This window comes from Anolis sagrei, chromosome 5 (assembly GCF_037176765.1).
Source record: "Anolis sagrei isolate rAnoSag1 chromosome 5, rAnoSag1.mat, whole genome shotgun sequence".
NCBI lineage: Eukaryota > Metazoa > Chordata > Lepidosauria > Squamata > Dactyloidae > Anolis > Anolis sagrei.
The window spans coordinates 40291270-40435448 of record NC_090025.1 but is presented as its reverse complement, the minus strand read 5'-3'; positions in this window follow the sequence as shown (position 1 = coordinate 40435448).

Below are 144179 nucleotides of genomic sequence, written 5' to 3'. Positions count from 1 at the left end.
AACTGTTTATGTTAGAATTATCTGGGCAGCACTAATAAAAGCACAGAAAGCAATGCCATAAACAAACAGCATTAAACTTAATTTTAACAGGAATATAGCAATTAGCTTGTATCTCAAACATTCAACATACAGAAAAGCAGAAATGGAGAAATGTACCAACACAAATATATGTGCCACTGATTAATAAGAAGAAACTGGTTTTAACTACCATATATTATCATATCTATATTGGCCTTTTGGGGCAAAAATTATGGATTTCAGTATTATCCATGGATAGTCCAAGGGTAATTCATTGGATAGGGGAAAGCACCAATGACAACTCAAGGGGCCAGCTACTGCAGCAACTGCTGCCAATTCCTCACCCAGGCATTCAAAAAGATCAGAAGTAGTGCCATGGTGGAGAGAGTGGAGGGAGAAAAGTTTTTTTTTAGGTTTTCCCAGAAGGTAAGAAGTTCTTGCCACTCTACTCAGCAAAAGGAATACCCACCCCCTTTTTAAAAAGACTGGGTACTCTCATTGACTGTGGATAAGTCAATCCAGGATTTTGGGGTGGATTTTTTGACTAAAATTTCTAGACTTATATATGATTATATAGGATACTATAGCTTAGAGAGCCAAACTGATATCTGCAAAAAAAAAAAATTATATGCAGTTCCAAAATTTGTCAGAGATATTCTAAACAATGGTTAGAAACCCAGGTATTATTTTATTAGCATAAAGGCATGGCTTGCTACATTGTGTAATTGGTTTTACCTGTTATAGAAAGCCAAATAAATACACCAAAATGTGCATTATACCTCGTTTTTCTTAGTTTTTTGGCAATATAACATGAATGCTCAAGGAAAAAGCGCTGCCAATATGAATAAAATAGGTTTGCAAAGTGTAATCAAGAATAAAATAAAAGGATAGGTGATGTTCAGCATGAGACAGGTAGCACTAGATATGAGGAATGCAGAGATAGCAGAATGGAAGTAAGTGAAGATAACAAAAGCTAATGCAGAGAATGGAAATAAATTGCAGAAGAGGTGAACATAATTAAAACTTTCTCCCCAAGTACCCAAAAAACTAGAGATTAGGAAAGAGAATGCTCATCCTTGGGGAGATTGCAAAAATAATACCCTGACTGTTGAAGCAGGAATGATGATAAAAAATAAATGAACATATCCAGTATTCACAGAAGTAGTGTGTATAGGAAGGGGGATAATTTGAGGGAATGTATATATTTGAGGGACAGTATATATGGACACACTGGAACAGATGCTGAAGAAAAAATTATAAGTATATTAAGCCTTGGGAAACCACCTGAGAATTCATAATGGTTAGGAAGGTAACAAGCCTTGACATCAAAGAGTAGCTTATTCAATCAGGTACTTATAATAACATGAAATAGCCCTGTAAATCAAATTTCCAGTTTGTGTGTAAATCAAGTGTGTCAGTGTAGATATTATTTGAATGGATGATCAGTTAATAAAGCTACCAAAGCTCTTGTTACATCCCGTTTAGACTATTGCAACATGCTCTACGTGGGGTTGCTTCTGAAGACTGCCCGGAAGCTTCAACTGGTCAAATGAACGGCAGCCAGATTGCTCACTGGAGCAGGCTTTCAGAGACCTCTAATGACTCTCCGCTTCTTCTCTCTTGAAACCAGCTGGAAACCAGTTGTATCTCCATGGGAGCTCAAACAGGTGATCACTTGCTTTGGGGTTTTTAAAACTGGCACAGGTGGGAACAGGGGGTAAAGAGGGAAATCCTGAACATTACATGACTGCAGGGCCACACAGTTATGGGAAAATCAGATATTTTTTTTGCCTAGAACTGGGATAAAGGAGTATCTTTTTGAATCGGGGTTTCCCTCCATTGCAGCAATTGAGCACACATTTAGCCCAGAAGTCATCTGGCCACCCTCCTTTTTAACACATTTTCCTGAATTATAGATACTATGTGGGAGTCTCCTTAAACCAACAATTCACTACTGACAAAAGAAGAAATGTCAGAGAAAGTAGCATTTTGACCAGTCATGAGAAATTGGGAGCTAGTGTTGCTTAAAAGCACAAAAACAAACAAAAAAGCTAAAAGGAGATAACAGAGGTTTTTTTTAAAAAAAAATCAAATCAAGCTGAATTATATCTTATTTGATATGTTCTGACCCTGTGGAGTAACCATAACTAAGCATCCAGACATTTTTGATTGCATTAATACTCAGACTTTCTGAGAAAAATGTTTACATTCCTTAACCTGCTTCTGTGAAGGACTAAAAACTAGAACAACTATGTGCTTCGCATGCTATGATGTTGTGATAGAGATAGGCTGCCCTTATTTAAGCCCTATTTCCTATTTGTTGAGCCTTTGTCCTGCGGCAGGCCCACTCCCACCCTGTGCATGATTTGTTATGTAGTTCTAAGGAGACAAGCAGTAATTCTTCCCCATCCACTAAGGCTGGGGCTCCCCCTCCCCAATGTATTTTGCACAGGCCTTTGCATATCAAGACTTGAACAACAAGCAATCTCAGAATTAAACATGATTCTTGTAAACAAAACTATCAATGTCTTTTAACAACCCTTCAATAAGACTTCTTTTTTCTCCTTTTACTGCCTCTCTTATTAATGTTATCGTCTTGACTGGTTCAAGATAACTGAAGTGCAGCTGTGGATCAAACAGTTCAAGAAATACATTCAAGTATCAGCCATCAGCTATTCTTATTAATATATCTCAGATAATTTCCTACTTTGCTGTTTTAAAAGTTCTAATACCTGTTTTCATGTTTTTAATCAGATACATCACAAATTATTTGAAGATAATTACATGCCATAATGTCCTTGAGAAGAAGCAAGTGTTTGTGAAATCTTTGTTGAACTTGATGAGCACAGTGTATGAAGCAATGTATGGAAATATCATTCTGTGGGTATTTGGTGACATATAATTTATGAAGGTGTTAATTGTCTTTGACAATTTCACATTACAATATGTGTGCTAAGCAACCGGAGACTAAAGAAACATCACAAACGGCAAGCTTCAAATCAGTCCAACGATGATCAGGGAAGAGGAGGGGAGAAGAAACACTCTTGAGTAGTAGTATTGTAAGATTATAGAATAAATATGTTATTTTAAGTGATAGATAGACAAAAAAAAATTAGGAGTTGATTTCTATCCCTCCGGTAATGAGATCAGTTCTATCTCATTTTTTTCCTATTGTGTTATTTAAATGGACACAGCATGAGAGCTCATGATATATTCTCATTCAGAATGTGTTGCTTTTAAAATTGCATACTTAAGGCCTGGAAAATCTTTGTTCAGTCCATTTCCAGTTAATATGATACCAGGTATGTCATCAGGAATATTATATTTAGGATATGACAGGATCTGTACTTCTGCAAGGGTCTAGTGCTCAGCACCTCCTCGATGGACTGTCACCTTGTCGTGGTGAGGGGGCTTGCGTGTTCCGATGAACCTGTAGGCACAACAACTGGAGTCGTGCACTCCCAAGAGTGGCTGCAGGGGAGGTCCCAGACCAAGCACAGTCCGAAGACCCAAAGACCTCAACGGCGGAGCAGGCGGAGGATAACATGGCACATGTTACAATGGCTGCGAAGGCGGAAGAAGGCTGCAACAGACTGAGAAGCCATGGTCATTGTGTTAAACTACATCACCAGTGGAACCTCACTGTGTGAAGACTGTGTGTTGATCAGTTGTGCACGGACCTCCACACATTAAAAAAACCCACACACAGGCGTCTTCCAAAGAAAATAAAAACAAACCAACAACAGTCCCATGGCGATCAGCAAGTGGCGACGGGGGCAGGACTGTGAAATCTGGAAGCCCCTAGTCACAGACTGGCACATGGGCGGTGGGTACGGACTCAGTCGTTCTACCTCAAGGTCCGAGGCAGTTGAGTAGCAGCTGTATCCACGACTGAGCAGCCCTATTGAGGACCCACTCTGCTCACCCCACATGGGGAGGGGGCTAGAAAAGGTGCCCTAAACATAGTCTGCCTCTCTCATCCCTGACTGGACTGCTGCGTCCAGTGGGGTCACCACCCTGCGGCCAAAAAAGAAATATGAACTTCGGTACATGGAATGTACAAACACTGATGGACAACAGTGACAACAAACGTCCTGAACGCAGAACTGCCATCATTGCAAGGGAGCTGGGACGCTTTAACATCGACATAGCAGCCCTTCAAGAGACCCGGAGAGCAGGAGAGGGACAGCTGAAGGAAGAAAAAGGAGGCTACACCTTCTTCTGGAAGGGACTGCCTGAAGAAGACCAAAGACTGCACGGAGTTGGCTTTGCTATCAGGAATGATCTGGTGAAACATCTGACCGAAGCACCCACTGGCATCAACGAACGACTCTCAACCCTCCGAATTGATCTTGCCAAAAACCAACAGGCAACCATCATAAGTGCCTATGCACCAACACTAGATGCTGATGAAGACATCAAGGAGAAATTCTACTGTCAGCTGGACACCGTCCTATCGGGGATACCTAAGGAGGACAAAATCATCCTCCTGGGGGACTTCAATGCAAGAGTCGGGCGAGACTTCAACCTGTGGCCAGGGACCATCGGAAAAGACGGGGTTGGAAACAGCAACTCAAACGGCATCCTGCTTCTCACCAAATGTGCGGAACACAACCTTGTCGGATGTGCGGATCACCAACACGCTCTTCCACCAGAAAAACAAGTTCAAGACATCATGGAAGCACCCCCGGTCAAAGCATTGGCACCTCTTAGACTATGTAATCACACGTGCCAGAGACCGCCGTGAAATGCTCCTCACAAGAGCCATGACAGGTGCTGACAACTGCTGGACTGACCACAGGCTAATCCGATCAACAATGGCTCTCAAGATTCCCCCCAAGCGCAGGCTCCAAGGAAGAAAGACAAGGCGCAAAATGAACACCCAAGCCCTTCAGGAGCCCTCCAGACGAGCCCATCTCCAAACAGCACTCAAGAACCATCTACCCACAGAACACCCTGAAAATGTTGAGGAACATTGGAACAAACTGAAGACCTCCATCATCCAAGCCTGCGAAGAAACTATTGAATATCAAACCAAGAAACATCAAGATTGGTTTGACGAAAATGACATCGAGATCCAACAGCTAATTGACAAGAAAAGGAAAGCCTTCCAAACATGGCAGAGAGACATCAACTGTGCTGCTAAGAAAAAGATCTACGCCAGTGCAAAAGCTGAAGTCCAAAGAAGGACAAGAGAACTCAAGAACATCTGGTGGACAAAGAAGGCTGAAGAAATCCAACACCTGGCAGATACTCATGATGCTCAGGGATTCTTCAAAGCCACAAAGGTCATCTATGGACCAAGAAACCATGGCATACAGCCTCTACGCTCATCAGATGGAACCAAACTCCTGAAGGACCAAAGGTCAATTGCTTTACGTTGGAAAGAACACTACCAAAGCCTCCTGAACCGCAGCTCCAATGTGGCCGAAGAGGTCCTCTCACAAATCCCGCAACAACAAACCAGGGAAGAGCTTGCAGCACTGCCTAGTCTGGAAGAAGTCAGCAATTCCATCAGCCAACAAAAGAATAACAAAGCCAGCGGACCGGATGGGATCCCTGCTGAAATCTTTAAAGAGGGAGGACCCGAGCTGACACACCAACTCCACCAGCTCATAGAAAAAGTGTGGGTGACCGAGAAAAGTGTGGGTGCCCGACCACCGTCTCCCAAAGCAGCTGCTCTACTCCGAACTCAAGAACAGAAAACGGAATGTTGGAGGACAGGAAAAGAGATTTAAAGATGGGCTCAGAGCCAACCTTAAAAACTCTGGCATAGACAGTGAGAAGTGGGAAGCCCTGGCCCTTGACCGCTCCAGCTGGAGGTCAGCTGTGACCAGCAGTGCTGCAGAATTTGAGGAGGCACGAGTGGAGGGTGAAAAAGAGAAACGTGCCAAGAGGAAGGTGCATCAAGACAACCCTGGCCGAGACCGCCTTCCACCTGGAAACCAATGCCCTCACTGCGGAAGAAGATGCAGAGCAAGAATAGGGCTCCACAGCCACATACGGACCCACAAGAATATTGGAAGACAATCATCCTCGGAAAGCGAGGGATCGCCTAAGTAAGTGCTCAGCAGTAAACTGAGGTCTGCTGGCTTGGTAGATCATCTTCTTTGCTTTCTTTACCTGCCTTTCCAGATCCCTCTAGCAGTGACAAAGGTATCACGGATTCTTCATGAGACTTATGCTATTCATCTGGGCTATTGTAGTCATTGAATCCATAGGAAAATAGAAACAAGGACAATGTAAGAGCATAGAAAGATGGAGAAGGTAATATTGCATGAAGGGGCAGGAAGCCCAGCAAAAAAAGTCATACTGAAATAATTTTTTATCAATGTTGTTTCAAAATCTTTATCTGATAGTAGGAGAAACAATGTTGAAAACTACCTCTTTCAGTTTAAGTTGCATGCACTCCATCTTTCTAGACATTTTGATAAACATGGATGATTCTTGTTCTTCCTTAACATAAGGGTAGGAAACATGTGACTCCTGGGGAAATCTTATGAAGCATTTGGGGCTCGCATCAGATGATTCCCACTCCCCTAGGGAATCCCATGTTGCCTTTTGAAACACACAAAAAGTTCCCATAAACATTATTTGGGGCTGGATTAAGCCATTCCCAGCGGTTTGGGAACGGTACTTCAAAACAGTGTTACTTCCTATGTAAATGAAACTGAAGGTGAGAAAATATCACATCAAAATATTATTTGTGAGGGGTGTACTAATCCAAAAGAGCAGAAATGGTAGCACATGGCCATCTAGAACTTAATGGTTTTAGTCCTAACCACAGCTAATAGGCAAAGCCTAATGTGTGGGTGGTTATTTGAAGTCTTCCATGAAGACTTGGTTGGGGCTAGTTGGCCTCACTGGCCCCAATTACATGATGTGGACAGAGAAGCAGGCCATTTAAGGCTGAATTTTATAACAGTTTCTATAAGTTTTTGGGAGCAGGGCCTGAAAAGAGAGCTACCCTTGGGGCTGAAAAATCATAAGGTTTGGGAGGAAGTGCCCTCAGGATGGCCTTCCAATTATAATCAGCTGAGGGGTGCAGCTAAAGGACGTCAGAAGGCCTTTGGGATCCTGGGTGCCTGTGTATCTTTGGAGGTGGTCAGAGGAAGTGACACCTGGCCCAGGGGCAGTTCTCACTAATTGGATAATAAACCAAGAGTCATTTATTACCATTTAATTCCTCTAAATGGAATTTTCATTCACAGGTTATTCCAGAAGTTCTTATTAATAAACAGGTCAGGAAATGGCCATTTAGATCAATTTTCTTGTGTTTGGTCTCTTTATTTCATGGTGGAAATTGGAATAATTATGATAAATTCCCTTGTCCATGCCTTTTACAATCAATGCAACAGTTCAAATAGCCATCTCCAGAGCTCCATGGCCACTGTTGTAGTGAAAAACAACACAAAAGGTAAAGGTGACCATCTGGCAGGGCTTGGCCAAACTAGATGATTAGGAATTCTACACTTGCAGTTGTTTGGGAGCAGAGAGATATAAAATACCTTAGCAGAATCAGGGACTGGTTCAGAGCAGTAATACTTTGAACCAGCTTGGAATTAGTGGGATGTGTAGATGGAGCCCTCAATTTCTGGCCTTTGTAATAATGTAACATCATGAATTACAAAACAGTTCAGTGCAGTTTGGGTAGTCCTAATGGAACTACACTGAGCTGTCCCAGTCCACAAGCTTTGCAGCCTGTATGTTAGGGATGTCAAGGACTCATGATAACAGTGGGTAAATGAAAGCTTATCATCCTGGGAGAGGTTCCACAAAGGCATCTTCTTTAGGGACTGTTGTCATGGAGACTTCTAAGCCTCCATAATTTCCAGAGGCAAAGGAAAGTTCTGAGCATGTATTTCCAACCAATCTGACTCGCGTCATGGGGAACTTTACCTGTCAATACTCAATACATTTAACAATATACAGGGAACTTGATAAAATGAGGTGGGCTATTTAAATACCAGCTTTCTAATAGAAATTGAAGGTGACATAGACAGTTTCAGGGAGAAAAGCTGCTGTCAGTTCCTATAATTACTTTTCTTATCTTAAATTATACAGAAAAACAAGACTGCAGAGAAGAATGAGTAAAACACTAAATTAGAATTGCAAGTATAAATACCTTATTAATGCTAATAAGAAATGATTAAGATGAATGTTTTTTTCTTGAACTGAATTGTGACATGTTGAATAGAAACACAAGTATAAATAAAAAAAAGTCCTCTATCTCAACCACGTTGTGGCACTTGATTTAACAACCGATTTTGGAGTCATTTGAAATCTACTCTTAAAACACACAGGCAATTTTTGTTTGAATCACAATGTCATTCAGAAATATAGTAGCTTTTGATTTAGCTACTTTTTCTGGTAGCTGTCACAATAATTATGTTTATACAGAGTATGAAAGGATGTTGTATAATGAATGTTCTAAGCCCCAACAGTTTGCTGTCTCAAAATTATTACTTTATCATACTAGAAAATCAGAAAACTCCCCACTTTAAAATTATGCCTTTTGATATCTCACACAGGTTCGATTTCACTGTTTATAGCTTATATGATGTCAAAAGTATAGCAACAAAACAGAGGTCCCAGTGTGATGATAGTGCTTTCATTTCTGATTTGGACAGCATATCCAGATAGGTCATATGAAATGCAAGATAATTCCTTGTTCCCCACCATTCCAGTTTAGAAGAGCTTTTTAGGTTGCTGTGCAGAGTGTCCCCCAGTATAACAGACCAATGAGTGAATCCTACTGGTAGTCCTAAATACAGGAGATCCAATGAGTCATTTATTAAATGGTGAGTCAAGGCTTTCATGAATTCCATTAATTCAATGGTCTGTTCTAACCAAAGGTTCTGCTAAGAGAGATTATGGCTCTCTGACACTAGGATTCTTTGATTTTATGTATAATTAGCCATCCCCTGTCACATGTTGCTGTGGCCCAGTCTGGTGATCTGGAAATAAAGTAATTAGAAAGTGTTGGTTTCTAATATATGTAATGTCTTTATGCTTGTGGGTAAACAGTATTTCTTGTTGTTTCTTTTTTCAGTGTTGATGTGGAGATCGTCTGTTTGCCTACTCTGGAACACGCAATATATAGTTGTCCCTCTTTAGGGGTACATTTCAAATCTGTGATACTATATCTGTGTGTGTGTGTGTGTGTGTGTGAGAGAGAGAGAGAGAGAATCATATATATCTGTCTATATCTATGGCTAGATGGCTCTTTGTCAGGAGGGCTTTGATAACATTTTCTTGCCCTGGTGACGGGAGTTGGACTGGATGGTCTTATGTATTTTCTGTTGGTCATGGAAGTTCTGTGTGGGAACTTTGCCCCAATTCTGTCATTGGTAGGATTCAGAATGCCCTTTGATTGTAGGTGAACTATAAATTCCAGTAACTACAACTCCCAAATATCTAGGTCCATTTCCCCCAAACTCCATCTGTGTTCATATTAGGGCATATGGAATATTCATGCCAAGTTTGGTCCAGATCCATCATTGTTTCAGTTCACAGTGATCTACCTGGATGTAGGTGAACTGCAACTCCAAAACTCAAGGTCAATGCCCACCAAAACCTCCTAGTGTTTTCTGTTGGTCATGGGAGTCCTGTGTGCCAAGTCTGGTTCAATTCCATCATTGGTGGAGTTCAGAATGCTCTTTAATTGTAGGTGAACTATAAATCCCAGCAACTACAACTCCCAAATGACAAAATAATTTTTTTAGTGATAGTCATTCCTTGGGTTAGCAGGTGTCTTGTGGCCAAATTTGGTGGCAATTCGTCCAGCGGAATTTGAGTTATGATGTCACTCAAAACAAACAGAGCATTTATATATATATAGATGAGGCATGCTGAATGCAGAACCAAGTTTCTAAATAGATTTTGCTTTCCTTTGCATAACAGTATTTCATAAAAAGGAAACGTGCATGGTTTGTCTACCTGAAATGAAGATTCTATTATATATATATGTGTGTGTGTGTGTGTGTGTGTGTGTGTGTGTGTGTGTATGTATATATATATATATATATATATATATATATATATATATATATATATATCTCCATACAATCTCAAAACGTTGCCTTAAAATGTTCAACTTTCAGGCAAGGGTAGATCACTTATCTCAGAATCCGATATTCCAACATCCCAAAGAGAAATCAGCAGGCTTGACTTTCCTTGCCATTGCTTTAGAACTTTATGAACATATTTGTAGTGTCAGTTTCTTGTCCCATAGTGACAAGGTTCTGCTTAGATATAACATCTCTAGATTGGTTTTAGATTGGATTAAAAACACTTCTAATGGAAAAGGGCATGTTTTTCAGTCAATAAGTCACAAAGCATAATGTAAAATCTGTGAAATGTTTATCAAATAACATGTCAAACTGTTTTAAATCAATTTTTCACACATATAACATTTTGCTTCATTCATACACTTTGAAATGAACCCAAAATGAATGTTCTCAGACATATACCCTATTACTGATAATTTTATCAATCACATAAATAAAAATGCTTTATTAGAGATGTGGCAATTAATGCAAAATGAAAAAGCTAACTCCTTTTACGTTTGATGCTGAATCCTATGATAAAATAATCAGTGGACAACACAGTTTATAAATATGCATTGTGAATATAAAATGTGTATTCCTCAACATTCTGTTAGAAGTGCACTCTTAAGATTTCAAAGACACCACACTGTTTCCCCATTACTAAGTATATTGTTGTTATATGCTGCTGCCCTTGTTCTTTTCTTCTTCTTCTCCTTCTTTTTAGTAATTTGCCTTTTATTGAGAAAGCTAGCCTACAAATTTATAATATTTTGGAATTCAGCATATTATGCTTGGTCCAAAGTAATGCTTAGACCCATTTAAATCAATGGCTCAGTTTCAAAGATTCTTCCCTTCTCTCTCAGTCCTTCACATCAAAGCTAGCACTTATTAACAGGGTTCAATACTATCATACTACTTAGCACTATCACATGAGAATGATAAAGAACAATTACGGCAAGTTCTTTAAATCTCCTTTGCTATCTATTGACATTCCATTTTCAAGCTGAGAAAAAAAGTAACTGCTTTGGGAAGATATTTATTGGGCATTCAGACAATTTGACCAGTCCAACAAAGTTGATGGTGGATAATCATGATTTCAATACTAGTAGTCTTTGCTTCTTCCAGTCTGCTGTCATTCTAAGAGTTTTATAGGCTTTTTGGAGGCAATCCTGGAGAGGATGCCACCAAAAACTAGGAAGTACTGACACTTCAGAATTCTAATTGGAGGTCAACTGTTACAGTGGTGCTATGGACTTTGAGGAAGCACGCATAGAGAGCGAAAGGGAGAAACATGCCAAGAGGAAGGCATTTTAAGCAAACCTTTGTCATGACTGCCTTCCATCTCGAAATCTATGTCCTCATTGTCAAAGACCATGTGGATCCAGAATAGGTCTCCACAGTGACTTACACACCCATCATCAAGACTTTACCCTTGGAAGACAATCATACTTGGCCACGAGTGTTCACCTATGATGATAATAATGACATCAAGATAAAAGTGCCTTTGGATAGAGTTTACTGCATGGTGTCATGTCTCTTCCATTTTTGCATTGTGCTTGCATTGGATCATTCCTTATCATTGATACTAGGATTTTCTCATCATTGATGAGAAAATCCTGAATCCAATATTGACTTTTTTTCTGAGATAATGTCTGTTCACTGCACTTGCAATATAGTAAAGTAAAAGAATACCTAGTGGGAATAGAAGGGAAGGGGGAAACAGAAAAAAAAGCATAGTGCACATGCACTGGGTTGGGCAAACATGGGTAAGAAGTGACACACTGTGGAAAACTGCACAGGATTTTGCACCAATAAAGTGCCAGCATTGCAAAATTGCAGTGAGATATGAAAGTGATTGTCCCAATAAATGGTATTTTTTTATAAAGAATTTAATTGTTATGAGACAACAGGCTGTGATGATAAAGTTCTTATTCACATGTTAACATAGAAGCAGCCTGATGACTGTGTACCAGGGTGAGAAACCTCTGGTCCTAGATGTTATTGGACTGCAGCTTTCATTAGTCCTGTCTGTTGTAATCAGTGGTGAGTATCTAGCAAACCCTGGAAGGCTCCATGTTCTTTGTCCCTCCCTATCTTTTTCTGTATAGCAGGGGGTTGGACTAGATGGCTCAAGTGATCTCTTCCAACTCGGTTAGTCTATGATTCTATTATCCTATCAGTATAGAGGTCATAATGAATAGAGTTTAGTAGACATGGCACCACAAAAATGTGCTTAATTTTGTGTTGGAATGTGATTACTCTTTAATTGAAAAAAATCTATTGGTATAAATATATTGAGTTGGGAGGTGAGGGAGAATTGCCTTAGTGTATAGAGATTAATGTATGTACTTATGAACTGATATTAAGATTATTAGACTGTTATACACACCTTAGCTTACTAAATGCGCTGAAATAATTGTATGATAGACTTAATTTAGCTTAAATTTCAACCTCTCTGTGTAAGTAGCTTCTTGCTTCAAAGACATCATAGTGTTTGCAGAAAGCTAATAAAGAACAAAGGAATAGTTATTTTATGTAATGAGTATTCTAATGATTAATTTGATTTTATTTTGTTATAAAAGGGAAGCTATTTATCAGTTAGGTGTATGCAAATGTCTAGTTTATTATGATGATTTTTATGATAACACTTTTCAAGTGAATGAAAGAACAAGTTGTTTTTATGAGATACGCTGTTCTGAATAAAACAAGTAATATCATTTTTAAAAATGTCAAGTAATGAATATTTACTACATCGGTTTAATAACTTTGAATCAGTTCTCAGGGCTCTGATGAATTAGGTTTATGACTTCCAGGTTTATGTTCAAAGATGTGGAAGTAGCAACTAATTGAGTTGAGTCAAGTTTTAATATGGGTTTTCATCACAAGATTCTATGCAACATACATAAACAAGGGGAAATGCAAATTTTTCAAGGAGAATAAGAAATGTTTTTGATAAGGGCTGAGAAATCTGTTGACAAGCTATTAAAAACTGTCTATATTCTTCGGCAAACAGAAGTTATTTTCCAAGGACTCCATTCTAATTATTTTTAACCTTTCTGTACTTGATGTCATCGTACCTCATTGATATATGCTCCTTTCAGTTCAAATACTAGTGAGTCCACTGCTTACATGGAATGAACTGTGACTCAGTCTGTGAATTGGCAGAATAATTTACACTCCTGCTATATTTTTTTAAGAGCAACTGATTTCTGGAAATTTTTGTTATTGTGCCTCTTGTTATCTGTGTTTAGAAACTTACTAGGAATCTTCTTATCACAGACATTTATAACCTATTGGGGCCTACTGGTCCTATCATGACACAAACTCGCTGGGTACTAGTAGACACTTGTAGGCATATAATCTGCCAAGATTACTTTTTTAAAAATAGGAAAAATCAATTTTAATCATCTATAATTTTGCCATGTGCATCAGAAGCTCAGTTTTTTAAAAAAATATGTGATGGGTAGACCCATCTGCTGTTTCCTGTGCCAGGGACTTGACTCTTGGGGCATGTTTTGGGAGTGGTCTTCATCCTGCTGGATTCTCCTTTGCTGAAGCAGGTGACCGTAGACTTCCAATAGCACACAGGGTAACACTGAGTAAAGCAGCAAACGTTTTCTGCTTTCTTGTTATAAAACATTGGAACTACAGTGCAGCATGAAGCAACTATATTACAATTTTAAAAACCTACTTATTTATTTCCCTCTAGCACATCCCATCTTTTCTCTGAGTTCAAAGGTTTTCCTTCCCCTACTTCCCTCGTGCAAAACCCCTATGAATTGGATTAAATTAAGAAAAAGAGATTGGTCCAAGATTATTCAGCAAACATCATGATAAAAAGAAATGTCCTCAATTATCATTTCTCTGATCCTATGTTGTTAGATTTGATGTATTTAAACATTTATTTCAGTAAATATACCCTGACCTATAGATTCTTAGGGTAGCAGGCAGGTGAAAGTAATTTAAAATAATCTAAGGGTGCACCTACACAATAAAATTAATGCAGTTCACTTTACTTTAACTTTCATGAGTCAGTGCTATAGAAACATGGAAGTTGTAATTTAGTGAGGCACCATCATTTTGGCAGAGAAGACTAAACTTTTTAAAATGACAACTCCTATGAATCTAATAGCATTGAGCCATGCCAGTTAATATGGTAACAAACTACACTGATTCTACACTAAAACATAAAAAACTATTTATTTATTTACTCTGTTTTTATATCCCGCCCTATCTCCCTCACTGAGTGACTTAGAGCGGCTAACACTCTGCAATAATTTGATGCCATTCAACACAATACAATACTAATAGATATCAGATAAACCTGCAAACACAAAAATTAAAACAGCAATATATAAAACATGATAAACAGTATTACAACCATTTTAAAACCGATTGTATTAAAAGCCAATTCCATCTCATTGCCATAGTCAAGTCTAATAGCTCTTTCACACGGTTACCCATTGTCTTCCGCAAAGTTTCCTTCTAGAGAAAAGTTTTTACTTGCTTTCTGAAGAATAACAGGGAGGAACCCATTCTTATATCCCTAGGGGGTGCATTCCAGAGCCAGGGAGCCACTGCTGAGAAGGCCCTCTCTCTCATTCCCACCTGATTATGTCATATTAATTGCTAATGTTTCAGAATACAAAAATGTTCCTTCTCCTTCTGCCTGGTTCTATATTTTGTGCATAAAATTATATATATCCTCTTAATTTCCCAGCTTCCAAAACTGAATATTCCAGAATAATATTTACAATGCATGCATATTTTGCATTTTCCCTTCAGAATATGAAATCATGACATGGTAGGAAGCTATCACGGTGGTCAAAATAAAGAAGCAGCAGGCTTAGAAGTAAGTAGTTACAAATGAGTAGTTAGTTGTCATTAATTTCTTTTCACAACAGTTAAGTCATAAAAAGTTGAGAATGCTTGTGTTTAGTGGCTAAAACTTCTGTTCAAGAAATAGACAGCAATAATAGCTAAAGAAAATAATAATGGGGATTTCTTGTAAGTATACCATTAAAGGCAGAAAAGATTTTTAAGAGTATTAACCTAACACAGAGATCCCATTTAATGCAGTTTTGAAACTGTCTTGTATGGTTAGTGCAGACTCATATAATGCAGTTCAATCCAGTTTTTTTTCCATGTCAGGAGAAACTTGAGAAGTTGCAAGTTGCTTCTGGTGTGCAGATTGGCCATCTGCAAGGATGTTGCCCAGGGGACGCCAAGATGTTTTGATGTTTTACCATCCTTGTGGGAGGCTCCTCTCATGTCCCTGTATGGGGAGCTGGAGCTGACAGAGGGAGCTCACCTGCACTCTCCCTGGATTCAAATCTTCAGTCCTGCTAACATGAGGATTTAACCCATTGCGCCACTAGGGGCTACTGAGTTCAATGCAGTTAAACTCCATTATATGAATCTACATTCACCATATAATGCAGTTCTAACCTGCATCATATGGTAGTATAGATGAGGCCAGAAGTAACCTAGATTCACTTTTGGTAGAAGTGGTGGAATACAGGGGCAGGAAGAGATGAGGGGGGAAAAATACTAAGTGTACCAGTTTACATCTCAGAGAGATTTTCACAAGTGAATAAGAGAGAAGACATTGTAACCATGTAATTGCTCCAAGACATACTTAAACATTCCGATGTTCAGCATTGTTGCAGTTCCAGGACATCCAGCCCCAAAGCTCTTTGGCTGAATTAAACCAATTTCTATCTTTTCCCTTAAACTACACTGCAGGGGTTTTATTTTTATTTTTAGTTTTATTTAAAAAAATACAGGTTGGGGAGTAGTATAGAACATTTTGTACCTTGAACTCTTGGAGATTGATGTAAACAGAGTCAATAAACCATATGGGACAATGAGTGGTAGAAAGAACGCTTCTGAATCAAAAGAACTTTTATGAATCAAGTTTCAATATAAATAGTACAACTTTTTAAAAAAATCTATGAAAGGGTATGCTACACATTTTCCTAGCTTTTTTAATTGAACTGTCACCGGCAAGTTCTTTCCTCTTAATGTTAAAATTCAAAAATGCATTGCCCTGCTGGTACTAAAATAAAGCATATTTGCTTCCTTACACCTCTTTCCCTCTGTTTGTTTCTTAGTATGTGTCTGTGTTTCACTGTTACACTTCATGATAAAAAACACAAATGGCCAAAGAAGGCTGCTTATCTAGTTTTCAATTGGAAGATTCACATTTACACTCTATATAGAAACAGTGCAAGAAACACATTTTTAATACTGAAAAATGAATTCTCTCTAATCCTAATCGTTATTCTAACTCTGAGATGTTGGCTGGAACAGCCAACACTTTCTATCTGTGTCTCACGTCTGATCCTTTCAGATTATGTTTAACCCCAGAGGTGCAAAGAAGACCTTGAACAATGACAAAGAAATGTAATTGTATGCTTGGGAAAAGAATCAGTGTATCTTTTGCCAGGTCTACACTGCTATTCCCTATTATTTATGTAATTTTTCATTATGTTTCCTTTTGAAGAAAACTAGTAGGGATATTAGCAATTTTCTTTCTGCAGTGAAAAAGTGTTCAAAAACTTCATGATAACAATTGAAAGGTTATTCTGTGCAAAATTTACATGTGGTAGTTTTGCACAGAAAATTGAGATTTTTTTGCAGGAAACAGCATGTTCTGTGCACAAAATAATATCCCTTTGAAGATAGCGTAGTATTTTCAGCAGAAAAGATAGTGTTTCATGTGCAAAAAAAGTTGTTTTCTATGTAAATCACCTATACATAAAATTTTCCTCTGCACAGTATCAGAAAAACAATCCTTTAAGCTGACTTTAAGAAATAAAAAATGAGTGAGAGCATTATAAGGATGCAACACAGTTTGGTATATCAATAAATGTCAAACTCAGAATTGTCCATGTAATTCCAATTTTTATGCATGGGTATGAAAGGTGAATAGAGAAGAAAGCTGACAGGAAGAGAATCAACTCATTTGAAATGATGCAAAATCTGACTGATACTATAGACTGCGGAAAAGATAAATAAATTGCTCTAAAAGCAAATCAAGCCTACAATCTCCCCAGAAGCAAAAGATGACTTAACTGTGGTTGCTGTACAAAAGACAATAATGCAAGCTGGTGATGAAAAAAACATTTTTCAATATTGTAGCTGTTTTGAGATTTTGAAAGAAGTCTGAGTTAAACACTGTTTGCACATTGCCAGGCATTTGGTGTTCTTAGTCAATCGCAAAAACACAATTGTTCAAAAATGACAGTGCATTTTTTTCTTTGTTGAAAGTAACTACCTTAAATACTACTAGTGTCTGTTTTATTTTATTTTTCTCCTCAAAAGACAAAGGCCAGCAGTGAATAAATAATGCTAACACTAATTGAGGGGCTTCTGACTATTTGTGAAGTAATCTGGTTTGCAGTTATCATGTCATTTGAATTCCCCAGATAGTGACATCTTCATCAGTATAACATTATTATTCACATTCTTAAGATAGCTTAATAAGCATCCTACATTTTGAATTGCAAGGGTTTGTGGGTGAGTAGTGGCAAGAACACTCCTGGAGCAATCATAAATATTTAGATCACCGTGTTGATTTTAATCAGTTAAAAATGTAAATGATGTGGCTCTTTGTCATGTAAGAGAAAGATACCAATGTCACATCATATTTTTATTTAAATTTCATAGAAATCGTTCCCTTCAGTGCTGTCAATCTGCTTGTGCATTTTGTTTTTAATTATTAAAATTGAGCCTCATTAGCATGGGATGTGGTATTAATGGCATTTCTAATGTAAGCTATTTCAATAAATTGGCTGAATAAGTTAGAAAAAAATATGCCCACTGTCTTTAGTTAGAGGAAAAATACATCAGAACACAAACCTCAAACATTTAATTCCTCTGATGTTTTTGTAAAGATTTTTTTAAAGTTTTAATTAGAACTCTTTTCAAGTTTGTAGGTTGCTGAATAGACACCTATACTTTGATTCAAAGATCTACTATATATACCCATGTATTAGTTGACCTCATGTGTAAGTTAAGTGCACATTTGGAGGGCAAAATTTTGGATTTTGACATGATTCTTGCTTTCCCATGTGCCACTGCAATGATTAGAGTACAGGAGAGTGCTTCTTTTAGGTTCTAACAGAACAGACTAACCACTTCATCATACAGTGCTATAATTGGTGGCATATGCCACTTTAGCCCTGGTCACCCATAGAGCCAGCCAGTCCCATCACATGACATTATACTGGCTCTATGGGTGAAGGAGGGCAGAACTGGCACGCTGCCACTGCTGCAGCAACACAGGAGGCTTCCTGTGCTGTCATTGACTTTAATGGGGAGGAATCACATGCCCCATGCATGCATAATGCTTTCCCCATGGAAACAGCTGCCGGAGAATCCCAGTGATGTGGGACATGAAGCAGTGGCTTCCCCACAACCCATGACAAAGCAGAGAAATGTGGGACACTTTCAGAAGCCATGTGATAAGGTTGTAAGCCAGTCTACTCAGAGAAGGGAGTGGTTCCTTTTGATATGAGTTAAAACACAATACAGTATTTACATTCCTTTCTGCTTATTTATTTAGTGTGTTTTATGGTATTTTCAAAATGCATTCTATATTTTCAATTATGAGTGTGTTTATGTATTTAATATATTTAATATAAAATATAACATGTGGTCTTCTGGGAACTAGAATGCAAAAAAAATCTATTTTACAATACAGAATGTATTACAACAAAATGCTATTCAAAATACATTTGCAAAGGGCCTGTTTCAATTTGACTGTTTTCCATGTGGCCATTAGAATAGAATAAGGAAGAGCAAACTTGGCCATCTAGTCCCTTATGTATAGACAAGTTTGGCCCTTTGGTGTCTAAGCCACACAGTGCCTGCCATTTCTAATAACAAAAGCAGCAGGGATTTCTTAGCAAAATGGTATTATATTTTAACAGCAGCATTGTCATTGCATGTACATCTTAAATCAATCCATAAGAGTAAGCTATGGCAGTCCCAGAGAATGTTGACATTTACAAAATGAATACAGTCATACAGTAATTCACCAGGGATTTTATAAATGTCCTGGTATTTATGTCACCTTTTTGGTACTGCATAATAGACAAGGCACAGAACACAGCTGGAGTCTGAATTCAGCTTTTTACAACCACAGCATCACATAACAATTGGCCATCTAATCCTTAAAAATAGTGATATCTTTTGTTTCTAGACAGTAAAGGAAATTTTAACTGTCAGAATGGTTTACATTATCATAAGGCATATAGCTCTTCTGAAACAGACTAAAGTGTGTGTAGTTTGGCCAGAACTGTATTTCCCATAATAGTAAGCCAAAGTTCCCTGTAAAGTCAAAAAGCAGAAAATAAAAGCAATAGCTGACTTATGTTAATGTAACCCATAGTGAGAGTAACATTGCCTTTGTACCTGAGGACTCATCATAGAGTAATCAAAACTAATATTATAAACAAGCATTTTTTTGTCTTCTAGGAACTATATTACTACTAGCTTAGGTACCCAGTGGTGCCTGAGTTAGGTATTTCATAATGCTATTTATTAGAAATTGTCATTGATTTGCTTTGCATTTTATGAATGGTCTCATTAGAAATACACATGGCTCTCTGGATGTAGAATACACATGGGTCACTGGATATGGGTGAACTACAACTTTCAACTTTGGGTCAATCCCCCCTCCCCTAAACTCTACCAATATTTCAAGTTGGTCATGATGGGTAAGTGTGCTATGTTTGGTCCAGATCCATTGTCAATGTGATTCACAGTGTTCTCTGGCTGTGGGAGCTATTCTGGTGAATACATACATACATACATACATACAAATGTAAATACATAGATACTAGGCATGTGTGATCCATTAAAATGGTTAAAATCATTACAAAACTGAGGGGCACATGTTGAAAATATAATTATAACGAGAGTAACAAAATGTCATTACTATTTCATCATAGTAATTACACACCTGAGGGAAGGGCTTCTGGTGCTCCATTCTCCTTCATTTCTACATCTATGGGGTGAAAATTGCTACAATGGTAGCCCATCAAATTTCAAAACATTTTACTTATCCACACATTTTTGGGGAATTTTCAGTTTTAATAAACTTTTTTTTAAAAAAACTACAAGAGCTCTCTTTTTGAATTTTCTATACAATGACACAAGATAATGGGATCATTCCAACTTTCAGAAATATTCATACAACTACTGATTTTGGGGAATTTATTTTAAGTTTTGACAAAAGGGGTTTTTTTAAGCCACAAGAACTATCTAATAACAATAATAATAATAAAGCTTTTTTTTATAAAAAAAAATAATCCACCCTATTTCCCCAAAGGGCAGTTTCCAACAAAAAATATCAAACATTCAATTTTATGATATGATAGACAAACACACAAACCAAATAAAAGCATTGAGTAAAACAAAATCAATATAAACTTATAATGACTAACCAAAAAGAAGTACCTAACTAAACATAATATGTCTCATACAACACATTAACTGCATAATAAATCTACACACCTAAAATACCTTAAAAGTATAGATAGGTATTTAGAAGTTTTTTTAAATTACAGGAGAGAGGGAGCCATTTTTTATTTCTTTGGGAAGAGAACTCCATAGGCGGGTAAGCCCCCCCTCTTGCTCCCACCAACTGCTCTTGAGACTGCCTGTGTTAGTTGGTTTTTCAAATTTTCTGGGCCCGAACCATTTAGGGCTTTATAGGTTTGAACCAGCACTTTGTATTTAGCCTGGAAGCAGACCATCAGCCAATGGTTCTCTCCCTATACAATAGGCTTGATTGATTAAAAAAAAATGGTTCAAAACTCATTTCGGATATAGTGGTTCAATTCGTAATTGAATTCGAATTTTTTCAAAAAAATTGGAACATTCCAAAATTTCCAAAATTTCCAAATTGCTTCATTATTGGTGGACACAATTGTGCAATACACAAAAAACAGCAAATGGACAAACTTCAGGGGATTCTCTCTCCCTCATTTTTAGAACAATCCTGATGAAACATGCTACAGTGGTAGAAAACACCCTCCTCTGTCAGCATACCAAATTTCAACATGTTTGGATAATCCATGGGCTTTTGACAATTTTTAAGTAATTTCAGTAATAAGGTATATTACAAGAAAAATAAAAGAGATGTCTCCATGATTCTTTATGGAAATGTAAAAAGATTATAAGGGAACCCTATCCCCAACCTTCTGACACTGATATTCCACATTATGCCACTTCCGAGCAAAACAATGAAACCATAACTTATATATTTGGTACATTTAAATAGAGCAGACCTCTCATAAAATAAAATCACATTAGCCTGTTTCCAAGATAAGTGGAGGCCAGGCCAGCGTTCAACCCTGCCCCAGCCACCTAGATCGGGAGGGAGAAATCCCCAGAGGACTGAATGTATGGGATTTGTAGTGTCTTTTTAGGCATTGCAGAGCAAACAAAGAAAATAACAAACAGCCAGCCAAGAGATCTTTTGGGGCCTTGGAAGCTGATTTAAGAAGTTAGGTAAGGAGAGGCTTGAACGTATGGGATTTGTAGTGTCTTTTTAGGCAACACACAGCAAACAAAGAAAATAACAAACAGCCCTGAGACCTTTTGGGGCCTTGGAAGCAGATATTACAAGTTGGGTAAGGAGAGGCTTGAAAGTATGGGATTTGTAGTTTCTTTTTAAGCAAGGCACAGCAAACAAAGAAAATAACTAACAGCCCTGAGACCTTTTGGGGCCTTTGAAGCTGATTTCACAAATTAAGTAAAGAGAGGCTTGAAAGTATGAGATTTGTAGTGTCTTTTTAGGCAATGCACAGCAAACAAAGAAAATAGCAAACAGCCTTGCCCTTTTTGCCTTGGAAGCTGATTTCACAACTTTAGGAAGGAGCGTTTGTGTTCAAAGAGTGGCTTGAATTAATGGGAGATCTAGTTCTTTTGAGGCAATGTGCAGCACAAACTAAAAAACACTGAGGCCAGAGAGACCTGCTACAATGCTGGGGCTTTAAAAATGTTGGAGTGCTTTGGTTCCTCTGTGTTGCTCCTTCCACCCACGCCATGCACCCACACACTACTCTTGCGGTGCCCACCCGTCCCAAACCCCAACAGCAACAACACACAAGCAGCAAGACAGGCAGCCCAGCCAGGCAGGCAGGCAGCCAGGCAGGCAACAGCCCTTCTCCCAGACCTTCCCTGCTTGCTTGCTTGCCCTGCTTTCTTCCAACCACCCTTCCCCTTCCCCTTCCCCTTCCCCTTCCCCTTCCCCTTCCCCTTCCCCTTCCCCTTCCCCTTCCCCTTCCCCTTCCCCTTCCCCTTCCCCTTCCCCTTCCCCTTCCCCTTCCCCTTCCCCTTCCCTTCCTCTTCCTCTTCCTCTTCCTCTTCCTCTTCCTCTTTCTCTTTCTCTTTCTCTTTCCCTTCTCTCTTCTCCCTTCTCCCTTCTCCCTTCTCCCTTCTCCTTTCTCTCTTCCCTTCCCAGGCTCCGAATGAGCCTTTGAGCCATATGCTCCTCTTCATATAGAGCAATGGCTGCCAGTGCCAAAACCCCTCCCCTCCCCAAAACTTCTCCCTTGATTAGCTGGAAGGCAAGCAGCCTCCCAGCATGCAAGCTGCTTGCCTCCCAGCAAGCTAGTAGAGGGCTGAAAATACACTGAATCATTTCTGATTCACTTCCTGTGTCTTAACAAAATGGTGGAAAAAGCTTCGGAAAGGCAAAGGGACTTCCAGTTTTTAAAATACTTTGAAATTGCTTCAAAAAGGTAATTTTAATGAAATTATAATGAGTTACAAGTTATTCGACACAGATATACCCATGCCTACTCTACAGCACTCCAGTTAGTAACCTGGCTGCTGATTTCTGAACCAGTTGCAGCTTCTGAACTATCTTCAAAGGCAGCCTCACAGTAATCCAAATGGGATGTAAGTAAGGCATGGACTACCATGGCCAAATCTGCCATCTCAAGGTATGGGCACAGCTGGCACACAAGTTTTAATTGTGCAAGGATGCTCTTTGCCACCACCGACATCTGGTGTTCCAGGGTCAGCAATGAGTCCAGGAGCACCCCCAGACTGCAAACCTGTTTCTTCAAGGGGAGTATTGGATGTCATCTGTGTAAATTTGATACCAAACTCCAAAACTTCAGATGATCTCCCCTAGTGGTTTCATGTAAATGTTGAACAGAATTGACCCCTATGAGACCTCACAGGCCACTGTCCAGGGAGTCAAACAGGTGTCACCCAGCACCACCATCTGAGTCCACCCCTCCAGGAGCAATCAGAGCCACTGTAAAACAGTGACTCTCAAATCCATCCTGGAGAGGAAACACAGAAGGATACCATGGTCAATAGTATCAATTGCTGCTGAGAGATCCAGGAGAATTAGCAGGGACACACTTACCCTATCTAGCTCTCTCTGTAGATTATCCACCAAGATGACCAGTACTGTCTCTGTTCCATAGCTAGGCCTGAAACCAGATTGAAATGGATACAGATAATTGGTTTCTTCCAAAAAAAAAACATTGAAGTTGTGAGGCCACCACCTTCTCTAGAGGCTTGTCCAAGAAAGGGGGATGTGATGAAATGAAAAATGTGTTGATAGAAGAATGGGTACCTTTTGGGTGTTATGACTGCTGTCATTTCATTGCCCCCCTCACCCTCAACACCCTCTCTGTTTTGTTCCCCAAGTAAACCCTTCTATGGTGCCCTGCACTCAGCCAGAACAGTGTAGGAAACATGAAAGCAAAGGAGTTAGAGTTAACAAAGGAATTTAATTATGCTGAAGAATCATAACCAGAGTTTGACTAACAAAGACTTGTTTTGCTAGAACACACTGAAGCGTGAAACTTTACGGATTTCTTCTCAACTGCTTCCAAGATGATCCACTTTACTGACTTCCTTCTGTGTCCTCTATCTGGATTTTGTCTTCTGCATAACAGCTTGTATTTGAGTCTTTTTCTCAACACATCATAGATACCCCCCCCCCCCCCCACGCACACATACCTTCTATTTTTCTGGAGCAAATATAATCACTTTCCTGGGCTCAAACCAGTTCCATGTAAGTCAATTTAATTACACATACAATGAAATCACTTCCAAACTAACCTAAGTGGTCGGTGCAGATAGGCTCTTAGGGACTGATTAGTCATTGCCAAAAAGGATCCCATTAATTTCAATGAGTAGACTCTAAGCATGAATAAACGTGGATTTATATCATCATTACTGTTTCAGAGTAAAGTTTCAACAGGGGTGGAGTGTCAGGTGTCAATGCAATATTTGTTTCAAAGTTCCCTACATGGTAGCATTAACCTTTCTGGCCTTTATTCCATTAGTACATATATGGTATCACAATTTCCACTTCCAGTTGTACTTATGAAGAGATTATTTTAACATGTCAAGCTGACAACCTCAAACACAACACCAAGTTAATATAACTGCACACATGACATTACTACTGAAGGTGATGAAGAATCTAACAAAAAGTGAAAGCTTGTGGTGTGACTCAGATAATTGAAAACGTCAATCCTCCAGCCATCTGGGATATGATTCATAATTAAAATATTAATAGAGAGTGATGGATCCTTCATATGTGGCATAGAAATCCAGGCTCTGTTAGTGACCCAGGCAAACCATGATGGCCAGACCTTAAAAATAGAAAGTGAAAGATAAAGTGTAATTAACACTAGCATGCTCTTATTTATTATTATATGCAAACAAATTGGAAGCACTGGAAAACAATGCCATTTATGAACTGTAAATTATTTCAGACATTTTTTTTTCAGTTAGCAAAATTAATTCAAAGTAAAAATAATACCTTCATATTGTACTCTAGAGAACGGTATGCAAGAGAATGTGAATAATAATTTTCTGTTTGGAGAGATTCACACATTACTCCTATTAATTTATAATGAAACTAAAGTGTTGAAATGCATTGTGTGTGTATTGAACATAATGTAAATGTCCTGTTTCCCAGTAATCTGTATTTTTCTTGCATTCATGTTTGTTTAGCTTTCAGATATATTGAAAGGATATATTGAAAGGACCTATTGCATCCAGGGATGTAAACATTTTGAAATTTCATTCCCATGGGCAAAAGCCAATCAACTATTTTTTCTCCCTACTATGAAAATGCCATCAAAATTGAAGTTTTAGAAGATAACGTGCAGGAAAATCCAAATATGAGGGGAGGGGGTTAGCATAAAACAGCACTTTCAGTGTATGTGCAGCACTTTTCTGCACATACAGACACAAACTTTTTTTGCATTTACAAGATAATTTCTTTCTAAGCAGAAAATTCTCTTTTCTAGCATCCCAACCAATTCATACAGGGGAGTTGGTTTGAGGGGGCATGTCAATTAAAGAACAAGCCCAGAATGAGTGTGTGCTGGTGGAGCCAGGATTGGCATGCTTTAAAATTAATTTTTTCATGTTGTTTTGCATGCTTTTATTTTTCTTTTTAGTCCCACAATGAGATCCATTTAACAAGCATTCTCATATTGTTTTATTTCTTTCAAAAATAAATGCTGTTGGATTTAAATGTAAAACACTTTCAGCCTCTCTGCCTTACTCTGTATTGCACATAGTACAGAGGAATAAACTATTGTTTAAACATTCCTCCATGAACTTTTTATGGTAGGGACAATAATAGTTGTTCCTTGTGAGACTGTGATAACTATAAGACATAAATATTTAAATTAGAATCAATTGACTTGTTATCCTCTACCACTTTTGATAAGGTGGTGGTGGTGATGGTGGTGGGGAATCCATATATACATATATAGATACTTATATAATGGTAACTGTTTTGTATCTTTCCTTCTCTTAAGGAAATATGCTGATGTTGTGTGATCACTGAGGGCCCATCCAGATAGTACCTTTATCCTGGGAGCTTCCGCAGCAAGCAAGAGGATGGCCAGATGCCATTCCCTGTAAACCCAGAAGCAACCGCTACAAAAAGCAAAAGTGTGAGATTTCCAGGTGTTGGAATATCATGGTTTTGAGTCAAATATGTGGATCAATCGGAAATTATGGGATTTTTTATCTGGATTTGTTCCTGGTTTTTAGATGCTTGTTCATGATTGGTCAGGTCCTAAAAAGAAGGGTGACACTTGAGTAGAAGACAAAAACTTTGGTTGTGTGCCACAAAGAATGAAAATTTTGTGCTGATCTGCATAACTCCACATTTCCACATCTTGCAGATTTTTTTTTTAAAAAAAAAACAACTGCCAGATTCCAGCGGAAGTCCTGCAGTGGCCACCTAAATCTTGGAACATAGCATCAAGTCTGGACAACTGAGGCAGATATCTCAGGACCAGCAGGTCTGTATGTGAGCCTCTCCTCAAGTCCCGGGATTTTTTGTCCCTCACTAAAACTTGTGATTGTGTGTTGTCTGAAAGCACCCTGAGACATATTTTCTAGAATACTTCTAGAAAATATTAGTTTTCTATTGAGTCACTGGAAAACTGACTGCAGAAGGCTCTTTAACAGTGACAGAGGTCTTTATGATTTCTTACGATATGTCCTTGCATGGTCTTGCTATTGTTTTTTCCTCTCAGAGAATACCACAAGAAAACCAAAAGAGGGATACACAGTTGGTGTTCCTTATTGCTGCGAAATGAATAGTTTATTCTAATTCTGTTTGTTCTTACAAGTCTTAAAGAACTGACCTTGAAATAAATTCCACTACAGCTTTTTGTAATGGAAAAATATGACACATCTCACGAAATTTTAGATATGGATATAGACTGAATATGCATGAGCTTGAGAGGACTATTACATCTTCTTTTTCTTGTTTGAATTACAAGGAGAATGATAGAAAGACACTTTATAAATATGAAACTTCAATTAATTTCAAAATGTAGTCAGGGTTTATTATTTATCATGCATTTACTCTATCTTCCTATCCAGCTCAGGAATAAAATGTGGCTGGCTATATATCGAACTACCTGGAAGAGGAAATGCATTCTTGGCTCTTATCTTGAATGAATTCAATGTTAGAATGGTGCAATTCCTGATAGACTGGGGTGGCTGTAGCCACAGGCTACAATAAGAGCCCAAGGGTATATATTTTATCAATATTATTTTATTTGTCCTCTGGATATTAGGATTCAAACACAAATTTCAGTAGGACTTATAAATGTTACTTTTTGAGACCATTGCTCCGTAAGTACCCCAGCTAACATTTTTATACCTAATAAATTTATTTGTCACACATATGTGCAAGAAGCAAGATTGACTCTTCATACCGTGAAGAACAAGAATGAAAGGGATATATTCTAAATTTCTCTGATTTCACCAAGATTGCCTTAGCTTACTCTATCCTTTGTTGAAATCTTAAATATAGGAATGAAGCAAATATTTAGAAAACCAGTGTCATAAAATGGTATGTATAACAGACTCAGAATAATCAAGTCATTTGTTTCAAAGTCTACTGCATAAAGTTCAGTAAAACTGTGTTTCTTATCAAAATGTAACTGACTGACTTGCTGGGAGGATAAGATGAAAAATAAAATTCCTTGGAGAAAGAATGAACTATATATTTGCCAAAAATGAGATGAAATGAAATGAAGACTGAGGACTTCATCACAATGAGTCTGAGGAACATCTTATCTGTGCTTCTCTGTGCTGCCAGTATGCTGACTACACACAGTCCCCTTGAGATTATGCAGAGCTACTTTCAGCAGGGCTCTATGGGGCTCTTTGGTGCCAGTGCAAAGAAATGGAGCCCAGAGGAATCGGTTGGACACCTGACTCCTCATAGCCAAGAGGCAGAGGAGTCAAAGAGGAAGCAGGGACAGGCAGAGAAACGTCATGGGAATGGAGACTATGGGCACTGACAGGAGCTAACAGAGCCTGGCAGCTTCCTCCGATGTTTCACAATTGCCCCATGATTTCCTGCACTTTACCTCTGCCATGTGATAAGGTCCTCACTATCCAGTGAGAGATTATCATCACTATGTAGTCTGCTTTCATCCTATTTTTACTGTGTTTTTATTGTTAGTATAGAGTCTACCTTTGTCGTATTCCAACTGGGGCACAAAAATGGCTTGATAAAATCAAAGTTAGCCAAAATGAGAGAGAAATCCCCAATAGATTTATTGGGAATATACTTTAATGCTACTTTCCACAAAAGGACAACAACCACAACACTAGAAGAAATGATTTTGTGAACAAAAAAATAAATTTCCTGTTACTTTCCTGCAGTGGGGAGAATACCCCATGAAATGATCCACCAAACCAGTATGAATTGTAGAGGTTTTTTAATAACATTGTCAGGATAAGGCACTGGTCACTTACAGAGCAAGGTCAGCTCTTCCCTGCCCACTCCACTGCTAGTTTTTTTTATTAATAGAGGTTTTCATTTAGGATAAGTGCTTGAAGGGAAAGAGGAAATATTAATTTGATTAAAAGATTTGGTGTCATGAATATTTCATTCTACTCAATGCAGCATGATTCCTGTTTACCACACATAAATTAACCTAGGGATATAACTTTTAAATTTACATGTGAAATTACTTTTCCTTATAGATCTCTACTGAACCTTGAAAGATGCATTGCTTTCTTGAAATAGAGCCTTTCTTTAAAACGGTTCCCTTGACTTATAAATTTGTCTTCCAATTCCCCTAGAAATAGAGCAAGCTTGCCCAGATACTCAGAGCACTCTTTGGCCCTGTCTATCCTGACCATTTAATGCTGTTTCAAACAGGTATTGAGGAAAGTGGCTTCTCTGTGAAGATGATTACATAGGAAATCCTGGAGCCAGTTGTGGCCAGGTGGTGATCACACAAACCAAAAGGCACTTTGTGGACACTAAGGCCTTTCATTTTGTGTGCTTTAGTGGGACTTTATTATCTGGCTGGTGCAGTGTGGGGCTAGATGGACCCTTTGTCCTTTGCTCCATTTGTGGTGACAAAAATGCATTTGGGTACCATGAGTTCCAACCCTTGTTATGAAGTCACTTTGAGTATTGTTTCTGGAGGGAAAAGGCAGGGTGTAAATATCACCATCAACAACAACAACAACAACAACAATAAATCATCACCTTCTAGTTAACAAATTCCTCTCACCATCATATTCTCACTCCCAACCTGGCCATATACTCTGAGTTGGCTTAGGTGCTCATTCAGCTCTCCCTGAGAGACAGCCTGCTTCAAGCAACCATGGATGATTAAAAACAGGGGTATATGAAATATAAATGTGTGTGTGGTTCTGTACAGAGTTAGAAAATTAGGATAAAGAGAAACATGATGAGAAGGAGAAGATTAGAAAAAGGGTAGTTGATAGGAACTGGTCTAATTAACGGTTAGACTTTTTTATCTATGCAGGAGTGATTACCAAAGCACAAGCTACATATGTAGTATGAGTCATTGAATACATAGACATTATTCATGAGGCCTGCAGGGAGTCCTTAGGTCCTGCTTGGTTGCTGCATAATGAGACTTCCATAGGAAGATGACCAGATAGCCCATCTTCAGGCAGAATATGATGCATTCACACTTGTGGATGAATCTTGTGACATCTGACCATCCTGTCCAAAGATGGATGGTAACACAGCAAACATGTTATACATAAAACATTCTATAATTAATTATATTTTTATTGGTAAATAATGCCTCTCAAGGTAATATGTACAGTTATGTAAATACAAATAACTTAGAAGACTTCTATCTGCATTCTGATATTTTTCTTTTATAAATAAGGAATACTGACAATAGATTTATAATGTGGAATAGAGGAGGAAATGATTCCTCAAGAAATATAATGCCATAATTGAGGAATATGCCACTGAGAGAGAGTTCCATCACTAAAATTGCAAAACAGATATGTATGTCCACTCTCTGTTCCTTATTGGCAGAGTTTTAGAGGTCAGCACATTTGGTAGGACCAGTGGAAAATCCAGATTAGAATAAAATAAAGATCAAGAGAATAAAGAAATAAGACTAGAAGCATAATCCAATCAAGAAGAATTGAGATTTTGCTTAACACTTCTGGACAGAACGAGCTTAGGGCAGTTTTAATTAAAGCTATACTTTTTTTTTTATAAAAGAGGAGTAAAGTCAAAAATATCTTTTACATTGCTACTTCTAAGGGATATGTTTGGCATACTAAACACAATTTAAAATACTTCTCAGTTTGCTTAACTTTCTTTACAGTTTGGAAACCATGAAACATTTATTTTTGTCTTTGATGTTTAAAATAATGTAGATTGTACAATGTTTATTGTCTGATGAAGACATTGATAAGTACGTGTACCATCAAAGGAGGAAAAAAGATTAAGGAATTGGCTTTGATAGAAGCAGAAAAGTAATGTATGCATGACATGTGCCAAGATGGAATCAACTGCACTGAATTCACTGAATTTATCACCACTAGCACAGCTAAAAGAATACTTTAATATGTCTTATACCTAACTCATGTATAAGGTAACTTTAATATCAACATTAAATATGCCAAATCTGCATATATTACACAAACACTGCCTAATACAAAATAATTGTTCTGCAATGGAAAATCTCTATGGCCCCTTCTACACTGCCATATAATTCAGATTATCAAAGCAGGTAATATGAGTCTACACTACCATATAATCCAGTTCAAAGCAGATAATCTGGATTTTAAATGGCAGTGTAGAAAGAGCCTACATGTGAGTCTGTGATAGGTCTATTGTCTACTGTTATTTATATTTATTCATTTCATGTATATCCCATATTTCTCTCAAGCTGGATCTACACTGCCCTATATCCCAGGATCTAATCCAAAATCATTTTCTTATCCCAAATTATCTGGCAGTGTAGACTCATATAATCCAGTTCAAATCAGATAATCTGGGATTATATCCTAGGATATAGGGCAATGGAGATCCAGATTCAGCACAGGCTTCAAAGTAGGTTTTCCATCTATGTGAATAATTTAGAAAAGAAGATTATCTATTGGGTTGTTGTAGGTTTTTTCAGGCTTTATGGCCATGTTCTAGAGGCATTCTCTCCTGACGTTTCACCTGCATCTATGGCAAGCATCCTCAGAGGTAGTGAGGTCTGTTGGAACTAGAAAAATTGGGTTTATGTATCTGTGGAATGTCAAGGGTGGGACATTCCACAGATATATAAATCCAATTTTCCTAGTATATCGAGCAGGGAAGTCTGAAAAATGCATTTTGCTCAAATCCATTTGAATGCAAGTTGCAAATAAAAGATACAATGAAAGGAGATATCTTTTCTATGAGGATCCTTAGCTAGCTGATAGGTTTGCCCATGTGTCCTACAAGGAAACATGACAATAACATTCCTTCAGCCCTTGTCATGAAACACAGAATAAAGAGGGAATGAGGGTGGATTATTGCAAGCCTGAGGACATAAATGGACAGTTCCACACTTTCACCCCCTTAAAAGCCCTCACACATTCAGGCATAACTGTCTCAACAGGACTAATGTGCTGGAGAAGGTGAAATTGGACTAGGGATTCTGTAGAGCAGTGTTTCCCAACCTGTGGGTCCCCAGATGTTTTGGCCTTCAACTCCCAGAAATCCTAACTGCTGGCAAACTGGCTTGGATTTCTGGGAGTTGTAAGCCAAAACACCTGGGGACCCACAGGTTGAGAAACACTGCTGTAGAGGGTGTATGATAGGGGTAGACGTATAGAGAAGGGAGTGAGGCCCCTACTACACTACCATATAATCCAGATTATCAAATCAGATAATCCAAATTATCTACTTTTAACTGGATTATATGAGTCTACATTGCCATATAGTCCAGTTAAAAGCAGATAAACTGGATTTTAGATGGCAGTGTTGAAGGGGACTGAGAAAACAATGTGACCCAATATTTACTGTGCTCCAGCAGAAAGAGGGACATCATGCATCATAACACCCACAATCACGTTTACCCCACTGTAAAGCAGTGAAAGTGGGCTAAAACAATTTGCTGGTATCCAGGAATGGCCAGAAAGCATTTTATTGTAACTATGGGGTGAGTGGGCATGGCCTGTATGGTGTATTTAAGTCAGCCATGCACTCTCATCTTCATCTTTGAAATCCGCTCTTAGCAACATTGGCTGCTGTTTAGGGAGCAGTGTTGGATGGCTTGGCTGGAGGGACGTATGATGGAATGGCTTATTGCTCCAGTGTTTGGGGAGAGCCATGGCCTCATACTTTGATTGTGCATCCTGAGTGCAACAACTTGGGTCTTCTTTCTGGAAGGGCACTCATTATTCAGCCAATCAGATATTGGTAAAATTCAGGATAAAAGGTCCTACACACAGTTAGCATGGTCAACTATCATTTCTAGGCAACAATGGCTCAGAGAGGGTGATGTACACTGCCTAGGTGTAGCTAGTTATTTTCTATCTTCAAGAAACAGCATAAAATAGGTAACTAGTTAATAAATGTTTCCCTCAGTTTAATCCACTGATGTTCTCTGATCTCTTATTTACCTGGTTTGTCAGCAAACATAGATATTCTTAATCTCCCATTCATCTGACCACATTATCAAAAGCCAAATTGTGTACAGTTGTAAATAATTTACATGAAAGGGATTTTAAACATTATTCTGTTTATTTCCTCTTTGTCTATTTCTGTTATTTCCCTGTCAGACTTGTTTGTTGTAAAATACCACATACATAACAGTTTTCCTCTCCCCAAGAAATGGGGAGAGAAAAAACATTTGTCTGCCTCACACGAGGCAGGGAGGAGTTCTGGAGGAACCCTCCAGAACATCCGGGGGCGTGGCCTGCTAGCACAGGCCAGGCCCTCCCAGGCTCATTCCGTGCCTGGAAGTTGGGGAGAGAGGTTGCAGAGAAGAGCGAAGACAAGAAGTCTGAAGAGGTTCAGCAAAGAAGAGAAGAAAAGAGGTTAAGGGGATAAGAAGAGCATCTGCAGGTCTGTACAGGGGTCCTGGGGGAGGGAGGCTTCACCCACCCACCCCTCTCCCGGACGAAGGCTGGGCCCTTCAGGGCCCTTCACAGAGGCCTTGGTTATGGCAAACAAGGGCACATGTGGCCAGGGGCCTGTAGCTGGGCGGCTTGGCATGCGGCTAGCCGGCCATCGACATTCCCTGGCGCATGGTCACCGTGGCCTAGGATTGGGCCCGGCCTCGAGCTACCTGAGGGTTCTGGCAATAGGGTTCGTGTTGAATTGGCATCCGTCACTGCCGGGGCCCGCAGCGTCAATTTTGGTCGCCGTCCGGGCCGTTGATGGAGGCCATTGTGGGAGATGGGGCGGCTGCCATTTTAGGATAGGCCCAATTTCGTTTGCCACATGGGGCAAAATGAAAGTGAAAGGTATTTCAATTACTTTATTTTGGGCCGGATGCGTGTTATATGTAGTAAGTATGATGTTAAATATACGTTACACAGGTAATAGGGGAGTTATACCCTTGGCTACAGAGGTTGCTGACCTAAGGTCGATAGTTCTTATTCGGGAGCGGAGCGAGCTCCCGATGTTAGCCACAGCTCCCAAAAAAAAATGGATCAGGGAGAGAGCTCCTGCTGTTAGATCCAGCTTCTGATACCAACATATATATATATATATATATATATATATATATATATATTATTTTAAATAGGATCAGAGGGGGAACTCCTGCTGTTTGATCCAGCTTCTGATAGCAAAAAAAAAAATGGAGCAGGGAGAGAGCTCCTGCTGCTAGATCCAGCTTCTGATACACCCCAAATAATATTATTATTTTAAATAGGATCAGAGGGGGAGCTCCTGCTGTTTGATCCAGCTTCTGATACCAAAAAAAAGGTATATATATATATATATATATATATATATGTATATGTTTGTAAGTATGTATCCATGTATATGGATATCTATGTGTATGTGTATATATATGTATATAAAATAAAAACCAACACTTAAAGCAGCAATAAATGCAAATGTGAGTAGATCAATAGACTCAACGGTAGGCTCGGTCTACTTGAGTGCGGGAGAGCTCCCGATGTCAGCCCCAACTTGTGATAGCCTCACAGTGAGACTCAATGCATAGGTATATAGAATGGAAACCAACACTTAAACATCAATAAATGCAAATGTGAGTAGATCAATAGGCCCCGATGGTAGGCTCTGGCTGCTTGGGTGCGGGAGAGCTCCTGATGTCAGCCCCAACTTGTGATAGCCTCACAGTGGGACTCAAGACATATGTATATAAAATAAAAATCAACACTTAAGTAGTAATAAATGCAAATGTGATTAGATCAATAGGCCCAACGGTAGGCTCGGTCTACTTGAGTGTGGGAGAGCTCCTGATGTCAGCCCCAACTTGTGATAGCCTCACAGTGAGACTCAATGCATAGGTATATAGAATGAAAACCAACACTTAAACATCAATAAATGCAAATGTGAGTAGATCAATAGGCCCCAACGGTAGGCTCTGGCTGCTTGGGTGCGGGAGAGCTCCTGATGTCAGCCCCAACTTGCGATAGCATCACAGCGAGACTCAATACATATGTATATAAAATAAAAATCAACACTTAAGCAGCAATAAATGCAATTGTGAGTAGATCCATAGGCCCCAACGGTAGACTCTGTTTACTTGGGTGCGGGCGAGCTCTGAGGTCAGCCTCAACTTGTGATAGCCTCACAGTGAGACTCAATGCAAATAAGAATTGATCAGTAGGCCCAACTGTAGGCTCTGACTACTTGGGTACAGGGTGAGCTTCTGGGGTCAGCCCCAACTTGTGATAACCTCACAGCGAGACTCAACGCAAATGTGAGTTGATCAATATGCCCCGGCCTAGCCTGGGCTTCCCTTATGAAGGCACTAGAGAGCTCCGCCTTTAGGCAAAGCGGACGCTGGTAAATAGCATATTAGTTGCTTGAACAGTGGTTTATTCCATGGGGAACTTAAGGTGAGCCTTAGGTCACTTAAGTTATAACTATACAACAGTCGGCGAGGCATAAATTTAAGCATTTCTGCATTGCCCTATATATATATATATATACATAGTGATAAAGTCATTGTCAACTTGTTTTACTGGCGCTTTATACTTATTGACACAGTCACTGGTAATTTTTCTTTCAGGATGACGCCGAGGAAGAATGTGGGAGGCCCTAAAGGAAAGGGACCTGCCAAGAAGACTCCGGCGAAGCGTCCCCTCCCTCCTAGGGAATCATCATCGGAGGAGGAGGACGTTTCAGCCGAAGAATTGAATGCTCTTATGGCTAGGATGGACAAATTTGAGAGGGAGAGGGGGCTTTCAACGAGGGAGGCTGGGCCGCGCCCTGCGCGGCAGGCTAGCAGGAAGATAATTTTTAAAAATCTGCTCTCCCGCATGTCTGTTCTAGAGGCCGCCCGAGCAGCTGCGACACAAGAAGTTGATCACAACAGCCAACCGGAGCCCAATCAGAGGGAACAAGATCCTCCGGCCCCGACACCGCAAACGGTCGTGGGTCAAGTGTCGGCTGACAACCCAGCAACAACAACGCTGACCAGCGCGGCCCCAGCTGTATCCTGGTCTCAACCAGTTAGCGCGGAGGTACAGCCTGCGAAGAAAGCATCACCATCGGCCACCACACCGGCTGATCCGGTCATGACATCTCCTGCGGCGTCACCGGCTGTGCCAGAGCGGGCGGCACCTGGTCAGCCTGCTACATAAGCCATCGTCGTGGACGGGCCTTCGACATCCGCAGGTAATAACACCACACTGGTCTGGCCTTGGGGCCTGTGCCATGCGCAAAACACAACACCTACTCTCCCAAGTCCGGCCCTGGGGGCAACAGGAGCTTCGGTCGCAAAGGCTGGCCCTCAAGTCCCTACGGTTGCCCCCATAACCTTAGAAATGGCTAGGACGGGGGATGATAACCAGTATTGGGGAACCGATAAATGGGTTTTGCCGATAGTACCTACGGCAGCCTCAGCCTCTTTGGGGGCTCATTTGTCACAGAAAACCATAGACAAGATACTCAGGAATGAGTATATAGATATGTTTTCATTATACTTTAGGGAGTTAGATAAAAAGGAAAAAGAGGATTTGGACGAAGAACGTAAAGAGAAGCTAAAGAAAAGGCGGGTTGAGCGGAATTGGAAAAATTGGATAGCTTGTTATACCATATATGCATCCCTGCTAGTGGAAGCTCATCCTTACAGGGCCAAGGCCTTGTTTAAATATCAAAATATAATATATGGGGCATATGTCAACTACACTGGTCAGGCGTGGCTTGTTTACGATAGCCGCTTTCGTTCTGAGGCTGCCACGATGCCTAACAAGCGATGGGACCTCATCGACAGTCAATTGTGGATGGAGGTAATGAATACAACCAGAGCAGTTTCTGGTGAGAAGGCCGATAGCGGCCATACTATACAGAACACTAAAGAGAGTCAGCCCTTTCGGCAGGGAGGCCCAGCACAACAGCCGCAAAGGCAAAAGGCTATGTGCTGGGAATACGCGGCCCAGGGAGCTTGCGCCCGCGAGGACTGTAAATATCAGCACGCCTGTGCAATATGCCAGGGTAACCACGCAACCAATAGTTGTTACAAGGGAAAACCCACAAGAAGTGGGCCAAGAGGTGCCCAGTTCAATAGAAGGAACCCTGGACAGGTTACTGTTCCAAAAGGGCCCCAGCCCAATCAAGGCGGGTCCGCTTAGTTGCTGGCTGGAAAGTTAGCCTTACAGAGCTGCAGCAAATTACTGGCTGGCGGCTTTAGCACACATCAGTTTATGAGCAGGTGTTATATCATGCAGCGGCGTTGACTGCATTGCATTGGGACGGTTTGTGTTCCCTTTGTTGTTTGTTACCAGGAGTGGGTGTTTCTCCTGATGTGTTGGTTATCCACCGTTGGTCATGGCCCAGGGTGCACGTCGTTTGGTCTGCTATCATACCTCGTCGCAAGTACAGAGGCGACGTGGGAAGGCTTCAGAAAGCCAGAAAACGAGTGACTCGGGCCATGTGATTGTTCTGAGCCACGGGCGGACATTCTAAGGATTTGTTGGTCATGGCCCAGGGTGCACGTCGTTTGGTCTGCTATCATACCTCGTCGCAAGTACAGAGGCGACGTGGGAAGGCTTCAGAAAGCCACAAAACGAGTGACTCGGGCCATGTGATTGTTCTGATCCACGGGCGGACATTCGAAGGATTGGTTGGTCATGGCCCAGGGTGCACGTCGTTTGTCCGCTATCATACCTCGTCGCAAGTGCAGAGGCGACATGGGAAGGCTTGAGAAAGCCAGAATACGAGTGACTCGGGCCATGTGATTGTTCGGATCCATCAGAGGGGTCGTTACATTGAGCACCCAAACATCACTCGTGACGACGAGAGGTTGTATCGGGGTTTTGGAGTACGTCTTTCGGAATTGGGCAACCAACGATTTCGGTTAGATTTACAGGAAGGTATTTTAGGGGTGTTAGAGGAATTGGTGGGGGATGGGGGCGAAATGGACATTTGCCCCCAATCCGTGGCGTAAATAGATAGGGAAATTCCTTTAGTCGGTGTGCACCTAGGGCACCCCTTAAGGGGTGAAAGGCCCTTAAGTTAAACACTCACCTACAGTTTAAAGGGGTGAGGTGTTGTTAATGGCCTTTAATGGGAAGGAGTCTCGATACAAGAGCTATGGAAGAGACTCCTCATTCCTTTCCCTTGATGGTGATACGGTTTGATTACCGAAACCCAGGTGCTTCGCCCGGAAATTGTTATTATCGGGTAGTGATACTACCTGGGTTAGGTGACACCAGTTCCTTACACCCTTGAGTTAAGTTAAGAACTTAAATAGGTAACGTTAAATAAAAGTTGCCCAATTTGAATCCAACGCATTGGTGTTGTGTCTTTTATTCTCGTGTGTTTCTTCGTGGGTTGGCAGACAACAGTTTTCCTCTCCCCAAGAAATGGGGAGAGAAAAAACATTTGTCTGCCTCACACGAGGCAGGGAGGAGTTCTGGAGGAACCCTCCAGAACATCCGGGGGCGTGGCCTGCTAGCACAGGCCAGGCCCTCCCAGGCTCATTCCGTGCCTGGAAGTTGGCCCACCACTCCCGCCCATTAACAGTATATCGTGCGGTTGCCTGCGGAACCGGGTAGGAATTTTTTCCTCTTCTTGTTTTTATAGGGGGGTTTTTTGCCTACCCTATACTGTTTAGGGGCTAGATAGAGGAAGTGGGCTACGCTTTAAATAGGCCAGGCGTAAATAGATAGGGAAATTCCTTTAGTCGGTGTGCACCTAGGGCACCCCTTAAGGGGTGAAAGGCCCTTAAGTTAAACACTCACCTACAGTTTAAAGGGGTGAGGTGTTGTTAATGGCCTTTAATGGGAAGGAGTCTCGATACAAGAGCTCTGGAAGAGACTCCTCATTCCTTTCCCTTGATGGTGATACGGTTTGATTACCGAAACCCAGGTGCTTCGCCCGGAAATTGTTATTATCGGGTAGTGATACTACCTGGGTTAGGTGACACCAGTTCCTTACACCCTTGAGTTAAGTTAAGAACTTAAATAGGTAACGTTAAATAAAAGTTGCCCAATTTGAATCCAACGCATTGGTGTTGTGTCTTTTATTCTCGTGTGTTTCTTCGTGGGTTGGCAGACAAATGGAGTAACTTAACTGGAATCACACCTTACTGTGTGCCTATTGTTCAAAATAATACAAGTCGATCTTGATTTATAATCCAAAGCATCTTTGAATAGAAAATAAATTTTATGCTATTCAGCATAAGTTACTAATGAGTAAATGTACTTGATATAAGACTATATATGTGCTATTCTAACTTGAAAGGGAGTTTGATACTGCTACAGTTCAGCTACATCATTCACAATTGAGCAGAGATGTTTCACCTTTTTCAAACACTATCTGACCTTGGAAGAACATGGGGAATTGCCTCAAGAAAAGGGAGAGAAAATTATCTATTTCCTAGATGTCTTATCTACACTCACCTTGAATGATACTTAAAATAAAATTTGCAAAAGCATGTCTGAAATCTAAAGAAAACAGTGGCTATTATGATGAAGCTGACTCTGGCCGTTTATAGCTTTCTTTATCTTTTTATGACTGCTCTGTTCCCTGCAGTGTATTTGTGAAGTGCAGAAAAAGTTCACACCAGATGATAATTATACTAAGGTACCAAAGCCAGTGAAGTGTGAGATAATCTTTTGAGCTGAGAATTAGTGTCTCAGGCAACCTAGCGAGAAACCAAGGGGGAGTTATTCCTTCAGTAAAGTTTAACATCTAAAGGCTCACCTGAAGCTATAACTCTTTATTACTCTTCAGATCAATACTTGTGACCATCTGGTTGCATGTTAATGTTTCTCTCCCTCCTTTCCTCTCATGTGTGACATGCCTTCTTTTCTAATACAATGCAAAATGTGTGAAGATTCTAACAAGTGCAGTACATGGTAATTAACAGAGTTACTTTAAAATGGCAGAAGCGTCTTATTTTGACTTCCCTGATCACTGCATTTTCATCTCTTCTTTGAAACACATAGGTTGAATGAGAAATATATAGGAATAAAATAATTGAATTCTTTGAAATATGATTCTTTAAAAAAAACCCTCAGGTTTTTTTTTTGAAAATGTTTAACATTAAGGCTTGAATCTTAATCACACATGTCTGAAAGTTTGTTCCATTAAATTCAATGAAAATTACTTCTGAGCAGAAATGCATAGGATTGTATTGTAAATCTCAGTCCTCTTCAGGCATTATTAAAATGGGTAGTTTTACATGTAGTAATGAGTTGCCTTCGAGGGTGTACTATAGAATGGAAAGTAAGGATATTATTGCTGTAGCAATGAAACAGACACATATTTAGGAGGAAAATTTCACTGCCTGATCTTCTTCTTATCACCAACTAGGGGCACATACAGGCGCCATACCCTCAAGTGGATGAGAATTGGCTCCGTAGTGGTTACCTGATACATAGATCTATATCATCTACATAATGCAGGTTTGAAGCTTTGAAGCAGCCGCACACATTGGGGTAGAGCTGGAATGGGCTGGTTCTGATTTGGAACCATTACCACTGCTCACACAGGCCAGTGGCACTATCATGGGAAGCATTGACCTTTGTCATGTTGCCATCACCATAGCAGTTAATACAAAGCTCCAAAGCTTTGGGGGGTTATTCATACAACAAAATAGTAGAAAATATAAACAGAAAAAACAGAAAGAGCAAGACCTAAATTTTAGAATAGAGATTCTAGAGAAAGAACTTAAAAAACATCCAAAGAATGAAAAAATCAAATTAGAACTGAAGACGATGATGAAACAAAAAGATCATCTAGAATTAGAACAATTGGCAAGGAACTTGGCCTTCGTGAAGCAGGATCACTTCCAGAATGGTAACAAAGCCGGGAGGTGGCTATCGAGAAAAATTAAAAAGAAAAAATGTGATCAGAACATCACTCAAATCACAGAAGGTGACAAGACATATACAAAAAGTGAGGAAATTATCGCCCAGTTTTATAAATTTTATAAAGAACTATATAGAAAAGATCAGATAAACAGGGAAAAAATTTATGAGTATCTGAGTAAACAAAAAATAGAAAGATTGACAGACTTGCAAAGAGAAACCCTTAATAAGGATATTACGTCCGAGGAAATAGAACATGCGATAAAGAAGCTTAACTCCGGGAAAGCTCCAGGACCGGACGGATTGACCATGGTCTATTATAAAAAACTAAAAGATATTATAATACCCCAATTGAAAAGACTAATGAATGAAATCCTACTTTCTGGAAAGATGCCAAATACCTGGAAGGAAGCGAATATAGTTATGATCCACAAAGAACATACAGACCCCCTTAATGTTAAGAACTATAGGCCGATCTCACTTTTGAACAGTGATTATAAAATCTTCACGACAATCCTGGCAGACCGATTAAAAACATTATTAGCAACACGGATCAAAGAGGAGCAGACAGGATTCCTGCCAAACAGAAGAATGAAGGACAATGTCAGAAACATCCTAAACATTATAGAATTCCACGAAGTTCACAACCAAAAGGAACTGGCGATCCTGTCAATAGACGCCGAAAAGGCGTTTGACAATCTAGACTGGAACTTTTTTAAATCCATACTAAAAGAAATGGATGTGGGATTTAATTTTCTTAACGCTGTAAACGCCATCTATACCGAACAAAAAGCACATATTAAGATCAACGGATTGGAGTCAAAGAGCTTTAGGGTAGAAAAGGGTACGAGACAGGGATGCCCTTTATCACCCCTCCTTTTTATTTTAGCTCTCGAAACTTTACTAAATGAGATCAGAGAGGACAATAGCTTGAAAGGGATAAGGGTTCAAAAGGAATGCTACAAGCTGAGAGCATTCGCTGACGATCTGGTTTGTACGATACAAGACCCCTTGGACAACATAAATCTCTGGATTAAGAAAATAGAAGAATTTGGTAAGGTCTCCGGTCTCAAAATCAATAAATCAAAATCTAAGATACTCACCAAGAACATCTCAAAGGAAAGAAAGGAGAAGCTAACAAACATCACAGGATTACAGATAACATCAAAACTAAAGTACCTCGGCATCCAAATAACAGCAAAAAACTCACAACTACTCAAAAACAATTACGATGCGAAATGGAAAGAAATAAGGGAAAAGCTGAAGAATTGGCAACACATGAATCTCTCCCTGTTAGGTAGAATTTCGGTGATAAAGTCAAATGTACTGCCGAAAATGCTACACCTATTCCAAAACCTCCCAATAATCAGGAAAAAGCAGATATTCACAGACTGGCAGAAGGACATCTCAAAATTTATTTTTAAAAACAAAAAACCCAGAATTAACCATACAAATATGACTGATGACAGGAAACGTGGAGGCTTAGGATTACCTAACCTTAAAGTATATTTCGAGGCATGCTGTCTAGAATGGATCGCAGACTGGATCCAATTAAAGAACAAAAAGCTACTTACGCTAGAAGGTCACGATCTCAGAACCGGGTGGCACGCCTATATGTGGAACAATAAGGCAAAGGTAGAGAAAAACTTTCGTAACCACTTTATTCGGGCGGCCCTCTTAAAAGTATGGGACCAGCATAAAGAAAGGATGTACCCTAAGACACCACTCTGGTTCTCCTCCTTAGAAGCCCACCAGAGAAAGGAACTGGGATGGAGATCGTGGCCGATGTATAAAGAAATAATAATAAGGGAAGGCAAAGAAATCAAAATTAAAACACAGGAAGCCCTAAAAGAACAACTTGGTAACACCACCTGGCTTCAGTATTGGCAATTGAAAGAATATTTCAAGATAGACAGCAAAAAGGGATTTATGGAGAAGACAACGGTCTGGGATAAACTCTTAGAAAACCCCCCAAAAAAGTTCATAACAAAAGCTTATAAACTTCTACTCGATTGGGCAACGGAGGAAGAACGAATCAAAGATTACATGATTAAGTGGGCCAGGTCAATTGGGAGATCGATCTCGCTGGATGAATGGGACTCAATCTGGAACAGGAAAATGAAACTTACATACTCCTATGATTTTAAGGAACACTGGTTCAAAATGATATATCGATGGTACTTAACGCCTGCCAAACTTGCGAAATTTTCTAAAAATATGAACAACAAATGTTGGAAATGTGGAACAGAAGAGGGGACATTCCACCATATGTGGTGGTCGTGTAAAAAAGTTAAGGAGTACTGGAAGACAATCCAAGAAAACTGCCAAAAAATCCTTAATAAGAACATTTCTCTTAAACCGGAACTCTTCCTTTTGGGTTTATCAGATGAAAGGTGGGATAAAGAAACCGAAAAACTGTTCATATACTTAATCACAGCAGCTCGCATACTCCTAGCCAAGGTTTGGAGATCAAAAGAAATACCGTCAGAAACAGAATGGATAGAGAGAATAATAGATATTATGAACATGGACCATTTGTCGTATATCCTCGCGGCCGCACGCAACACACCCACCTCAGCAACAAACTGGACTCAGGTCAAGAAATGGCTCGGGGAAAAGAAGATACAGCTATCAGTTTAATGACCCTACAGGATTGAGCAGAGCATATTTCCCCACATCCTTAGAAAATAATACACATGTATGCAAAGTAAAAGACATCCAATGTCAAAGCAGAGGGAGATCAAATAAAGTAAACCAAGAAGGGTTTCAAAATTATTATTCAATAAAAACAATATAGTATAAAAATACAAATATTTGTACCTCAGTTAGTAGGAATTTGTAGATGCTATAAATAAGATACAAACACAAAGGTTATGAAAAGACAGATTCTATAGGTAACAGAAAAAGGGGGAGCTCCTACTCCCCACAAATTGCCAGTGTAGAATGGATAGGAAGTCTGGAACAGAGGTGAAAAACCTCTGTATACCCTTTTTAAATTTTCCTATTGTCAAGTAGCCTATTTGCACTAGGAGAGGACATGTATTAGAAGTAGGCAATTTCACAAATAGTTTAAAATCAAATATGTGCCTGGGTGTCCATCGTCTTTATGTTGTTTGGTTTGTCTGTTTATGTTTGTCTTTAGTCTATAGTCTTTACTTCTTGTTGTATGGTTGTATCTTGTATTGTACTTTTTCTACATTGTAATAATAAAAGTTAAAAAAAAAAATACAAAGCTCCAAAGAACTCCTAGCTAACCCTGGGCAGCTTTGTCAATATAAGCAAAGGCATTCACACATCTGGAGAGGGGAGTGGGATCATCCTCTTCTTTTCACCCTTACTTCTCTGAGTCTTGTGTGTGCCTTTATTTACATTGGCAAAGTTACCCAGGGAACTCTATGGAGCTCTATGGCTGCCACTATAGTAATGACAATGCAACACTTGTAAAAATGGTCATCCAGCAGGGCTGAACCAGATTGGACGTTGCAGGAATTCTGGACTCCAAAATATAGGGGAAAGTACCTTGCATATATCAAAATATTATAAATATAGAAAAATCAAAGAAGGGAGGCTAAAAACTTCTGCAAGACACTGTACATGATTAAGAAAAACCACATGCTATGAAAACTGGGTACTGTTCTATTATCTGGATGAAAGCCAAAGGGGGGGGGGCTATACAGAGAAGGAGAGTCCATTTTACAGGGGGTGAGTTGAAGGAGGAAAACCATTTCTCCCATTTGTGCTGGTTATTCCCCCCCCCCTCCCCAAGTCATACACAAGGATTGTTTCCACGACAGCAATGTGGGTGAGGCAAAATGACAGGAAAATGGGGGGGGGGGGGGATAGCTTTACTTTTTAACCCCAACCCCGGTAAAATGGACTATCCTTCTCTGTCTAGCGCGCCCTTTTGGCCTCCGCCCAGATAATGAAACAGAACCAAAAACTGATATATTTCACCACTTGGGAGCACCTCAGTAAAAACCACACAGAACATATTGTTCAGTTAGATTAGGGGTGCCTAAACTTTTAAAGCGCAGGGCCAGTTCACTGACTGTTTGCCTGTTTGCCGGGGGGGGGGGGAGGGGGGGGGTCAGACAATAGTTTGAAATAAACATTAGCACATTCTTATGCACACTGTATATGTCTTATTTGTAGTGCAAAACATCAAATAATATTACAATATATAAAATGAAGAACATTTTAATCAACATAAATGTTGCCTTTCAATGGGAAGTGTGGGCCAGCTTCTGGCTGATGAGAGAGTCAAGTTAATTAGGATTGTTGTTGTGTGCCTTCATGTCATTTCAGACAGTGGCATATGCTGCCCCAGAGTCTGGTGGAGTCTCTTTCTGTGGAGGTTTTTCAGCAGAGGTGACATGGTCATCTGTTGGGAGGGTTTTGATTGGGGGGGCTTATAATTGCCACCTGGCTGTCCCCTTTTTTCCCCAAGGGAGGAGCTACAGCAAAGAACAACCTTTTGGAAAAAAAACAAGGCAGTGACGCAGGATGAAGGCATGGTGAACAAGGAAGTGAGGTTAGATCCTATGTAACACTGAGTAGAAAAACAAAATGTGCCTTCTATTATCCATTTCCTAGCTGAAAGGGGGTTTACTGGGAGTCAGAAAATAGCCTCATGAAGAATAATGAAGTAGCAAGACTTTTGCCCCAAATTAGAATGTACACTAAGTAAAATGAACCAGTAGATGTTCAAAACCTAGGATGATTCTAAACTGAATAAAGTGATTCTTGGTTTGCCTTTGTCCCAGATCTCTGAGGAATGTTTGTCCCCCTCACCCAACTAGGAATGGGACCACTGAAAAAGTGGTGGATGTCACTAATTGCTAGTTTGTATGTTTCTTCACAGCTGTGTAGTCAAGATGGATATTTATATAATCATAGAGTTGGAAGAGACCACAGGAGCTGTCCAATCCAAATCCCTGACATACAGGAACATACAATGAAGCAGCAAGATGGTATAAAATACCTGATTTAAAACCTCTGACAATGGAAACTCCACCACACTTAATCTACTATCAAACAGCATTTATAATTGCAAATGGCTTTCTATTTGTTTTCACTATATCCTCCCTTCTCTCTGTATTATTCTAAACTGCTGCCATGTTTTCTCTTTCTCTACTCCATATACTTGAATATGGGTAAGTACTGAAAATAAAATTTTTCAAAGATGACTAAGGCCATGTCTTTATTTGCTTAGAACCTAACCTAAGTTGTGTTCTTGCCAACTTATTCACTCACATTACTTTACAAGTTTAAGAACCAAGATAAATGGTAATAGGAAGGGATTGAATTTTTTATTATTTAGAATCTATTATTCAAAACTACAACGGATAATAATGATTTCCTTGAAATCAAACCATATATTAAAAATGAAATGTAATTTGCATATATATTTCTTTATTTTTACTTTCTTTTTCTGGGCCCTCAGATTTTGGAAGTCTGACAGATTGTACTCCTCTTCTTTCAGGTATCTTTTTTGGCAATGTTTCCATGGCAGACTCTCAACAGGAATTAAAGTTAGAGGAAGCTTCAAGCTTTAAAACATGAAGTCAAGGGTACTTAGAGATGTAAGGTAGCAGTAAAACAGCTGCCATTCCAAAATGACTTCAAAAGAATACAAACAAACCCTACTCTGTATGGGTAAGTGACCCATTAATTATGTGCTAGAAAAGCCAAACACGTTGCCTGCTGTTTTCTGAATTATCTATACAACACTGATTGGTCTGTGAATAGCTATCAACAGCATAATGAGAAATGATTTAAGAAAACTATTAAAAGTTAAAAACAAAGTTTATAGGCTTTGAACAGCTCCTCAAATGGGTGTGATAAACACATGCTGGTAATAAATGCTCTATCCAAGTCTGCAGTCATCTTAAAGAACATTTTCATGGTTTTTGTTGACAATTAAAACATGTAGGATTCCACAGATGCAGGATCAAAATGCAATGTAGGACCAAGCTACAGGATCCAGAACTGCTCTTGATATGGACTATAACAAAGTGTTTTAAATACATTTAATTGGGGGAAAAATCATGCAAAGCAGAACCAACAAATTTCCCCACAAAGTTACTATTCTAAGGCAAAGCACTTTTCCAATAGAAAAATGACATGGAGAAGGGTGACAAATTCTCCCACAATCCACTTTTGAATGTTAAAAGATAAAGGGAATCAATCTTATAGTTATGTTTATTAAAAAAAATAGACAAAGTAAAACATCCAATAAAATGTTAAGACTCCCATAAAACTCCCAAAATTACACAACATACAGTCTCCTACTACTAAACTACAACTAAGTGGCTATTAAAAATGGCAAAATAGAAAAACAAGAATAAAACGCATACAGTGGTCCCGTGCTACTTTTCGGTTCGCTTATTGCGGACTCACTCTTTCAAGGTTTTTTTTAAAAAAGAATTTAAGTAGTGAGGGAACACTGAGTGAAAGAGGGGGGGGGGACCTCGTCACCGCCCCTCACACTCCTTACCTTCCTTTTTTTCCTCCTTGTCGCTGCCTGGGCCGCTTGGGCCCCATGATTGAAAACAATTAAAATTTTGTGTCACAGATATAAATTAAAATACAGTTTATATACAATAAAATTTCTGTTTAATTAAAATACATTTAAAACTAAATATTCTCTCCAAGCCTCATCCACAACCTCCCCAGCGGTATGCCCATCATCCTCCCCCAAATACCTCATGGCAAAGAAATTTCTTAACTTGCTTGTGAAAGGCAAAGAGGGATGAGGCCATCCTAGGATGAGGCACAGTCTGAGGTGTTGGGCTTGTGGGGATTGACTCTCGAGACTGCCTTCCATCACCCTGAGAGTCAATCCCCATTGCCAACCTGGTTCTTCAGGCTCTAAGAGCTTAAGGGAGCAAGATGGCACACCCACGCTCCCCTCCCAACTCCCAAGTTTTCCTCTAAACCTACCACAGGGACCTGAGAATACAACCACTTTGCATCCTTTGGGGCCGATCCACTTTGAGTCCCCTTTAGGGAGATAAAGGGGGGCATAAATAAACATAATAATAACCAGGCCCCTCCAGTAAGTTTAGAGGAGAAATGAGGGGTTGAGGAATTGCTAGATGCTTTCCCAGGTTGCCCTCTGATCAACTTGGCAGGACATGTAGACATTCCCCCCATGAAAAACCTGGGAGTAGGGCCCTCTGTGTGGGTCTAAATCCCAAAAGGAATTTGGATTTTAAATCCTGGTTCCTTTCACAATTTGACCCTGTCTGGAAGGGCCCTTCATCAAAGCTTTCCCTAATTAGCATAATACATTTGTCAATTTCAGCTAATTCACCAGACATTCAACATCCATTCTCCAAAAGCCTTTCTTCCTGCTCTGGGATAACTGGTTCCAGCCATTTACTATTTTGAAGTATCCCCCAACTTTATTTATTCCACATTAAAGCCCTAATGCATGCTACTATATGTGTTGGCAGTGTGCACCATCTAAACACCATGCTGTCAAATACTTTCAAATTGCATTAAGTAATTGATGTAGATGTTACAACCCTAACCAGGACCGCCTTCCACCTGTAAACCGATGCCCTCACTGTGGGAGAAGATGCAGATCAAGAATAGGGCTCCATAGTCACCTACGGACGCACGACCAGGATACTACACTTGGAGGACCATCATCCTCGGACTACAAGGGATCGTGTAAGTAAGTAGTAAATAATGTTAGGATAAAATGTGTCTGAAACACTAAAATAAATGCATAAGGTATACAAATAAATTATATAATCCCATGATCTTCCAAATTCCAAAAATAAAAATGAAAATGAAGTAGACTTGTTACATGCACACATGAGTCTGGGTCACATTTCAGACTCCTTGTAAAGTGTTTACACAATACTGTGATTAGACTCAGTATTTGCAAGATATTGTGGCATGTGTCAGCATGTATCTAAGTGATTGAAAATAATGGTGCAAGATAATGCAATTACACACTTATAACGAATTGTTAGAATCTTTGTATACTGTAATAATAATAATAATAATAATAATAATTATTATTATTATTATTATTATTATTATTTATTTGTACCCTGCCACCATCTCCCCAATGGGGACTCGGAGCGGCTTACATGGGGCCAAGCCCAAACAAGAATTACAATATAACAATACAAATTGCAATAAAATAACAACATAACATTAAAATAAAACATCAAAGCATATAAAACAATATACACAGAACATAGGAACTAAACATAATAACAAAATGACAGAGGACAGGCCCCATGTACATAAAATGATTTTTAAAACCCCGGGTGAGATAAGGGGGCAGAACTAATTGCAAGGGAGAATTCATAGAGAAATAGGAAAATAATATGACTTAGTTGAGCAAAATATCTTCTTTTTCCCCTCCTTAAGATGTTATCTAGAGAAACACACCTTATTTTAAATGTAGAAAATGTCAGGCTTCTCCTGAGGATACAATATGAATAGCTTGCAACTGCCTCAAACCTGACAGAGCAGTGCATACACTCCATTTTTATTAGGGCTGGATTACAGTAGCGCCAGTCCTGGAGTTTCAAATGCTTAACCACTGGAGACAATCAGAAACACAGAAAAATCTCTACATAATGAACTTAAATATTCTTTCAAACAGAAAATCATAATCTACTCTGCTGTAATCAAGTCTATATTGTTGCATGAAGAATTTTAAGCAGCTGAATAATGTGTGCTACTGGAGAAGGAGAAGAAGCAACTCATTTTTTCTACTGCTCCAGTAAAAGCAGATCTTTAATCCTTATTGAAGTATTATTAAAGCCACTACATGATGTACATGCTTTTTGCTTTCATATATTTTCTTTCTAAAAATGGAATAAAATAGAAATCTTCCTTCAATCTGCAACTCATGAAAAATATTTTAAGAGATTTCAATATTTAAAAAGCTCACTTGGAAGACTTTAATATGTTCTGTACAATACCACACTGTCTTTCTATTACAACTTTACTAATCTCAAACTATAGAAAATGGCTGCTGTTCATGGTGTTTTTTTCCCAAAGCTTCCCCACTAGGGATATTAGTTACTTCACCAATACTCTGCAACAAATGCCTTATGCATGTTATATTAGAAGAGATTGTCAGAATAGATTTTGAAATATCTGTTTCCTCATTTAAAAATCTAATTCTGATCAATGAGAAGAGAGGGACAGTGACAGTGAAGTTAATAATCATAGAAAGATATGGCTCAGGACACCAAAGAGGACCCAGAACCCTTGACTATGGAAAGGTCTTGCCATTTAAGTCCAAAGAAATCTTTCACCCAGAAAAATAATTTGGGTTAACATTCGCAAACCACATTTAGCTTGGACATACAAATTTCATGAGCACTCATCCATGGAAACACAGGAAAAAAACAGGCTGGGGAAACTACCATCATTAAAACCCATTAGCTCAGGGCCTACCTATATTCCTTCTTCCCTACATACACCCAAGAAGTAGATCAAGAAATAGCCACAAACATCAAACCCAGCATATATTTTTTAATATATGTATATATATATTACCATCTGGCAAATGGTACAGGGTGACAAAGGCAAAGACAAACAGACCAAGGCCTTTCCACACAGCTGAATAAAATCCCACATTATCTGCTTTGAACCTGAATATATGGCAGTGTAGACTCAGATAAACCAGTTCAAAGCAGATATTGTGGGATTTTCTACTTTGATATTCTGGGTTATACGGCTATCTGGAAGGGCCCTGAGAAACAGCTTTTATTCTAGAACTGTAACTATACTTAACTCCATAACTTCGCATTGATGCGGCATTGAGGGCTGTGTGGTGGGGTGGAAGTGTGGAGACATGGGCGTTTTGTTTGTGCTGAGGAAAGCTTTTAATTTCTTTGTATGATGTACAATGACAAAAAAAGTTATCTATTCTATTCTAAACTGAGCAATTTTAATAAACTGATAATTGGTTAAAATTTCTGCTAGACCCAGAAGCAAATTACCTGCAGCAACAGATGGAACGTATGAGCCAACCAGTGCGCAGATCCTAGTCAGCGCTCACTTGAGCCAATCAGTACTCAGCATGGTGAAGATCTATTGTTATGAACTGCTGTCAAACTCTGATAAATGTTCCTGTTTTTTCTCATTGCAGGAATGTTAGATTTGAGAATGCAGATACTCCTGGCATCTACTTTGGTCAAAGCAAATAAAGCTTCTATTCCTTTGCTTTCACCTTGCTTTGTCTTATTTTGGAGTGGAGCTAGGCACGCTGGGACTCCAAACTGGTGGCTCTTGCAGAGCTGAATGTACATGACCACAAACATGAACACAGCTATTTCATTTTAAAATACTTTCATAAGTTTACCCCCTTATGAAGGAGTAATCCATATAAACATCCTGGTATAATAAAAAGCAACTTTTGAGATGTTTGATGTTATCTTAATTTTAATACATGGTATAGTTGCAATAAAATCCCACTATTACATTGCTATTTACATGTTTCCCAACACAAGGAGAGGAACATGCTTGCTTTGTTCCTCATCATCTTTGGTTCTCTCTCCTTTCTATGCAAGGAGAGTGAAAACCTGAAAAAAAATCACCTGTGCTAGCTATAGAGGTCTTCACATGACACTTATTTTCAAAGGTTTCTAAAGTTCCCATGTGGAGAGCCTCAATGGACCCGTGAAATTATTTTTACCTCATGGGTAGCATAACATTCAATGGAAGACTCTCAATCAGATAAATGTAATGAATAGATTAGATGTCTGGGGGTCTGGCTGAGGCTTACTAAGCCCCGGTAAGACTGAAAATATCAACCTAATAAGGAAACCTGAAAACTACATTTTGGAGAACAAAGGAGGTGAATAATTTTATGAACTGTGGCAAGGAAACACTGATGACAACTGAGAACTTTTGATGCAAACAACCCATGTTTACTTAGGACCTAATCACATGGATGAGGTCCAGTGTAGTGATTCGCCAGCCAACATAGCAAATCTGGATAGCAGTAGGGTGGCAGCTGGGCAATCCAGGCATCCCAGCTGGCAGCTGAGACCTCCCCATTACACTTGGGGCAGCATCGCAGCGTGGCTAAATCCTGCAGAAACCTATTGTACCTTATAGAACACAGAATAGCTTTTGTGTTGGTGGCAGCAGCATCCTTCCATGCTGCTATCCTAGTTCACCCATGGAACTGCACCAGAAGTCACTCTACGTTGTCTGATGGGCAGTGTGGGGCTCCATGGATGAACAGGATGCTTTTTTGCCCTGTGTGATAAGGCTGATAGTCAAAGCTCTTTAAGTTAAAGACATTAAATAACCCATATTTTCTAGAATTTATGTTTTTAAGGTTCAAAAAGAATTAATGACATTGAGTTGCCAGCCATGAAAGCCTTAAACAACACATTAATGACATAATTTCCTATCTAAAGATGGCATCCTCTAACGTGGAGAGGAAACAGAAGAAGGTAACAGATAGCAGGCTCCAATCAGAGTCAGAGGTTGCTGAAAGCCCACTTGGAAGCATAACCTGAAACATCTCATGTGAATCCTAACAGAACAGGAATCAGATCCATTATACTCTTCTATGATGAAGACTATAGCAGCAGCAGTAAGAAAAGAGCAAGACACAACTTGGTGTGCTTTTGAAATAAGACATTGAGCTAATTAGGCCAGCTGTACTGAATTACAGCTGGCTACGAACTAACACAGCCAAGGCTGTCTGTTTTCTATTAGACAACAGAAGCACTAATTCTGCTCTGTATTATGTAATACTCCTTGTTGTCTAATTTCATGAACTTTGATTTCCTGCATGATATTCTCTTTAGTTACCCCATTCTTTGTGTAGGATCATTATTGGACTGTTTGTAGTCTCAGTTCCTCCATTGAATTGGCCATATTCCTGTTTTCAAGCTTGATCAGGTTTTTTTTTTGCATTGCCTATCTCTCTTGCACAACAGATGCACTTTCCATGGCTCTTCTCACCCTTGAACAGGGCAGTGATTATGAAGAGGAATGGGTTAATAGACATTCTTTCCCATACATGGCACAGACACATCTAAATAACAATGGAAACATGCTAAGACTGTATTTATTCATTCAATTTATACCATATCCTTCTTACATTGACAGACCCAAGGCAGATAAAATAAGTGTATGAAATCTGAGGCACTCTATATGCTCCAAATCCTTTCTAATGTCATGACCACTTAATACTGTTCCTCATGTTGTGGTGAACCCAACTATAAAATTATTCTGGTTGCTACTTCATAACTGTAATTTCGCTACTGTTATGAATCATAATGTAAATATCTGATATGCAGGTTGATTTTTTTATTAATTGGACCAAATTTGGTGCAAATACTCAATACGTCCAAAATTTGAATACTGGTGGGATTGTGGGGAGGGGATGATGAGTTGTAGTTGCTGGGTTTATAGTTCACCTACAATCGAAGAGCATTCTGAACTCCACCAATGATACAATTGAACCAAACTTGGCACACAGAACTCCCATGACCAACAGGAAATACTGGAAGGGTTTTGTGGGCATTGACCTTGAGTTTTGGAGTTGTGGTTCACCTATATCCAGAGAGCACTGTGGACTCAAACAATGATAGATTTGGACTAAACTGGGCATGAATACTCAATATGCCCAAACGTGAACACTGGTGGCATTTGGGGAAAATAGACCTTGACATTTGGTAGTTGTAGTCACCCCACCAATGATAGAATTGGTCCAAACTGTCCACATAGAACCCCCATGCCTTGAATGGACTTGCTGATGAAGAAGTATGAAATTTAAAATGATCTTGCTAGACTGAGTAATTGGGTAGAAACTATCAACATTAACTGAAATAGAAATAACACACTTATGGACTTCCCTGTTTATACAAATCCTTTTCATCTTCTCTGTTCTTCCTTTATGATTCTTTACAGCATGAGAGACATCTGTTATGCAAGAAGTACATATTTTAAAAAGAATCTCAGGATTATAGTTAATCATAAAGTGAATGTGAGTCAGCAACTTATGACTGCAAAAGAGGCAGTCATTTAATTTTAAGCATCAATTATAGTTGCCAATTAATAGTTTTATTATGTACTGGTCAGACCATATATAGAAGTCCATGCCTAGTTCTATGAGCTGCCTTTAAAGGATATAGACAACTGGATTAGAGGAACTTTTCTTGTATAGAAAACAAGTTTAATGAGGTAGATTTTAAAGAAATGGACATGTCAATCGATTTTGTGATAATTTATCTATTTCTTTCTCAACTTTATTAATTCCACATCCCTTCTCAAAGATTTTGACTTAAAATGGCTTGCAATTCAAAATAGTTTACAAAATGGTTAAAATATGCAAAAATGTCAATGTTAAAACAGCATAAAACATTAATAGTATTGTAACAATTTAAATCATACACTTGAAAATGGGGCAAGCAGTTAATGGATTCCAATTTTAAACAAGAAAGCACCCTTTTACAAGCCTTTTTCTGTAATGTCTTTGGTTCTAAAAGTCTATGAGAAAAAAAGGCTTCTACCTATTGACAAAGAGGACAGCTACTGAGGTGGGGTAGCATTCTAATCTCCCTTCCTTGTTACTGAATGCCTTCAAATCTTTTCTGATTTATGGCAACCCTAAGAGAAATAACTCATGGGGTTTACTTGGTAAGATTTGTTCAGAATAGGTTTGCTTTTGGCTTCATCTGAGGTTACAGCGGTAACTTACCGGAGATCACTTGGGGTTTTCCATGGCTGAGTGGACATCTGAACACTACTATCAAGGGTCTTAGTTCAATGCTCAATTCACCACACAATGATGTATTTCTAGGAAGATCTAACACTTAGGAGCAGCCACCTAGAAAGTCCTACCCATGTTCCTGATAGCCATAACTGTGGGGATCTGCACAGCAAAAAAAAAAGTCAGACGGCAAAAGAGTTAGACAGACAAAATTGCTGTATACATAGTAAGGTTTGCAAATACACAGATCACAAATATAAGCAAATCATGAAACACACAGCAGAGTGGACATCTTCCTTCTACTATTTGAAAGTAATCGCTTATCCCCTTCTTGGTTCATGAGCAACCACTGTCCACAAGTAACTTTTGCAGGGCTTTTCACTTTATAAAGTGAGAAGTCCTTGAAGCATTTCCTTTCAGACACAACTTTTACAATGCAAGTCTGATAAATTGTCAATCTGCACAGAGAAGAGTGAATTGCTTTGAAAGGATCATGACCTTCTAGGAGTGAAGTTTTCAGCCCAAATACACTGGAAACTGCTTGATTTTATTCACTTATTCTCATAGCAAGCAGGCTCCAACCAACGTATTAACAGCAATAGTGTGCCGCATATGCAATTACTGGAATTCAATTTAGAGTGATGCAAACCATTTGGAGGAGACACTGAAGCCATTAGCGAAGGCAGAATGCAGAGTCCTTCCATTTCAAGATACAGTCTTTTTAAAATGGAGATTGCTTGAACCTTATACACAACCAGCAAAAAGATAGAGGCACGTTTTCCACAGCAGGTCTAATCCTACACAACCTGAACCTATGATTACAGGCTGAAGTGTAAAGGAAATTCAATTAAAATGTGTATTACTACTATCTAAAATGATGTACTAAAGAATGCAAATGCCAGCTTGCTGTACTCTATGCTGAATACTAACAACATGCACTAAATCCAACACTTTCCTTTCAAAATAATCTTTCTGCATTTCTCTTTACTTTTACTTAAGTCTAGATAATAAAAAATTATAGAATGAAACAAGGAAAGATATGTTAGGTGATGACAACAAAAAGGCATGCAGCAGCTAGGAGTAACTATCCAAACTTTGAATTATCTTGAATTTCAAACTTGTGTTCATGGAATCAGGAATCCCTGACTTCTGAATGTCTAAGGCCCCTTCCACACAGTTGTATAAAATCTAAATTGAACTGGATTACATGGCAACGTGGACTCAGATTATCTAGTTCAAAGCAGATACTGTGAATTATCTGCCTTAATATTCTGGGTTATATAGCTGTGTGAAAGGGCTCTAAGAGGCATACAGAGCCTTTTTTTCTTAATCTGGCTACAAGAGCTAATCTGCAGCTGGGAAGATCCAACCAATCTTTTAGCAACATAGCTGATAAAGCTAGGTTAGGAAAATAAAATGATGTTCCTGACTTTCAAAAGTTCTGTGGAAGGACAGAAGTAGAAGTTTTGTTTAACTCCCAGTAAGTCAATTTTCATCATCTCCCTCTCCCTCCCTGGTGCACAAGCCCCATATAATACTAGATGTATTCCTCAAGACTGAAAATGTTGTGTACCCTAAATGAAAAATATGGTGATTGTGCATGTAAAGGAGGAGAAAATGCAGAGTTCAGTAGACCAAAAATCATCTATTTATTAATCCCAAAATATCTGCCACTGACAAAGAAATATAGATCTGCAGAGATGTAAACCTTGCCTTTAAAAAAAGGGAATACTTCTAAAAGTTTTCTCTCTGTAAATGAAATTATGAGAGCTTTCGTGCATTTTAAATGGACTTTCAGATTCTGAGATTTTTTGCAAGCCTCCGTGAATAAATAAAGGCTTGGCAGCCAAGAACATTTTGTGTGCAAAGACAGTATATTATGCATGGAGTAGCTGTCTTCTTGCTGTTTCACACACAGAAAAGGTTTTGCACATTTCACAAAAAAGACTAAAAATGTGAAAAAAAAATGATTGCTGATTTTCTTGAACCATTATCTTGGAACTAGTTTTCTAAAAGGAACATTCAGAAATAGCAAAATGTTACATTCCTTAGTGGCAACAGAAATTTCTGTCAAATCAAGAAGGTTAGTGTCTAAGGACAAACTAAGGTATTTTGATATGTATATTAGTTGAAATATTTCATTGGAGAATTGAAGATTAACTGGATGAATTGCCTCTTCTGAATGACATTGTGGCTTAAATAATGTAAGATGCCACAAAACTGTTTGAGCTGATTGCCATTTTAGACATGAAAGCAGTGTGTGGGAAGCTGTGTGTCAATCATTTTTTAACTAAATATAAAACATTTCTTTTTTGGTTTTGGAGAGCTTCTTGATATTTTACAAAAAAGGATGGTTCTCTGTATTTTTCAAAGCATTAAGATATTCCTTTGAAGCAAAGGTATATACAAGTAAATTGGCATATTTTGGGAGACACCAATAGTTTATAATCTTGGGAGTCTAGTTTCCATGAATTGGATGTATGTATTTCTATATGCAGAAGAATTAGTAATCCAATATCCTAAAAATTGTTACAAGGCAAATTGGCCTACCTGAAACAAATGTATTTAATGCTTATTGTTTTTATTTATATCCTGCTTTTTCTCTCCAAAAGAGACTCAAAGCAGCTTCCAATAAAACTGACACATTGAAACAGCATTTAACCTACTAGAAGAGAAAACAGCTTCAAACACATCTGACCAAAGGAAACAAAAAGGACATGCTTCAACCTACATCCTTATGCTAGAAGAAGAGGCAACATAAACACCCTTTGAGGCTTCATGAACAACCTCTCCAGGCTGGCATCACAATTACTTAGGTTCCAGTCTCTCACTTTTTCCCTTGCCCCTGGCACATGGACCTCAAGGACATAAAGGTCCTTTCACACAGCCATATAACCCAGAATATCAAGGCAGGAAATTCCATAATATCTGCTTTGAACTGGAATATATGGTAGTGTGGACTCAGATAACCCAATTCAAAGCAGATATTGTGGGATTTCCTGCCTTGATATTCTGGGATATATGACTGTGTGGAAGGGACTGTAGTGTGTTGTTCAGTGGGTATAACTGTGATAAACATGACCAGGATGACTATCAAAACTTGACAAAAATAGTCAGACACGGTTGTAAAACAAATAAAATAAAAACAACTGTCCTTATCTTTCATTACATTTTACCCTGCCTCTATCCCATACTTCCCCTATCTGCTTTGCATCAGAAACATCTCTCAGGTGCCATCTACACAGTCGTAAAATTTGGGCTGCAAAACAGATTCATCTTAGGAATCCTAATGATGTATCATGGCAATCTAGTTTAATTCAGAGCAAACGTGGAAATCCAAATTTACTCTGGGTTGAAAAGATACTTGGGAAAATACAGACCTTTCATGAAGGTCTGCACTGTCCCAGGAATGGGGCTTATGGAGACTAACCCTCAGGATTGCCATGTGCAAACCCAAAGGTCAGTACCCACAGCCATCCTGTCTCTTCGTGTTCTGGTAGCCTAGGGCAGTGCCACCCTCCCCCTGTTTCAGCCTACAACCTATTTTTTTAAACCTGCAAATGGAGCTGAAATGATGTGCCAGCTGTTTTTGAGAAAGGAGGGAGAATTTCCCACTCCAAAGCTCCTGGATAACTTCCAAAGGCCTAACTCTGTTTGCAGACCTAAAAGGTAAGTTTTAGGCTAAACGGGGTGGGAGGCTGACAGCAATATTCCCCAGGTTGCAAATTGACCCAGGAGGGTATCTGGCTGCCATTCTTCTAAAAAGGCAGTTGGCCTGCCAAACTGGGTAGCCAAAAACCAGAGAAGCTTGGATTATCTTGAAGTAGAAAAGAGGAGCAGGAAATATGTCATTCTTTTGGCCATCATCTGTCTTATGGAAGAGACAGACATTGCACTGTACCTTTGAAATTTAAAATAAAATGGTATATGTTGGTTTGCAGTGAATTTCAGGGAGCTCTGGTGGCGCAATGAGTTAAACCATTGTGCTTGCAGGACTGCTGACCAAAAGGTTGGTGGTTTGAATCCAGGAAGTGGGGAGAGCTCCCATCTGTCAGCTCCAGCTTCTCATGAGGGGACATGAGATAAGCCTCCCACAGGATGATAAAACATTCAGGTGTTTACTGGGCAATGTCTTTGCAGATGGCCAATTCTCCCACACCAGAAGCAACTTGCAATTTCTTGGGTCACTCCTGAAACAGAAAAAAAATACGTGAATTTATAATTGTAATACAAAACATGCTCAATAAAACTCAATAAAACTCAATAAAACTAGGTGACTAAAATTGCTGGTGACTGGACTATATAATCAAGCATTCCTCAATTAATGGGCAAACTTGTGTACTAAACTATGTTCATTGAACATAGGAGAAATTAGGAATATCAGGGAAAATGTATACCAAAAAAGCCATGCTGTTTTTTTAATGGTGGTATGTTCCTTCTTGTCATTTCTGCTTAATGACAGCTAAAGTGAATTTATTGCAGGAGTTGGGAAAGTGTGACTAACCCAAGATCACCCATTAGGTTTCCATGGTCCAGCAGAGATTTGAACACTTTTCTTCACAATTGTAATCAGACACTCAAACCCTTATACTAAGTTGGCTCAAAAAGGCATATAGATTTCCAAACAGGGAGAAGAAGAAAAATCTCATGTTCTGATATAATCAAAAGATGAAATGCAAAAAAGCAGGTAGTATTGTGAAAATTGCAATGAAATGGAAACTGATTGTTTTTGAAGGAAGAGGAGGTTTGTAATAGTTCCTTCATTCCACTCACTAGGTTATTATATGTTGATTTCCAATACCTTTCTCATTCAGATGTCACAGAAATGTAGTCCTTTCAAAGATATATCGACACAGATAGATATCTACATAAAAACTCCAACCGTCACCCAAGTAAAAAAAGAAGCACCATTAAAGCCTTGGCCGACCGTGCAAAAAGAATCTGCGAACCCCACCTCCTCCAAGATGAACTGAACCACCTCAACTGGGCTCTCCAGGCCAATGGATACTCCACCTCAGACATCTGAAGAGCTGCAAGACCAAGAACAAACCATGAGAGTAAAGACAAGGATCCACCCAGAGGAAAAGTGTTCCTGCCATACATCAAGGAAACCACTGACCGCATAGGGAAGCTGATGAGGAAACACAACATACAAACAATCTACAAACCCACCAAGAAAATCCAACAAATGCTACGTTCAGCAAAGGACATGAGGGATCCTCTCACTTCTGCAGGAGTTTACCGTATACCATGCAGCTGTGGACAAGTCTACATAGGGACCACCAAACGCAGCGCCCAGACACGCATCAAGGAACATGAAAGGCACTGCAGACTACTTCAACCAGAGAAGTCAGCCATAGCAGAGCACCTGATGAACCAGCCTGGACACAGCATATTATTTGAGAACACAGAAATGCTGGACCACACCAACAACCACCATGTCAGACTACACAGAGAAGCCATTGAAATCCACAAGCATGTGGACAATTTCAACAGAAAGGAAGAGACCATGAAAATGAACAAAATCTGGCTACCAGTATTAAAAAACTCTAAAATTACCACAGCAAAACAACAGAGAGGAAACAACCAGGCACAGATTAACACCTCCCAGCAAGAGATTTTCCCAGGCTCAGGCAGGCCTTCAAATGCTAATGAAGGTGATCAGCTGAAACATTCACACCTAACTGCAGCAGGGAAGAGCTCCTTGCCCCACCCCAGCCATTCCACAGATATATAAACCCATTGTCCTAATTCCAACAGACCTCACTACCTCTGAGGATGCTTGCCATAGATGCAGGTGAAACGTCAGGAGAAATGCCTCTAGAACATGGCTCTATAGCCCGAAAAAACCCACAAGAACCTAGTGATTCCAGCCATGAAAGCCTTCGACAATATAAAGATATATCGCTTTCAAAACCAAAGGAAGGAGATGTGTGTTGGAGCATGTACTAAAATCCATTAAAATATGGCTGTATATAAATAATAAGTGGTGGATTAAACAAGTCACACACACACTAACATGATCAACTGAACTTTTACAAAAGTATACCTACCCATCACTATTTTTTCCCTGACACTATTTTTTGTTCAGGCTTTGCAAAAAATACACAGGAGGCCACAGAAAGGCCAAGAGTTAAATCCCCAAGTATGAATTACATTAATTTCTTTCATATTTTTAGAAATGCATGGATAGTACAAAATCATAAGACTTGGTCTCCAAGGTAACATTTTATATTGACACACCATAGAAGAAAAAGTAAGTTGGTCCTTTTGTTGAGTTCTAACTTAACCATATACATTTACAATTAAGAAAAACTATTTTAAACTTGAGCTAAATAGAAAAGATGTATTTCAGAGAAATTATGCAGGAAGAAGTAGATTAGAGAGAGAAATATAATGATAGCCTCACCTTGACTCAAGCAAACAGAACTTTTTAAAAGGAAATTATAGTTATATTTTACTTACATAACTTTGTTATGTCTAAGTTGAAGGGCAGGAAGACATTGAACACCAGAGAAGTGGAAGATGCTGGTGGGCACAACTGAACAACCACCTTAATAGTTTGATGTAAAGCTAAATTCTCCTCCAGAGTTTTGTTAAACTACCAAATTATTGGAGGTACAGGAAGCAGTTCAGTATAGATCCAGAGATGAGGGAAGTGCCTCTAGCTCACTTTGAACTCTTTTTTGCCCTCAACTCACTCTGCTTTATTATTTTAAGTGGAACTACTGAGCCCAGCATGAAAGGTAAGCCTGAAAACAGGTAATTATAATGTCACAGTCCTAGCAATGTTCTAGTAAGACTGAAGGCAAAGATGGTGCTTTCGTTTTTTTAAAAAGAAAGAGAGGGTGGAAATGGAGAAAAAACAGCTCTATGGCTGGAAACCTATGCTTAGTTTCACTCTTTATTATTTTTATAATAGAAAGATATTAAGGCGTCAACAACAACAGCCACAGGGACAGAATATCAGTCTGCCTCAGATACTGCCAAAATGATAGATTACCAACAGACATGCACCTTAAACATATGGCAAAGTTCATGGACTTTCTTCACCTGCTACATCTTCACTTTCACTGACAAATGCTTTAGCCAAACCTTGGGGAAATCTAGGGACACAGAGCATCCTCCAATATAATAAGAAAAAACCCATCAAATATCTTCTATGAACTTGGCAGATAAAGTTGAGGTGAATTTAATATCTACATTGTTATTTACATACATAAATAGATCTGTTTCTCTAGCCACCTTTGTAATGTCATATTTTGAATTTGCAGTTAAGTTTATTTATGCTGAAAACTGACCCCGGGGTTTGGTAGGGACACCGCACAAAGCTTAAGTAAACAAACCAAATTTCTTCAGCAATCTCCTGATTCAACTCAATTCTGTATTTCAGTTCTGTATCTGATATGTCAATTATTTTGGAAGTTAGCAATGATCTGGCAAGGAAGATCTCACAGAGCTAAGAGATAAAGGGACAAATAAACATGAAGTGAAGTTGGAGCATCTTATTCTTAATAGTAAACCAGGATCTTTGCCTTGATATGTACAAAAGCCTCTAACTGCTCTGTAGCACTCTTCATGCAAGTCAAACCTTGCAACGGGTAAGAATAGCACATACACTGAGATTTAATATCTCAGCTACATATTTATGCACTGATTCTGCTGCACCACTCTGGTAATGTTGCTCAAAATAATGCACTCCACTTCCAAAATCTTGAACTGAACAGGGACATACTACAGCTGATAAAATTCTCCAACAAATTCTGTGTTCTCCGAAAGTGCACTTTAAGGGTGTATTAGTGGTACCTTCTTCAGTCACTCCTCTCTTCTCATTGTCTTCATGGCCCTAAGCAGCACTGCTCAGGAACTGTGTATCACTATAAAGGTGCTTCTTTGTATTCATCAGATTGTCTTACCTGCCAATGTAGCACACACTAACCCAACAGGTAAAATTGTTTTTCTTGTTTTACTTAGCTCTGCCCCCTAAAACATTACTAGCCAATTCTAATATCATTCCTTGAAATGGTGCAGCCAATGAAGATGGATGGACACTGAATGAAAAAGAGATCTCCTGGAGCTGATTTATAAAATCAGGTTCCATTCTTATGCACAGCATACACCTCTTCACGGCCATGTGATTTCATCAGAACCTTGCATTTACTAGGGAAGGGTAACATGAAAGCAACCAACATGTTTACCAATTACAACTACCAACCACAACTATCAGCTTAGGGAAAGGCAGGTGGTGGCAATTAGGCCTGTCGGTTTTGTTTCGTTAATTCGTTATTTCGTATTTAAATCGTTTTTTTTTTGCATATCCGACGCGATATCAAAACATATTTTCAAACCCGGAAGGGTTTGAAAATATCAAAACAGCAGCCCCATTTTTTTTACGAGCTTCAGCTCGTCTCGTAAATGGAATGGCGGCTGCTGTGCTGACTTCAGTGCTGTGGTCATGTGCTGGTGCCTGGGAGCCAATCCGGCGCTCCCAAGCACCCCAGCAGTGAGTGCACCGTGGCAGGAGCCGATTGGATGGCGCGCGCGCGCTCACCCGCGCGCCATCCAATCGGCTCGGGCTCCTGCGCCCCCCTCCTCCTCCTCCTCCTCCCAGCTGTGTTGCAGGAAGTGCTAGGAGGAGGAGGAGGAGGAGGGTGCAGGAGCCCGAGCCGGATGGCGCGCGGGGCTAACAGCAGGAGCGGAGGCCGGTTGTAAAGGTGAGCGGAGCGCGCGCGCGCCATCCAATCGGCTCGGGCTCCTGCGCCCTCCTCCTCCTCCTCCTCCTACCAGCTGTGTTGCAGGAAGTGCTAGGAGGAGGAGGAGGAGGAGGGCGCAGGAGCCCGAGCCGATTGGATGGCGCGCGCGCGCTCCGCTCACCTTTACAACCGGCCTCCGCTCCTGCTGTTAGCCCCGCGCGCCATCCGGCTCGGGCTCCTGCGCCCTCCTCCTCCTCCTACCAGCTGTGTTGCAGGAAGTGCTAGGAGGAGGAGGAGGAGGAGGAGGAGGGCGCAGGAGCCAGAGCCGGATGGCGCGCGGGGCTAACAGCAGGAGCGGAGGCCGGTTGTAAAGGTGAGCGGAGCGCGCGCGAGCCATCCAATCGGCTCGGGCTCCTGCGCCCTCCTCCTCCTCCTCCTCCTCCTAGCACTTCCTGCAACACAGCTGGGAGGAGGAGGAGGGCGCAGAAGCCGGAGCCGATTGGATGGCGCGCGCGCGCTCACCCGAGGAGGAGGAGGGCGCAGGAGCCGGCGGAGCCGATTGGATGGCGCGGGAGGCCGGTTGTGTGAGTTTACTTTTCAGGGCTGTATGTATGACCAATCCAGAAGCATTCTCTCCTGACATTTTGCCCACATCTATGGCAGGCATCCTCAGAGGTCTGTTGGAAACTAGGCCTGTTTGATCAAGAAAAAATTTCGATATTTAAAATACTAGGCAAATGGAGTTTAAAAAATGTTTTGTAAATATTTACGAAATTTCGTAAATAACAAAACATTTTTTGGAAAGTTTTGTAAATATTTTAAATATCGAAACAAAAAAACACCCCAATTACGAATCGATTTTAGAAACAATTTTTTTCTTGATCAAACAGGCCTAGTGGCAATGTCTACCTGGACAATGCATCAAGCTGAATGAGAAACAATTCAGCTATCCAGAAAACCTCAAACAAACTCCAAAGTATTCCCCAGTAAATGGGCCAAAATTGAAATTTAGCCCCAAAATGAAACAGTTATAATAATCGGAAACCACTGATGCATCATAAAAACCACCAGCAGTGAGGCCCATTAATTGAAGGCTTGACAAAATCAGGAAAATGATTTTCACTATAATATTTTCAAGATATGATATCCCTTTAAAAGTAAGAAATGATTATGAAGATTTCTAAAAGAGGGAAAAACTATAGATTTAAGTAAAAGAATGGTTTCCAAGGATTAGAAGTGGCACACTGATTTTACACATTATGCTGATAGCACTTGAGAATAATGCTAAACATGATTGAAAATCATGTGCAGAATAAATATTTTGCCAAAGAAGCAATATGTGGCTGTGTATGGTCAGTAGATGGTTGATTAATGTAACACAAATTAATAACATGAATGATCATTTAGTTTTATCTCCTGCCAAATGCAGTAATCTGTTGCTTAAATAAGTTTTTAGACACTGAAACATGGTTCAAGATTTCATGGTTTATGTGACTACAGGCAGGATATTTCAGAATTGATTCATGCTGTATTTCTTACCTTGAAATTTGCTTGCTGTGATGATAAAGGGCCTTTTTAAAGTTCAGTTGTCAGAAACTGATCATTATTCTATGGATGTCATCACGTGCAGGTCCTTAAGCTGGGAGACAGTGAGGGAATTCGTCAGGTAGCGGAGCAAATCTGTGGGGCAGCAGGGGAAACCACCAGGCAGTGCCCTGCATCACCTCCTTACCAGCACACATGTTTTTCCATCTGTCCCCGGCTTGATCCCATGCTGTCCCCAGCTTAGTCTATGAAAACAAGGCTAGTCACCCATATTATCAGGGCTGTCTCTTAGCAACTGCTGAGATGCATGGAGCCAAGACAGAGCCGACAGAAGTATTTATTTGTTTATTATTTATTTACTTCATTTTTACTCCACCTTTCTCACTTGAGGGGACTCAAGGAGGCTTACAGCTCCGGCAAGTAGTCCTGTGTTATGTCGTGGGCTCCAGCACACAGCATCCTAGGATGGGCAAAAATCCCCATATGATGAATCATTCATAAAGTTGAGAATTAAAAGAGCCCCATTCTTCAAAACCGGTGGATTGAGATATTTTACAAGCCATCTAAAGGGTGTCTTCAGGAAATGTTATTATCAGTCCTACCAAAAATCTGAGTAATCTTTAGAAGGTGAACTCAGGAAGGCCCAGAAAACTGGCTGGTCATTTCTAGATTCCTCTTTCACTAAGAAAGTCTACACTTTTTCAAGTTTACTGGGAGGCTTTAGGCAATTGAATAGTCAGGATACTAAACATCCATGTCTCATTTGAAGTCCCATGCCACTATGGTGGCACTGATGTTGGAAACACACATATCTACCATTATTGCCTTTTAATCTTCCAATGTTGGAGAGAATATATCTCTGTGCTGAACCTCTTCTGAGAGCAGATTGGCACTAATCTCTCGCCCATCTCTAATTCTGAGCAAAGTAATTGGCATATGCTTGAAAATGGAGTCCATTATATTCATTGTTCTCTACTATTGACTTTCCAATTCTAGGAGTTTAATCTACTTTAAAAAAATAAGTATCATCGTACTAGTACTTCTGTGAATGCTCCTGCTGTAATTATTATTTCTTGAAGTTTAATTTGTGCCAAGGCTCACAAGATGTAAGGCAATGATCTTTTCTGTGGAACGTGTGACATGAAAGCAGATAACAGTCTTCCTAACAGGTGCAAAAGCTATCCATCATCATCATGAAATAGTCAGTGAACACCAAATATTAGAAAAGAGGCTTATATATCAAGGACTGTTTTTTTTTACACATTTCTCCCTTCCTAGAAATTAATGTCTGCAGATATCAACCATTTGTTTATAATCCAGTTCTCATATATTCTACATATGTGATGGGAACAGTCTTTTTAAAAAGATTTAGCCATTTATTTAAAAATATTTTGCTTCAATGAGCCCTTGTTTCTTGGCTTTTTATAGTTTGCTGTGTATGACTTTTTAATCTGGTTTGGATTAGGGTTTAACTTCTACTGTCTCAAACTATTTGTTTGTATGATGGTTGTTTTTTTATCTGTGCTTTAATCTCTTACTGTTTTTAATCTTGTAAACTGCTTTGAGTGTTCATGGACAGAAAAATGGGGTAAAATAATAAATCAAATCAAAAGAGTTAGACAGACCAATAAATTGAGAACTCAGTAAAATCTAGTTTTGTAGCCCTTATACTGGTAATAACATCTACAAAATTGTGCCTGTAATGTAATTTGGGAAGCTAATGAGAAGAGTTATGCTGCCATCTATTGGCAATATAGTTTTGTTCTCTGAGCCTTTTGAGTTTTTAGGAAAACTAATTTCTTTCCTTTTGAAAAAAAAAACCCAAGAGTATTGCTGCATACATCTACAGATACATATTTTATTTATTTATTTATTTGTGGTATTTGTATACAGCCTTCTCAACCCCGAAGGGAACTCAGAGTGGTTCACACTACTGGCAACAATTCAATGCCATTGATAAAATACAATATAAAACATCAAAATTGACCCTCCCTGATAAAACATTAAACATTATTAAATGCAGCACATAAAATAACATATCCCACAAAGACATAGTCATTGTTCATAAACAGTCCTGAGTCATTGCATTTTCAACTTTCATATATATATGAAGCATGAGCTTCCAGCAATTTTAACATCTTGTTTATGAATCCTGAAAAAAGCCACAGATAGCAAGGTTTTAAAGTAATTAGCAACACGCTGAAATTGAAATTATTTTGTAAAAATGTTTAGAAGCACATGATATAATTGAGTGATATCTTTCATATTGATTTGTTGATTTTTAAAAATAAAAAATCTACTGTATTGTTGAAGGCTTTCATGGCAGGAATCACTGGGTTCTTGTAGGTTTTTTCGGGCGATATGGCCATAGTCTAGAGGCAAAACATCTACTGCTTTAGAAATCTAGTTGTGCAATCAATTGAATTACAATGGAATAATTACTCTCTCCCTACCTTTGTCCTACAGTGTTTTGCTAGTTTTCAGTGAAATTAGATATTGGCATGCTTTGATCAGAATAATTTGCTCTTATTATGAGTGAAATTCTGTATTGACTGTTGCTGAAAGTTATTCTCATCAAACTCAGAAGGATTGTCTTATCTGTAAACACCTCTAGGATTGCAAAAACATATTCCAGAATTTAGGCTACAGGTTATGCAAGTTTATCTATGAGAATGTTCAATTAAATTATTTGGTGCTTTTGCCTCAGCATACATATGTCATCCTATCTACATTTCTTATAGAGTACTAAAACAAGTTTTTATTGATTAATAATATAATATAATTAGATTGCATATTTACATGTCATAACCTCCTCATGTCAGATAATTTTATACATTCCTGAGTGTTCAGTTTCAAAACTGTTGGATGAACATAGGTACCATGTACATTCTGCATCCAATTTTGAAATATGTTTACTCAGACTTTAGAACCACTGGGCCTAATTGTGACTTGTCTTTCTAAGAACAGAAACACTTTTTCATGAACAGAGAAAACATAAAAACAGTGGAGAGTTCCTGGTGGAACAAAGGTGCAGGTCAGTAATTTGTACAATAGTCACCCCTTTCCCAATAGTCACCATCACCAAGGTTACTAAACCATATGGACTAGGTTTTCAGTGGGAGCATGAGTTTTCAGGAAGAGAAGGAAAATCAGCAAGAAATGCTACTCTAGCCTGCCCTGAACCCCAGAACCGGGACAACTCCACTGAACAGAAATCTGAATCAAATTTACTTATTTCCTTTCATTTCGAGAGGGAAAATGCATGATGGCTTATCACAGAGACGATATGGTAAAATCATATCAAATTAGGACTATTTGTGTCCTGGTACAAATAACTTTTCACAAGTGAAACACACTAGCTGTCCTCAGGGAAATAGCTATCTCAGTCACAGCTGTGCCACACATTTATAGCAGGGCAGTATAGGATAGTGGTATCCAATGCACTGAGGCCTTTAAAGGAAAAATATTTTAAAAAGGAAAATGATCAGAGCACTGAAATTCTGTTTTGCTGGACTGCACTATTTTAAGTATGGGGAACATCATATAACCCCTGTTCCATCTATCTATCTAGCCAGCCCTTGTACAGAAAAAGTGGTAGGTCAGAAGATGACAGAAAATCTATAGTGACCTTCCTAACTTATGTCTACTATAATACTAAGGGTTTGACTATAGTGCTATGTAACTTCATATCTTTGATCGCAGCCACTAAACTTGGTATGATATCTAATGAGAAAAAAGAAAGAAAGCTCTTGAACTCAGCCCATTTAGTGTTTCAGGTTCCTATAAAAGATCACTTTAGATTGCTGTATATTTTTGCTATGATGCACAATTATGAATCTATTTTGACAATACATTACTAATATTTTGATCAATATGCTGAACATTTTTATGCAACTTTGGAACAAATAAGCGATTTTTTTCAGGAAATCATTCTTTTGCATCTATTTCTCAAGGGACTTGCTGTGAAATAAATTTAATATTTATAGCTGCTACTGCTCAATTAATTATTGTATTTAAGCTGTAAGCAAAACCATCATCCATTCAGGCACACGCATATCCTAATCCACTGTGAAATCATCAGTTGAATTGGAGCCCCCGGTGGCGCAGTGGGTTAAAGCCCTGTGCCGGCAGAACTGAAGACCGACAGGTCGCAGGTTCAAATCCGGGGAGAGGTGGATGAGCTCCCTCTATCAGCTCCAGCTCCTCATGCAGAGACATGAGAGAAGCCTCCCACAAGGATGATAAAAACATCAAAATCATCCAGGCATCCCCTGGGCAACGTTCTTGCAGACGGCCAATTCTCTCACACCAGGAATCACTCCTGACACGGAAAAAAAATCAGTTGAATTCTCACCATGAAATAAAGGACCAGACACAGGTAAAGGGCCATTTTCTGTCCATTTATTTATTTATTTATTTATTTATTTATTTATTATTTCTAGGAATGAAAACACTGTTAAGGTAAATTAACCTGTAACAAAATAACTGTTGGGTTATAAGTCACCTAGTAAGAACTGTACCTAATCCAGGTGTCACTCCATCTGACCACCTCCAAGGACATACTTGGGCAAGCAAGCACCATTGATCCTGAGAACCACCCCGGATTTTTTAGCTGCATATTTTGGCCAATCTTAACCAGAAGGTCATCCTGAGGGTGCTCCCTCACAAACCTCAGAGTTTTTGAAAATTCTCATTCTAGTGACAAGGGAAGCTTCCTATTACAGCTCCCCAGTTCACAGAAATCTATAGAGACTGTTATGGAAGTCCACCCTTCACCTTCTGAAAGGGGGTGCCATGGTGCCTACCGGGACTATTTAACCTTTACCATGCCACCAAAAGATCAAAGGATTAAGGTTAAAAGAGTTTTTTCACTGTGCCACTGTAAAAGTGGTGATATTTACCAACCCGGCAATTCTAACTCCTGCCCAATATTGAAAGCATTTCCCAAGTTCTCTCTGGGTTTGGCAGAGGGTTGCAACAATTGTTTATGATAGATGGAAAAGCATCCCCCATGTTCTATCTTCTTGGGATTGTCATCACTGCACCACTGAAAATGGGATAATATTGCTGACCAGGCACTTATAACTCTAACCCAATGCTGGAAGCACTCCCCACCTTGCATTGTCGAAGGCTTTCATGGCTGGAAAACATCAAACATCCGACGTCCCCAGAGCAACGACCTTGCAGACAACCAATACTCTCACACCAGAAGTGACTTGCAGTTTCTCAAGTCACTCCTGACATGAAAAAAAATGTCTGGAATTACTTGGTTGCTGTGAGCATAAAGCCCGAAAAACTCATATCTTCCCACATTCTCTCTAGGTTTGGCAAAGGCTTGTAACAATTGCCTATGGTGGATGGAATAGCATTCCGCATGCTTTATCATCTTGTGGTTGCCATCACTGCACCAATGTAAATGGAGTTATATTGTCAATCAGACATGCAAAGAACAACGGAGGGAGATGAAGGGTGGCTTGGCCTTAAATTGACTCCTGCTTCGACCCATATCATGTGACTGGTATTGGACAAGCCAGTTGGATCCAACCAAATCTGGTCTCCTCCAAAGAGGGATTCAAATACCCCACCCCTCGATGCCTTAGGCTTTCCCTTCCGGCTACAGATGGGGCAATTATTTGAAACATTATTGCTGAATCAGAAAAGATATACAAAACTAAATGAAATGCCCTATTAGACCAAGCAATTGAATTAAAACTCATTTCCCCTGATCGAGAGAATTAAAAACAGTATTTTAAATATATATAGACTGGTGAAATGGCAGCTATCCCTCCTATTGGTATAACTCACATGGAGCTTGTATTTTTCTGTATTTCATCCATTTTATTCCACATGCATTTTAATGGTATTGCCCTTTTGCTTTTTTACATAGTGTGATTGTTAACACCCAGTAAGACAGGAGAATCTTATTTGAAGCACTTCATTGTATTTTATATTAAAATCCAGGAAATTCTAAGCCAGTTTAATGCATAGAAATGTGGTTGAATTTGCATCTTCTGCTTTGTAATCAGCCATGTTATTATCTGTTACTCTGAGCTGAATCTTCTGTCAAAAACAATACTCCAATCAATCTATCAGGAGCCTTGAGCTCTTAAGTTTTTCTCCTCCCAAATTCCCATTAGCTTCACTGCCCAAATACTATAGTGCATATATATTATTTAAGGCTACACAGTGACTCAAGACTCCTGCCATGTCAAATATCTCAGACATGTTCTTTTTTTTCGTCCTCCTTATGCCCTCTTTTACATCTCGGATTGTGTGGTTTAATAATGTGTTTTAATCTTTTTATGGTTTTTAAATTCATGTTTTAATGTATATATGTATTCCATGTCTGTTGTGTATATGACATCAAATTGTTGCCTTTTGTAAGGCTGCTCTGACTCCCTTTGGGGGTTGAGAAGGGTGGGGTATAAATACTGCCAATAAATAAATAAATAAATAAATATTCTTTGGTCTACTTGCCATTAGATTTCAATAGAAATCTTAGTTTCCTTTAATTATAATATATTTAGAATAAAGGCAAGACCTTTTTTAAAAAAATTTAAAGCCAGAACACTTTTTTAAACAATGTGTTTGGATGGAAAGATAGGTAAATCATAAAACCTGAAACTATAGAACCAAAGCCAGTTATTAACAGCTAAGCTCAATCATTACATTCATCACCTGCTCTTGATACATGGCATTGAAAGAAGCAGCTTTATCACAGGTTTTGTTTACTATTGTGCCAGAAGCTGTTTTTTAGTGAAAATTTCCATGAGATACATGCCAAGAGTGAATTTCCTCACACAATACCTGTTCCCTATCATTAGAGGCAAGGTCAGATATCTATTAGCAGTCTGCATTTCCCTCATTTCCACTACTACATGATCTAGATTGGTAGATAAATTGTATAGATAGTTGCTGGTGTCCATGGTACTCTAAGGTCTAAGTTAGCTCTCCCAACTAACAAACAAAATATCATCAAACAATGGTTTCAAGAAATGCTAATGCACAATGATATCATAAAACATAGTCTCTAACCATGGAGTCCAACAAAGGTGTCTTAACATCCTTGGTGGTCTGAAGACCAGGAATAAAAGATGAATTCCTGATTAGTCATGGAAAATAGGGGATGAAGCACCATTCCTTCATAGCCGTCAGGTAATTTGCCTTGATGCTATGGATTAAAGATAAATGACTACCTCATGCTTCCAAGCCTCCAGAGGTTTGCCATTGGCTTCAGCATATATCCAGGGCCAACTGTCTCCATCTACAAGTAGGAAAGACCATAAGCAATCTCATTATTCATGTCAGAAACATGGAGTACTAATAAAATTATGCTAGACATGCTAAAGATCAAGGCGTCCAACGAAGCTCATAGCCTTGGAGATCAGGATGACAAAGAATTGATCACTTGTACTGTGGTAATATTGCTATACAAGAAATGAACAAAAGGTTTAGCCAAGACATCTGCTCAAAAACCAGACTACCGGGGATTTAAAAGAAAAGGTTAGGTCCACTATAATACAAGTATCCACCAAATTCCTAGGTCAGTGATGAGCACACCATCACCCACACTAAAAATAGACTTCAAAACCAATAGAGCCCACAGCATCTGAGGATAACTATAAAGTATCCCACAAGTTTAACTTCAACTCCCACCAGAAGAAAATTTCATTAAATAATGACAAAAATTCTAACTACACCCCAAGATCTTCCCAAATAATTTGCGTGATCCATATGCCATGATATGGCATAATACCAGCACATAAGTTTCTAAAGTCCTCTTTAATTTACACTTTTCCATTTCTTTTTATTTTCATCATCCACGTCTTCCTTATTATTTTTCTCAAAGTCATACTATAGCAAGTATAATGTAGCCACATACTCTCCTCTAAGTATCTTATAAGTTGTGGATGGAAGAAGAAGGAATTTACTGATCACCTAAAGATATTGCTGGATAAGAAATGGAATGATAATTCCATGAAGATGAAACATCTGCATTCTAAACCCCACTAGATAGCAAAGCCATAGATTCTCAACCACCTCCCCACCAAGACAGGTGAAGTGAAGGATGCTAGATAGTTAAGCAAAGGGGTCCACTAATGTTGAGACCAATTGCACCTAAGCTTTCAGACCAGGTCCAGTCCAACAAATCTAGCATTACTTGTAGAACTCTGAAAAACCCCATTCTCTGCTGGTGCTCCAAGACCTTAATGACGCCTAAAAGATCCCTTTGCATTACCAGAAGCCTTGCCAGAAACCTCAGAAACACTCAGTGCTACACAATCCAAGCCAAAAGCAAAGAATGTCAACTGGATTAAAAACTTGATCTCAGCTGAAAAAAAAGGTTTAACCATAAAAACCAACAAAGACATTTACTTGCATGCCATATAAGAGAGTAAACCTGGTCAAAGTTGTTTTTTCTTTAAGAGAAGGAAAATGTGTGACAAAAATGTGACAGTTTATTAATTGTTTTTTTTACATAGGAAACTAATAGCATTTTAAATTAGTCACACACACAAAGAAAAAGACATATATGACCATATATTCAGATAGGATGCAACCTCATTATCTTTTGAATTCTCACAATAGAATTCAGAGGGGAGTAGAGAGGTCCTAACCTGAAGAAGATGAAACAATGGTCATTCCAAGAAATGCCAGCATGTGCCCATGTGTGATGGTCGAGCATCGTTTTATTTCCCAAAATATTTTATTCAAAGAAGATCAAAGAATTCTGTTTTCAAAGCAATATATAGGGATTAAGCTGGGTCACCATGCTTTGAATACTGACTTTTGCTTAGCTTGATGACTTTTATATTTGTATTTCAGCCTTGTGAATCAGTTGAAGGTAGTAAGATGAAACAATGCTATATGTGGAACACTGTGTGGGACTGAAACATGCAGTTAAGATATTTTCAGTAATCACATTCCTGATTTTTTATTAAAACTTGTCAGGCTTTCAGTTGTACTGGATGCAAAATGGATACAGCACTCATTTTCATTTGCAAAAGGAACTGAATATCTTCATTTCTGCTTTCCACAATTGTATGGTGTCAACACCAACTATCATCATGGAGGCACTGTTTCCATCAGTGCCTCGAGGCCGTTACTAGATGGCTGCGTGCCAGCAGGTTGAGGGTGAATCCAGCAAAGATGGAGATCCTATGGCTGGGTCAACCGGGCAGTGGGGACATCCAGCTGCCTACCCTGGATGGCGAGGCGCTATGCCCATCATCATTGGTAAAGAGTCTGGGATTCCTTTTGGATCCTCTGCTAACGATGGAGGCCCAGGTCTCCTCTGTTAGCAGAACCGCCTTCTTTCATCTGCGGCAGGCTCGACAGCTGGCCCCCTACCTGTCCAGGGATGACCTAGCTATGGTGATCCAGGCCACGGTCATCTCAAGACTGGACTACTGTAACGCCCTCTACATTGGCCTTCCTCTGTCGGTGATCCGGAAGCTCAAGTTGGTATGAAATGCAGCTGCTCGGCTTCTTGCGGGAATTCCCATGAGATGCCACATAACCCCAATCTTACTACAGCTGCATTGGTTACCAATTGAGCACCGGATCACTTTCAAAGTGATGGTACTCACCTTTAAGGCCTTGCATGGTCTGGGGCCGATGTATCTGAGGGACCGCCTCACCCCCTACCAACCCCAGAGATCCCTCCGTTCTGAGGACCAAGATCTATTGGAAGTCCCCAGTGTCAATACCCTGCGTCTAACAGCAACCAGACGTCTTCACAGCAGTGACACCATCACTCTGGAATACTCTGCCACCTGAAGTCCGTGCCTTGCGGGACTTACCAGCTTTCCGCAGGGCATGTAAGACATACCTGTTTCAACAGGCATTTAATGTTTGATATTGTTGTTTTTAAATTGTTTTAAATTGCTTTTAAATTTTGTTAGATTTTAGCTATTCTTGTAAGCCGCTCCGAGTCCCAGGGGAGTGGCGGCATCTAAGTTTAAATAATAAATAAATAAATAAATAAATAAATAAATAAATAAATAAATGAGAATTTACTGGAAATTTTATGACTGAGGTACTTTCCCCACTGGGACTGGAGGGTGTTTTTTCACAAGCATAGCACCATCTTCCATTTTGCAAGTTAAGGTGTGTTCTTATATGTCTTCAAATAATTTCAGATTTACAGCAAGCCTAAGGTAAACCTATCATTGGGTTTTTGAGTTCAGTGTGTGTAACTTACCCAAGGTCACTCAGTAGTTCCAAGGTCACTCAGTTAGGAATCGAATTCTATTCTCCAGAGTTGCAATTGAATACTCAAACTACCACAACACAATGGTTACAATAATCAATACCTTCACCTTGTCAAATCTCAGAATGTTTAGCACAACATTAAGCCTTTGTTAAATTGAATTGTATTTTCTATATTGCTATATGTACTTTGAAAGGGAAGGGAGTTTAAAAACAGCCCAGCGTTCAGGCTCAAAAGGAATTATTGTTGTATGGATTTACACATACTCTGTGTGGTAGTTTCAGCCTCCCATTAAATTACTAGTAGCTAGCCTAGTGTGCTCTATTGAGAGAGAAAAGGCATTATGTTAATGGCATGTAGTGTAATTCCAAGTCCTACTGTGCTAAAAAGAATATATCACAATTAGTTTTCAGCCAGTCCTTAAATTTACTTCAGGAAGCCATTCAGCTTACTAGGCTTTCTTATAATGTGTATGCATTCAGTTCAAGTTGGTGTTATCATAAACACTGCAGATTCAAACTGTTCATTAAAACAGATTTTCCCCATACATTTTGTATATCATTGGAATGTTTCATTTAAATTCTTATTTTTAGACAGCTACATACTTTGAAAGCATTAAAGGAAAAGTTCACTAAAGCAAGATGCATTATTGTTATGCTAAAGTGGTTACAGTGGAGCGGACCACTCTGTTGGAACAGAGCAGAGGGAAACTGATTTCTATATAAATGGCCACGTACTAATTATAGTATATAGTTGTTTGTTTGCATAACTGTGATGATTCACATAGGAGAAGATGATGAGTGATTTCAGTTAACAGCAAAATGTGGGTCTGGAGCTCAGCATGCTTTGTTACTTTCAATAGGTCGGATTCTTCAAACTAGGTTTAAAGGCAACAAACACAGGCTTATTCAATCTGACCAGATTGGGTATCAGTACAGAGTCTGTGCTCAAAAAGGAATGACATAAAGATTTCAGAAAAGTTCACAGCATTTTATCCAATTTGCCAGCCATTCAAATTACCTGCACCCTCCCCTGATTGGTTGAAAAGCTTTTGATCCTGTTGGCTGGGGAGTCCTCCTGATGTCACTGGCTGAAGGAGGTTCCACACCATGTCAGGAGAAAAGAACAGCTGTGGTTGGTAAATTTAAAATACAAGTCCATTTAAAGATCCACCTCCATGAGGGGTGTGAGCTCAGGAATATGTTGATGTAAAATACAAATAGTCTCCTGATTGACTTAATGTTCATTCCAAGTAAACACAAAGAAATAGTCTGGAAAACAGAAAAGGGATGATTGAGATGACTTGATGAAACAAAGGCTGGTTTTTCCCACAGCGAGTCTGCCTGGATCCCATCAATGGAAACCAGGAAGTTTCCTAAGTTGATTTATGAACAGGGAGAGATTTGACAATGGAAAGGAGTTGTGGTTTACATACACACAATGTAAATCCCATTAATGAGGCTTGGGCTCTATGCCCTACGTGAGCCAGTTTAATCCCAGGCATGGGATTAAGCAAGACAGATATATACATTTGCAGTTCTAGTTATACTTTAAGGGTTTGATTCCATTTGATTCCATTTCATATACCATAATTTATACAATTTCATAAAGGTGGATTTCATACACTGCATTTAATCAAGAGGGGGGTCAATTTTCAACAACAAAGGTAAAGCGGAGTGCATCTAACATTGAAAGATGCTTCCTAAATCTATGATTTCCAAAACAACTTAGAGAATCTGATACTTTCATATCATAAGAAGCTGTGGAGCATTCCATGACTTTGTCAGGAGAGTTGGTTTTATCCTGTGTTAAGGGTCATCTGGACACCCAGGAGGACTTCTGGCCCACTTTGAGGTATGTACCCCTTGTAGACAGGCACATAATTCCATGATGCAAGAACTATCAACCCTCAGTGTTTTCATCTTGTCAGGATTCATCTTCAGTTTATAGGCCTTAATTCACTCACTTACCACATTTAAGCACTGATATAACACCTCGGCTGTGCTGGACCAGCCAGAACTTTAGTCAGAACAGGGGAGAGGGATTTTTTTTACATCTCAGGGAAGAATTAATTGTATTAATTAAAATTATGCTCATCATTCTAGACCTGCTTAGTCATCAGAAAGGATCTAGTTACAAGTGTGAACAAACTCTTCAACAGTCTTTTCGTTACCAGTAAATATAATTCACATGCATTGCAACAATAATATCAGTTTTCTTTGATCTAGGGATATAGATTTGTTGTTTACTTTCACTGAGGCATGCAACTTGCTTGAAGGTTCCCTTGTCTGACCACGGATTAGAACTCAGGCCTCCAGAGTCATAGTTCAATGTTCAAACAATTTACTGACCAACCCCAGGAATAAAGAGACCAGGCAACTGAAGTGGCAATTTATTAACTGCTACCTATTTAATGTGAATAGATTGATTAAATGGGATCAGTGCTCCATGCAGTCACGCTAGCCACATGAACTTGGAGGCAATGCCAGATCTATGGTCAATGCCAGCTCTTTGGCTTAGAAATAGAGATGAGCACCACCACCCCCCCAGAGTTGGACATGAATAGACTTAATGTCAAAGGAAAACCTTTACCTTTATATTATTTAATTATTTCTTGGTGAAACGTAATTGAATTTGGATGAGCCAATGTGATACAGGAGTGGATGGAGCTGTCAGTCACCGCTGACCTGAGCCCCCAGCCTCTCCCTGCAGTGTGAACAAATGGTCCTCTTCCAGATATTGCTGAACTATAACTCCCAGTATTCCTCACTATTGGTTTTGTTGACTAGGGCTAATGAGAGTTGCAGTTCAGCAATCACTAAAGCATTGTATTTGTCTTCCTCTATCCTATAAAAACACTAATGTAATTATAGAGCATCTAAGATATAACAATTATAACTTATATTTAGCTATTCTTAAGGGGATGCAACTTTCTAGAGCACATTTGCCATAAAGATGTTGTTACTCTTTCTCATGCTTGAACCTTTTTAAGCATTTTTATCCTCTTTTTCCCTCCAGTGTTGTCTACTTTATAAGATCTTAGTTGACATTTAGAACAAAATTATGAAGGATATTTCGGTCTTTTCCTCTCTACAGTGTTTTCATAATAACATCATTTGTGCATGGAAATGCAATCTTAAGGGAGAGGAGGATGTATAGCTTAAGGTATTGTTTTGATCACTTTGTTCCTACCTAAAACTATATTGTAGTGTCAAATAGAATTTCCAAAAGCTTAAGATAGTACAAATTAATGATATACATCCACACAAGCTATGAAGTAGGCATGAACTGTTACATATCTGAGAGCATAGGTAAGAAAATATGGGGCTTCATATATCTTTTTGTTTCATCCTTTTTTCATTTCTTCATTTTTCCCTTACTTCTTCTTTTGTTTGCTTCCTTGCATGGTCAGTTAGAAGCATTATGAGAGTCTCATGTTAAATAATCTGGAAACCCACAGATCCCATTCCTATTCTATCCAAATCATCTATATTCTCATTAATCCCTATAGAAATATTTAACAGGGTTGTTTTTATTTTCTTTTGTGAAATAGTCTGTGCCTCATTTTTAGAGGATCCTCAGCCAATTTGCCTCATAGCTACTCACAAAAAACTGACAAGAAATCCATAAGATCATTATTCAGCATTTACCACCCTTTACCATGAGATCTGAGTGATAAGAATAATTTAAACATTACCAGATTAATAAATAATGAATAATGTGAAAAAGTTAAAACATATTAACATAATAAAAGTCAAAACCACTTAAAAACTGCAACATTTTAAAATTTAATTACAGGTAATCCCCAAGTAATGAACAAGATAGGTTCTGTAGGGTTGTTCTTAAGCTGAATCTGTATGTAAGACGGAACAGGTACATTGTAACTCCAGCCATTTATGTGTGTGTGTGTGGGGGGGGGGGGGGGGAGAGCACAAGTGATAATTGGATTTTGAAAATTGGCTTGTTGTGGAAACTAGGATTGACAATAAAGCTTCAGCTGAGACACGTTTTCCCCCCATGATAACTCTTCCAGGAGTGAATTTCCCTTCCTAGTGATAGATTTATCTCACTTCCTCTTTTCTCACCCCTGCTCTTAACTATGAGTCATATGTTTGTAACTCAGGGACCGCATCTATATTTGAAATATACTAGTCCTCAAAGACATTAATACAGATGAGGTGCATCTACACTGTAGAATTAATGCAATTTGATGCCAGTTGAACTGCCATGGTTCAATGCTATGGGATCCTTAAAGTTTTGGTTTTACAAGGTCTTTTGACTTCTCAACAAGAAGTGCTAATGGCTCACCAAACTACAACTCTACAGAGCCTATCTTGTTCATAACTTGAGGAATACCTGTAAATAAATTTTAAAATGTTGCAGTTTTTTAGCCAGTCAGTCAGTAGCCTTTATTTCGGTCAACAAACCATCGGCTAAGTCAAGTGAAAGTAGAATGATGAAATACAACAATTAACACTTAATAATATCACATTTGGCTTATAATTAATAAAAACAAGTATCACCATTCGCTATCGGATGAATGACTATCTATATAATCTAAAACAGGAACTGATTGCAAATTAATAATAAGTCTCCCGAGTACTCTTTGTTACACTCAGCCTTTACAGGTTATTCATGAAGCACTTGCGGCTTTTTGCCGCTGCAAACAGAAATTTGGCCACCTGTTCCGTTACCCTTTTATCAAGATCAGACAGTAAATAAGTGCAGTACCAACTTAGGGATCTTCCTGGCCACTTGGTGAGTAGAGGGGATATTAACCTTAGTCTATCATCCTTGTAAATTGTACAAATAAAAAGTACATGTATTACAGTTTCAATTTTACCCTCCCCGCATGGGCAAACTCTGTGTTCGTGATCAGTCCCTTTGTATCTACCCTCTAGTACGGCTGATTTGAGGGCATTGAATCTGGCCCAACTGAAAGCAAGGCGAAATTTTGGGATGTTTAAATTTTCTAAGTATTTGGCACCTCCCAAAGAATTAAATGTTAGGCCTAAACTCAATGGAGAGCATGTGGAGCGCGCCAGAGTCATTGAGTCCTGTTTGTCTATGTCACTGATTCGTTCCGCTAAGATCTGCATTAACTTTTTATGCTCAAAACTGCTCAATATATTCTCTGAGAGGCCCATCTGCCTGAGTTTCTGATTTAGCGCTTTGATTCGGTGGGATTTAAAGAGGTCTTTTTGAATCAGATATGTATATCCTGCTTGAGGCCCTTTGTGCACCCTCTCCATCCAGTATCCTAGGGCCCTTCTCCAAGCCAGTGATTCAAGTGAGGCTGTTCCTGATTCCAGTCTTAAAACAGCAGATGGAACACAACTGGGGACAGCAGACAGCTTTCTAAGAAACCCTGATTGAACTTGTTCTACTTTAGATGTGAAGCCTGTGATCCATACCGGAATTGCGTATAACAATTGGGCTGTTACCTTTGCTTGGAAGACTTTTGTTGCTGCTGGTATATACTGGCCACCTTTGGTGTAAAAAAAAGTGAATAATTGCTTTACTACTGGATAGTAAATAATTGCTTTACTACTGGATAAATTTTAAAATGTTGCAGTTTTTAAGTGGTTTTGACTTTTATTATGTTAACATGTTTTATTTTTTTCACATTATTTATTATTTATTAATCTGGTAATGTTTAAATTATTCTTATCACTCAGATCTCATGGAAAAGGGTGGTAAATGCTGAATCCCAAGATTCCATAACTTTGAAGCATAGTTGATAAAGTGTTGTCAAACTGCATTGATTTAACAATGTAGATACAATCATGGTATTGAAAAGTTGGTATTGAACCTTGAAGGAGAGGGCATTCCACAATTAGTATGCCCTTTTTTCATTAGGGTCAGCAAGAGTGGTATGACAGAACCATCCCTTCTTATTTACCTTGACCAGATCAGTAAAGATGAAAACAAGATGCTGTTGTTGTTTTGTCATTCATTTGTAACCTCATGGACCAGCCCACACCACAGCTCCCTGTTGGCCATGGCCACCTCCACTCCTTCAAGGAACATAAGATAGGCGATAAAATGCACTCAAATGGAGTTTGACCTTAGAAACCGATTGTGTTTATACTGGGGAAGGATATAGTAAGCAACCCTTTCCCTACATCTTCAGACACATGGAATGAATCAATGGGAATATTGTGTACATTCACTAGCTATTTCCCAAGGATTCTACATTAAATATGAGTTGCTAAACAAGGGTACGGAGTATTCCATCTGAAACTTCACAAACTGGTTGGCCTCCTGTTAGTTTGTTCCAAAGTAGAGTAGACCTAACCGAAATATCACTAGTCACATGTAGGTAAATTCTATTGCTTCAAAGGATCAACTAAAAGCAAGTAATATGATCAAGGTTCTGGAGAACAACACCTATGAGAATCAACTTAAAGAGCTGGATATGTTCAGCCTGCAGAAGTGAAGGCTGAGAGGAGACATGGTGGCCATGTATAAATATGTGAGGGGAAGTCATAGGGAGGAAAGAGCAAGCTTGTTTTCTGCTGCCTTGGAGACTAGGATGTGGAACAATGGCTTCAAACTACAGGAAAGGAGATTCCACCTGAACAGTAGGAAGAACTTCCTAACTGTGAGAGCTGTTCAGCAGTGGAACACTCTGCCCCAGAGTGTGGTAGAAGCTCCTTCTTTGGAGGCTTTTAAGCATAGGCTAGATGGCCATCTGTCAGAAGTACTTTGAATGTGATTTTCCTGCTTCTTGGCAGGGGGTTGGACTGAATGGCCTAAAAGGTCTCTTCCAACTCTATGATTCTATGAACAGAACAGAATTTACGTCAGTAACTCAGGAGAATATCTCAGAGTCTTTGAAAGTATATTATACAATTCTGCTTAGGGAAGGAGAAGTTTATCACATCCTTTTTATGTAAATCAAGTTCTTTCTGTCGGGTTTATGAAGAAATAATCAAATTTAGAATGGAGATGTTCATCCATCTTAGAATAATAATAAAAAACTCTAGCATTACCATTACAGAAAGCAAGTCTGTCCATTTAAGATGTAGGAATGTGAAATCAACTTGGGACTACAGAAAGTATTCTGAGTTCTTTGAACAGCAGGGGGTATATGTGCAAAATAAGCCACAAAAGAGAGCCATGGAAGAGAATTAAAGTGATGTAGATGTACACAGATGCTGGATGTAATAGACAAATGGACAGTGACCAAAAATATAAGTTCTCCTATGAAAATAATTCAAGGAAATAAAGGAAACTGAAGAAGATACTATGGAAAAGTTAGATCATGAAGCAGATGATGGATGGACAGACAGACAGATGGAAAGATGGAGATTTGTATGAGTATAGAGAAAAATGACTATATAGAAGGACATTTACAGGGACATTTTAAATTCATTTTGAAATATATTTTAAAGTTTAAGAAGAAATTAGATGAGGAGAAGGTCACAGCAAGAAGCGAATATTTTTAGCATGTCATAATGTGTCCTGAATAACTGAGTATAAATTTAAATAAACAAATAGCTATTTAGAGCATCTTGCATAATGAACCTTTCAGTGCTATGAGGTGAATGCAGTCCCCATGAAGAGTAATGCTCTTGATTTTGTATTGTAGGCACCAATAAGAGCATATTATTAGGTTTTATTTATATGTTGAGATATAATGTTGTAGATGATACTACCTAATATGCAGGAGCAAGCATGCTCCCTGTTCAGGAAAAGCGTACAGTTTGCATTTCCATTTGTGCTGAATATGATCCAGTCTGCCTAACCATTTTGAATGCATTAGCAGTACTACCAGTTCATTTTATGTGGCCAGTAACAAAGGCTGCAGATGGTAATGAGTTCTGGCTGCTACAAACTTGGTCTAGATTTTAAACATTGACCTGAGGTGAAAGGTTTTGTCTCTAATTACCAATCTCTTATGACCACTGCTCCCCCTTCTCCTGCTTCCTCTGTTCCAGTCAGTAACTTTAGCTGTTGAGAAATGTCATATGTCAAGAATTACTGGATTGAACTGTCACCTCTTAAACTCTAGTGATTTCCTATATACATGTCGGCACTGATGCAAGAAAGCTAATGTACTGTACCTCCCCGCAGACATTGGCTGTACAGACTTGTGCTATAGAAGTGCTGTGCATTTTTATTATGTCCTATGTAAATTAGGTGTACCTTAAATTAAATCAGATTGGCCTCTGAGTATAAAAGTTAAAGATTGGCTTTCCTGGAGTTAATCCAAGGAATGTTCAACGAGGCAGTCTTTTAGGATACCTAATTAAAACTGTTGCTCCATTTCAGTCTATGAATCTGGTAATGGGTCAAGGAAGGGTTTCTAGAAGAGAAATATCTCTTCAGAGACATTTTAGTCTAAAAGTACAATCCAAGCTAAGAAAGTTTGTTCTTGAATGGATCATGGGAACAGGATGATCTATAGTTTAAATGTTAGTTTTTCTGATCTCTGACTATAATCTTCCTCTTTTGTCCCTTACAAAGCCCCATGGAGTTATTGATGTTATGATGTGAAAGGGCATTTTGGACTGTTTTCTAATTATTGGTACTCCCAGTTTACTTCATTTTGCCTCTTCCATTGAGTAGTAAAGAACAAAGGGAATAACTACCAATAAACAATCAGCATTGAAAATTGGGCTATGGAAATTCTGGAGATGAGGGTTTAAATCCTGGGTCCGCCATAGAAACTCACTGGGTGGCACTGGATAAGTCAAAATTTTGAGGAAATTCTTGAAAATGGAATTGAAGCAAAGTTGTATTGAATCTGCACTGAAGAAATGCATGAGATAGATACTACTATTCCCAGGACCATGATTTAATATGCTTTGTTTTAAATCCAGACATTTAGAAATGAGGAATTAAGATTCCGATGACTGGATGAATGAAGCTGTTTTTTCTCCACATCAGTCCTAATTATGAAGAAATTTGGTAATTTTGCTTTTTCAATTTAAAAGAACACAGAATGAGACTCACTCAGTCTAAACAAATGAAAGAAGCCTACCGTCTTAAAACAACTGTTTTTAGAAGAGTTACTTGCAACATATTCAAATATACAATTTAGGCAATAATTCAGGCATAAATGCAACCTAGCTTGATTGTAACAAGGAATAATTCACCTCCACTGGGAGTGTGACTGTAATTGCTATACTCTCAAGGCATATAGCAGGCACTCTAACCCTAACCCTTCTTTGGGTTTTGATTGGATTTTATCACAGATGCTAGATTTTGATATTTCAGACTTCCATTGTTTGAAATTAGGTTTTCTGATGGATTACCAATGCATGTCTTATGTCAGTGTGGTGTTAAATTACAACTCTGGAGATAAGGGTGCATCTAAACAGAGGAGGTACCCAATGCTAATCTCCAGTGGTCTATTCCAGATTGGCATTGGTGGTATCTACTCTATGAGCCCCCAAGCTGGCTTGGTAGCAGCATGGAAGCGACACCATTAGCCTCCAAACTGTATGGCAGCTGCATGGGTTAGTGGAACTGCAACTGGGTCAGTGTTTCAAAGCTGCCACTCATACCATGCTCCTTTCTTACTAGAGGTGTGAGAAATGGCTAAAATCTTATGAGTGATTCATTTTGAAGATTTGAATGGCCCTTGCTTCCATTACTAAAGATGCAGAGGGGTCCCATTCCAATTTGTAATCTAAATCTCCAAAGCTCCATAATTGCTTTCTTAAGATTTGTTCCATTAGCACAGTGGTTCTGAACCTGTGGGCCCCCAGATGTTTTGGTCTTCAACTCCCAGAAATCCTTACATCTGGTAAACTGGCTGAGATTACTGGGTGTTGTAAGCCAAAAAATCAGGGGACCCACAGGTTCAGAACCACTGCATTAGTGGCAATAGGGAAAATTGCAGGCTCATTTCTGTCATTTTTTATGGCTACCAGGCTGAAACTTGGTACACTTGTAAGCAACATTTACAACTTTAAGCCTACCATCTTTCATTACATTTTGATCATCTGAAATTTTTAAAGTTTTTACAAAAATTTTAAAAAGTTAAACTACAAAAGGAATCCCCTTAAATTTCTGCAATGAGACAACATTAGCAGGGTAGCAATCCTGCAAAGTTTCAGAAAGATTCAGTCATCTACTAATTTATAGGAATTTTGTAAGTTGTTTCAATTAAAAACTTATTTTGAAAAGAGGTATCTACTCAAATTGTGGCAGAGTGAGATAACATGAGCAGATCAGCAAGCCCGTCAAGTTTCAGAACAATCAGTATATCCACTGATTTTTAAGATTTTCTTTTATATTTAAGCACAGGTGATTAACCTACTGGGGCTTTAATGCGGGCAGCTCTGTTCTTCTGGTATGAGCAGAATTATGGGAAATGTAGGTTTGAATACTTCAAATACTTTGCTACAGAGGTTCGAGTCTTCCCAAACTACATTTCCCTGAATTCTGCTCGTGCCAGAACAATGGCATGAAAGCTGAGAAGTTAAAGGCTGTGTTTGCGGAGGGAGCAGGGGCGGCTCATCCATTATGCGAAGTAAGCGGTCGCAGAACACTCTTTTTTGCCAGGGGCGCAGAGGCACCTCTGTAAATGCCCCTCGACTGCCACTTGAGGAGCGCCCCCTCAGCTCACAACAGCCCTAGCAGTCCAGGGGAAGCCTCAGCTTTCTTGCCTCGCTGCCAGGCAATCCTCTTCCCAAAGGGGCCAGGCCCTTGAGTCTCTCCAAGCCCCTCTAGTTCCTGCTCCACCTGGCCACCGGGTGCACGAGCAGAGCCGGCACTCAATCGTTTTCCGCGTTCGATCCCTTCCCCACGACTGGCTCCCTTTCCCGATCCCCCGGCGTTCCACCCGCCTCCTCTCCTCTCCCCAATCCGCAGGTGGGCCAAGGGGCGGAACCGCCGCACCTGGCCTGCTTTGGGTCCGGAGGCATGTCTGAAGATCCCAGCGTGTGCACCAAAAGTCGCCTCTTCTCCTGACTTTCTCTTAAGCCATTGGGACCAAGAGAGAGAGAGAGCCCCTCAGGCTGGAGGTATCTACCACCTCCGCTCCCTCCTTTGTTTTTGTGCCTACCTTCAGGAAAGGTGGGCATCTCCACCCCCCCCCCCCCTCTCTCTCTCTCTTGGTCCCAATGGCTGAGGAGAAAGTCAGGAGAAGATGTGACTTTTGGTGCACACACCGGGGTTTTCAGGCACGCCTCCGGACCCAAAGCGGGCCAGGCAAGGGAGCAAGTGTGGCAAGTGTAGTTACTGGGATGTATAGTTCAATCAAAGAGCATTCTGAACTCCACCAATGATTGAATTGAACCAAATATGGCACACAGAACTCCCACGATGAAAAGAAAATATATATCAATGATTGGTGCGGGGGGGGGGGGGGCACCAAAATACTGTTTGCTTACCATTGAAAATTACCTAGGGCCGCCTCTGGGAGGGAGTGAGAATTTGGAAAATATAAGTTCTGGGTAAGGAATACAGATTCTTGTGGGGGGGGGGGTGATAGTGAGGAGGAAGGGGCTACTAGGTCTCCCTCCCTCTCTTCCTTATCTCAGAGGAATCCAAGAGAAACCACAGAAAGAGGAGAAGCTCTGAATCAACAAATCCTTTATGAATTTCTCCAAAAGTTTCATAGGCTGCTTTTTGATTTGTAAATGCTTCGGAGGGCTCCTTTCTGATTAGAAATTTGGAAATGTTCTTTTTTTTTCTTTTTTTCCCTTCCTTTTTTCTTTTTTCTCTTTTATTTTCTGATTGCCTGTTCTATTTCTTATATACACAATAAAAGTAAAAGAAAAAGAACGAAATCTGGAGAGTTATAGTTCCAAATAATTAAAATATCCAAATTATGAAATGCAGCTCCGAAGCTTTGCACCTCTACTTCTTAACTATCTTGGTGGTGCCCACCGGGTACCAAAATGGAGACAGATGCTACTCAGCACCTGGAACAATGGTAAGGGGATGTGGAGGGGAAAAGAAGGAATGAAGATAAAACAATGTGGAGGGGGGAGAGAAAGAATTGCTCCCTGTCTCCCCCCCTTCCCCTTCTGATCTCCTCGACACCAAATATCATCATTTGATACACTGAGGATTGTCTGCCTACATTTTTGTGATTGTTGGGTAGGTTGGGGAAGGGGCGCCAAGGTAGATGCCATTTCCTCTCCTTGGGCTATCTAAGCCCAAGGAAAGCAGGATAGCATATAATCAGATGCGCTGCTTCCCATACAATAGAAACAACTTGAAGGCCCAGAACATAACATAAAACAAACCACATTTTACAAAAATCTCAATATGTATGTTTAGTTCTGTTGACTGCTTTTATTCACTTCTTTTAAAATCCTGTAATATTTAATATATAATGATATTTTTTAAAATATTTTTATGCAATTTTTCATTTACAGTGAAAGAGGGGGAACAATCATTGTGATAGAAAGTTACAGAGTTTAGACAGATTGTGTGGGATAGCGTTAAGGGTAGGTATGGGGGGGGGAGAGAGGGCTGGGAAGATAGGGGGAGGGGGTATTGGGGTAGGAATATACACACATATATTACAGCTTCCGTTCAGTCCGCAGAGAGTAGTTGTTTGTCTCCTTTATTCTTTTGCCTTCCTCTCACAATTCTTATTTCTTTCCCATAGAAATTTATATGTCCAGTTTGATTTTCCCTTTTAAGTATTCTTCAAGATATTTCCAATTTATTTGTTTGTTCTTATTCTGCTCCTCTAGTAAGCACGATAGTCTATCACAGTTCCTGTAATCTATTATCTTCTTTAGCCATTCTTCCCTGGAGGGAATCTCTTTACTTTTCCATTTTTGCGCTATTAGTATTCTAGCCGCCGATGATAAATAGAAAAAAAAAATTCTTCATTTTTTCCCAGACCAATTTCCGTTATATTTAGTAAGTAGTATTCAGGTTTTGTGTCAAATTTCGTTTTTATAATATTTTGTGTATGTTCGTGTATCATTCTCCAAAATGTTTTTATTTTTTTGCAGCTCCAGTACATATGGAAATAAGTGCCAGCTTCTTTTCCGCACTTCCAACATTGGTTATTAGGATTTTTGCTGAACTTGGCTAGTTGGACCGGAGTCAGATGCCATCTATAGAAAACCTTAAACCAGTTCTCAACAATATTGATAGATTTGGTGTATTTCAATTTGGTTTTCCATACTTGCTCCCATTCACTTAATAATATGGAGGTCAATATATAATGATATTTTAAAGTGTTTCTTTTGCAAATCACAGTTTTTACATCTTAATTTGCTACTCTGTGAACTTATAGAAAAATATCAAATAAGTAATGTATGAAACAAATTATATTGTGTGTCTACGATGTTAACTTTCACCTTTAGGTATTATTTATTTCAGATATTTTTACCTCACCTTTCTTCGCAAGTGGACTCAAGGCGGTTTACAACATATAAACATACAATACAATATAATACAATACAAAGTAAAAACCTAGTTAAAATCAAATATTCAATAAAACTAATCCCCCTCCTCCATACATGTGATATATACTTGTTTTTTTTAGGTTTGGGAAAAAGCATATATGAGGAATAATCAAAGTTGTTTTTTGTGTCTTTCCATCTGTTGGCCAAATTAGACTTTAATGAGAACAAGAATGTTACTATACAATGTATAAGGGGAAATATATCCTGTTGAAGCTGCACCATCTGGGATAAAACACAGGTACATCAAATACCCTGACATGTAAGAAGGGTTAATTAATGCAAGTTGTGTGGAAGAGCAGAAGGCACATAAACATACAAAACATGGAGGTGCCCATCAATATATTAGATCTGGAAAGAGTACAAAAATCAATTTTGCATTATTGCCATGCTTTCATTGAACCATTTACAAGTATACTATTAAAAAAAACATTCAAATTCATGGAAAATGCATGAATTTTGCTTACTATCTTGAACCTTACAGTAATCATGATGCCTTATTGACTGTTTCAAGTACTGTGCACATCTCACTAAGTATCTCTATTGATTATGCACTGAAAAAAATAGTGGCAACACTGCTGTAAAGACGCCACACAAGAAAACCAAAGAATGTTGCATATACCACACGTTAGTTACATACTTACATTAACTCTGAGCAAAAAGACTCGCCCTTCCTACGTCACGCGCATGCGGAGTGACACGAAGAACTGAGCCTCGTATTAGCTTGCAGTCCAAAGTAAGTGTTGTCATTATGTTTTCGAAACAAGAACAATGGAGTTGGATAAAGATTGAATGTGCCAGAGGTTGTACAGCATGACAGCATCATCAAGGTCTTCAAGAGGCTTGCGGAGAATCTGCACTGCCTTACAGAACAGTGACAAGGTGGATTAAAGCCTTCAACAAAGGACGCCAAAATGTGGCAGACAGCGTTCGTCCAGGTCATCCTAATGTCAGTGAAGTGGAAGTGAATGCTGTTGCCGCACTCGTAGACAGTGACCGACGCGATACGATTCATGAGCTGGCCCAAAACACAGGATTTGCGCATACAACTGTGCTCCACATTCTGAAGGAACATCTGGGCATGAGAAAAATTGCTTCACAATGGGTTCCACATCATTTGACGGAAATGCAGAAATGGCTAGGATATAATGCTGGCGCACTATGAGAGTGAAAGACAGGCTTTCTTCCGCTGTATCATTATGTTGGATGAGACTTGGACCAGTTTGTACCAGCCAGAACTGAAATGCCAATTGAATGAATGGAGTCAATATGGGTCACCATGAAGTTCAAAACCCCAGCAATGTGAAAGTTATGGTGATTCTCATGTACCACTGAGATGGTGTCATCCTAATGCTTACCATTCCCCCAACATCAGACCATCAATGTGCAGTATTACTGGTCATTTTTGGAACACCATCTCAGACCAGCTTTGAAAAAAAAATGGTGACACTTTCTGCAGAACGCCCCTATCATTTTGCATGACGATGCTTGGTCACACGCAGAGCAAGCTGTGGCTGATTTGCTCGATCGATGGGGCTGGGAAGTGCTGTACCATCCACCATACTCCCCAGACTTAAGCCCTTGTGACTTTGACTTAATTCCTAAGATGAAGGAATCACTTCATGGCATTCACTTCAGAACTGTTCCAGGCATTCTTGTGGCAGTAGACCACTCCATTTGAACTATCAACAGAACAGGCTCTGCAACAGGTGTCATACGACTTCCACATCGTTGGAAATTGGTTGTATACAATGCTGGTGACTAAATTGAAGGACTGTAAAACTTGGTGGCATGTATCACTTTTGTATTATATGTAAATAAATAGTTGTCACTATTAAAGTTCCAACCCTCGTATCTATAATATGTGTAGCATTTTTCCCAAGCACAGTCAGCAGAACAGAGTGAAATAGTGCTGGTATCTAAGACAAAGAACAGTCCGATCCTCTCACACACTATTCTATGAAAAATGGCTGATTGAATTTCTTATATGACACTGGCATTGGCTTAGTGGCCTCCTGAGAACAATATATCAATTCAGAGGTCCACATAGTCCATATAGTCTGTTCTGCAACACCATGCTGTTACTCCCAATTTATCCACCATTTGCTATCTAAGATGTCCATCTCACTCTGTACTAATGGTAGACTCAACCCTGACAATCAAAGTGCCAATTCATGGGAACAGTCCATACAATAACATATAAACTTTTATTTCATATGCAGGGTGGAGCAGCATAACTTCCTTTTTTCAAAACTTAATAAAACCCATCGTATGAATCAGATTTTTATATATATATATATATATATATATATATATATATATATATATAATGTAGCCGCATACCTAAAGTTTTGTTTTATGTAGTTTTGAAGATCAAATTAGGTAGGTGACTTCCCCCGTTCTCCATACTCTGAGTAAACCGATTTCTGGCATTTGTCATGAATCTTGCCAGCATAGCAGGTGTTATGTTGGCAATTTTTTTCCTGGATGTTGGTCCTCAAATCTTGTAGGGTCCTTGAACGGTTCACATAAACACGAGATTTTAAAAAAAACCCATAGAAAAAAATCACAAGGGGCCAAACCTGGAGAGCGGGACGGTCACTCCAAATCCCCCCTAATTGAGATGAGGCTTTCTGGGAAGTGTTCCCTCAAAACAGCCATTGATGCTCTTGAAGTGTGTGCAGTTGCATCATCTTGTGGGAACCAAATGTCCCCTAAGTCCAACTCATCTAGTCGTGGGGGGGGGGGGGGGAATCCTGTAACATGTTTACATACAGGTCCGAATTTTCTGTCACTGCAACTTCATTTTCCTCAAAGAACCAGGGACCAATAATTCCAGCTGAAGAAATTGCACACCACACTATGATTTTAGGTGAATGCAAAGGCCTTTGATGCAATTCTCAAGGATTGCTGTCAGCCCAGTAGCGCATGTTTTGTTTGTTGATGGATCCACACAAATGAAAATGGGCTTCATCACTAAAAAAAACAAAAAAACAATAGCGTCCTCAGGAACAACTTAAAAAAAAACCTCACAGGCGTTCTCCGAGAATTGAAGTCACGTTCAGAAAGTTCCTGCACAATCGCCATCTTGTAAGGATGGAAATGAAGATCATCATGAAGAATTCTCCTCACAGAATGATCGGAAAGTCCAAGGGCAGACGCATGTTTGTGCGCAGAATGCCGTGGTGATCGCAACATTGAAGTTCTCACTGCCTCAATGTTCTCAGGTGATCTAATGGGCCGAGGGACTTCAGTTCTTTTTCTTGTCGCACTTGCAGTTTGTCTGAATGTAGTGACCCATGTCACAATTGATTTCTGGTCCGGGACAGGAACCAATGGGGCTAAATTAAAGCGATTCTAAAAGGCATGCTGGGTTGTGATCACAGAACATCCGCTCGAAAAGTAGGCCTCAACGGCAAAAGCACGCTCCTCACTGTTCCAACGCATGATAGCTACTGAACTCAGGACAAAACTTTATACTCCCGTCTCTTGAACGAGACCACTAGCGCTCCGCTATGTCTTCAACCGAATGAATGGCGCACATTTTAAAAAAGGAAGTTATGCTGCCGCACCCTGTACATTGAGCCAGTTTCTAAGCTACATTGTCACAGTATTGGACTGCTTTGGATTCCTTATTTGGAGAAATTTACTTCTAAATCAATTAATTAAACAAATGGAAAGTCCAATGTTCAAAAATTACAGGATAATATGTTATTTAAATCCTATATATATATATATATGATTTAAATGAGAATATATGTATTCTTCCCTGAAAAGATATGAATATATATATATATATATATATATATATATATATATATATATAGGATTTAAATGAGAATAAATGTATTCTTCCCTGAAAAGATATGAATAGACTCTGATATCTGTCCGTCTGTCTATGATGCAGACTTCTGCAGATTTTAAAGCTATGATGACTGTTGGCTAACTTTTCAAGCTCAATAAGTTCCTAGGATTTTTTTAAAAAAGGTCTGTCTCTACCTTAGTCAACATTTACTGTTCCTCTCAATAAGTATTGATACTTGCTTCAAGCAAAGTCAATAATCTGCTAATGTACTATTAAAGATGACCAAATAGACTGTAAAAGAGTCACATGAGATCACATATGTCATTCTGTTTGAATCTTGGCACTCTACTTGAAACAAATATCTAGAAGTCATTTCTTTTAAAAGCCAATTGATGGGCAATTTGGTTTTCTAGGATTGCCCTACCTTATTTTTATGTCAAATCATTTATTTATTAAATCATGTAACTAGTGCTCAGGAAATGGAGCATCCATTGGCTTGGGTAGGGTAAGCAATAAACTCTACTAATCACATCCACTGTATTCTAGTTTTTTAGGTGTTGTCATTTTTATTAGGTTTCTTGAAATCCTTGGCTACATTGAACTGTTGATGCTGATCACTTAATAACCAGTGTCCCTTACCACTAGGCACAGTGACATACAACAGTGACCATTATGGTTGATTCTGATCTCACCTATATGAAGAGTACATTACTAAGAAAAATCTAGTTCCTAGTGCATACTTCAATCAAAAAGTCTCTAAAATAAATATAGATTTAATGTGTGAAACAGGCATTATAATATATTTAGGAGGAAGAGAGTTAAACATTTGGAAGGGGGAATTAGGATCCTTCCACACAGCCATATAACCCAGAATATCAAGGCAGAAAATCCCACAATATCTAATTTTAACTGATTTATCTGAGTCCACACTACCATATATTCCAGCTCAAAGCAGAAAATGTAGGATTTTATTCAGCTGTGTGGAAGGGGAATAGTGGTGTGATTCCAGAGTGAACTGTAACATAATCAAATAAAAATTCAAGTTCTTGGTTTATCAAATACTCACATTTCAGTTAGCTTATTTACGTCTCTTCAGCACCACATCTGTCTTCAGTGGAGAAAGACACAACTGTAAGAAATAATGCTAGTTCTTCCTTTGAGACTATATTCCTTTCAGTGGCTACAGCTCATTACCTTTTAGGAGATGCTGTCACTGATTACAATAGAAGAAGGTGACAACCATTAGCACTTATGATGTTGAGATAAGGGGATTTCAACAAGATAGCATGTGTTTTCTGTTAACAGCAACTATTTAAACTATCACTTTAACTATGCTATTAATTGCTCCCAATATCACACATATGTTAAATAAGCTATAAAATTACTGCTGTTGGTTTACTAAAGCAGTGGAAAAGCACCAGAGTGAGGGGTTTTGCCTTCCTTGTTACTAACAAAAAAAACTAGAGGCTCTCAGGGCATTTCCACATAGCAATGTAACACCGAATATCAAGGCAGAATAATCCACAGTATCTGCTTTGAACTGGAATATCTGAGGGTGGATCAAGACAGCCCCTTTATTGCGGAAACTTCCACAATAAAAAGGGGGCTGTCCAGACAACATTCTGGACAAACCAGAATTAATCCATCACAAACCAGGAAAAACCTGGTTTGTGGTAAATTAATTAGATAGTAGGTTTATTCTTGGAAGGCATGGGATAAACCCACTACTTCCAGTGTCAGGACTGCAGTCCAGACACCATTCCCACAGTTTACAGGGCTAAATTAGCCAATGAGACTGTGTGAATACTCACCCCCTCCCCAAAGTCCTAAAAACACCCCTTTTAAAAATAAAAGTACCTGTAAGTAATAAAAGTACTTACCGGCCTCCATAGGAGAGCTGCAACAGGAGAGCTGCCTGACACATAGAAATGATGCACCAGGAGAAGGGGGGCAGGAGCAATTTTCTTCCCCCCTTCTCTTCTACATGCCAGGAAAGCTGTAACAGCTTTCCTATGGAGACCAGTAAGTACTTTTATTTTTAAAAGGCATGTTTTGTGGGAGGGGGTAGAGTCTCCATGTGGAAGGACATCTGGATACCCACCCCAGAATGCTCATGCTTTCTGGGGTGTGTGTGAATAGGCCCACAGGAACATCTGCTTTTTAAAATGCAGATGCTCCTGGAATAATGGCCTGTCTGGAAGGGCCCTGAGTCCACACTGCCTGGAAGAAGCAAAGATCAACAGCATTGAAGCAATTGTCCTCTGCCATCAACTGGACTATCTCCCACATTCCAAAGGCAATCCTTGTTAACATGTCAATGCTATTAACATATGCATGAATGTAGCTGAATATAATCCACTGTCTCCCAAAGCAGTTGCTCTATTGTGAACTCAAGAATGGAAAACGGAATATTGGAGGAGAGGAAAAGAGATTTAAATGGCTCAAATCCAACCTTAAAAACTCTGGCATAAACACTGAGAACTTGGAAGCCCTGGCCCTTGGGCGCTCCAGTTGGAGGTCAGCTGTGACCAGCAGAGCTGTAGAATTTGAAGAGGCACGAATGGAGGGCTAAAGAGAAAAATGTGCCAAGAGGAAGGCATGTCAAGCCAACCCCAACCGGGACTGCCTTCCACCTGGACACCAATGCCCTCACTGTGGGAAAAGATGCAGATCAAGAATAGGGCTCCACAGTCACCTACAGACCCACTGCCAGGACACTACACTTGGAGGACTATCATCCTCGGACTACGAGGGATTGCCTAAATAAATAAATAAATAAATAAATAGATAGATAGATAGATAGATAGATAGATATTAACATTCCAGTTCAAAGCAGATAGTGCGGGATTTTTTTTGGCTATGTGGATGGAGCATCAGGCTCACCTTTCACTGGCCAGGCATTTAGCCTTCAGTTTTGTAGCTATGTCAAACTGGAAGCCTGCAAAGAAGTCACTGGGAAGCTTGCACATATATTGTATGAGAGATTTGATCCAGGACCCTTATGTAATATAATTTTAGTGTTATCTGGAATCCTATTTTTCTTACCTGAAATAACTGATGCTATGGGCTACTTTCCAAAGCATACTATAGAATCACTCTGGAAGATTTAGAAAATGGCTAGATAAATATTCTTTTTAGATCTCCAGCACATCATAGAATCACACTGGAAGTCTACAGAGAAAACTTCCCTGGCCATTTTATTGATCTTCCCCAGCAATTTTATGGCATTCAGAACTCTTCACATATAAATGAAAATGAGCTCCAGTAATAAGTGGACCTAGGACATTGTTGCACCATGACCTATTAGCATCTATTGGCAATCCTGTTCTCTGTGAAAAAGAGAATATACCAACATTGCCCATCTTCCTTTCACATAGTCTTAACACATATTGTGCTCTCTACTTACTGCACTAGATTGTAGAGCATTCCTCCCTACCCATGCTCTTGCCTTTCTAGCATATGCACATTTTTACTATTATTTTTAACTGGAAAACTGTGGAGTTTGACATTTAGCTCATTATTGTGAGAATCCATCATTTTCCAGTTGAACAGTACTGCTTTTCTGGTTTGTCTTGCCCATGTTCATCTCTCAGTCCCTTCCATCATAATAAAAACCAATGCATTGTCAACTCCAGTGGTTGATAATGTTTTGCAAATTCCAAACTTCTACAAATTACTTTCTGTTGCTAGGAAATAGTATAATTTTCAGTGCTAAACCTAGTTTTGGGGTGCTGTGGTCACAAAGGTAGAATTTTGTGGGTTCTAATACATGACAATGTTTGCCAATTTGAATTTGTCATACTGCATCCACATTCCAAAGGCAATCCTTCTGAACATGTCAGTGCTATTAACATATGCATGAATGTAGCTGAATAGAATACACAAAGCAGTAATTTTCCAAAAATATCTCAATGGTTAAGTCCCCCATGAAGGAAATAAGGTACTATTCCATTATCGGGGCAGACTGCAAAAAGTAAGAAAGTAATTGAATATGATTTTACCAATACAATACCCCTATTATATTAGTTCGAACTACAGGGCAACCTGAACTGGAATGCTATAAACAGTTCTTGTTACCCCATTTTGAAAAAGATGTAAATTCATGAGAAACACAAGTTCACATGATTTAAAAATCAAATTAAGCAAAAAAGACTTTTATTTCTTTATCTTTTTTAACAAAACAGATTAAAAGATAAAATGAGAAGGCAAAATATCAAAGTGAAATCAATGTTGCACAGTGTTTTTAAAGAGAGTTTTAAAGAAGAAAGTATACAGAATATTAACAGGAAGAGTGAGCCAAATATATAGAGGCTAAAAGGAAAGTGCAGAGATGAGAAGCAGAGCAAGGAATAGGAAGCCTAATAATAATACGAACGTGGGAAAGATAAGAGGGAAAGATGGCATGTAATGAGAGGTCAGAAACAACAGAGAGACCAAACCGTTCGAGGCTTTCAAAGTAAAACAAAAGTTTAAATTGGATACAGAAGATAATAGGAGCCAGTGGAGTGAACAGCAAAGAGAAGTGACATAATCAAAGTGCCATGCTTGATGGGTAAGATGGCTAGCTGCATTCAGAACATAAAGTTAAGTTTAAGGTAGGAGACATAGAAATCAGAAAAAAAGCCAGTAATAATAATTCAAATGAGCAACAACTATTGAACCAAATATTATATCATCGGGCAAAGTCAAACTACCTGAATGTACTTTACAATCCAATTTAAAGTTGACCTTATCTCTGATGAGACATTTAGAGGTATAAAAGTGTAATTTCATATAAACATTTTTATTTATGACTTCTTAGTAAGTGTACTTGTAGTTTTTATTTAAATATATTTTTAAAAACCAGTACTATTTCAAGCATAATTTTATAAAATAGGGAATGGCATAATAGAAACCTATAACCTTTCTTTCCCCTGTGTATTTCATCACATATTTTTCATGTAATTATTACATTAATAAATTGTATGTTGTAAACTGATGGTTGCAGTAATTGATTATAAAAGTCAACATGGATTTCTCAAAAACAAGTCATCCTAGACTAATCTTATCCTTTTTTTCGATAGATTTACAAGCCTGGTAGATACAGGGAATGCTGTGGATGTAGCATATCTTGATTTCAGTAAGGCCTTCGACAAAGTCCCCCATGGCCTTCTTGCAAGCAAACTACTCAAATGTGGGCTAGGCAATACTATTATTAGGTGAATCTGTAATTAGTTAAGCGACCAAACCCAAAGGGTGCTCACCAATGCTTTGCTTCCTCTTCATCCTGGAAAGAAGTGACAAGTAGAATGCCGCAGGGTTCAGTCCTGGATCCAGTTCTCCTCAACCTCTTTATTAATTACTTGACTGAAGGGTTAGATGAAACCAAATTAGGAAGGATAACTAATATTCCAGAGGACAAGATCAGAATTCAAAATGGCCTTAACAGATTAGAGAGGTGGTCCAAAACTAACAAAATGAATTTCAACAAGGACAGATGTAAGATACATTTAGGCAGAAAAAAATGAAATGCAAAGATACAGGATGGGTGATGACTGGCTCAACAACAGTCCATGTGAAAAGATCATGGAGTCTTTGTGGATGAGTTGAACATAAGCCAACAGTATGATGTAGCAACTAAAAAAGCCAATGGGATTTTGGGCTGCATCAAAAGGAGTATAGTGTCTAGTTAGAGGGAAGTCATGTGCCTTTGTATTCTGCTTTGGTTAGACCACATCCTGAATACTTTATCCAATTCTGGGCACCACAGTTCAAAGGAGATATTGACAAGCTGGAAGGTTTACAGAGGAGGGTGACTGAAATGATTAAAGGTCTGGAGATCATGCTGTATGAGGAGCATCTCAAAGATGCTAAGCCTGCAGAAGAGAAGGTTGGGAGGAGAGATGATGGCCATGGATAAATATGTGAAAATGTTATAAGGAAGAGGGAGCATACTTATTTTCAACTGCCCTTGAAATGAGAACTAAGAGCATGGGTTCAAATTACAGGACTGTAAAAGCTGTTCAACAGTGGAACTCTCTGCCTCAGAATGTGTTGGAAGCTGCTTCCTTTGAAACTTTTAAACAGAGGCTGGATGGCCATCTGTCAAGGATACTTTAATTGTGCTTTTCCTGCATAGCAGGAGGTTGGGCAAGATGGCCCATGTGGTCTCTTCCAACTCTATTATTCTGTGATTTTATGATATTCAACACTTATACCTGTTCATTAATAAAAACATACATACTGAACATATGGTTGTTGTAATGATACTAAATCAATAGTATAACCCAAGTTGATACACCTGAAATTAACTGGACTATGGTATGAATCAACACCTTCCCATTAACGAAGGAGGGATTGAGGACTGAGAATGTAGCCTAAATTCAGGTTCATAAAAGTCTGAAAATAAACTCAATACTTTTTAAAACAATGTGTTCACCTGAAACTTGCTAAGTGATGTAGTATCTTCTGCTTCTTGTCTTGTAAGCTTTTGCCCAGTGCAGTATTTTGACTTACCTTTATTGCATGATGGCTTTAGTCACAGCACAGTTTAGACAGATGGCATGTTCTCACAAAGAATAATGGATTTGTATTTTTCTTTGTTTTTTTTCTTTTTGTCACATATTTATTATGCTTATATTTCACTGAGCCTGCACATCTGCCTTTGAATGAAGACACCTGCAAGTCCAACCATGAAAGAAGAGGCCAGACATAAATATAGATATTAGGCCATTTCATTGACCTAACTTGCAATGGAAAAGAAAAGGGTAAATACCAAAGGGGAGTAACATGATTTGAGTCTTCTCCTGAGGCACAAATGTCAAACCCATAACCACCTCCTCTGCACCCTGGGTCATTCAGCAGATCCTGGGTGTTAACCCAACTTAAATGGGTTGTTTACTCCAGCATGTTCATACTGTGAATTGGTGCATGAAGTATTTTTCAAACTTTGACATTCTAAAATGAATCTATTGACACTAGACACTGACAGTGTAGAAACTTTAGATATTCACAAATGCTAGATTCAGCTATTATTTGTTTATTTATTGGCCATATTTATACCCCGCCTTTCTCTACCCCAGCAGGGCGACTCAAGAACCATTGTAAAGGTTTTAGAAGGAAGCCATATATAATCTCCTGTTACTCCTTTGTGATTCAGTAGCTTCGGTGAATCTATTTCATAAACTTCAATTGTACATTAGGAGTAGATTGATTTTGCTTGAGGCAAGTATCAATAGTTATTGAATGAAACTGTTGGGGTTTTATCTTGAAAATTTCTATATCTTGAAATGTGAATGTAATAGAAATTTGTATTTCAAAACTTGCAACTCTCATTCATAGAGATAAGCATATTACTGATTTAGATTTATTCAAATTACTGCAATGCTTCAAATTACAGTCAATTTTCATTACAATGTTAGTATGGACTCTTTTTCTTTTGTAATGTCTGGACCCTCAATTTAAGAAAAGTGACTTAGGGGATGACATTTCTCGTTGTTAGCTGTGAAACATCCAGCTTACATGTTTTGCTTAGCAAAACCTGGGGATAATAACTGATTGAGACAACTATCATCAGCTTATCCAATGCTAGGTTGCTCTCACCTTTGTACATCTCTCAAGGGTTGAAGATTAAACAAGTTAACAGTTCAAATAAAGTGGCCTTATTCAAACTAAGATAGGTATATGGCTTTATTAGTATTTGCAGTGTTGGTCATTGATTTGATTTCCTCTGTAGTTTAGCTTTAATTATGTTTACTAACCATGATTAATATGTGTGTTGCTCATTCTGTACACTTATCCCTGAATTTTAATGCACATCTTTATACTGGAGAACATTTTTCTATTTTTTGTAATTTTGAGATTTCATATCTCCTTCCCACCAAAGCATTTCAGAAAGTAATCACATTATACGGAACCTTGGCTATCTTCTCTGCAAAATTAAATTTTCAAGATTAATGTATTTTATTTATTATTTCCTCAAACACTTTATATTCATGTTTTCGTCAGTTTCTAGTCTTTACCTGCTTTATTGGAACAGACCTGTCAGTGACTTTGAAAGTGTTTTTGTCAAATGGCTTCTTCCTATATGAAGACATCTTTCAATATTAAATATTTGATACTACAACATAGTCAAAATTCACTTTGCTATAAATCATTATATTTAATTTTTTCTTAACTGTAAACCTTTCAAATCAGAAACTCTTTGCCCCGCCCCCGCCCCCCACACACACACACATAGCAACATACCTTTCCAGTGTATGCTTAGGGAAAACCCCTTATAGTCCAAAAATGGACTATAAGGGGTTTTACATGCAGTGCAATGTTGACATATTCATTGCAAGAAAGCTCTTCTTTTGAGGATAGTGATGGACAATCCCTGTCACCTTTGCTAGGTAGCTGAAACCCTGGTATAGAATACATCAGAGGGTTTGAGCTTATTATATTTTGTGCAAGAGCCTACATCTGTTTTCCCACAACAAACATAGAGGTGAGTGGAAAATCAGCATAGGAAAATACTAACAAAGTTGATTTGATTTTCAAACTTTTAAATATTTGCTACTAAAGTTCTATAATTCATTCCTGTCACTACATTTATTGTGTGAGGTTGTTAGTTCACTTTGGCTGCTAAAAGGTATTCAGCAGACTAGACCCTAAATCAGTCTGATTTAGGGTGAGTTGGGGAGATACTTGTCTATGTCATCAGGCTAAAAAAACCCTGAAACAAATCCTTAAAATAGGACATATAGATGCCTCAGGTACTTCTACTGGCACTGCAACAATGCTGGTGTCCAAGTCAGAGCAGATCTGAGCAAATTTGTCTGCAAAATGATGGGTGAAATCGCAACATCAACCTGCCGAACGGTCAGGGGTCCTGCCCTGAGACTCAGGGTGAAGAATCCCTCTGACCACTTGAAAGAGCTTTGTGGGTCTATTAGTTGCAGATGTAATGCAGACAGTCTCTTAGGGCCTACTCATTGCCATGGAGTAGGCTCTACAAGAGACTTTATCCCGTGTTCGGTCAGATTTGTCCCAGGTCTTCCCTCCAACCCACTTGCTTCATCACTACTAGCTCCCTGGTGAACTAAGGGGCTGAATTGGCTCTGCTAAGTGAGAGGGGACGTTAGGGGCGATTGTGTCCACTGCCCTGGTCTATACAAAAGCATAGTGCTTGGCCTGCAGCAAAATCAAGGATTGCCTTTTGGACTTATTTTCCAATATTTTGAGTCATTCTTGGTTGAATCTGTAGATGAAAAGTCAGTGAATATGAAGGGGACTATATCCTTCAATGGGCTCTAGCCATCATTTGTCTTCTGGCGGTCAGTTGATAAAAGACATGCTCTGATAGTCATCATATCTGTTCCTTACATGAATGGTTCTATTGCTGAAACTGTTGCAGCAGTCTTATGGAAGATATGTTGGTGTTCTTTTGTGGCAGAGATTTTTTTTCCCTGATATTAATAAAAGGGGATTAAATTTAGATAAATTCATTATCTCACGTGGAAGATAATGCATCCAATCACTTACTAATTTTGCTTTTATTCCCTTCCGGAATAATCTAAAGCAAGTGATACAAATTGGAAGAGCAAGTAAGGAGATATAGTTGACACTTCCTAACAGGTCAAGATGCCACTACCGCTACCAGCTATTTTCCTGTGTCAAAAACAGATAGACCAGAGACTTGTGGCTTTAGTTAAGTCTCATTAGGTCTGTGTACTTTCAAGAATGACTGAAATTGTTACATTAGGAGTTGACACCATGGGAACATGAACACCCATGTCAGAGGTGGACATAGGTAGCCCTCTAGATGATGTTGGATTGCAACTCTATCAGCCATAGTTAGAATAGCCAATGGTGAGGGATCATGGGATCTATAATTCAATGACACCTGGCAATCCATATATCTCCCATATCTGCACTAGCTTTAAATCTCTGGTTCATTTCTTAATTTGATGACTACTGGTATTTCTAGGGTTAAAAAAATCTATAATTCTGGAAACTGGTCTAACTCAAAATTTGGCAAATGTGTGTGTATAAGTGAATTGTGAAAAAGTGGTATTAAAATGAAAGCATTAGCTATAGTTTATTTATTATCGTCTTACCTAACACCCAATTAAATTTAAGTCCCATATTTTTTGCACTAAAACTCTTCAGGCTACTCTATACCTGGATTCTTTCCATTCTGTTCTCATTCACACCCTTCTTATTTCTCTATCCTAACATAATTTAGACTTCTCTGAGTCAATACACAAAGGCATCATTACATCAGTGCAAGGTCCTTAAGTGACAGGAAAATAAGCAGAATGTAATGATGGAACCCTGCTGAGACTTGTGTGATTTGGGACTCCATTCATTTGTGGGTTTTCTTTCTTTGTATGTGTACATAGTCTCTCTCCTGCTGTGATAAAGTCCAGTTCTACGTGGCAAAATGAGATTTCATGCTGCTTAGAACAGTTTAGTTAGGCAAGCTGCAGAGGCTACTCTTCAGGAGTGTCAGCCCACTTCCAAAGTTACTAATTTCATTTTGAACTCACTGATACACTACTGGCACTTTTAATGGTCACAGCTTTAGTCCCAAAGATGTTTTATCAGGCATGTTAAACTGAATTTGTCCATCAGGGGATTCTGACAGTACAGAGAAAGAAGCATGAAATGATGCAGCATTCTGTCCCTAAAAACTTCACTTCTTCATTAAACCACCAGGCAATTCTAAATGTGTCAGAAAGTTTTAATGCTCGTCTGTTGGAGCTTGGCAGAATGCTGTCATTATTTGTGCTCACGTCAAAGAGAGTAGGTACCACTGGTTTCAAAAATTCTGAATATGTATACATGTATAAATACATATTTTTTAAATGGAAAAGATGCATTTTATATCATTTTTACAGGTTTTGAGAACCTGTTGCTCTATATATGTCATTAGGATATGACTCATTATTAGAGATATTTGGTCATATTGACTGCAACAGGTGGGAACGTCATTCCAACAACTTTATAGCACTATAATTTCCCTGCATGAACATTAGGAAGTGTCATATAAACTAAAATGCCAGATTTGCTGGACATATTAAAACAATACCTGTAACCAGGCCCGTAGCGAGGGGGTGGGGGGTTAGGGGTTCAACCCCCCCACCCGAAATGTTTCAGATTTTTTTTAAAAAAAAACCTGGTTTACTCATGAATTTTAACTGGTTAACTAAATCCCCATGCTAACTCTATGAGATGCAAAAAATCAAGAGTCCCTACAGAACTGCAAGCACTATCTCAAGCAAATATTAGCAATTTATTCACACTGTCATTACTTGCAGCAATAGCCGATGTAGTTGTTCTGGTACAGCTGTACCAGGAGCTCCAACTTTATTTGCTTTGTATTAAATGTTTGCTTGCAGTCCTAGGTTTCAGGGACTCTGCAGATAGGTGGCTTCTTTGGTTGCAGTCATAGGGCAAGTCACCTGCCCATCATTGTTAAGTTTTGGTCCCGACCCTTGCTCAGGGCAATTGGGAAGGGAAGGGAGCCATTTTTAGTTAGTCTCAGCAAGGTAAGCTTATGTACAGGACGTTTGCAAGCTTCCCCTGTACAAAAGCGTCAACCCTTAAGACCTTCCGGGGAGAAAGGTCTTAAGGGCCTCCAAAGAATTTCCAGGAAAACAGCCCTAAAGACCAAAGAACTCCAGCTGGAGAATATCTACTGCCTTGCTGGTAGGTCCACACGGCGTTCGAGACGCAGTTCGACCCGGTAGCGGAGCCCACATCAGTAAGGGTTAGATTACAGTCAGCCTGGGAGAAGTTAAAAAGGGGATTTTCCTTTAAAGAAGAAGTTATTGAAGACAGTTGCCTGTCCTACGTGGGCAAGATTAGGAATTCACCAGTTGCCTAAAAGTTTGGAATCATTTGCTTAACTTTACTGAAGACAAGAGAAGTTTCTGTTTGATTGTTCATTAATAAAAGACTTTGTTCTACTTCTCAAGCCATCTAAAGACTGTTTGTGGTAGAAACCTCTGAGAACTTCTCTTTAGGCCCCCTGGCTTCCTGCTGGGCAAAGGTTGCACATCCTGTTCTAAAGACAATTATTTACAGGCCCAGCGCGCGACAGAACAGTAGTGAAGCAACCAAGTTAGGGGTGGTGGTGTTGAATGCTCTCATTAAGGAGGCCAGACTTGGTGGAGGTGGTTGACAAGGACGGAGCTGCAGGCTATTGAAGGCTGCTCTGCCCCCTGCTGTGCTCTTTGCTTCAGCATGAGCTAGGAGGCAGGTTTCAACCCCCCCTGCGAAATTTTCAATCCCCCCCCCAAAAAATTTCAACCCCTCCCGAAATTTTTTTCTGGCTACGGCCCTGCCTGTAACCATTGTAATTGATACTTAAATGTAGATACTTGATTAATGATGTGGTAGACACACGTTAATTCATATTCAAATTACATGCTGCCCTCATTTGATGGTTGAATAGTCAATTTCACTGTATCTTTATTATTATATTAAGTTATAGTTTAATATTTTATCATATGTATGTCACCTTTCCTAGAAACAATTTTGGACTTTCACAATAAACAAATAATACTCAACTAACCATTAAAGTTTAAAATTATTTCCTTAAGTCAGCATTAAGTTTTATAGCCATGACAATTCATGTTCAGTGTTGTAAGCGATTAGAGTATCAATTGAATTTAGATATATCAAACCCTCATCAGCTCCAATAATCTTCCATTAATGATCCTTTAAGACCTTTCTGACTGGCCTTGCATATTTTTTAAAGAAAAACAGAATTAGATTAACAATGTAATTTTGCACATCTGAAATAGATTTCCGGAAAGCATATGGCACCGCCATCAAGCTGGTAAGTTGCAATTTGATACACCTGAGGAGAATAATAGGAAAGTGGCTTTCATTATTAACTACTTCATCACACTAGAGAAGGAATCCATTTTAAATCCAGTTTCTGCCTCCTGCAAAATTTTGAGGTTTGTAGTTTAGTGAGGCTGTTAAAGGCTCCTCCCAAAACTATAAACCACAGAATTCCCCAGGAGGCAGGAACAGGATTTAAAATGGATTCATTCTCTAGTGTGAAGAGGCCCTAAGAAAAACTAATATATGTAAGACAGGGATATCCTGTCAAAATGATAATAAAAATATCACTTAGCACACAAAGATGCCGTGGGCTGGTCCATAAGGTCACAAAGGGTCAGAAGCGATTGAACGAATAAACAACAAGAGTAAAATACACAGAAATTCAAAGACAGAGCAGACACCAAAATGTACCAAGACTATCACAGATTTATAACATGCACCTGCAATGAAAAAAGTCTCCAGAATTCCCAGAACCTTTCTTCAGTTACCTGCCTCTCCAGTTGTATACCAGTTAAAATAGCAGCTAGAAGGACACACTTCACCTCTTTGAGTTGCCATTTTGGTTGAGATGGGTGCTGTCAAGAGAACAAGATCCCCAGTGGAATCAGGGGAAAGTTGTCTTCCATTCCTATGCTGCTATGAACTGACCTAAATTCTCAGGAAAACTGCATCTTTTAAAGAGGAGAAGCAATCCAGACAACTTCCAATTGTTCAGTTTAGTAGTCGTACCTTAAAAAACAACAAGTCTGTGGGTATTTAGGGGGCAAGATGCATGTGCTGTGGGTCTCAAAGAGTGAAGTGTCATAAGAGATATTCTATATTAATCTCTCCTTTTTTGATGCAACTGCTATCCTGTTAAATTTAGAACAGAGCTTGAAAATGATCACTGCCTATGCTGACTGAGATATATAATTGAAAAAGTAACTTTCCTGTGTTCTAATTAAGCAAATGCAGTGGATGTTGCACAAACTGATTTCAGCAAAGTTTTGCTAACATTCTGAGAAAATCTTGTTGGCAAGCTGGTAAATTATGCTGGTGTCGGAGCAAAGTGTTCTTTGGTCTTTACAAAACGAATAGCTCTTAATTGTCTATTCAAGTTCAAGCTCCCCCAAATGCTCTGCTGTATAACAGGATTAGCTCCAAACAAAAAATGTTGTTGGGAAAATGTGCTTCTAGAAATTACAGTGGAAATTACAACTAAGCTCAGAAGAACCTTGAGGCTTGTGACAAATGATGTTGTTGTCATTTGTCACAATCCTGCTACAAAAGAGCATAAAAAGATTTCACCATGGTTGTACTTTCTCAGAGGTTGTGTAAGTGTGGTCCCAGGTGTAGCCAATTGTTCCTTCCAAAAACTACTCTCACATACTTGATTTGGTGAATGTGAAGTAACTAGTCTATAGGAGACTGGCACTACAAGCAGGCACATGCTTTAAGGAGGTTTTAAAGCTATTTACTATAGAGGATACTGGAGAGGCACTGAAGGCAGGGCCTGCAAAATACCTTGGATTCTGAGACCCAGCTTACAGAGGAGGGAGCGATTCTAGAAGTGTAGTAACAAAGGAAAGGTAGGATGCACTGTTTGAGTCTTTTTATTTTCAGAGAGGAAAGAGAGATATAAATATAATACTGGAAATAATAGTGAGAATAATATATATTCCTGGGTCATTCCTAGGGATTTGTGTTGTGTTGTGTTTTGGCAGGAGAGCCTAATGTAATGCTTTATTGTTTTCATATTGTTGTATTTTATTCTATGTATTATGTATTTTATGTATGGCATCTTTGTGTGCTATTTTGTAGGCCGCCTAGAGTGGCAGGGTATAAATAATAATAATAATAATAATAATAATAATAATAATAATTATTATTATTATTATTATTATTGGGGGCAGCTGGCACAGAGTGTTTGGGAAAATGGATAATATTTTTTCTTCAAATCAGTCAAGGTTGAAGTTGAGCTTTTAGGTGGGTTTTTCCTATCATGTAAAAGTTGTTACCTCACATTCTCCCTCCCGCTTGGGATCTGTGGCCCTTTGTGCAACCCTTCCGTGCCTCTTTTCCTTCTTGCAGCTGGCGACCCTCCTCCCAAAGGATCTCTTCAGAAAATCTGCCAACTTTGCCAGATGTCCAGATCAGGCCACCGGGAGGATGGTTTGGGACTCTTGTCGCCTTCCTGGAGCAGAGCAGCCCCAGAAAGTCTGGTGTAACTTCCAGATGGAGAAGATCATGCAGTTCGAAAGAGAGAGAAGGAGGTGGGGAGCAACAATATTGGGGAAAGTCAAGCAGCCAAAGAGAGAGAAAAAAGAAGGAAGGAAGATGAGGAAGCGGAGGAGGGAGGGTGCAGGGAATCAAGGGAGGTGAGGAGCCTTCACTTCATGTGATTGATAAGGCAGCCCCAAGCAGCTGCAGGAGGGAATTGTTGAGGCTTTAAGAAAGCTTTAAAGTTGTTTACTCTAGAGGAGACTGGAGAGACGCTGCAGGCATGCATGCACACACGCTTTCTCTCACAGGTTTGTACCACACCACACACTACAGCTGTTTCTACTCTCTACACTAGAGGAGAGGAGAGATAGTAGTTTTCAGGGAATGAGGGTTATCCTTTGCATTGCTGCTGGGATTAATAAAGATTAAACTGTGATGCCACAAAGCAGAGAAGGAGCCGAGATAGGCTCCTGCTTGCTTTTGTTTCAGGTGGGTTTTTGTACCAGGAGGGCCCTTACTGTCACATGCTCCTGAAGGTAACAAGAGTTAGGGATGTACTGAAGGAAAACATATCCATGCACAAGCCTACTAATCAAAAGTGACAGAAGTCTTGCAGTGATCCAGTGACAAGCTGTGTAGAAAAGAAAAATGGTGGCCTTATCTTTTTCTGCTGTAGAAAAGATCATTATAATTCAGTTTACATTTCAACAATAATAAAGATGTCCAGTTAAACGTTCTCAGACATTACTAAGGAAAGTTGCCATGAAAAGTCTGAGAATGAAATGTTTTCCCCTCAACGTTATTTATTGTCAGGAGAAAGTATGGCATGTTTTTATGCCCAACCAGTAGATGAAGACAGCATGGATTATAAATCTTCACTTCCAGACTTAAGGTTTGTGGAGCCATAGTCCCCAAACACATCAAAAACAAGAATAGTTTGTGAAGGCCTAAGCTAACCCCGGCTGGATCTAGCAGGAATGCATTAATCTGCAGAGCATGTCTTCAGATAGAGCAAAATGAAGAGAAATCAGTAACAAAAACAAGCCATTTATAATACACTGTGAAAAATCACTAAAACAATAGCTTTTGGAAACCTTGCATCTGCAGAAAACCTTCTGGGCTTGAATCCAATACAAACCTGTCAGAAAATATTGATGAAAAAATGTGCATTTACAATTGTAAATAAAACATGAATATGGAACCTGCTCCTAAATTCAATTTTTTGAGAGGGAAGGTAAGCTTTGCTTCAAAACATGTTATTTAGTCAAAATGATTTAATTAAGACAGTGTTGTTGGAAACAAAATTACCTTGGAGCTGAACCACTGGAATGATTATTGACAAATAACATGAATATCAATTACCTTAACCATGTTTATGTGCAGTACTTCTATATAAACTTTTGATAAATTACTGAGGGACCATACAAAGGCATATGCCCAAGCAATTTGAATATACTTCAAGCAATTGTGATACGGTTTGATCCCAGGCTTTCCTACATTGTATAACTTAACTTGAAATACTCTGAAGAATCCTGTCTCTTCCTCATATCTGTATTGTGACATATAGGAAAAATGTAGTTTTCATATGCTGGTTACTAATTTTGCTTCTGGCTTAATATTGGTATGAGAACAAGGCAGCTGTCAGGCTCCTGAAACCTTATAGCCTCTGAAGCTTCCAATCAGTCCCACAAAGCCCCTGCTCTCTCATTGTGTGGATCGTATTATGTCTTGTTTATTCAAGTTGCTCAATTTTTATTGAACTTGTTTATGATTTGTTATACGTTATCCTTGGCACTGAATGTTTGCCATTGTGTTTTATTTTGTTCTAAGCCACCTTGAGTCCCTTTGGGGAGATAGGGTGAGCTATAAAAAAGCATTATTATTATTATTATTATTATTATTATTATTATTATTATTACTATTATTATTACTATTATTATTATTATATCATATTTCAGTGCAATTCAGACAAAAGTTCACCCCAAATTGCTCCAATCTCGCATGGCAATGTGTCTCCTTTTGTTGGTCTTACCCAAACACTATTTTATCCAGGATGTATCCAAGGAGAATGTGTGTCTGGTGTGCAGGTCCAGAAAGCTCATACGCCTGCCACTACCTGCAGCCAAGTGCCGCCTCTGGAGTAAGAAACAGAACTTGCCTCCTTGCCTTGGAAAGAGAGTGTGTGTGTGGTGTGCAGGCCCAGAAAACACATGCCTGCCAGTGCCTGCAGCCAAGTGTCTCCTCTAGAGTAGAAACAGCAGGTGAGAAGAAGCCTCCTTAAAGTGTGTGCTGGGAAGGGGAGCTTGGGTGTGAAGTCCCCCCCTCACATAATAGTCTGATAGAAAATTGATCTTTTGGCACCCCAGAGCAAAAACAAATATCTGCCCTCCCGATTTCAGGAGGCTCCCAAAAATGGATTGAGGGCCCCACCAAAAGCTGGGACATGAAATGAGTCAAGGTTTACCCAAAATGCACAATCCTACAAAATATGCCTTTATGATTAGAAATCGAGTCCAGTTTGATACAATTTGATGTTCTTGCTTTGTACACGAATAGTTACTTTCCAGCTCTTTCTCAAGGGAATTCTGGGTGGCTCACTCTATACACAGAATTATCCTCATGCAAAAGCTGTAAAACAGTTTGGGACAAAAGATAGTGACTGCCTCAAGGAATTCTATGGTTAAGTTAGGATCTCTTCAATCATCTACACCACTACAGTACTGTCTCACTCTCTCAACTTAGAAAACAAATGCAGCTTGCTACTAAGTGGGATATGATTCATCTGCTGAAATGGGTTTTAATTATTCTGGGTGTGAACTCTCTCTCAAGAGGAATGAACTCATCAAAGCCCTCTCAGTTCACAAAGCTCAGTTAAGCATCTTTTAAACATAATGCTTATCTACGAGATAAACATTGTGCGAGATTCAAGGCTTCCACATGTCACTGCATGACATGCACACTCTCAAGCAGCAAACTGTGAACACAATTACAGCTAAGAGGTAAACAAGGTATTATTCTTGTATGCAATTATATATGTAACGGTTATAACTGCATTAATAATAATTGATGCCACAACTAACCAAGAGGTTCACATTAAGACAATTTTGCAAAACTGTACTTAATAATAACAACAACGATAACAATAATACTTTATTTATAACCTGCCCTCTTTTCCCAAGGGGACTCAGGGCTTACTTGTGTTCTGCCCTGATCCCCAAAAAATTCAATCTTAATTCCTAAGCAGGTTGTTTATTCAAAGAGTAAATAAAATTGTGGCTTTAATTTTACCCTGAAATATTAATGCATCAATTTGAGTCGGCTTAAATTTACTTCACATTAAATTAACAGGCTAAATATTTACATGTTCATGGTGCAAATAAACATGCTAAATGTTTATGCACTCATGGTCACCAGATGGAAATTGGAACCAGGTCAGTTGTGCCTTTGTTAGCTCTTCAGCATTCCACCTGGCCACCATGAAAGGAACTGAAAGTTGCTCGCACCACAATAAGTACTACCTTTAAGTGGCCATAGAGCTGCTATGCCCCTCAACCAATAGCAATTTGAGCTCATTTTTTTTATTTTCCATATTCTCATAGTCCCAAAGAGCCTAGCAATATATCTGTTCAAACACTACACACATTTCCTATCATATAGGGAAAGAAACTTGTGTTGGGAAAAGGAATGCAAAACAAGTGGTCAGATGCCCAAATGGAATCATTCAAAGTTCATAAGACCAGCAGCTACTAGGAAGTGACTGGAGGGCATGTACGATCAATATAATAAGAGAACATTAGCCTGGACTTTAGCAACATCAAATTAGGATGAAATTTCCACAGATGTTCTAAAGTCCCATGAAGTATTGTCATATTCCCATCTATGGAGGTGATCACTAAAGTACCTGAAAGCCTAATGTGACCTAGAAGAATGACATCAACAATAAAACAAATATAATTCTGCTTGTACATTACCAGGAAAAGGCCATGAAACTCTCTGTTTAGAAGATTCGCACAACCTCAGATTGCAACCATTCTGGTTCCAGGAGTAAGAACTGACAGAGGCATTTGTGAAAGATCATGCAATTGATTGTTATATGACTTTAAGCCATTTCTGACATCTGCCAACCCTAAGGAGGATGGAATGGCTCCTATCTAAATTTGAAGTTATGTGGAAATAGTAGATCATTCCCTGCTTACAGAAACAGGGATAGTGACCTATACACTTGCAAAAAATTCTCGAGAGATCTGCATTCACTCAAGTGCAAAGATTTATGACATGGTTTTAAATCAAGAATGTCTACCAGTGGTTAGTAAATCTGATCGGCAGAGTGTCACTCTGAGTTATAGTAAAGAGAGACAGGGTTCTATATGACCTGGGGACATCAAGTTCTGGGGACAATAATCTCAATGATGTGGAGGAATTGTGATAAAATTACAGGAAATTATTGGTGGATTTCAAAGTGCAAAATAAATAGCCAGAAGGATTCATCTGGAGAGAGAATAACACAGAGATAATACTACATGCTTTTGGATACATCTACAATAATATAGAGAACATGGTAAATAAGATGAACATTTTTTTTGTCGTGTCAGGAGCATCGCTTCTGATGTGAGAGAATTGGCCGTCTGCAAGGATGTTACCAAGGGGACACCTGGATGATTTGATGTTTTTATCATCCTTGTGGGAGGGTTCTCTCATGTCCCCGCATGAGGAGCTGGAGCTGATAGAGGGAGCTAATCCGCCTCTCCCTGGATTCGAACCTGCGACCTGTCGGTCTTCAGTCCTGCCGGCACAGGAGTTTAACCCACTGCGCCACCGGGGTCTCCAAGATGAACATGACTCCTTAACACAGGATGTGAAATATGATTTGCAAAACATGTAAGGCTGCATCCCAAAATAAATAAAGAAATAACACAAGAAATACCTGTCTACGAAAGAAACACTTTGAATGATCATTACACTGATATTCTATTTTATTTTTCGCTATGCATGTGTATTGTAAACTGATTTGGTGTCTTCAGTGTTCTTGTCCAGATTTTAATAAATCTGGACAGTCGTGTAATATGCAAAAAAAAACCCCACCTCCTTGAATGTTGTATGAGCAAAAGGCTGAATTAGTGAGCTTATCAATAATGATTACATCTGAATTTCTCAAAAAAACCTTAAAATTGAAAAAATGACTGCAACAACTTTTTAAATATGTAAAAAGTTACTTTTGTAAATACAGTTCCCATAATTCTCCAGCTAATATGGCTAGTACTTTTGTACCTCCTTCTTAAAGTAGATTTTTTAGGTTTTAAAACTGATTTGTTGACTTATAAAAGCTGAGGTTCTGTATAGCATCATGCACCATTTCATATTCTAAGTTCATACAGAAGGGGCAGGTTGTGCCTTTTGCTCAAAATGTGTTACTAGGGAAAGTAATAGTTATGCAAGTATTTCTTGTCTGTCTTTCTCAGTTCCATTCATTAAATAATCAAGAACACTGCAATATTCAATAAAACAAATTGAAGTTGTTTTAAATAAAGAAGTTGTTTAAAAAATATATTTAAACATCTATGGCTGCTTCCACACTGCCCCTATATCCCAGGATCTGACCCCAGATTATCTGCCTATCCCTAACTATCTAGCAGTGGGAACTCATATAATCCAGTTCAAAGCAGATAACCTGGGATCAGATCCTGGGATATAGGGGCAGTGTGGAAGGGGACCTATGTGTACATGTTGAAGAAGAGTTATTATATTAGAGGATAAACCCTTTAAAAATGCAACTGGAAAACCAAGTGATAAAAAGTAATATTAATATAATTAAGATGTTGTGTACATGCTAAAACTAAAACATGCATCATTTTGACCGTTTGTGAACAAGGACTACTGTTCATTTTTTTATTAATACCCATTCCTCCTAACACCAGCAGGGAAACACAAAAAATGTAAAAATGGTAAAATAAGAACCTGATGGTTCCACAAAAAATAGACTAGCATTTTGTTCAGTTTTAAAGGTTAAGAAGCTTTTTAACTTTCACTAAGGTAGCTTTTGCTATCATTTTTGGTTTCTTTTCATACTTCATAAAGGTCAAGACAAAGTACTTCTTGATCAGCTTGCAGCAAATGTAAGGCTTTAAAAGAAAGCATACTAAGGAGCAAAATATAGCGCAGGAATGAAGAATCTGTGATGTTCAGATGTTGCTGTAGAGCAGTTGCTACTAGCCCATGCCCACATAGCCTATGTGAGTGAACATGGAAGTTATAGTCCTACATATGGAGAACCACAGGCTTCTCATCTTTGAAGCAATGACAGCTCAGCATTCTCATTTCAGTTTAGCAGGGGATTTTGCTGTCAGTTCCACCCAAATTCAAGCTATTCAGGATAATGAACTTCTTTTTTTTGGGGGGGGGGGCACTTTGGCTTGTTCTTGACTCACATGGAAGCCAGCTTATTTCATTTTTATTTCCACCAGCAATAGTACAGCGATATGTTGTACTTTCCCTGTTCAGGCTTCCCCCCATATACACACAACATCACAATCACAATTTCAAAAAATGAGTTTATATGTGCTGGTGCCACCTTCTCTACGAACCCTAAACTTCTCTTTCAATGAAGTGTTTTTTTCTTTCATGGATCACTTTCATCTCTCTTACCTGATGCTTCATATTCCTGTCTCCCTGAACATTTGTGAATTGGTCTTTCTCTAATTGTTTTCCAATCTCAATTTGATAATTCACTTCTCTGGGTAAAGTGCTAAGGCTGGATGTCTCTGTTCTATTAAAAACATCTTTGGATTCAATTTAATTACCCTGTTGTGTACATAAGCTGGATAACTAAGAGTCATGTATACTACATTATTATTGGCCAAGAGAGATTGAGAGAACAATTTGTGTAATGTAGCAACAAATCACAATACCACTGTTTCATTGTCAAAAAGAGCCAGTGTTGAAAATGAGATATCTAATTTCCACAAGGCACATCTATAGCATCTTGTTTTTGCTCTATGCCATAATGCTCTTGGAGGGTACTTCAAAACCTAATTAGCAATTGAGATGAGATTCTCTGTTCTCTTCCCCGCTACTCACTAGTATTTTCTTCTTTACAGTGATGTTCATAAGAAACATATTTTGCGTATCTTCAATAAGATTTCTCATGCAAGAACAAAGCAAATATAGACATTATTTGATACCTTCTAGGATATAACATTTCTTGGAGATAATGCTCTAGATAATGTTTCTAATGTTTCCTACATTAGATACAAGGACAGGATTATTTGATTAAGTGGAGCATTTTTTGCAGTTTGATGAGCATTCTATATTTTATATTCATTGAGATGATTCCACATTTCAAGTGTTCAGCTACAGGATGCATTGCTATCTGAATTGCAGAAGCCAGCTTTGATTGCTAATTTGTGCCTCAGCCGATAGCTAAAACAATCTAACCTGGATGTATAACAGTTTATTAGACTGATTGCTTTGTAACTGTGAGAGGAGTTCATGGAACAAATCTATTAAATCTAGAATGATTTCCATTTGTTTGCAAAGGATTTCATGCTGAATAAAACCCAAAGTAGAGATGTAGACAGAGGCAGAAAACTCAGATTCAAAGACTGAAACTCCTTTCCCCCTTTCATTTATTACCAAATCGTTCCTACCTTGTTATTTCAAATGAAATCTCACAGCTCTACAGAGCTCAGAAACCTTGACACATAATTCTTCTGATGGTTAAGAAAGAAAGAATGGGACAGAAAAGTGAGTAAAACATCAGTAATGGGTTTAGCGAGTGATGCAGGCTGTTCTACAATCAAATTTTGTTTCCCCAAGGAAAGGCTCAGTTCTAAACTGGTCAGCAAAGAGGCAACAGAAAAGAAACAAATAAACAAAATTCGCTAGGGAAGAAAGAATAAAGTAAAGGGTTTGGAGATCCTTTTAAATAAATAAACACCTTCATTTCTGTGGGTTAATTTCATTGTAGGAAATAAGTTCAGTCTTAATTATATTGCCTTATGTCGCATTTTATAAAGGATAAATTGCTTTCATTGACTCATGCCTATTAAAGGAATTGTGTGCTGGGAAAATCATAATGCATGTAGATTAGATCTTACTAGATTCCTTGTAGACTACAATTATGTACTATAAGATATTTGTATTGTTATTCCACATCCATGGTAATTAAAACAAAGGTAGCTTGCCATTCAATGTCATTTTCTCATCGGCGTATATATATATATATATATATATATATATATATATATATGAAAAAAGGTAAAAATTATTGTGCCACAGCATGCTGAGGCAAGTGAATGAGACCAACAAAGTCTGCCAATTGCAGAAACTTTGTCTTCGACAGGCTCACGCATGGAGAAATACTAATGTTGCCAAAACTTGCCATTTCTAGTGTTGGAATGCAAATTTCAGTCATAATGGTCATTTCAGTATGAACTGAGCCGCAGTGGCACAATGGATTAAATCCTTGTGCTGGCTGAACTGTTGACCTGAAGATCAGTGGTTCAAATCCAAGAGATGGGGTGAGCTCCTATCTGTCAGCCCCAGTTTCCCATTCGGGGACATGAGAGAAGCCTCCCACAGGATTGTAACACATCCGGACATCCCCGGGTTGCAGTTATCTGAAGTCACTTCTGACATGATAAAAAAGTATGAAGTGACCATGACAGCTTTAAAGGTCTTCTCAAGTTAAAGATACTCTAACAATTCCAGCTGGCTTCTTCTATTTTTCCTCTCAATATCCATACAAAGACATTCTATCAAAATTAAATTGTCAAGATACACTGGCACACATGAATGAATACATTGCAGCTCTCATATCCATGTTCCTGGACTTTGTGTAGATATGGAAACCTTGGGGATAGCCAACTCTAAGCTGAGTTAGAGGGGAAAGAGGGATGTAAGAAGAAAGGGATGGAGGTGGAAAGGAGGAAAGGAAAGAGAGGAGGGAAGGAGGGAAGCAAAGGACAGAGGGAGGGAGCATCCTTGGCTGGCTCTCCCTGCTTTCCTGCTTTTTTCCTCTCCCTCCTGTTGTGGCATGGCAAGTTCATGACATGCATTTTTCCAGCATCACAAGTTGCAAGATGAGGAGGGTAGAGGTCTGCCCCCTTATTGCTGCTGCTATCCCACTTTGTGCAGCAATTAATCAGCCAGCCATGTCTGCCTTGACCAACCCTAACTTTTCTGTTCCTCTCCCTCCTTCTCTTCCTCTGTTTGTGTCTCTTGAATGCCCGTCTGCCTGCCTCCTTGCCACTTTCCTGGTCTATGATAATTGAAACTATCATTGAAACCATCAAAATTTAGTTCCGCCCACAGCACCCTTCACCGTGTTTGTCCAGGTAGATAGTCATCTTTGTCAAGATTACAAGAGTTTTCATGCATTAAAAAAATCTCGATCATGGACTAATTTGTGAATAGTGTATATGTGTGGATGCAAAGACAAAATTATTATTATTCTTATTAACTTTATTTGTACCCCGCTAGCATCTCCCGAAGGACTCGATGTGGCTTACACAGGCCGAAGCCTCAGAACACAATACAGTAAAAACATAACACAACAATAGTAAACAAAGCAAATCAAATAGTTAAGCAAATAACAACAACAGTAACAATACATCAAGACACTTTAAAACAGACAATGATTTTCCACAGAGTGAAGTGTATATTTTGCAAAACACATTCTGTTTTGCATATAAGCCTTGCTTTTAAATTAATTGATGTATTTTTCTGAACATGAATATTCCACATCCTCCCTTGAATGTGAACCTTTGAATCTCAGGGCTGATGACTATCCTTGATCATCAAAGTATTCTTTCTCATCAAGGACAAGGATGTTTATGACTGCTTTTTACATTATTACTTCAGATCCCACTATAGCAGTATTGTGCATACTACTATGGTGCAAAGAAACACACAAACCTTTTAGTAAGTACGTTCTGTCACTACTCATGATTACTGACATTTTTGGGACTATTAGCAGAGAAGAAAAAACATCCATGTGATTCTTCAATAATAATAATAATAATAATCACCATCATCATCATCCCACTGTCCCACTGTCAGTAATTCTACAGAAAGCAAACCTAGGCTACCAAACAGCAAGAAATTAACCAAAAAAGTCCCACTTGCTGTACATGGATGATCTAAAGCTTTATGGAAAATCAGAAACTGAAGTCCAATCACTGACCAACACAGTCAGAATTTTCAGCACTGACATAAGTATGGAGTTCAGCCTAGACAAATGTGCCACAGTTGCATTAAAGAAAGTGAAAATTACTCACAGTGAGGGCATAGATGCCAAACGGACAAACCATGAAATGCAATCAGCCTGAGGCCTATAAATATCTGGGCATACTACAATTGGACAATATCAAGCATGGGCAAGTGAAAAATGTGGTCAGCAAAGAATATATCCAAAGAGTCAAAAAGGTTTTGAAGAGCAAATTAAATGGCAGAAATACGATCAAGGCTATCAACACCCAGGCCATCCCCATCATTAGATACACTGCTGGAATTGTAAACTGGAAACAAGCAGAACTGGATGATCTGGAAAGAAAAACAAGAAAACTGATGACAATTCACTACTCATTACACTCGCGTGGTGATGTCGACAGACTTTACCTGCTCAGAAAATCAAAAGGCAGAGGGCTTCTGCAAGTGAAACAAACAGTAGAAGAAGAGAAACATGCACTGGCAGATTATGTGAAAGGCAGTCAAAAACGAACAATGAGGGAATTCAATAGCAGTAAACTGCTTAAGGTGCAAAAGACAAAGAGTGAATACCGTAAAAACACAATCCAGAGCAGAAGAGAAAACTGGCAAAAGAAGGCACTCCATGGAGAGTTCCTGGGAAAATTGAGAGTCAAATTGACTGTGGCTCACAAACGGAACTTTGTAACAGAAGACTGAGGACCTGATTCTGGCAGCCTAAGAACAAGCCATTAGAACAAATGCCATCAATGCCAGAATTAAAAAGTCGACGACAGATCCCAAATGTAGTCTGCAAGGAAGCAGATGAAACAATACACCACATCCTCAGGTGCTGCAAGAAGATCACACAGACAGACTACAAGCAGAGGCATAACACCATTGCTCAGATGATTAATTGGAGCCTGTGCCACAAATACCATCTGCCTGTGACAAAGAACTGGTGGGATCACAAGCCGGAAAAAGTTACAGAAAATGAACATGTCAAACCCCTCTGGGACTTCTGAATTCAGACAGAGTTTTGGAGCACAATATTCCTGACCTCACGACTGTGTTAAAAAACAAAGTATGGATTGTCAATGTTACAACCTCAGGTGACAGTAGGATTGAAGAGAAACAACTGGAAAAGCTGACACAATTTGAGGATTTAAAGATCGATCTGCAAAGACTCTGGCACAAGACAGTCAAGGTGGTCCCAGTGGTGATCGGCACACTGGGTGCAGTGCCTAAAGACCTTGGCCTGCACTTAAACACAATCGGTGCTGGCAAAATTACCATCTGCCAGCTACAAAAGGCTACCATACTGCAATCTGCACACATTATTCACCGATACATCACACAGTCCTAGACACTTGGGAAGTGTTCGATGTTTAATCCAGTACAACAGCCAGCAAAGCGATCTTGTCTGCTGTGGACTCATCTTGTTCTGTTTCTAATAATAATAATAATAATAATAATAATAATAATAATAATAATAATAATAATTTATAGGCCTCTGGCTGGTGACACTTATTGCTTGACCATTAGGCATATTTATGCCCTCACCTTCAATGATTTTTCCCTTCTTCAGTTTCATATTACAGCTGGACAACATCAAACATGAACATGTGAAAACTGTGATCAGCAAAGAATACATTCAAAGGGTCAGAAAAATTCTCAAAAGCAAGCTCAAGAAAACTCATGACCATTCATAATTCACTGCATCCTTGCAGTGGTGTTGACTGGCTCTATCTACCTAGAAGGTCTGGTGACAAAGGACTCTTACAAGTCAAACAAGCAGTTGAAGAAGAAAAACATGCCCTGGCAGAATATGTAAAGGAAAGCCAAGAACCTGCTTTAATTGAAGTCAGTAATCAGAAACATCTCAAAGCACAGGAGGCAAAGAATCAGTACAAGAAAACTGCACTACAAACCAGAGCTGACAGCTGGCACAACAAAGCATTACGTGGGCAGTTCCTTGACAAAATTGAAGGAAATGTTGACAGGGAGATGACCTTGTTATTGCTCACGAATTGAACACTGAAGAAGGAGACAGAAGGCCTGATTCCTAGGAGCAAGCCATCAGAACAAATGCAATTAAGACCAGGTTTGAAAAATCAGATTGTGCAAGGAAGCTGATGAAACCATGTACCATATTCTCAGCTGTTGCAAGAAAATCGCACAGACAGACTACAAACAAAGGCACAACTCTGTGGCCCAAAAGATTCACTGGAACTTATGTCACAAGTACCACCTATCAGCAGTGAAGAATTGGTGAAATCATAAACCTGCAAAGGTAGTGGAAACTGAACACACAAAAATACTGTGGGACTTTCAAATCCAGACAGAGAAAGTTTTGGAACACAATACACCAGACATCATGATTGTAGAAAATAAAAAAGTTTGGATTATTAGTGTCACCATACCAGGTGACAGCCAGATTGATGAAAAACAACAGGAAAAACTCAGCCATTATCAAGATCTCAAAACTGAACTGCAAAAGGTCTGGCATAAACCAGTACAGGTGGTCCCAATGGTCATCGGCACACTGGGTGCAGTGCCAAAAAACCTCAGCTGGCATTTGGAAACAATAAACGTTGACAAAATCATGATCTGTCAACTGCAAAAGGCCACCTCACTTGGATCTGCGCACATCATTCAAAAATACATTCACACAGTCGTAGACACTTGGGAATTGTTCGACTTGTGATTTTGTTCTACGAAATCCAGCATCTTGTTTGCTGTGACGTACTGTGTTTTTGTGTCATAATAATCATTTTATTTCTTACCTGCCTCTCCTCACGGCTTGAGGTGGGTCAAAACATTGCTAAAACACATAGTCAAAGCACAATAATCATTTTAAAACACTCTGTAGAATACACATATTAAAACATATTTCCACAAAAAAATATTAAAATACACAAACAAAAGTTAGACATAGAATGGAAGTTTAAAATTCGCCATTAAAACTGTGTGGATAAGACAACCATAGCACCAATCTAGCTGGATAACCTTACAGATGTCTGTGTACAGTTTTACTGGAATTTATTTGGTACTTGGACCCTTAACTCCAGAGGTTTCTACATCAAAATGTGTAGGATGTCTAGACAACAAGTCAACAATGTAAGGATTCACTGAGGACTTGTAAAATCTGTAAAGAAAACACTGAGTCCTTTCAAAGAATAATGTTTTCAAAGTTTAGTCACATCTACTAGCTACTAGCTTAAGAGCTTTAAAATGTCTTAAGCCTCTGGCAAAATTCTCTATCATATGTCTTGAAGACTGTGAAAACTGTGATAGAAGGAAAGACCTGAGAGCTCTATTTCAAGTATCCTTTGAGAGGAGAAAATAAACTTGAATATCATCACTTTCTTTCATTCTGCTGTAGATTATTGTTTTGCTGCCTGAACACCTATAGTCATCTATAACTTAAATTGTCACTTCCCTTATACTACCAGAGCTTGTGGTACATATAGGTGGTGGCGGTGGTTGTTGTTGTTGTTATTATTATTATTATTATTATTATTATTATTAGAAACACAACAAGACTGGTACACAGCAAACAAGATCAGTATGCTGCCTGTTGTATTGGATCACATGTCGGACACTTCCCAAGTGTCGAGGGCTGTGTGATGTATTGGTGAATAATGTGTGCAGATCCAAGTATTATTATTGAAGGTTATTGATGATGATGGCGATGATGATGATGATGATGATGATTATTATTATTATTATTGAACATTGGTTTTTTAATGACTGCATTTTGATGTTATGCTAAGAAATTTTACTTCTCTGGAAATTTATCTGGCCATTTTTAAACTTCAGAGAAGTCTCTTTCTGGTTTCAGTGTATAATTGGAGAGAAAATTGATTAAGCTGGCCAAAACAAATTTGAAAACTGGGTCAGTAGTAAAGTTAAGGGTGTCAATAAATGTAAATTCAACTAAGAAATTAATTAAATTGATTTTTCTGTGGAGAAATGCCTTTCCATTTATGCTGATCTTTTGATGTGCACATTCATATAGTATGGGCAGTAACCCATATAGCATACCCTAGTGAACCAGCGCTGTTCCATGTGGGTTTTTGTTTGTTTGTTTTTAACAGTTTCCTTTATGCAACTGTGGATGATACTTTGCCTCTACTAACACTGCTCTTTTAGCATTTTAAGGGTATGCCTCCTCAGTGATTATACAAGGAGTTGTCTCTAGAACTCAAGTGTTGCCCCCGAGATTTCAGGGCCTGAGATAATCCTGATCTGGTAACCCTAATAAGTCTACATAGAGACTCCTTTCCCATGTCCACTGTACCACAGGTAACAGTTGTGATTGTGATACCAGGGCAGTCTACAGCTTTTTTGCATGCTATTTTAGTATATAAGAAAAATATCCATGTGATACCTTTATTTTAGAGAAAGCGGTGTTTTAATTTCCAGGTGTTATCATTATGTTGTTCTTTTGGGGAGGGGCAATAAAGAATCTTCTGACAACTTGAACTTTTGATTTTCATAGGCTTTTGTGGACAACAGCCAATTTTATCAACAACAAATCAAGAATCAAGCTGTCATTGAAGCAACTAGTTTTCTCATTACATAGTTGTCATAGTGTGAAAATTCTGACATTATACATTAGGGAATGGATCCAGCTTGTGATTGTGGTGGTTAAGTGTATGTTCATGTACATTTTATATGGAAACCTTTGGGACCCAACTAAAAGTACATGATGCATCATTGGCAAGCAACTCTGTATTTTGAAGTTAATATATCAAAAACTTCTGAAGGGCAAAACTATCTTTAGAAGCAGCTCAGTCATTCTTTCCACTAAACTATACAGTATATATAAAAGTGTACCCCTTCATTTTTCACCGATGGAAAACGTAGGACTGGCATATAGCTGACTGCAAATATTAGAAGAATAGGCCACAATTATTTGTAGGCAGAGAATTATCAGTGGGATCTGTGGGTGGCTTGCATATTCAAAAAAGTTACAGGCAACTTCTGGAAACAACCAGACTTTTTTGCTGAATCCATCAATTTCTCATGTATAGTTCCATGTATAATTATTTTTTCTTTGCATTTTATATACTTAATTAATTTTACACATAATCCTTAGGTTTTTATCCTACTAAAGTTACTAATATTTTCAATTTTCATGATTTAGCCATAAAATTTTAACTAGGAGAAAGGTTATGCCAGAATACATTTGAAAAGTAGGATGCTTATAGATATAGACACACAACTAGAAATGAGATGATGTTTTATCCTATGAAAAAAAAACCCTACACTGAACATTGTCAGTGTAATGTAAGTCAATGCAATAGGTGCTGAATGGAGATGGCCTAAATTCATAATACCCCAAAGTAGAATTTGCCATTCCTTCTCTTTTGTATGTACCAGAATCTGAGGAGCCCCAAGTGGCACAATGGGTTAAACCCTTGTGCTGGCAGGGCGGAAGACCAACAGGTTAGAGGTTCCAATCCAGGGAGAGCAAGGACGAGCTCTGTCAGCTCCGGCTCTCCATGTGGGGACATGAGAGAAGCCTCCCACAAGGATGGTAAAACATCAAAACCTCTGGGTAACGTCCTTGCAGACAGCCAATTCTCTCACACCAGAAGCAACTTGCAGTTTCTCAAGTTGTTCCTGACATGAAAAAAGCAAAAGAAAACAACAGAATCTGAAAAGCAACTTCCATCTCCATTAGGGAATGAGCAGTCAGATAATGTTGGAAGCATACCTACACCCTTTAACATCATTTAACCCCTTTTCCTCTATACTTGCTGCTTCATAGCTCTATTGCTAGACTCCTTTGTTAATTTTTTCTTAAACTGTGAGGAACATCAGGCTTAGATATTAGATTTCTTGCTGACCCCCACTGTGATCCCCTGAAAATGCAGGAGTATGTGGTGAATATCTGAGGTGTATGTGTGCAGTTCTGTGCTGGTATGCTCTATGGAATTATGATAGTTTTGGCCCTAAACAAATCTTGCAAATGATCAGTTTGCCCCTAGAGAAATTTGACTCTAAACAAATCTTACATATATATATTTTTTTGGGTGGCCTCATAGCAGTAAAATATTTTCCCCAATTCTAGTTTCAACCATGAAGGCTTGACACATTTGGACATGTGTTGAAATGGGTTGTCTTCTGGCATTCACTAAACTGCATGAAGGCCAAAGCTCCTTGAAAGAGGCTGTGATCACCACAACCTTCTTAAGTGTGCATTGCTTAGGGGCTATATAAACCTAGATTCCTTGAAATCATTTAAATGTGTTCACTATTTCTCTAAATATCACTGGAGGGGTTATATTAGTTCATCAATAGAGATTACAAGAGTAGAAATTATGTTATTTCCAGAAATCAGTACATTTTTAAAATAATTATATTATATCCACTTCTGAGCCATAAAAATAGTTAAACATGCTTTAAAAAGAAGCATATTAAGCTTGTTCCCAGTTGTCAGCCTAACTAATCAAAATTTACTCTCTCAGTTTTAAATTGGCCTCCATTGATTGACATGGCAGTGTGAGCTACATATTTATTCAGAAGTAGGTTCACTGATTTCAGTGAGAGTTTACTTTAAAGAGATGGTGGTTTGGCATTTACCTGCTGTTGATTAATAAGTTGATTAATGTTTGGAACTCCGGATTCCCTACTTCAGTTCTAATGTAAATTTATTTGAAATGATATGATCTGAATTTTAATATATATAAAATCATGTAACTGAAAAACTTTCTTGGATAAATATGCAGTTATCCAGAGAAATAAAGTTTATTATTGTGCCAATCAGCCATATCCAGGGATCATTAGAAAAGCACTGTACCTCAAGATTTCCACTACTGAGGTGCCCAGTCAGCGCTTAGATTATATACCCCATAGCTCCAGAATACACACAAAAAGAGACACAAGAAGGGACTTCCTGAATGCCCTTTTCAACATCCTATGTATGACTTCATCACGGGCAGGTTTTGGATACTATGTCAGTGCTGATGGTTTAGACCAGTGGTTCTCAACCTGGGATCCCCAGATGTTTTTGGCCTTCAACTCCCAGAAATCCTAACAGCTGGTAAACTGGTTGGGATTTCTGGGAATTTTAGGCCAAAAACATCTGGGGACCCCAGGTTGAGAAGCACTGGTCTAGAGGGAGCATACCAGACTATAAATATATTTCAACTAAATATATGTGGACCGGGACCAGTTTTGAATAGACCACTGAGTTAATTCCAAGACGAAGTACAGATAATGAAGGGTGGTATTGATACATCCTAATCAGAGTAACCACCTCATCCCATTAAGAGGGGAGCTGACAATACATTCTTCTTACATTAATCACAAGGTCAGTATTACTTTTTTGTTTTTAATCAGGAGAAATCTGTTAACCGGTGCTTGGCTGCTGTGACGGACTGGATGAGGGACAACAGATTGAAACTAAATCCAGACAAGACAGAGGTACTCCTGGTCAGTCGAAAGGCCGAACAGGGTATAGGGTTACAGCCTGTGCTGGACAGGGTTACACTCCCCCTGAAGGCTCAGGTTCGCAGTTTGGGAGTTCTCCTAGATTCATCGCTGAGCCTGGAGCCCCAGGTTTTGGCGGTGGTCAGGGGAGCTATCGCACAATGAAAACTTGTGCACCAGCTGCACCCGTACCTTGGGAAGTCTGACTTGGCCATGGTGGTCCACGCTTTGGTTACATCCCGTTTAGAGTACTGCAACGCTCTCTACGTGGGGTTGCCTCTGAAGACTGCCCGGAAGCTCCAGCTAGTCCAATGCTGGGCAGCCAAACTACTAACGGGTGCTGGGTACAGGGAGCACACCACTCCGCTGTTATACCAGCTCCACTGGCTGCCAATTGGCTTCCAAGCACAATTCAAAGTGCTGATGTTAACCTATAAAGCCCTAAACGACTCCGGCCCTGTTTACCTCTCCGAACGTATTCTCCCCTATGAACCATCAAGATTATTAAGATCGTCTGGAGAGGCCCCGCTCTCGGTCCCACTGGCCTTGCAAGAGCTTCTGGTGGGGATGAGGGACAGGGCCTTCTCGGTGGTGGCCCCTCGACTCTGGAACTCTCTCCCACTGGAGATCAGAACCGCCCCTTCTATTCTGACATTTAGGAAACAGGTGAAGACTTGGTTATGGAGATAGGCATTCGACGAGTGAGCCAACACCCTGAGAAATTGGAGGATGATGAGCAACGATTTTAATGTGATGACTGACCATTATAGTTATTGATTGTAATTGCTGTTTTAATGTTTTACTGTAATATGTATTGTGATGTTTTATTGATTGTATGTGATATTATGGTTGGAAACCGGTCTGAGTCCATCAAGAGAGGTGAGAAGGTCGGTATACAAAACTTTTATATAAATAAATAATAAATAAGAAACAGCAATATCCAAAAGCCAAGAGATCCCTTGCCCTGCCCAAAGCACCTTACATTAAAGGAAACTGACACTAGTGTAAAACCACTGGGATCCTATTGTTGTGCCCCAAACCCATAGGATACAAGAGACAGTGATCCAGGTTAAAACCATTGCTTTCCATGGGATCCTATGGTTCTGCACTGAAGCCCATAGGATACAAGAGACTTCTGATGATTGGGCGATGAAACAGGATGGGAAACATTTGATGGTTCCCATCCCACCTGTTTTTCAGTTGTAAGCATAGGAGTAAAGTGCAGCAAGAGGTAGGAACTCAGAACATAATTGCTGGCCCATGTTCAGAGTTCCATCTTTTCAGGACATTTCTGCCTCTTTTCAACCCTGGAACATGAGTTGAGCTCCATGCCTCTCCATGCTTGAAAAGAGGCTGAAATGTCCAACAAGGGGATTTTTTTTCAATTTGATGAGGTCAATTGTTGGAGTTCCCTCCTTTCAGGACACTTCCGCCTCTTTTCAACCACAGAGGGCTATGCATGACAGCCAGGAGCCAGCCTCGTGTGGTGAGCTTGGTGCCTCTCTATGCTTGAAAAGAGGCTGAAGTGTCCAACGACTGGGACATTTCTCAGTGTGATACAGTAGCTAGTTAAATGGTAGATGTTTTTTGTAAGGGCTTGAAAACTATAAAGGACTCATAATCTTTCCATAGAATTCACTTTACTGCATTTTGGACACCCTCCCAGTGAAATATATACTTCCATGCTATTCTTCCATTGCATGCTGGACAAATTAGCAAATGGGGAAAACTGAGTATACACAATGGATAGGAATAGTTTGTTGGAAACTAGGATAGGCTCTGTGGTTACTTAATCCACACATACCGACATGCTTCTTCCTGTCTGGTGGTCTACAGCAACCTACATGAGCTGAAACTTTCCAGGGCTTGAAATTTTGTTTTTAAAAAGGAGGAGGGAGAGGAGGAAGGATGAAGGCATGGTGGTGGTGGAATGGCTATCATAGAATTATAGAGTTGGAAGAGACCTCTTGGGCTATTAAATTCAACCAACTGTTTCTTGCAGGATGTCCAACTAAAGCATTCTCAACAGAATCCATTGTCTACCCAGACTCTTTTTGAAAATGTCCAGTGAAGTAATACTTAAAGCAATTGGTTGCATTACCAGACCGCTCTTATTGTCAAAACGTTCCTTCTAATGTTCAATAGAAATTTACTCTCCCGTACCTTCACGCCATTAAACCTATTCCCTGTGCAGCAGAAAACAGATCTATCCACTCCTCTTTGCAATAACTCTTGAGAAATAGTTACTGCTATAATCCCTTAACACAAAGGTGATCATCAGAACAACTTTTGAGCAATTTTAAAAGCCACTTTATAATTTTCTAGCACTTGAAAGATGCTAAAATACCACCAAACGCAGCGCCCAAACACGAATCAAGGTACATGAAAGGCACTGCAGACTACTTTAACCAGAGAAGTCAGCCATAGCAGAGCACCTGATGAACCAACCTGGACACAGCATATTATTTGAGAACACAGAGATGCTGGACCACACCAACAACCACCATGTCAGGTTACACAGAGAAGCCATTGAAATCCACAAGCATGTGGACAATTTCAACAGAAAGGAAGAGACCATGAAAATGAACAAAATCTGGCTACCAGTATTAAAAAAAACTCTAAAATTAAAACAGCAAAACAGCAGAGAGGAAACAACCAGGCACATCTTAACACCCCTCAACAAAAGATTTTCCCAGGCTCAGCCAGGCCTTCAAATGCTAATGAAGGTGGTCAGTTGAAACATTCACACCTAGCTCCAGCAGAGAAGAGCTCTTTGCCCCACCCCAGCCATTCCACAGATATATAAACCCATTGTCCTAATTCCAACAGACCTCACTACCTCTGAGGATGCTTGCCATAGATGCAGGCGAAACGTCAGGAGAAATGCCTCTAGAACATGGCCCTATAGCCCGAAAAAACCCACAAGAACCTAATACAAACTACTGGCAGTCTGTCCCCTTCATTATCTCCTATCCAACAAATCAGATCTTGAGTCAATAGCACACAGGATCGCCTCCTCCCACCTCTAGCTCAACCATCCATAGAGGAGATGGTACATCAAGAACCAGTACTTGAAACATGTGGAAGTCTACAACTACCACTGGGAAATGGAATAATAATATAGCTAAAATAACGAACTATATCCAAAGCCTGGACTTAATAACATAAAATAATCTTTGAAGGTGGCATTGCCACTCCTAGAATCTTATTCTTTTCACTGTAATTACTAGTCATTGGATTTTTCCCCCTTAACATTTAATCTCACTGATGTTATACGGAAAGAAATAATATCTCTGTCAAATTCTATTTCTTTATATCTCTAATACTTAAATATGCTAGCACTCCAACTTCTGTTTGAAAGCAAATCTGTTAAAATAAAAATAAAACATATTTGAAGTCACAAAAAGAACATTATATACATGAATATACCCATTATTTTTCTTAACAGAACTCTTCCAAACAGATATCAAAGGAAAGGTCACCATGTCAGATATTCTTGCACATGTTTATAAACTGAAAAGAAAGGGAATTTTTAAAATTGACACTCTGTAATAATAAAGGACAGAAAGCACCTCAAGGGTAATTTATAATAGCTATATCAATCCTACATGGTTTTCTTTAATAACTTTCAGGTAATGGATTCCATATGCAATTTTTCATTAAAGCATAAATGTAGCACTGAAGTCTAGATATACAACTTATTACTTAGATGTATGCAAGATATATATGAAGTCTAAAATATTTATGCTCACATTGACATTCCAGTCACATTTGTTCTTTTCTCGTACAACTTAATCACACGCAATTCCTCTCCCCCCCTCACAATTACTAAACATTTCTAAACTAGTTCCTGGCAAAAACCTTCTCTCTCCCCCCCCCCCTTTTTTAAAAAAAACCCTACTGTAACTACAGCAAATTCTAGTGCCTAGTAGGTTTTGGACTTCTGCAATTCAGAGTAATGAGATTGAAAGGAAAGGAGAGGATTCTAGAGAAGGAATATCTGCCTTAAAAGTGATGCCTTCTATCTCCTCTATGGGTGGTTGAGCTAGAGGTGGGAGGAGGCGATCCTGAGTTATGGGGGTAAGTAAATTCCCCATCTTCTTTAAAGATGGAATCCCATGTAAAAAAGATGATTCTACACACAAGGAAAGCTTTTCCCTGCTTTCCCTGTTTTCCCCAGTTTTCCCTAGCTCTGTCTGAAAAAATCCTTTGTATAGTATAGGGCAGAGCTACCAAAAATAATGATCTGGGGACCATTGACTGCTAGGCCTGACCAATTTTATGTAAAGAAAAACTTATAAGAAAAAAATTAAGTTAAGAAAAAAAGAAATAATATTTCTGAAAAAAATGGTAAGTGACACAAATTCTAAATCCCCACCACCACCACCACCTTTCTTGCATGCCTCGAAACTCACCTTTGTATCTCCAAATTTGTATGTCCAAATCTGAGTTCTGATCTAATCCAAAATTTTGTACAAGCCTACCAACTAGAGTAGATTAGGTAAGGACTAGAGATTGGGATTCATATTCCTATGAACATTTAGTACCATCTACAGGTAACTCTATGGGCCTTATTGGAAAGGTCCATGGATTCCCCTTGCATTGAGGCAAATCCATGGGCTCCTGGTGGGGGCCCTGGAGGAGCTACCATTCCATACTCTACATTGTTTGCCTTAACTTCCTCCTTATCCGATAGGGGAAAGCATTACCGCCTGGCATCCTGTCAGTACTGTGTTTGATCAATGGAAGATTTAAAATTGTGTGTTTAAAGCTGGCAATGCGTTTGCAAAGCCATCCAGCAAGTGTGGAGTGAACAGACTGCAGAGGTTAAGTTATCCTAGAAAGGGCAGTAAGAATGTTTTTCTGCTTCCTCTGACATGGACGGAATTTGAGTCATCACGTTGGCATCTAGAAGGCATGAACTTTTACTGATAAGGCTTTCTGCAGATGCTATTATGAAGATCTTCCTGAATGAGTACAGACGTGTTGTAAGTTGTAAGCAATGTTGTTTCTAGTGTATAAAGTGTAAATACCTGTATGACGGCAATAAACCTTTATTACCTTGATACATCCCTCCATTGAAGAGTAGGCAACATGGGAAGGCTCCCATGTTGCCATGGCAATGATGGATGCTGCTTCACTTTCTTTTTCAGCAGCCAGAAGCCCCTTTATGTTATGTGAAGACCTCCATGCCGAAAAGGGAGGTGAACCAGAATACAACATGCAAATAGACCCATCTAATGAGGCTGTAAGTCATTATGCAGTTAATGGGTAAAGCACTGGACTATAACTCTAGAGACCAGAGTCTGAATACCTGCTTAGCCATAGAAACCACAAGTAGTGCATCTACCATGTAGAACTGATGCAATTTGCCATGGGTCAATGCTATGGAATCCTGGGTGTAATTTGTTGTAATCAAAGAAGCTAAAAACCTTGTAAAGCCACAAATCCTATGATTCCATAGCATTAAGCCACAGCAGTTAAAGTGGTGTCAAGCTGCAGTAATTGTATAGCACAGTTACCTTGGGCAGATGACACTATCTCAAATGTGAGAAGAGGCAAAGGCAAAGGCAAATCCCTTCTGGGCAGACCATGCCAATAAAACACCATGAAAGGTACTTGTTGGACTTGGGGTTCCCTAACTGTGGCCTGAAATATCGATACCAGACAATTATATGCTAATAGAACACAAAACAATTGAGAAAATAAATCATCACAGTATTGTGATATTAAAGCGATCTTACTTGACAAACCATCATCTAGCATTCTAATCTGGGGAAAAATTGAGAAAAACATTTTGTTCATTCTAACCTTTAACAGCTAAAATCGTTTCTGTCATAACGAGAACTTTTGTCTCATTTGTCATCTCAGGATCACAAAATTCTAATTTTATTTATTCTGTTTTAAGTATTGGTTACTTTGATGAAACCAATGAAATTGAATTAAGCTAAAATGACGTTTAACCATTTAATAGGAGTTGAATGATAATTTGAAAGCACCTAAGCAATTTTGTGCATGTTTAATAATTTGTCTCAGGCAATACTTAACACTTTAAATTGATAATGCTGTGTTAGCCTAAAGCAATCCAAACTTGACAATTCCAAATTACTGTTATAGAAGTTATAAAAATAGAGTGGGTTTTGAGGGGTTAGATAATAGAATCGTTGCTTATAGCACCATTTAACATTTAGATTGAAAATAATGTTTCTAGACTCAGGAGAATACTGCTCATTCCTACTATGTGTTTTTTTTAATCGCTGCTCAATTAATGGTGGTCGTTGGTGAGTCTAGGTTTCATAAAGAGTGACATTTAGTTTGGGTTAGAATGTTATTCAAACTATCTCCTGTGTTACATGAAAAATTGTTTTCACAGGGAATCTATGTGAGAGTCATTTGACACTAACATCAATAACCTAGGAAGATATCTATGGAAATGGTCTTGGGATGTTCAGTGCAGTTAATATCTGGGTTGGGAATAGGAGGACTCCTTCAGTGTATCTACCATTTTCTAATTTGAAATTGTTCCTTTCAAAATAGGGGCAGATACTATCATAGCATTTGTTGTTACTGAGGTGCTTTTCCAGTTGGATAGCAGTTTGTGCAAAATATAACACTCATGTAATTCAAAGCCATTTTAACCACATTTAGAAAGTTTCATAAAATGAAAAGTAAAATTATTCAAACCACAGTGACATGCATATAGCTTGCACACTGGAACATGGAGACTTGGAAACTTTATGGAAATTCAACAGAGATCCTTTACATTGATATTATTGAAACCAATTCCACAAGCAGCACCACTACAGCTGGAGGAAAATACTGCTGTGATTTCAGTTATAATGGCTCAAGTTGGCATTCACAAAGACACCAGTTAATGCATGGAATTATAAATATGCAAGGAATTTAGGATGATTTGAGGATATCTTTTTCATGATCAGCTGGCATGTAACCACACACAAATATGTTTTTAATCCCTGTATTTCAGATTTTGCTTTCTCCATTGCTATACATGAAGCACCCGTTGTTTTGTTTTTTCAAATGTTTTCTGAAAATTGCCTGTTAGTTCTTGTTCTAAATTTTCGACTTCCTAGGCTTTTTGCACTCTTTTTTGCTTTTTAAGTCTTTTGTTTTTTGTTATTCTACACTTCTTATACTATTGATGCCCAAGAAAGAAGGCTGAAGGAGCAAATTTGTTTTACATCAAGTAATCTAGAAGTTACAGAAAAATAAATAAGTAAATAAATATTTCTACATGGAAATGTGAAAAATGCTGCATAATAGGGAAAAAGTAGTACCTGTGTGAACCATCTGCTGGGTTATGTAGTCAGCAAGCACTTTCTTATGTAAACAATACAGTAGTTTATACATAATAGGAAGAACAATTAAGAGAACTAGATTAATGTGTTTTACTGCATTTTGTGTTATGTGTTTTATGGTGTTTTTACTGTATTTGTATATTTTATTGAGCAACCACATGCTTGTAAGCCACCCGAGTTCCTTCTGGAAGATGATGGTGGAATATAAATAAATCTATTATTATTATTATTATTATTATTATTATTATTATTATTATTATTAATATTTTACTGACACAAAACCACAGTATGTCACAGCAAACGAAATCTATATGCTGGATTTTGTATTATTATTAATAATAATTTTATTAACATATTTCCACTGATAATAGGAAATATAACATTTCCATGATCCACCATTTCTATTGCCACAGTGAATTCCATGAAAACAGAATGTTTAACATTAAGATATAAATATGAACTATAAACGAATGGGCTATTGTGTAGTTTCTGGGCTGTATGGCCATGCTCTAGCAACATTTTCTCACGACATTTCGCATGCATCTGTGGCTGGCATCTTCAGAGGGTCCAGAAAACCCCAGTGATTCCGGCTGTGAAAGCCTTTGACAACATAAAAATGAACGGTGGTTATACCATGTAATCCACTGCAGAAAAGAACTTTTACAGGACTATTATTTTATGCTTTCTAACCAAGCAACATCTCTGAAATGCAGTATGTGTAGGTGGGTAAAAAGAAAAAATAAATACAAATTTATTCCATAGTTTCAGAAATATATTTTTAAAAAAGATCGCAAAATACTGCAATGTCTTTCAGATGCATTTCAGTAGCAGAACACAGAAGTAGATCATTGTACAACATTATCACCTGTCCCCACATTTCAGCCACTGACTAAATACATGTATTTTTTTTCTTCCTATAGACAAATGGCTGGCACTGAAAAATGTCCAAGGAAACAAATTTATCATAGGGATTCTTTTTTTGTTCCAACCAATGTATTGCACTGGAATGAAAAGCATCCCATGGCATTTCCTCCCAGCAAATCATGATCTGGCAAAGTAGATGTTGTGTGCTCTGGTTGTCAGTAGAATGCCCCTGTTTGAGGCAAAACAAATTTGCTGGGGAGTGGAAATAAATCACAATATAAGATACAATTGAATAGTTTTTATCTTTTATTCCACTTTAAATATTTCAGAAAAATCCTTATTAAGGAATGAGACATTCTTATAGCACACAATACACTAACATTCTTAAGATGGCCAGAAAACGCTCTAGACCTGATACCCTGATTTTATTATTATTCCTGTTAGTTCATGGGTATTACGGAAGACAAATTTGGCATTCAAATTGTAATGATTTTTCCCCACACAATTTTTTTTGCACATGCCGTTTTATCATACTTTCGGTTTTTTCATGAAATGTTTGTTCACAAACATTACCTTCTCTAATCCTACTATTTTTATGTAAAAACAGGTCTTCTTGCCAAGGTGATCCTAGCTAGTTGGGTCACATAGAACTCACGATGCCAGTTTATATGGGTAGTCATGTGCATTCGGAACTTTAATCCGTTTTGTGTCCTAGCTTTCAGTGGGTGCCCCGATCCATTTCCGTCTGAGCCTCCCAAAATCGGGAGGTCAGATATTTGTTCTTTTGTTTTCAGGGCTGAAAGATCTGTTTTCTTCTGTCTCATTATTGGGGGGTGGGGGATTTCACCCTTAGGACTAAAGCACCCGGGCCTATGGGTGCAGGCTTTAAGCCTACACACTCGAGCCTCGAAGGGCCTGTAGCCGAGTGCAAAGTAAGGAGTGCTCCTTACTGGGCCCTTGGCTGCAGGTCCTTTGAGGCCCAGGTGTGTTGGCCCAAAGTCTGCACCCATAGGCCTAGGCGCTTTGGGCCTAGGAGTGCAGGCTTCCCAGCCTATGTGCCTGCAGCTGAGTGCTGAGTAAGGAGCTCTCCTTACTTGGTGCTTGGCTGCAGTCCCTGCCCAGTACATGCACATAGGCCCAAAGCACTGGGGTGCCTGCAACTGAGCACCGAGTAACGAGCGCTCTTTATTTAGTGCTTGGCTTCAGGAGCTGGGAGGCCCAGGTGCATAGGCTTGAAGCCTGCACCCACAAGCTTGGGAGCTTTGGGCCTTCAGGTGTAGGCTTTGAACTATGCACCCAGGCCTGGAAGGGTCTGCAGCCAAGTGCTGATTAAGGAGCATTCCTTACTCAACACTTGGCTGCAGGTCCTGTCAGGCCTGGGTGCATAGGCCAAAGCCTACACCTGTAGGCCCGGGCACTTTGGGTCTATGGATGCAGGCCTGGCAAGAACTACAGCCAACTGCTGAGTAAGAAATGATCCTTAGTGCTTGGTTACACGTCCTGCCAGGCTCCAGGCAACTGATCTGAAAAACAGGCCTGCCTGCCTGTTTTTTGTATTGATTGCATTTTCATTCCAGGAGGGGCCTTTCTGTTTCATGCCATCCAAATGGATGGAACAAAATGAAAAAAAATGGATAAAATGAATATGACAAATTTCGGGCTCATCACTATATATGGGTACAGGGTAACATAACAAACCCATTCACAACAGAGGAGGGCAGGTTTGTCTATACAATACTGAATAACAGTACATTGTTTTGGCTTAGTTTACTTCATTTTCATCTGACACACTTTTCTATTGAGAAATCATTTAATCCTTACATGATAATGCCCTTCCGTTACAAAACTGTTAATATGTTGCACTGTGTATTTAAAGATTAACCGTCTCTCATTAGATGCCGATTTATTGCATACAAATTACTTCTAACATACCCATACTTTCTGGAATACTGTAAGTGAATCCAACAGTTTTTCTCTGAGGGAAATAGATAACTCTGCTTTACATTAAGTGAGAATGCCTGAAATTGTAGGTCAAACTGCAGGTTAGATGAAATACTGACATGCTGCCAAAAGGAAGCACTTGTTATCTCACTCATAATACAGAAGGTAACTTACCCTTTCTTTTTAAATTATTGATCTATTTTATACATGTTTGATTGACACAAATGCCAGCCAATGAGGTGAAGTGTATTCAAGTTCATCCACAAGGTACTAATAATACAGTTATGTACTATCAGGAAGAAAGAAACCCAGAAAATTGAAGTTTGAGAAATCTGAAAGCTTCATTTGACCTTAAACAGATATATGTTCAGTTGGTGGTTTACCATACTATGGTGCGAATCTTCACTTAATTCATTCTTGCATGAGTTATGGATAATTTAAAAGGTTTTCTTACTGCTGGATAAAAATATGGTTTAACTATCCACACTTTCTTTTGCATATCAAGATTTTTTTAAAAAAAACATCTGTATCAGTATGCTTAACTAAATGACTTCCATTGTGCCTCCTGAAGGAAATGTCATTTACTCATGCTCAAATCGTTGTCAGAATAGATCTATTTCTCTCATGCAGTTGGTACCCAGTAAAGTAGGTTGAGGAAAAAATGTGAGTATGTTCATAATGTCAAAATTATAACTAAATAGAAATCATGAAACAGTTACAGATTATAAAGGACATTGTCACACAAGGATTCAAACATGGGTCTTGCATTGCAAGCCCATTTAGTTTTGAGCTGGAGCATGCCAGGATAGACACTCTTCTTACTGAACCAATCAATTCCTTAACCACTTGAAGAAACCAAAAAATGCTTTTAGCTTACCGCAATTTTTGGAACTTGCCAATTTTGCATTGCCACTGTTTCTGCATGCTCCCTTTTATTTTATTTTATTCTGGAAGAATTATGCAATGAGTTAAAATCTCACAAGACAGGGGCTTTGCAATTAAATTCTTTCACAAGTTGACAAGCATTATCCCTTTAAACATGTACTACTAGCCACGTGTGATAATGTCATGTATCTATATACCTGTTTCATCTTCATGATTGCTATTTAGTTCTAATTTAAATACTATTGCTATGATTGTACCTTTCCTACTTGGTACACAGTTTGAATGGCATTTCTGGTTTTGAGTGGAAGAGTCATGCCAGTAGAAGATATTAACCGAAGCATATTTAATTAAGTAGGTGATACAAGATTCTAACCATTATTGACACAAATGTATAATGCAAACAACCTTTTTCTGTAGAAAACAATAAATTTGATACAAGGTGCATGGTATCCTGCTGTTGCTGTACTAACTTTTTTTTCAGAAAAAAATGACAGCTTAACATCAAGGATGAGAAAATGTGCAGGTATTCTTTATAGTCTGAATTGGATCAGAAAGTAGTATGTTTCATATATATGCATGGTAGACCTTTAGCTTGTAACAGGAATGTAACAAAATGCATTTTATTTTGCTGTAGATTGCATTATGAACTCATGGAATACCCTGAAGGCTCAGGATTCTCAGAGGGTTTCTGTGTTCTCTGAAGTATTGCACAGTAACTAATTGATCTTTGGGAATTTTAGCTGTTGCCAGCTTGTTTTTCTAGATCTTCTCCTTTCATGTAGTTTTCTATCTTTTCTTTTTTCAAAGCCTAATTTCTCCGAAGTGGTAAGCTTATGTCTGATCTATACTATTTTAGATGAAAGGCAGGACTTACCTGGCTGACATAAGTCCATTTAATTGCCCCTTAAAGGCCCCCTTTCATGTATTATTTCATTCCTCTTGTGAAAAGCCTCATGTGGCCATCTTTGGGAGAGATTTATACAAGGTCAACATTGTTTGGAAGTGATTTAGGGGGATAACCTGTGTTGAAACATAGCTTTGTAAATGACTCAGGAATGAAATCACATTGTTCCAGCACTGTAATTCCATATTTACTGCTATGGCTGCTTCCTGTGGAATTTTTGGGCTTGTAGTTTAGTAAGCCCCAAGACCTCTCTGCTTGAGAATTCAAATAATCCCAATCTAAACTACAAATCCCAGCATTTCATATGATGTTATTGCAATTAAAATGATAGTGCTGTAACAGTGTAGTGTGATAGGCCACTAGGAGCCTTTTGCTTTGGTCTGATTTTGCTTGGACCATGTTGGATCTCCAAACCGATAGCAAAATAAATTTCCCAACATTTCAGAAAAAAAATGGAACAAGGCTCCTTAAATCTCATGATCTGAGATTTCAGATTATGATTATGTCATAAATTGTATGCATTTATTGCAGGTTTTTTTTTCCAGAGGATGTATCAAACAGACTTCCCTGGTCCTCGTGACAGTTCCTATCCTTTCATTACTTTCAAACATAATAAAGAGAATCCAGGACCCCACTTACCATAGTAGACTTTGGTGCAAAGGTGAGGAAGTATCTCCCCCTAATGGGTAGAAACTTCTTCTATGAACTCTTCTGTGGAGAATTCACTGCCTGGGTGTGGAGAATCTTCTTTCACAACGTCCAGGCTTTGTGTGGTATTTTTGACAGCCTAGAAACATACTGGGAGAGGTAAAAGCCAATTTCAGCTAACCCAGTTACTTATATTAAGATCTAGACAAAAACTATATTTATTAGGCCTGCGTGATAAATGAAAAAAAAAAGTTACAATACTCATTAGGAAATTAGGGAGTGGGGGAAATATCATTTCTAAAGTGTTTCCAAAATTGGACAGAGTCTGTATCATAATTATAATGAGCTAATTACTTTTTGTGACTTTTCAATAAGAACAAAAATTCTTAATCAATGGCCCTGGATTAGGATTGTTGGTTTGTGTGATTTTAACGTTTATATTAATATGTTTTCAACTCCATGTTTTAATGTCATTGCAATTTTATGATTTTATTGATAGCTGTATGTTATTATTGCTTTATGTTAAATTTTTATATATGTGAGGCATTGAATTTTGCCATATATACATTAGAAATGGCTTGGAGCCCCCCAACCCCAAGGTGAGAAAAGCAGTATACAATTATTATTATTATTATTGGTCATGTCAGGAGCATCTTGTTGTGAGAGAATTGGCCGTCTGCAAGGACGTTGCCCAGGGGACGCCTGGATGATTTTTGATGTTTTATCATCCTTGTGGGAGACTTCTCTCATGCCCCCGCATGAGGAGCTGGAGCTGATAGAGGGAACTCAACTGCCTCTCCCCGGATTTGAACCTGTGACCTGTCGGTCTGAAGTCCTGCCAGCACAGGGCTTTAACCCACTGTACCACAAATGAAGTCAATAAATAAATAATTGTACCAATGGGGAAACTTCAGGAGTGCCTTTCTCCCTCATTGTTAATGCTATTGGCATGAAATATGCCACAATTATAGAACATGTTTACCACTGATAGCCCATCAAGTCTCAGAACGTTTAACTCATCTACAGAATTTTGGGGAATTTTCAATATTTTTACATGCATTTTTTTTAAAAAAAACTACAAGAGCAAACTCCTTGAATTTTCTATAAAATGACACAAGTTCACAGGGGATCATTACCGAAATATTCATACATCTTCTGATTTTACAGATTTTTTTAAAAAAAGTTTTAACAAAAACATTTTAAAAAAGAAAAGAAAGCCACAACAGGTTCTTGTGGGTTTTTTTGGGCTATTAGGGCCATGTTCTAGAGGCATTTCTCCTGACGTTTTGCCTGCATCTATGGCAAGCATCCTCAGAGGTATGCATAGATGCAGGCGAAACGTCAGGAGAAATGCCTTTAGAACATGGCCCTATAGCCCGAAAAAACCCACAAGAACCTAGTGATTCCAGCCATGAAAGCCTTCGATAATACAAACCCACAACAGCTCTCATTGAATGTCTCTCAAATTAACCAATAGAATTTCCATTTATTGATTTCTTCTCAGCCCCCCTTTTTTCTTAACACCTGTTTATATATACAAAACTTTAAAATTAGATATGACTTACTAATTAAAATTGAAGTTTTGCACACCCCTAATATTTATACCCCCTTTTTACAATGAGTTTTATTTCATTTTCACACTTTTATATCATATGACTTCGGGGAGGAAAGGCCAAGGCAAGTGTGATAAGTTGATTATGGAGTTTTGTTAATAAGTTAAGTCTATCTATAAGTCTAATCTACATCCAAGAATGAGGATGGGGGGTATTGTTATACATATTCCATTTTATAAAAAGCAATTCCATTCACAATGTCTTTTCCTAAGGAGAAACAAAAAGATTTTTTTCTTTTTTTAGAGAGAGAGTGATAGAGAGAGACAGATTGATATAAAAGAAGGCTAAATGATAGACCAAACTAACGAGTATTTATACAGGCATTACTAACACATTAACAAACAAAACTGCCTCTAAGAAATATAAATTAAATGTTTTTACTAAAAGTAAATGAAAATAGAAACTGCAATGTATAAGTAAAGTGAAGAAATAACTAAAAGAAATACTAATGGTACAGGTCTAGAGGAGAAGATAAGAAAAAGATGCGATAAAATAAGAAGAAAGAAGATCAACAAGAACAACAAATGGAATACATATATATCCCATTTTTTAAAGAAGTTAAACACAACATGTTGTCTTCATTTTATCCTCAGTACAGTAGATCAGACATAGTAAAATTATATTGGTGTCATCCAATCAATAGAGCTTCACTTTCCCAAACTTGGGCAGACATACTAAGCAGCCCATCCCACTGCTTATTTATTCATTTATTGTTGTATATCCTAGTTTTCTAAGTGTAAGACCTAAGGTAGCTTATAATATGAACTAAAACAGAGTAAAGCTAAAAACTAATCACTTATAATGCTGAACAACAATTTAAAATATTTAAATGTTGACACAAGGGAACCAAGGATTTGATTCAAGACTTTTAAAAGCAATTAAAATGTAATAAAAAGGGTGGGTGGGATTGTAGTAGCTAGCTACCATTAAAAGTTCCTCCCACACCAATTGATTGCTGGCTAAAAACATGTCAAAATTTCAAATTATCAGTTAAGAATGTATTTGGTGAAAACATAAGCTGTAGATCTATCATTAAATGAAGTAACTTCAAATGAAGAGATCATTTATCCTCAATCTTAAAGCCAATGCCTTTGGCATATTGATACTCACCATTCAGTCATTTGAGTTCTGCTAACGGAAAGCTTTCTCAAATGATCATGCAAGATGAAGGTGGTGGACATTGTAGTCAACAAAGCACATTTCTAGTCTTGTAGCTCTTGAAGAATTGTATGTAACTTAATGTTGTACATAATACAAACTAGTACACTGCTGCAGGACTGTATTCTCAGTTATTAACATTTAAGTTTCCATTCCGGTCACATGACCCTGGAGGAGTCTAAGGACAACACTGACTCTTTGGCTTAGAAATGGAGATGAGCACCAACTGTCAGAGTCAGACACAACTGGACTTAATGTCAGGGGAACACCTTTACCTTTACCTCATATTTCAAAGGAGTTTCTTCACCTAACAAAAGAGGACTTATTTTGTGATTGGTAACATTCAACTTAATTTGAATGGCCAATTAAATTCTTTTTAAAAAAAACCCTCGGAAGTCCAACACAATTTGTTCTTTGCAAACTGCAGAATACTGCTCTTTTTAATCATTTTGTGTGTGTGGGGGGGGGGGGGGGAGGGATTTCTATATTGCCTTTCTCCAAGGACTCAAGGTAGTTTACAACAATAGATAAAACATAACAGTATAAATAGCTCATTAAAATAATCCCAAGTCAGTCCTTTTCAGACATAAAATAAAAAGCTTACCATATTATCAGCTAATTTTTCATAGAATCATAGGATCGAAAGAGACCACAAGAATCATCCAAGTCAACTTCCTGCCATGCAGGAATACAAAATGAAAACATCTCATGAATTCCGTCAGAATTAATTAAGAATAATTATTTTAAAGGAAAAAACAGTAAAACAGATAACAAATAAAAGTGCACTTATATATGCTGTCAAGGTTATTGTCTACACTGACTTCCCACCTCTGTTGACTCATACTCCGCATTCTGTGCTTTGTTTAGCTGAAAATAGTTTTGGAGGTTTAGCAGAAGTCTGCTAAAAGACCTCTGCTCCATCCAATTATCATAGCTCTGCTCAATATGCTACATATATATTTTGGGGAAAAAAATAATGGAAAAGTAGTTGATATCAGTTTCTTTTTGTTAACTTCTTATCTTTTGGTGACTTTATTAGTATGTATAGCTTGAATAGCCAAACACTTGTATATATTCCATTGTTGTTGTTCATTCGTTCAGTCGTCTCCGACTCTTCGTGACCTCATGGACCAGTCCACGCCAGAGCTCCCTGTCAGCCGTCACCACCCCCAGCTCCTTCAAGGTCAGTCCAGTCACTTCCAGGATGCCATCCATCCATCTTGCCCTTGGTCGGCCCCTCTTCCTTTTGCCTTCCACTTTCCCCAGCATAATTGTCTTCTCTAGGCTTTGCTGTCTCCTCATGATGTGGCCAAAGTACTTCAACTTTGTCTCTAGTATCCTTCCCTCCAATGAGCAGTCGGGCTTTATTTCCTGGAGGATGGACTGGTTGGATCTTCTCGCAGTCCAAGGCACTCTCAGAACTTTCCTCCAGCACCACAGCTCAAAAGCATCGATCTTCCTTCGCTCAGCCTTCCCTAAGGTCCAGCTCTCACATCCGTAGGTTACTACAGGGAATACCATGGCTTTGACTATGCGGATTTTTGTTGCCAGTCTGATGTCTCTACTCTTTATTATTTTATCGAGATTGGACATTGCTCTCCTCCCAAGAAGTAAGCGTCTTCTGATTTCCTGGCCACAATATATTCCATACTTTTAAGAAAATTGACAAATATCCTTTAGACAGGGCCCATGCTGGCATTAACTTCCAACATTGTAATATTGTTTCTGTGAGCCTTCGGGTGATTTCAAACATCTGGCAACCCTAAGATAAACCTATCATAGTTTGTTTGGAAAGTTTTGGGGCTGAGAGAATATGACCTACCAAAGGTGTCCACAGCTGAATGTGGATTTGAACATTGATCTCCACCATCATAGTCCAATGGGTACAAGGAAGAGGGCCTTCTCCTCTGTGGCCCCTCAACTTTGGAACTCATTGCCCGGAGAGATTAAGAAAGCCCCTACCTTAGAAAGCTTTAAAAAGAATCTCAAGATCTGGCTCTGCCGTTGTGCTTTTGGAGAGTAGCCATACAACCTTATGCTATTGCTTCCCTTAATGCTTTTGTCCTTGGAATACACCTCCCTCTTGTACAAAGGCCTGTTTACTACCCCATTTCCCTATGAGCTCTCCCTTGAAAATAATCTACTCCTTTTATCTCACCCTGAGTTTTTAATCATTTTATTGTAGATGCGGCCCATTCACTGTTATTGTGATTGTTTATTGCATTCTTATGTTTTGTGTTCATTGCTTAATGTATTCAACATGTTTTTGTATTTTACTGTGTTGTTGCTTGCGTTTCGGTTTTTATTTTATTGTATTTTACTGTATTGTAAATTGCTATTTGGGCTTGGCCTCATGTAAGCCGCTCCAAGTCCCCGTTGGGGGAGATAGTGGCAGGGTATAAATAAAGATGATGATGATGATGATTATTATTATTATTATTATTATTATTATTATTACTATTACTATTATTATGTTCCGACCACTATACCACTCTGGCTCTCAGCTTGAAAAATACGAAGTATTAAAGTGGGAAGAGGAAATAGGTATATAAAACAAGCTCTGACCTGAATATCTGCACATAAGAGGCTGTTTGAAGGTATCTTGGAATGGAGTATAAATGTGTTTGGCTGGAAACATCAGGAAAATGTCAGGAATCTTGCAATTCTATTTATACTACAGTAATTGCTGATGTGGTCATTTGGCACCCCATCTCCTACACTGTCTGGAGAAAACCAGCAGGTAATGTAAGTGTGCCTCTATTTTCTTTTAACTTCAAAATGTTCCTGTGTCAGTTACAGGTCCTTTCTATTTCAGCTCACTTTGCAGTAATAAAGCTTTATTTGAGAAAAACAGAAACAAGCTCCTATATTCTGGTTATTGTCAGAATTAGTAGACATCACAAGCATAATACAGTTATAGATTGTACAACGCAAATATTTTGTGTGCCATTTCCCCATTAGTCAAGATGCAATATAGTTACACTTTTTTTTTGGTCTTTTCCTTCATTGGCCAGGTAATCAAAACATTGTCTTGTTCTCACTCTTTCAGCTTTCACCTGAGAAAAAGCTTGAGTACTTTCTATTTCCCAAAACAAATGCCCAGCCCAAACAAGATATGCCCAGCCCAAACAAGACATTCCTACCTCATTTTTGCTGTACCATTCTCCACCAAGCAATTAATTTTCAAATGAGCACATTATCTTACTACTCCAGTTCCCTATTACATATATGAATAATGAAGCAGGCACATTGTCTATAGCTATTGATGAATATATATGGTAATACATACAATAAAATACAGACGCATGTAGCCACAGCAGCCAATGTGGTTATACATAGCAGAAGCACATGACAGACCAGTGGAGAGCATGACGTGACCTAACGATAGAATCTTGACACTCTGACAATAAGGACAAACATAAATGACACATTTGATCTAATCCATATGTGTCATTAGAAGCAACTCCCACTGTGTTCAGAAGTGCCAATTTCCAAGTTCTGGTTATTTGGACACATTTCACCTAGAGTCCTTCCACTTATTATCTCCTAAATTCCAAAATCTCAGTACCAGTGATGGAAGCCTTTCACACCAAAAGAACACTTATCAGATTCCATATATTGTTATGCATTCCACCTCCTTATGGACTCCTTATAGACATTGCTCTTCACCCTGAATTTTTTGAAGTGTGTTATCTCGTTTTCTCCTATCTTCTTCTGATTCCCTTTTGTGCACTGTGCAGGCTTTGATCTGCTTATTTTGTCTGTTTTTATATATTTCAGCACATATATCTGAATTATGATCCCAGTTGAAAATATGCACAAAGCATTACTGCTTAGAGTGAGGAAGAATCATGGAGAGATGTGGGTGATTTGGAAGTAATGTTCAATGCCCTTTTGCTGTAGTATACCTGTAATAAAATCTATAAACTTACCCATACACACACATAACACTGAACTTTGGCTTCACAAGAGAACTGGGACAAACCAGCTGCAAATTGTATTGCTTTATTTCACTGTCTTTGTCCTCCAATACTTTTCTGGTTTTTTTTTTCTTTTTGGAGGAACAAGGAAGCAGGGCTTCAATCTTCTAGCTGCATAGACAGACAAAAAAAAACATAACAAGTAAACAAACTGCAGAACAGTAACACTAATAGCATTTTCCTTCCCTTGCTTGGTGCTCAATGAAGAAGTCAAATAACTTTTAAAGTTAGTATCATTATTGTTGAGCCTTATTGTTGGCCTGATAAAGGTATCAATATTAGATTTTGGATTTGTATTGTGGTTAACAGAGCTTTGACTTCACTTTTAAGATTTGCAAGAGGACCTTTCCTACTCAAGCATAGTATTAGGAGGTGTAGAGAAATGTTTATTATAGAGTGTTTATTATACTGTATTTAAACTGTATTTATGTATTACATTTATTGCCATGGCCTAGCTGTGAGGGATAGGTTGCCATGGTGACAAGACAAAGCCTCAGAGAAGGTGGGCGGAGCTTAAGGAGAAAAAGGTTTGAAAGTG